Source organism: Plectropomus leopardus, chromosome 10, assembly GCF_026936395.1.
Source record: "Plectropomus leopardus strain MGB_pleo_1.0 chromosome 10, ASM2693639v1, whole genome shotgun sequence".
Classification (NCBI taxonomy): Eukaryota; Metazoa; Chordata; class Actinopteri; order Perciformes; family Serranidae; genus Plectropomus; species Plectropomus leopardus.
Window position 1 is genome coordinate 16,768,755 of NC_142185.1, and position 121,079 is coordinate 16,889,833.

Consider the following 121,079-nt stretch of genomic DNA (forward strand, 5'->3'; position numbering starts at 1 on the left):
ATGTTGCAAAAACAGCCAAAAACACCATGATGTGGCATGTCGAAAAAATGACCCAAAAACCAAGGCTATAGTAAGGCAAAAATGTCCAAAAATGACATGTCCCAAAACAAGCTTAAAACATCTGTAAACTGCATAAAAAAGCTGGCAGAGACACGCCACAGCATAAAATGCTGCAAAAACAGCAAAAAACACCATAATGTGGCATGTTGAAAAAATGACCCAAAAACCAAGGCTATAGTAAGGCAAAAATGTCCAAAAATGACATGTCCCAAAACAAGCATAAAACACCTGTAAACTGCATAAAAAAGCATGCAAAAACTTGCCACAGCATAGAATGTTGCAAAAATACACGAAAACACAAGAATATGGCATGTCCAAAAAATGACCCAAAAACCAAGGCTATAGTAAGGCAAAAATGTCCAAAAATGACATGTCCCAAAACAAGCTTAAAACATCTGTAAACTGCATAAAAAAGCTGGCAGAGACACGCCACAGCATAAAATGCTGCAAAAACAGCAAAAAACACCATAATGTGGCATGTTGAAAAAATGACCCAAAAACCAAGGCTATAGTTAGGCAAAAATGTCCAAAAATGACATGTCCCAAAAACAGTTTAAAACAACTGCAAACTACAGAAAAAAGCTTGCAGAGACACACCACAGCGTAAAATGTTGCAAAAACAGCCAAAAACACCATAATGTGGCATGTTGAAAAAATGACCCAAAAAGCAAGGCTATAGCAAGGCAAAAATGTCCAAAAATGACATGTCCCAAAACAAGCATAAAACACCTGTAAACTGCATAAAAAAGCATGCAAAAACTTGCCACAGCATAGAATGTTGCAAAAATACACGAAAACACAAGAATATGGCATGTCGAAAAAATGACCCAAAAAGCAAGGCTATAGTAAGGCAAAAATATCCAAAAATGACATGTCCAAAAACCAGCTTAAAACACCTGTAAACTGCATAAAAAAGCTTGCAGAGACACACCACAGCATAAAATGTTGCAAAAACAGCCAAAAACACCATGATGTGGCATGTCGAAAAAATGACCCAAAAAGCAAGGCTATAGTAAGGCAAAGATGTCCAAAAATGACATGTCACAAAAACGGCTTAAAACAACTGCAAACTACATAAAAAAGCTTGCAGAGACACGCCACAGTAAAAAATGTTGCAAAAACGGCCCAAAACACCATAATGTGGCATGTCGAAAAAATGACCCAAAAACCAAGGCTATAGTAAGGCAAAAATGTCCAAAAATGACATGTCCCAAAACAAGCTTAAAACATCTGTAAACTGCATAAAAAAGCTGGCAGAGACACACAACAGCATAAAATGCTGCAAAAACAGCAAAAAACACCATAATATGGCATGTTGAAAAAATGACCCAAAAAGCAAGGCTATAGTAAGGCAAAAATGTCCAAAAATGACATGTCCCAAAACAAGCTTTAAACAACTGGAAACTGCACAAAATGCGTGCAGAGACACACAACAGCATAAAATACTGCAAAAATGGCCATAAACACCTTAATATGGCAGGTTGAAAAAATGACCCAAAAAGCAAGGCTATAGTAAGGCAAAAATGTCCAAAAATGACATGTCCCAAAACAAGCGTAAAACACCTGTAAACTGCATAAAAAAGCATGCAAAAACTTGCCACAGCAAAGAAAGTTACAAAAATACACGAAAACACAAGAATATGGCATGTCGGAAAAAAAAAACCAAAAAGCAAGGCTATAGTTAGGCAAAAATGTCCAAAAATGACATATCCCAAAACAAGCTTAAAACATCTGTAAACTGCATAAAAAAGCTGGCAGAGACACACCACAGCGTAAAATGTTACAAAAACAGCCATGAACACCATAATATGGCATGTTGAAAAAATGACCCAAAAAGCAAGGCTATAGTAAGGCAAAAATGTCCAAAAATGACATGTCCCAAAACAAGCTTTAAACAACTGGAAACTGCACAAAATGCGTGCAGAGACACACAACAGCATAAAATACTGCAAAAATGGCCATAAACACCTTAAAATGGCAGGTTGAAAAAATGACCCAAAAAGCAAGGCTATAGTAAGGCAAAAACGTCAAAAAATGACATGTCCCAAAAACAGCTTAAAACTCCTGTAAACTGCATAAAAAAGCAAGCAGAGACACAAACAGCTTAAAATGTTGCGAAAAACGGCCCAAAACACCATAATATGGCAGGTTGAAAAAAAACCCCAAAAACCAAGGCTATAGTAAGGGAAAAATGTCCAAAAATGACATGTCCAAATATCAGCTTAAAACACCTGCAAACTGCATAAAAAAGCATGCAGAGGCACACCACAGCATAAAATGCTGCAAAAACAGCAAAAAACACCATAATATGGCATGTCGAAAAAATGACCCAAAAACCAAGGCTATAGTAAGGCAAAAATATCCAAAAATGACATGTCCAGAAACCAGCTTAAAACACCTGTAAACTGCATAAAAAAAGCGTGCAAAGACACACCACAGCATAAAATGTTGCAAAAACGGCCCAAAACACCATGATGTGGCATGTTGAAAAAATGACCCAAAAAGCAAGGCTATAGTAAGGCAAAAATGTCCAAAAATGACATGTCCCAAAAACAGCTTAAAACTCCTGTAAACTGCATAAAACAGTAAGCAGAGACACACCACAGCATGAAATGTTGCAAAAACGGCCCAAAACACCATAATATGGCATGTTGAAAAAATGACCCAAAAACCAAGGCTATAGTAAAAATGTCCAAAAATGACATGTCCCAAAAACAGCTTAAAACTCCTGTAAACTGCATATAAAAGCGTGCAGAGGCACACAACAGCTTAAAATGTTGCGAAAAACGGCCCAAAACACCATAATATGGCAGGTTGAAAAAATGACCCAAAAACCAAGGCTATAGTAAGGCAAAAATGTCCAAAAATGACATTTCCCAAAACAAGCGTAAAACACCTGTAAACTGCATAAAAAAGCATGCAAAAACTTGCCACAGCATAGAATGTTGCAAAAATACACGAAAACACCATAATATGGCATGTCGAAAAAAAAACCCAAAAAGCAAGGCTATAGTAAGGGGAAACTGTCCAAAAATGACATGTCCAAAAAACAGCTTAAAACAACTGTAAACTGCATAAAAAAGCGTGCAGAGGCACACCACAGCATAAAATGTTGCAAAAACGGCCAAAAACACCAGGATGTGGCATCTCGAAAAAAAAAACCCAAAAAAAGCAAGGCTATAGTAAGGCAAAAATGTCCAACAATGACATGTCCCAAAACAAGCTTTAAACAACTGTAAACTGCACAAAAAGCGTGCAGAGGCACACCACAGCATAAAATGTTGCAAAAACAGCAAAAAACACAAGAATATGGCATGTCGAAAAACTGACCCAAAAAGCAATGCTATAATAAGGCAAAAATATCCAAAAATGACATGTCCAAAAACCAGCTTAAAACACCTGTAAACTGCATAAAAAAGCTTGCAGAGACACACAACAGCATAAAATGTTGCAAAAATGGCCCAAAACACCATAATATGGCATGTTGAAAAAATGACCCAAAAAGCAAGGCTATAGTCAGGGAAAAAATGTCAAAAAATGACATGTCCCAAAACAAGCTTAAAACACCTGTAAACTGCATAAAAAAGCATGCAAATGTTGCAAAAATACATGAAAAAACAAGAATATGGTATGTCGAAAAAAAAACCCAAAAAGGGAAAAATGTCCAAAAATGACATGTCACAAAAACAGCTTAAAACAACAGTAAACTGCATAATAAAGCTTGCAGAGGCACACCACAGCATAAAATGCTGCAAAAACAGCAAAAAACACCATAATATGGTATGTCGAAAAAATGACCCAAAAACCAAGGCTATAGTAAGGCAAAAATGTCAAAAAATGACATGTCCAAAAACCAGCTTAAAACACATGTAAACTGCATAAAAAAGCTTGCAGACACACCACAGTATAAAATGTTGCAAAAACGGCCAAAAACACCATGATGTGGCATGTCGAGAAAAAAAAACCCAAAAAGCAAGGCTATAGTAAGGGAAAAATGTCCAAAAATGACATGTCCCAAAACAAGCTTAAAACACCTGTAAACTGCATAAAAAAGCTTGCAGAGACACACAACAGCAAAGGATGTTGCAAAAAGACCATAAACACCATGATGTGGTATGTTGAAAAAATGAAGCAAAAAGCAAGGCAAAGTAAGGCAAAAATGTCCAAAAATGACATGTCCCAAAAACATCTTCAAACAGCTGTAACCTGCATAAAAGAACATGGTGAGGCATCACACATGATAGAATGATGCAAAAATGGCCAAAACCACTATAATATATCATGTTGAAAAACTGACCCAAAAAGCAATTCTACATAATGGCAAAAAATTACAAAAAATGACATGTCCAAGCTGAAAACTACATTAAATAGTTAGTCGAGGCATGCCCCAAAAAAGTTTTCAAACAGCGGAATACCGCATAAAATAATGTCCTAAGACATGCCATAGCATAGAATGCTGCAAAAACAGCCAAAAATATCATAACATACTATGTAAAAAAATGACCCATAAGGTAACATTGTAGTATGGCGAAAACTGTCAAAATATGTCATGTCCCGAAAACAGCTGAAAACCGCATAAAATAGCGTGGTGAGACAAGCCATAGCATAGAATAATGCAAAAACGGCTCTTCTCTTTAGGACATAATCACAATCACACTCTTTCTTCACAGACTTGGGGGTCTTGCTCAGGTAATCAGCTGTCACCCTACTGGCCAGGTGTTTGGATTGGGCCTTCATTTGCAGCCACGCTGCCAGGTCTGACAAGGTACAAGTCTGGTCTGTGTTACTCCGGAGAATTCCACGGCTTATGCAGTATTCCACAAAGATGAGCATCACTACCAGTGACTGGATTTACAGAGCGAAAGAATCAAAGGCCTCAGCATTTTCCAGTTTTATATAGAGTTGAGTTTGGATCCAAGTTCAGATTGTACAAGCTGCCAGGGTTGACCATACTTTTCATGCAAGGCCTGCAAAACAGCAGTGTACAAGCCAAGGATCATATATGAAGGCTTTCGGAAGTTGGAGTGCACTTGGGAGCTGGCCAAGTAACACTTGGTATTTGTACAGCTCCGTCAAATGTCTGTGATTGTCTGTTAGGTTATCAAGTGCCATCATAAGTCGTGCAAAGTCACTCCCACGGCCGCTGTTTATGGTAGGCAGTGCCGGTTTCAGGATGCCGTAGTAGCAATTAAAGTCTCTCTCCCATGGGTAACCACCAAAGGCAGCCGATGCAGGAAAAGATGCAGCAGGGGACAAGTAAGACCAAGCTGGAATGAGGTAAGGTGGGGCTCAAACACCTGGCAACGTAACACTGCCTAGGCCTATGGCCGATGCCACCATTTGTGGGATCTGATAGTGTGCTCTAGGCTGGTTGGGCCCGCTCAGGGCTTTCTTACACATAGTACATATATCATCCAAAGTCCCACAAAAATGTCAAAGTATAGTATGTCATCCAAAATTGCACAATAAGTCCAAAATCACAAAAACACGTCATAGTGTAGTATGTTGTCCAAAATTGCACCAAAACATCATAGTATAATATGTTGTCAAAAAATCTCACAAAATGTCCAAAATCACAAAAAACACATAACTGAATTGGTATGTTGTCCAAAATCACACAAAATCATCATAGTATATAGTTTATCTTCCAAAATCTCACAAAAAGTCAAAAATCAAAAAAAGCATGTGATAGTACAGTTTAAAATTGCACAAAAACGTCATAGTATGGTAAGTCGTCCAAAATTGTACAAAAACATCATTGTATAGTATGTCATCCTAAATCATGGATTCACATTATGCAAAACTGTTTTTCCTCTTAAATAAGCTTAAAGCATACTATCTGTCCATCAATTTTGGTAGCACTGGAATGAAGACTTATGGAGATATAAAAGTTATCTGATTTCTTCAAAACATAGGGTGATGGACTTCTGGATTGACCGTAATTTGCAGTGAGGCAACCTTTTGTTACAATGCAGTTGATGTGTTAAAAACACAAATGTCAGCTTTGTAGATGTATTGTAAGAAGTCGCACCCACTTTATGCAGTATTGTATGAATCCCTGTAGCTGATTATAGGATATCAACTTTTTGCATTTGTGTCCCCCTTTAGTGGTAGAATATATCAGGACTGCTCACTGAAGCTCAGACAAAGCATCCCCACATGCACACCAGGTGTGGTTACAATTGCCTACTCTGTTTTTTTATTCATGAGTATTTATGTAAAACTACACTCAAAGATAAATGTTTGAAAATACAGAACTTCAAAATAAATTGACATATCAAAATTTCTTGGACTGTTTAGACCATCTAAAAATGTTGTCATTAGCCCTTTATTATGAAAGCTGTTCCTGACTCTACCATTTTGATCTGTCCTTTTAATGGCTGTAGTAATCAAATTGTAGGCTAATCACAGACAAAAACGAAGAACAAAACACAAAACAAAAAATCCTAGGTCTACTTCCCAAAACGAAGAGAACCGCAGGAAAAAATAATCTTGCAGTGCATCTACTCACTCATTATGTACAACATAATCTAGAACAAGGCGTGGCTCCCATATAACAGTCACATGATACAAAATAAAAAAAAATAGATTGCAAGAATTGTATTCATAACAAACAAATTTCATCATCCAATAGCCTACAACTGGGAAATAAGAATTATTATGATGGCAGAGTTGCACCAATAGTGTAAAAATGAAACTGTAGGCTACCAGAACAGCAAATAAAGATTACTTAGAAAGCGATATTATATGGTGTAAGATAGCTGTCAAAAAGATGTATCCATAATTAATCATTCTTATTTGTAATTTCAACAATTTCTAGGTCAAAAAAGTTGTTGTACACAAAATTCTGCTGTCATATAGCTGAGTCTGTGAAATTGGGTTCGAGTTTGGATTGTTTTTATATGAGTGTAAAATCTGTGAGTGCAAAGTCTTATGAATACAACTCACGTTTTCTAAGTCTTCACTGTGAGCACGAGCCCAAGTTTACAGGTACGAATCGAAAAGTGCTGAAATGACGTCACTGAGGTCACAGTCAGGTCGCAGGGAGAGTAATCGATCCGCGACTCCTCCAACTGCGCATGCCCCAGAGGCAAACATGGAGGGCAGTAGCAGCTCCGGAGAAACATCACAGGCAATGTCAATCATAACGTGCATTGCATAGCCATTATTTATTTCATAAAATCGAACCATAATGTATAAGATACATTTCTTGGAGTCGCAAACGTATTGCTGCAACTTACAAGCTAAGCCATTTACATGCCCATGATGCTATGTTAGTGCTATCATTACTGGGATTAGAAATTGGCCAGCGCTGCTCGTTTTTACAGTGGCGCTGTAGTCCGGGCAGAACATGACTCGTTCCCGGGTCACTCTCAAAACGCGTTCCTTGTCCTGATAATCACTATTACAGGTCTGGGTCCTGAGTTGACTCCAGGACGCGGCGCGCCGAGGTTGTTGCCACGGTCCAAAGTCGGCGGGGAGGGAAACACATGGCCTCCTGAGAGCTCGGCAAAAAAAAGCCCGACATAAATTTCACCGGGTCAGCCGCTTCCACTTTAGTTTGGGGAAGGTTGGCGACTGTCAAGTTGCAGCGCCTCCATCTGTTCTGGAGATCATCCTCAGTGTCGGCAAGACGATAGTTGCCGTCTTTTAGCGAGGCGCACATATCTTCGACTTTCGCAAGTCTGTCGCTGCAGCCTGACTAAGCTTGCTTAAGGTCGGTCATCCGGCTGTCGTGATTGTCGATGGTCTCACTCTCTAAACTTCTCCTGGTCCGCGGGGAGGGATGTAGGATCACCAGCCATTAGCCAGTTTGGCTTTGGAGGCCGTCATCGCTGGTGAAGTGGTGGCTCGCACCTCTTTCCTCCTCCGCAAATTATCGCTCATAGTCTCCCAAACTCACAGACAGAAGGATGGAAAATTACTGTGCTTCTGAAGAGACCCCCTTCAAGTCTGCCTTTTTCTCATGCTAACCCGGAAGTCCCCCCAAAGTATGATTTCAAGAAATTTAAGAATAAGAGGCACTATCTTATTAATTAATTAATTCATTAGCATTAATGGCTTATCTTCATTAGGGTTCTGGGGGGTGGAGCCTACCCCATCTGTCATCAGGTGAGCTGCAGGTACACCATGTTCAAGTCACCAGACTACAGCAGGGCAGAAGAAAGAAAATTCCCCAAACTTGACATTTTTAAAGCATATGAAAGTGGTGAAAAATTACCAACTCTAAACCAAGCTGTTTTGGGGTTATTGCTGAAACTTGAAGATGATTGTTGCTGTACCACCTTGACCTTACTGCATGTCATTATTTTTGCCTGAGTAGTGGGTGGAATTTGCAACCAGACTGTCAATTTTGGGAAAATTTTCTCTTGAGGTTTTTGCTCCACCAACATGTTTAGCAGAGAAAAATAACAAAGAAATACACAGAAAGAAGAATATTCTGAACAAAGACAATAAGGCTCCAGCAGCAAGCACCTTGGCCTGGACACCTCAGTTAAGTTATACTTACTTAAAGCTGTCTTGAATATATCCTATCATTGAGAAAAGTACATAATTGGTCAAGATACTACATTATTGGGTTTTATAACTTTTTTGATGAGGTTAAGTGCAAAATTTGTAGCCATAAGTTCATGTTTCTCACTCTGCATGTGGGATTCCTCTGCATTAATTCCCATTGAGGAAAAGGATGAAGAGCGATTTGGTAATATTTAGCATAATTTTTAACATTCTATTTCCTATGTCTGAGCATTTTTAAGACTAAAAAAAGAAAGAAAAATTTAAAAATATTTATTTAAGTCATAAAACCACTTCAGGCCTTATTTTTAGAGTAATCAATTTAATGCTTTTTATAACTTTTTAAGGATTCACGGGAACCCTGTCACTGTGAGCCCAAATACTAGCATTTAGAAAAAGGAACTTTGATTATTTCTATTGGGCTGGACAACTGGATATTCAACTGCCAGTGAGAGCAAACATTTCAAGTTAAAAGCACTTTTTTATTCATTAAGAAATCATGTTATGAAAATAATGACAACTACCCATATATCAGACAAATGTATCTTTCCATATGTTAACAACAAAAGTTTGCTCTGGAGGACGCAACATGTCATCAGTCACCAGAGTGTAACTGTCCTCTCGTTGTGCTCGGCGTGTGCTTCGTCTCATCCTGGAAGTGGCCAGTTCCCACTGTTCTTTCATACTATAAAAATGTTTACAAGGCTTTTTGTGTCTCTTCCCAAAGTCCACACATGAGAATACGTTTCAAATAATTTGTTGTTTGTGAGGAAGAAGTTCACATATATACCAGATTCAGTCTTTGTGTTATGTTGTCTCCTCCATCTATTAATAATTTACACAAAACCTGTACATACTTACAGCAGGCTGGAGCCTGTTTCTGAAGGGATGTGCACATAGAAAAAAGAAGCAACATACAGTGAAGCGAGTCTTTACAAAGTGATAAGGTGGGAGGTCAAGGTGTTACGAGCATATTAGACACTTGCCTTCATATGGTGCATGCAACGCACATTTTTCAACTCTCATTCAACCTTATGGCATTCGAAATGAGGTGAAGACATTCTGCATCAAACCTACACCAACTGCAAATTCTTCCAGTCTTTTGCTATAAAACACACATTCAACACAACTGACAACGGGACAGACATTATTTAAAAAATGTATGGAGTTAGTGCGTGTTTGAATGGCTGATGTTACGATCAAGTATTTCCATCTTAGCTGAAAAGATGAAAGACTTTGGGTGCAATAATAGCAGGATTCACCATACCTAACCTCCCTCTGCATATTCTCTCCCTATCCAACAGCTGATGAACTTCACAAAAACAGGAGCTGGGATAGGAACAGGCGTCTGAAAAACACTTAAGGCTTAATTCATATCATTTGGCACGTTGCTCATAGTAAGCAACGATTATATTCCTCGCCATCCCGTGACTTTGAATGATCGGCACTTACTGTCTGCAGTCATTCAAAGCAACATCGCTCACATCACACATATTGCATTTTGTTCAGATAAAACAATATATTACACATTTTAGATTTAGAAAAAAAATGAGATTGAGTCAACATCATTTCTGCGCGTTCCGTTACGGACACCACAAACTAAAAGACTACTGGAATTAGCAGTGAATAACACTTACTGCCCTGCCGACACCACTGCTGTGTGCTTCTTTGTTGATGCAATAACATGATCTGAACTGAGCTGGAACACAAACATAAGATTTCACCTCTATAATCTGAAGAGTTTCTTCTCCAAAAATGTATGACAATGTACGTGGGATAGAATATTTCAATGAAAAGCATGCGACCTGTAATGGTACAGGAGGGTCTGTGAACACAAAACATGTTAGCACTCGTTTGTTCGGGTACTGGTGTCAATCCTGTTCTATGGCACAGGTGCATGGCAAACACAACTAACATTCGTAATATTGGATATTGACAAAGTAGATTATGTTTATGGCACAGTGTAGTATTATACCTTAAAGGACTACTTCACTCCCCAAATGACCTTTTGTATATCTATTACTCACCCTGCGTCACCTTGAATTTGTGGAGAAATTGTGTTTTTCTCACATCTCTGGTGAACAAATAATCAAAAAACAGAAAATTCACGATGTATTAAAGCCATAGTCAACCACAAAACTATATCAAAATGCCAACTTACAGACTCTCAAACAACTCGTGCAGTGTAATACAAGTCTCATTTATCCAGTCATATGCTCATTACTTCCTAAAAAGACAGCCCTTTCTGACAAGTAACTGAACTTAAAGTGAAATTATCTATGCTCTCTTTATAGCCAGACCCTATTAATAAATGTGGTAATTTTACCTCACCGATCACAGGAGCTGCTGGTCTACAGCTGTATCTATTAATTGTTTGTTCGTTTTATTGTGTGACTTAAGTGAATCCAAAGGAACCCTTTAAAACAACAAAGACACTCTACAACACAAGCAAATTACCTTATTTAGGCAGCGGTAGACCATCAGCTCCTGTGTTCAGCAAGGTAAAATGACTGTCAATGTAGTCTGATTGTGAAGAGAGCATAGATAAGTTTTGTTTCAGCAAAATGTTAAATAAAAAATGCATGTGTTTGGGCAGTACTGAGCATACGACTGAGAAATGACTGTATGAATAAGATGTGTGAGAGTTTATAAACTGATGTTTTGATATCATTGACCTTAATCCATCAAGGATTTCTCTGTTTTTGGATGCCTTGTTCACCGGGGAGGCTAGGGTTGGGTACCAAACTTGGTAATTTTCAGGGTACCTTGCAATTATTAAGGTACTACCAAACACCAATTCACGTTTAATCTTTCTGTGGCAAATGTTGGTACCCAGCAATGCATCTGAGTAACAACAGCTGGATGAGACAAGAGGTGGCAGCGCCAGAAAGCTTCCCAGAGAGACAACCAAAAGTTTCGCTGTAGTGACCATCTGCTGCAATAGTTTCGGCGTCTTGTCTATATTGTTATTTTAGTAATAGCCATATCACTTTAAGATGAGCAGACACACACACATACACACACACACACAAAAACAAGCAGACAGACAGACAGAGATGGATGATAAACTCTGTGTGTGATTAGAAAAGAGCAGAGGAGCTGCATTTTAGTCTGCTACCCATGCAGCTTGTTCAAAACTTTACTTTTTGTTATTACAGAGAAGTTAAGCACAGAAAAAAGGTATCTTTCAGTACCAGCACTGAATTACAGGTACCAGAACTGGTTCAAATGTAAACGGTACGCAACCTCAGTGGAAGCATGTGAAAAAAACAAAGTGAGTGATGGATATCCAAATTGTAATTTGGGAGCTGAAGTCTTCCTTTAAACACCTGCTGTACTGCATTTGGGTGTCCTGGGCTAAAGGAGTCAGACGCTCTGTCATACATACAAAACGCTCTTCAACAAAACAAAAACGCCCTTTAAAACATTTGTTGCAAGAAATCACAGGGAGAAAAAGACATGAGGTTTGTGTCGATCTTATTTTTCCTGGAATTTCTCTCTATTCTGCGTCCGCGTTTCTGTCACATTTAACCTCTGTGAGCTGAAAGAAGAGCTCGCTTTCTCTCAGCAGAAGCCATACTGACCCCGGGCCTGCTACAATTACGAGCCGCATGTTTAATGTCCTGCTGTCACCTGTTGTGTGATAAGCCATGTGGAGGGGGAACCCTCCTGCAGCGGGGCCCTCACATGTTGTAAGCCACATATATGGGGTCCAGCTGGTCGGCCAGGAATCCATCTCTGAGGTGCATGCGTTGCTTCTCCCCTCTGGAGTTGATGGGGATGACACCGGGGTCGACCACAACCACAACTCCTACGATGAGGTAGTGCTCCTCCAGGACAACATTGGTGACCAGGGCCACCAGATCCAGAGCCTCCTGCTCCGATCCTTCCAGCTCCACAACCACCACAAGGAGGTTGGTCCAAGTGAACACCGCACTGCAGGGAGCAGAAGGGAAAGACAGAAAAAGAGGAAAAGAGTAGATGGAGAATTCATGTTGCTCAGCTATATTTTGAGTATAAAATAGATAAACATTGGAGTACATGATGGATAATTCAAACCCAACAGTAAGAAAGTAGGGATCTATAATTGATGTAATTCCTCACCATTCAGCTATGCTCTTATGAGAGCGGATTACAGAGGTCTCAATGTCAATGGGGTGATACCTCATTCCCCTCAGCTCCAGAGTCTCATCAAGAGAGCCCACCACATAGAGGGCGTCATGGCGTTCTGAATTAAAGATGAAATTAAAGCGAAAAGCAGGAGGTAGAAGTTATCTTTAGTTTTCTGTGGTGACAAAAATGAGTACAGCCTACACCAAAGCATTATTCTGACTTTAAGTAAGAGTGAGCACTGGTGATTCTAACCTCCACTGGCATCCGTCAGATCAGTGCGCCGCAGGAAGCCCAGGTAACCTGTCCTCGCCCAGACAGTCTGCGTGTCGCCGAAGCTGAGCTTGGTGTTGAAGTGGTCAGCGTGCAGCGCCTCCTCACCATAAACTGTGTAGTAGCCTGTGGCGTTATGAGGACTGCTTACCCAAATCTGTTACATACAGAATAATATTTATTAGTACCTGTTGATCATTAACATAAATTATCGTACACATGTCCCACCCCGGATATGCCCTGACCTACTGTAACTTGAGCAGAGGAGCTGCGAGTGTATATACTGTATAGCACAGATTGTAGGTCACAACCAGGTAAAACGGGTGACTGTGAAACAAGTCAGCTGTGAAAAAACACAGATGACGTTGTGACTCACCTCCCCTAGATGGGAGTCTCCCAGGGGTCCTTTAGTCTCTGTGTTGGCGATGATCACCTTCACTCCAGGAAGGATCTACAACAGCAGACAGAAGCCATTTCTAGAAGCTTTAGAAAAGAGCAACCCTTTTTCCGGTGTGAAGTAACAGCTATTTGTAGTGTTTTGTGTGCATGTTTGGATGGTGACGTACCTTCCCAGACTCCATCAGTGGCAAGCTGTGGGGCGACCCTCTCTCCACGAGGCGAACCCTGAAGAAATAAGAAGACAAAATGAGTCATTTTATAATTTCAATTAAAAGAAAATGTAAACAAAACAGTCAAAGCTGTCCAGTTCAAGATTTGAAGGATGTGATTATAATGCTAGAAAATGATCACAATCACAAGAGTGTGTGAACATATCTGCAGTGGTGCCCCCTACCTATCATGTCGTAGAGCTCTCATGTCCACATAAACAGTAGTGGGGTCTGGTCCTGCTGTGCCCTGGAGAAAAAACAAGCAGAATGGGACATGAGTGGATAATGTAAGTGTTACAGCACTGACATTAAAGGGGACCTATTATGCTCATTGTTCTTGTTATATTGTACTAGAACATATTTATATGCTTTAATGGTAAAGAAATACCTATTTTTCTTCATTTTGGCATTGCTGGAATACTTGTTTTAACCACCTGTTTGAATCCCTCCGTTTTAGTGTTTGTGCCTTGAAGCCCCGAAAAAGCCCAGTCTGCTCTGACTGGCCAAAGATTCATGCAGCACCGTAACACAAACAATTGAGGCCCCCTGCAGCACAGAGCAGGCAAATTTTAACATCTTTCATGGTGAGTTTACTTATTATTTCAAAAGCAAAAAACGAAATTTAACACACCACTTTAGAGCACTGCTTTTGAACATTACAAACTATGAACAGTCACAACTGCTATCAAGCTGCACACCAGACTTCCCTCACCTGACATTGAATTTCCAGGATGCATGGTGTTCTGGCTATAATCTATGCTAACATTACGCTGTCTGCCTCATTAGTAGCTTAATGTAGCCCATTCTGCCCGTCAATTACTTTTTTTACGCTCAGGTAGGCCTGTTTCATCCTCTTCAACCTCTCTGTTTCCCTCTAAATATTGCCGACTGTGTCTGACATACTAAACAAATAAAACTTTGAACCAAGAATGTTTTTGTATTTGTTGTATTTTATGGCAATATGCACCATATCATGATGTGCATCCTATGTAATTGTAATTTCTACAAATAACAAAAACTTTTTTTTTTACTTATTATTGTTGTTAACAGGCAACAACTTGAACAGTTTGGATTATGGGCCTGACTCCAGGGGCCTGTGGGTGTATACTGTACGGGTGCAGTTACAGGGTCTTAGCATCTGTGCACCATCACTGCAGTGGGGGAATGACTGCTATGAGTATAGCTGCACCTTCTACTGTGGAAAAATCACCAAGAAAAAGCCTCTCAACCACAATCTTGTAGACATGCTTCAGCAGGGATATGATCTGAAATTGGGAAAAATTAACAACATCTGCAACCAAGAAAACATGTTTTCCTGACGTTAGCATGTAGCTACATGTAGCAGTGTGGGCTCTGTGATGTAAATACTTGCAGTAGTGTGCCTGGAGCAGATGACCATATAAAGAAATCCATCACTAGCTGAGGTCTGAGTGTTTGCTCACAGAGATTATGTTTGTATACATTTACCTCATTATGTGAAACTTTGGCCACATTTAAGATATATATCTGATATTGTATTACCATAGGGAAAAGCATAATAGGTCCCCTTTAATCCTGCGTGTTGCCTGAGTGGAGGGAAGGTGGAAGCTGCTCATGATACAACTGTTGAAAAAGCAGGGGGGAGGGGAGGGGAGGGGAGGGGGAGGCAGCCAGAAGCCAACCAGCCAGGATAGTTAGGACTTTGGCAAAACTCAACCATGTAGCCACAGACACTGTGAGTCCCTGCACAGTTATTTTCATCTGCTCTAATGCTGTTTTCATACAAGTGTAACATGATTGGGAAAAGCTACAGTGCCAGTTCTTTGAAGCCTACAAGAAAGTAGTGTAGAACTGTAGTTTATTTCCTTTAAATGCTTTTCTTCTGTAACAAAAAAGGCACTCAAGTGTCAGAAAATTTCTAACTGAGCACCATTTGTTCTGATACATATCTACAGCTCTGCCATGCACCAGAATTCTTATTTATCCATTCCTCAAGTACTGATCAGATACTGATTCCCTCTGCTTTGGGATTTCTCATCTGCTACTGTAAGACTCAGTCACTACACATTATTGTTTCCTTCACTTCTTTGCCAGTGTGTAGTCAGAGCACAGGCTAGCATCGCATCGCTGTGAAGCCAAACACAGAGTGAGATGAACATCAATGAATCTCAATCCAGCAATTAGTCTGTGCCAATAATTCAAAGCCAGCAGTCTGATTATTAGCCTATTTAAAAGTGCATCGATCACTCAAGTCTAACACATTTGTTTTTATGAACCTGATCAACATGTTGGCTCAACCTAAAAACATAATTTCACTGCTATCAACAAAACAAAACAAACAAAAAAGGAAGATCACAATACTCTTCTTCAATGTAATTGTTTGTATCACGTGTTGGAACAAAGGTCATAGGGTTTGACATGGCACTCCCAAATTAATCAGAGCAGAGTTCATGCTGCCAGCTCATGGTATAATGTAGTTGCACATCACATATAACTTTTCATAAAGCGATGGTTGAGAGTCAGCCGGTACAGCTAAGACTCAGCTAAAATGAATAGCAGTAAAGTAAAGATGAAGCTTGTCAGAGAGAAATAAAACCAAGAGAGAAATAAGTGTTAAGCGTGTTCTAAAACCATGCAAGATAAACAAACACACACAGGAACACACAGACACACATACACACACACATTAAGACTCAGCGGCAGCCCAATGAGCAAACAGCAACTCTTATCCTAGGGTTACCTGCTCAGCCAGTTTCCCTAACCTGTTGGGCTGACGGGACAGGGCAGGACAGATAAATAAAGATATATATATATATGTATATATTTATATAAATGGATACACAAGCACACACACACACAAACATATTCATCACAGATAGAGATAAACAAATAAAACAGAACACTGAAGGCCATAGGATAAAAGAAAAAATGATGTCAGACCGAGAAGCAGTGTATGGAGTTTTTGCATCATTCAAAAACATTACATATATATATGAAGCTTTACACGTTTCCTTTTATTCCAAGCTTCATATTTTTTTTATCAAGCCACTTGGATTACGTCATCATCTTTTATAGTGTTGCCAAACGTGCACTTTTCAAGGATTTCTTGTATGTTTATCTATATTGTGGCAAAGATTCATGGCCAGTTTCGCCCCATAAAATTTTGAACCCTATGGACTCTGGATCTCTCCAACTCTCCTCCTCTTCCTCCTTTTTATCTTATACTAGCTGCTTACCTGCAAACAGATTGCCACATTCACCCTGCAGCCAAAGGTGGTGCTGACAGCGCGTGGTGAAAGCCCCAAGTCCTTGAAGATCTTTGAGAAGGACTGAGTGAGTGCTATGCGGGGCCTCTCCTCTGCTACCACCATGCATGTACGAACGCAGGACAGGTTCACATTTCGCAGCTGGAAGTGGAAAAGAGAAGAGTGTGATCAGTTAAAACTATTTTAAAAAATTAAGTGCAAATTACTTTAATTATGGTAATAATATAATCTTCTTTCTCAATTTGCAAAGATGACTGTGGGTGCATGTAAACTAGAAGCCGACAGGAGAAATTTAATGGTTACATTTTCATATGAACTTTTTTTTATTAGATAGATTTCTCTCATTAAACCACAGGCATGTGGAAAATCCCGGTCTTGAGTGCTGCAGACAGTAATCAGCACACAAATAGAAAGGAGGGAAGTGTTTCACCCCTGAGGACCCTGATTCTGTCTCCATAATTGCGGCGCTGTGGCAACAGCACCACAGGGAAAAGGGGTAATTGAAGACAACCCTTAAATTTTATGGAGGAAAATGTTGTAGTTTCTTGCTTCCCCAGTGGCACCACTCAACACCTGAAGAGACAAACTGACCCGCAGTGCTTCTGTCTGTGAGCCCAGGCCCTTCGTACACATCTCCATGACTGAGTACGAGCAGAAGGTGACGCGCACTTTGTACTGGCTGACTGCTGCAAGCCACAGAGACGCATTGCTCTCCAGCTCCAGGGGGGGAACCAGGATTGACTGATGGCCCGAGTACACACTGAAATAAAGAAACATACATGCAAACAGAGGCTGAGTGGGACAACATAGTGGAACAAAAGATCCAACAGAATATAACAGTTTGCACAAGCCACTAGCAGAGGCTCTTTAAAGGTATATTATGCTGGATTTTGCTGAAAAATAATCATCACTGATCCACTAGAAGTGTGTGGTGGTGTAATAATCTGCTGAGACTCTGCTCTCTACCTGCATTTTCTCATTCTCTTCTTAATTTGCTGTGTTCGGACATTACGAGGTGTGTAGCCCCAAGCCAATGACAGTGCTGAGGTGAGGTTGGGACTAAAAAGGTAGCAGCCATGTGCAAGACTGTAAGCAGCACACATCCAGGAGGAAGCTTCGAAAATCACTGACACAGTGGCGAAAAAACGCAAATATAGACAGGTTTTCAGTTTCGCTGGCAAGCACTGAAGGGGAGGATGGAGATGATGAGCGATGCAGAGTTGGCCTATTTTTTGTAAGTGACAGCGGTTAGCTTAGTTAGCTTGCTTAAATCTCAACTTTTCCATTACAACAAATGAAGCATTTCTACAGTAATGGCTTGAAGAGTACATACAAATAGTGTAGGGAGGAAGTTCAAGAAACTGAATGTTGTGTTTTCAAACAGTAACTGACAATTCCTGCATGGTATACCTTAAACACAGATAATATTACTGTTATTAATTTGTTCAGAGGTACTGGTTTACCTGCACAGACACCAGAGAGCGAAGCCCAGGCCGCAGTAGGGGTCCAGACAGATGGCGATCTGCCGTGAAGGGTAGAGCTCACACTGCAGTTTGATGGAGCGACACAAGGCACTGGTGGCAGCGTGAGACATCTAGAGGACACACAAGGACACAAAGAATGCATCAAAACTGGATTCTGGGATAAAACTGAACTTCAACAGACACCTCTTTGAGCTTTTAGAAATCCATGATTTCACTTTGTGTGTGTGCTGGCTGCATCATGCTCAAATTTCCTGCACACAAAATCTGACTGTTGCCAAGTAATACAAAACACTCTTCAGATAAATTACAGCTGTAGACTGTGGACTTAAATATGCTAAAATGTACCCAATTAAAAGTTTTTGTATTGTATTTCTTCAACTTGTAATGGCAGCTACCATATTGCTGTTGTATTCATGGTGTAAAATATTAAGATTTATAAACCTTGGGATGAAATGGGAGCAAAGAAAGACTGGTAACCTCCCAACACGACACACTATTAAAACTCATATGGCTCATGTGAGTCCAACATTCAACATACCTTGACCCCCGCTAAGATGCCTGTTGTGGACACACTGAAGTCCAGGTAAGCTAACATCTCGGGGGTCGGAGGCTTGTACATCTGGGGACTCTTCTTCCTGGGGAGGTCATCTGGCGGACGAACAGAGGGAGAGAGGAGGAAGAGTTTTTAAAGCAGGTATAGAAATCACACACCACGTTCTTTCTTTATTTGAAAATTGACGGTTGCGACATGAAAACAAAAACTGTGTTCAATATGTGTGTATAACTCACCTGTGTCCAGCACCATGGGCCAGCTCTTGATGTCCACAGCAGCAGCAGCCTCTTTGGATTTCAACAGCTTCATTATTGCTTGAGTGGTCAGGATACACACCGACTTACTGACCTTTAACACACAGTTACTGAAGTGTTACTTCATATATTTTAATTATTCACGCAATGTACACCTGCATTGCATGGAGCAGAGTTACCTTTGTTTATTTTATTTTTAAACCAGACATTCACCAGGTTAAATGTTTGCAATAACCGTGCTTGGAGAGATTAAATTAGAATTTTGAGATAAGTCAGCAGACTCTTTGTTACCTCGACAATCATCTTGACAGTGGGCAGGGTGGTCGCCAGGTTCTGGGGGTGCGGGGGTCTGACAGTGACTGGCACACAGCCGGCATACAGGCAGCCGTAAAAGGTGGCAATCAGGTCGATTCCTGCACATAATAGTTACATTTAAAGTGCTTGGCATTCTACACCTTATAGCTGATGAAATGACTGTAGAACGAGCTTTAAAATAATATTAATAACATGACTGAGTCTCTCCTTGTGTGTGATTATGATTAATAGACAAACTTAAAAGATAAGGACAGGGATAGCAAAGACACAGCTGTGACATTATTAAAGTACAGGACTGAAAGTAGCAATTCTCACCTGGTGGGTAGACGAGTGCTACATGATCTCCAGTGTTGAGGCGCCCCATCAGTGCTGCAGCCACCCGCTCTGCCCGCTTGTGCAGCTGCAGACAGGAAGCTGTACTCGCTACCGTGCCCTTAGGACGAAAATGTTACAACACGTCACATTCATTTATACAGAAGCCGAGAAAGGCAGTGCTTGCAAATGTTTGTTTTTTAAAATGACATTATCTCGAGATTGTCAATTAATTATTTAATTATCTTGAGATAAAAAAGTTTGTTTTTAAGTGATAATTTATGTCAAAGAGTAATTCATGTTGAATCATAATCAATTTGTCAAATCTCGAGAAGCACAAGAACGATTTCTTGAGACAACAAGATCATTTCTGAAGACAAATCATCTTTTATTTTCTCAGGACCCATAAATGATGGCTCACACACAGCATATTTATCCCGTCATCTTGGAAAAATATTGTCTTCCAGTCATTTGCCATGGCAAAACTAAATTCTATACACCATGATGAAAAGGCAGTACCTTGGCATTGAGAACAAGGAACAGAGGATGGTCCGGAGTGGCCTGAGCTCTCCACTGCAGCACATCTTGTATATACAGGAACTATAGAGGAGAGAGACAGACACGTTTATCTTCAGAGAAATAAGAGAGACACACAACAAAAACAGACACAAACTGGGACAATGAATATAGAATACAATACAAATATAATGAAACAATGGAGTTGGTGGCAAGTTGGGTTTTGTTCTTCTATGTGAAGCTGAAAAGAGAAATGAGAGAAATGCACCGAGCTCACACAGCAGTCAGCTGTATGTATGTCAGATTCGGCTCCTTTCAGTATGGACCCTTACCTGTGTCTGCAGCATGTGTGGAGGTAATGAGCGGGTGAAATGAGGATGACTATCTACCTTACGTGCCTGGTCATTGTCCTCTAGTTGGGCCACGTCTCTCCCACAGGCCTGTGCTATCCTCTTTCCTGCCACCAGGTTTCCCACTATCATAGAAGCAGGACCGACCTCTGTCCAGCACAACCACATTCAGTGATGTTAGGTCTTACATGCATATTGACATAAATATAAACAGCAATAGAAAAAACAAATGAAGAAATAAGTAAAGAAGTAAACAAGTATTCATGCTAAATTTACTCTAAATCAGATCCATGCTGCTGTTGGTCTACCTGGCTGTTTTTGTCTCGGCTTGGGCAGGTTGGTAACACATGTGTGAGGGCACATGAGGACATTGCAGGGGTGCAAGGCGCCCTCGAGGAAGCGCTGTTTGGTCTCAGATATATGGATGCCGCCCAGGGGAGCCTTAGGAAGCGTGTTGGCAGGCACCAGGGCCAGGCAGTACACCCCCACCTGGTGGATGCTGTCTATGGCCTGGAAACGGACAAGTTATGTGTAAAAACTGAGGAGAACTAGAGTTCAGCAATTCTGTCAAGTAAATCATCCATTTTTTGTTTCCAGTAAACACCATACAGTAGGGGACTTTTCCACTTGCAGTTATTCTTGTTTTTACATTTATCTATGTTATATGCTTATGCAGTCTAGAAAGTAAACCAAATTGAGACAAAATCATTTGACATTTTAGTCAGCTTTGACTGGGACTTTAAGGTCCAGTGTGTAGGACTTAGGGGCATCTATGGGCAGAAGTGGTATATAATGGTAATAACTGTTTTCAATTATTTATGATCATCTGAAAATAAGATTGTATTGCTTTCACTGCCTTAGAATCAGCTGTTAAAATCTACATGTTGAGCTGGTCCTCTCTCATGGAGTCTGCCATGTTGTTCTACGGTAGCCCAGAATGGACAAACCAAACACTGGCTCTAGATAGGACCATGTTTTGGTGTTGGCCTCTAAAGCTCTCTTACACATTTAGCACATGGGGGAAGTTCCATTTCAACAACCTTGCTGCCAGATGCAGACTAGACTTGTAAAGGAACCATAGTGGTCGTCTATTCTTCACCTGCACTAACTTCAAACCCACTTCACCTTTCTGATGTTCTTTGAAGCACTCTATTAGTAAGATACTGTTATTGTAATTAATTAAAACAAAAAACAGCCCTACTTCTGGCCATATCTCACTTCTTAAATTTGATGAATTGTTTTGTGGGTTTTTTTTACTGCCATAAAGGCCCTTTGTAATTCTGTTTCAAATGTTATATTAAAGTATAAACAAGAGGCCTTTGAGCTGCCTAAAGTTCTGTCATTAACACCATGAAACCTCAACATCTGATCAACTGGAGATCAGCAAAGCTGTAAAGACAATCAGGCGAAGTTGCTTAAATTTTACAATTAAAAATTAACAGGGGCCTTAGTGTTTTTCCTGGTCCAATTTTCATTTAAGTAAACACCATACAGTAGGTGATGTTTTCACCTGTAGTTATTCTTGTTTTTAAAAAAAATCTCTTTTATATGCACATGGAGATTAGAAAATAACCCATGTTAAGACAAAAATATTGATGTGCTGTGTATTCTTCACTCACTTTCAATTTAAACCCACTTCCAAAGCATGCAAAAAGGCTTCACTGATTTTCTGTCCACAAGCTGCATAGCAAAATCATCCTTATTAATGAATTCAATGAACCTACAACAGCCCATATTTTAGAATTTTAAAAAAATGAAAGAACTACAAAATAATAATAATAATCTAAAGGTAGTTTGAAGGTTCTGCAAGCTGAGTATCTTTGTGGAGCTGACATGAAAAAAATGATTATTTCCTTGGGGACAAAAAAAATGATCTAAAACCTTGTGACATGTTGTTGAAATCAATACCTAAGGAGTAATATTAACAGCCCTTCAGTTATTTTGTCCTCAGTGACAAGATGTGAATAAAAACATAGATCACAATGTGCACCTGAAGGACGCGACTCATCCACTGGAAGCTGTCTTCCTCAGAGGCGTCTGGCCTCTGCTCTGCCACAACAACGATCCTCTCGTCATGCAGCACAGACACAGAAAACACCGCTATCCTGCAACACAAAAAATAAAAAAACACTTCACAACTAAACTGTACTCCAATTAAACTGCTCAGTTTCTGCTGTCCTGAAACACTGTGCAGAGTTGGAAAACAATGCACCTTCAGTGGACACAGCATGAGAAATATGCAGAGAAGTACAGAGTTCTTGTTTACCTCCCCCTGTACACAAACTTCATGGGCTCCACGGCCAGTGCTGTGGCAACCACGTCATCAGCATTGTGTCTCCGCCCACTGACCACCATCAGCCCATCCATCTTTCCCACGACAAACACAAGGCTGTCCTGGTGGGAATCACAGAGCACATACTGTTAGACGGCCAGAGCTTGATATTTGCCCCAATCTTAAGTACAGTATACATCCATACAACTAGCATGTGAGGTAAAAGTACACTGGAAACTGAAAACCTCAAGACAGTTATTGAACAGAATAGAGCTCTACTTTCAGTTTAGGAATAAAAACCATCATTTTTGCCTCACTCATACCCCTTTTCCTTCAAATTAGCTCTGGCTCTTAAACCGGTTCTGTTTAGGACTCTTTGGGCCTTGGTGCTGTCTAGCAGCCCCCATTTCCACCGGTTTTGTGCTAAATCATTGTAATCAAAGATGTGTCATCAACATAGGTAAACAGCAGAAGAAAAACCAGGAATTACACTGACTATCTGCAAATTTTTGTTCTGTTATTACATATATTTGTTTTTACCAAGTAACAAACATGAACCAACTATTAATAATTCTCTTTTTTATCTGACAATTTCTCACTTGACTTCTCCGTTATATCCCTCTCCATCCTCACTTTCTAACTTGTACAGCATGATGCCCACTGATGTCATCACTGTTTGCACTTCAGTTTAAGGAAAGCCTGCTAGCTTCTTGCGGTTCTAGCTTAGAACCAACTTTTCAGGTTCTGAACCATTTTGGTTTTTTTGTAAATACATCCTGAACAGTTCCAAATATGGGGCAGGGACTGGAATGGAACCAGTTCCATGCTGGGAAAGGGGTAGTAGCATTGGGGTCTGGCCCTGGATAATTTCAGTTTGTGACAGTTTAAAATATGATTCTCTTCTTTGCTGATTTTAAAGTGTAGCCAGTTGTTTGTCTAAACTAACAATTTCTAAATAAACAGACATCTCTGCTTTTATTGGAGCTACTGTACTGGAGAAATAGTCCCATATGAAAACTGTCTTCAGAGAGGTCTGCAAATTTTTTAGAGGAACTGAGATACAGTTTTTGGAGATATACACTACAGTTATTTTCTTTAAAATAATCTTTCCAGCTAAAATTCAATTAAATTTTCCTCCATTTTAATGAGCTCCCAGCAGAAGCCTAACAGGCATACTGTATATCTCAAATACTGAACAAATAAAACTAAAACTACTGTATCTGCATGGCAAAATACTTCCAAAGGTACACTTTTGTGATTTGTTTAATTGAATGTTAACTGAAAATTTCTATGAATTTTATTTGTTTATTTAACCATATCAATCTTGTGTATGTTGTTAAAACAGACTTTCTGTCTCTGTGTGTGCTTGTATATTTTTACATAGTATTTTAGTTTATTTTTTATTTGACTCTTTTATTATTTATTCTTTTATTTTTTTATTTTCTCTATTTATCTGTACTTAATCAGTGTCTGCACTGCTGCAACAACCAAATTATCCTCTGTGGATCAATAGTTTTATCTTGTCTAATCTCATTTGAGTGGGCTGATCCCGGGCAGGTTTAGCAAAATTACATTTCACATGTTGAAAACGGGGCTATCCTGATGCTAAAGCCTAATAGCCTATTAGACAGACAGCAGTGCAGAGTAAAGTTAAAAAACTGTATATTAATGATGCGAAACTCACTGGTCCCACAAAGCCCAGCAGTGAGGTCCTGGTAAATGGTCTGTCGCTGATGGGAATCCCAGATGATGTTACTGGGATGGTCTGCAAATAGACACAACACTGTTAAAAACACATCCATGGATGAAGGACAAAATATTTCAATTGCCTTTACTTGATACAACTCTGCATGAGTTAGCATTTGCATACTGGATCGAGTGGCAATAAATGATCAAAAAGTCAATAAAGCATTCAGAGTATGCTGTGTGACCCTAGAGAAAGATGAAGACTGTAGAATAATGGTGCAAACCTAACATTCCTAACATTATTTTGAAAATGTTTTATTAAGGTAAACAATTAACTGAATTTACACAAAATCCTTGAGGAAAAGTTTCAATTTGGTGCTATTCCAAAGTGCCATTTTATGTATCCTTTCTTCAATCTTTATTACGTGAAAAAATTCAGGATCACCAAGTTTAAAAAAACTCAATCTTTCCTTCTCCTGACAGTTTGATATTTTGAATTATGTTGTTACATACTGAATTATGTAAATATGTTTTATCCAGCAGCAGTTAAACAGTGATCTGAGTGATAAACAAAGTTAAAACACTATCTACAGAAACTTTGGTTTTCACACCTGACCAGTTCCAGAAATAAGACACTGACCTCAAAGATATTCTTGGTCATGCCCGGGAGGCCGTAGTAAGCTACACCCGAGCTACCTGAGCTCACGCAGATCTCTCCAACTTCATCTGTCTGACAGAGATACGGCGTCCCCTCCACCCGCACCACACAAATCAAAGCTGGAGACACACAGAGATGACAGGAGGGTGGGATATTAGGGACAATAAAATATCATGTCTAAATTAGTTTACAGATTCCTGTTTAGGCAAAAGTAACCCCTCTTTATCATCACTTGAAACACACTAGATATGTGTGGCGGTGCATTTGTCTGCAGAGACTCTGCCCTCTGCCTTCTCATTTTCTTCTGATTTTGCTCTTTTCAGGATGTTCCTGCACAACACGCAGCTGAGGTCAGGAATTTATGAATAGTAGCAGACAGGTGCCAGACTGTAAGCAGCACACATCCAAGAGGAAGCTACAAAAATCTCAGACTCAGTGCCAAGAAAAAGGCAAATACAGTAATGAGAAAAGTCAGAGGTCAAGCTGAGGTTGGCTTCCACTTTTGCTTTCCCTGCCGATACTGTTTATAGTCGCTGAAAATTCCTGACATAAAATATGTTTAAATTTCATTTAAGCCAAATCTCACTATTTAACTGGATGAATTATTATTTTTATCGTCATAAAAGTGCTTTGTAATTATGTTTTAATTATTAAATTACAGTATAAACAAGAGGCCTTTGAGCTGCCTAACATCTTAAACACTTTGTTACCTCAACTTTAGCAGATAAATATCATCCGATGTTACTAAAGCAGTTGAATAAAGCCCTATTCTTACAGGACTAATATTAACAGGGAACCTTATGTAATTTAGAAATTATGCCCCCATGTCTTAATTTTGTGTGGCACATTTGCACAGCATAAACAAAGTCTGTATTTACTGACAATATCCCCTGGTTATGATGCAAGCAATCTTTTGTAATTCTTTATATTTCAATTGTGGGTTAAACAAACAGAACAGATTGTACCACACATTGTCATCTAATCATCATTCAAGATTTTGTTCTTCTAATGGATTTGAGTTCAGGCTTTCAGCAAATGGGTCTCCATCCTGTGTAGCCTCCTGCACCCAAATTGCTCTCAAAACTTTTATTCATAACTGCCACCACAGCCCTCTTACAGTAATTCCTGTGCAAGAAAGAGGCAGAAAAGAGGTGCGGACAAAACAAAAAACTCAAATACAACCCCAAATTACAGAGATGACAATTCCCCCAAGACTGATATATCAAATAACCTCCGTCTTTTGTGAAATATGGCAGGTAATTTGCAGTGGAATTTTTATTTAAAAAATTATGGACATGGCAAATTCGCACATGATTGAGATCACAGAAGACCTCACAATTACTTCATATTAAGAGGTCCCCTGGTTAGAATAATCCCATGCAAAGGGCTTGAGATAGTTAAAGAAAAAATTCAGTGTCAACATGTAAACCATGTGAAACCATTTAGTTTATCAAGTAATATCATCTCAAGTCTCTTGGGACAGAAAGTGGTGTCAATATAGATCTTCCTTCTTTCATCTCTGTCCTGAGCATTTGACTCATTAACTGCAGCAGAGTGTACTTTACCTCCAGGCATGACCTGTCCCACATCCTGCACTGTGAGGACAGAGAGTTTCTCCTCTGTGTCCACACGGATTACACTGTGGCTCAGCCCACCCATAGACAGCACCGCCTTCCCTGGAGGAGGAACACCCATCTCTGGAGGTCTGCAGGACATAGACACAAACACAGTGTCACACAAGGAGAGACTTACAAGGTTCCCACAGGTTTTCCTGGAAAAAAATTCAAAACTTTTCCATGGCTTTTCAAGGACCCATGATAACATTTTTTTCTTGCCCCACTTGCTGGTGTTTTTTAAACATATCAGATTCAAACTTGGTTCTAATATAATTGCAACTCACATACGTGAAATAATGACAAAATGGTTAACAAAACATTACACATCAACACATATTAGAGCTACGCTATGTCCACAGCTGCAGCAAATACATTTGACATTAAGTTACAATGAGTTGAAGGTTATCCACAAAAGATTACTGTAACAATTCAAAAAACAAAATACCATGACTTTTCCAAACCTTTTAATGAGTTTTTTCAAATTCCATGACTTTTCTATGTTTTCCATTACCATGGAACCTTGAGTTAAATTAATTTATCACGAATACCTCTTCATTTCCTCTGCTTTCAGCGGCAAACAGAGCATAGGATGCCAGTTCTATCTTGGTTCAAAGGCAGTGGATGGCCTTAGTACACTGTCTCTATCACAGCAGTACCGACACCTTAAAAGGAGGCATATGGTTTTGGGAGAACTGACGACCGTGTGAATCTGTGAGATAAAGACTCTGGATCCATTACAATATTTCTAGAGTGTCACTCATTTCTCAAAAAAGGCATTCCTCTTTTGAAAACAGCCTATTTGAAGCATGTGTTTTTAGTCTGTCTGTCACCCCAATCCCTCTCCAGGCCTGAGCCCCGTGATCAGCAAAAAGCTGAGACATCCTACACGTTGTACCCATGTTAAAGAAGCACATATCTCCCTCCTCTTCCTGCAGAATGCAGCTAATGTTGCAAATGCAGTGTGATTTAACAGCACAGTGAGGCAAAGTGGTGGCAGGTTGCTTTTGTTCTTATGGGGTGCAGTAACAGCAGCTAACCTGCGGATGGCGACAGTCATGGCTTCTGAAGAGCTGGCACATGGACAGATCACCTCAGGTCGCAGCCCACGTGCCTGAAACACGTTGAGGAAGGCGTCACAGGAGGATATCGACCCTGTGGTAACACACATACACATACGGTGGCAGTCAAACTGATATACAAGCAAACACAAACAAAATTAATCAATAATAATCTCTTGTGGCTTCAGGGTGTTTACAGAGGTTATTTTATTAACGAGAATCAGCAGTTGGACTCACATGGGTTAGCTCCATCAGCAACGATGAGCATGCGCAGTGAGCTCAGACTGATGTCTCTCTGGTCTCTCTGAGCCAGCAGAGACCAGTGCATATCCCTTGACTTCACCACTGCAACCCGTGCTGTGCAAGGGGATACAAAGACAAAGAGACAGGCTTAACAATAGAATCACCCAATCAACACCCCTGTTATTCGGCTTGACGGCCAATCACAGATCACAAAATCTGACAGCAAATGGCAGCATCATCTGACTCAGTTGCCAACAGGTGACTCAGCAAAGCTTGGACCAGAAAGGAGCTGAATTTTATTTAGCACAGCAAGCCTCCTGTCCTCGACCTCCAATGGGCTAATACAGTTGAATTAGAAATCAATGAGTCCAACAAACTATTTCTTTAATCCATCCTCCCCTGTCAAATGTGCACTGAGAATCAAAACTGTGATGAGAAACAGACTCACTCTGGCATACAGACGGTAAACACAATAATAACACATTGGGTAAACTGTCATTTCACCATCAAGCAAGCTGCCAAAGCATTTTTGTCAAAGTATTTCTTGTAAACAACCTGTGCTGTTATGAATGTGAGCTTTGTAAGTGAAATCTAATGCACTACAGTAGCAACAAATGAATGGGTTTACCCTACAATTAGATTCATTTAAGTTTGTTTATCCTGTATTAAATTCCTCTTCATAGGGCTGAGATGCAGTGAGCAGAGTAACATCAGGTTGAATCAACCCTCACCTTTATACGTGTGCACCTTTTGTATCCAGGAGAGAGGGTTGACTTTCATCAGGGAGTAAGGAATGCTGATCACGTGCATTCGATTCATGACACTCTGTCATGAGAACAGACAAGCATCACATAAGCAACAAAATATGTCAGAAATGCATGATGTCACTGTAAACAAGCTGCGAGTCATGACAAGATTTTATCACTTACCGCAAAGAGTATAAATAAAGCATTTATTTTAATTTAAGTATTTAAACATGTAAGAGCACATGATATATGAGCTGTATGTAAATTCCACAGTATGTCTGAAACCAGTTAATTACAGCTGGGTTTTATGTGTTGGAAGAAAGAGAATATTTTTACAGGTATAAAACACTTGTGTTATGAGCGATGTGTTTTTATTAAGGGCTTCATTAGTTTGAATGCATTTATGTATTGATAATGACCTCATAGGGAACATGTCAGTCACATAAATCATATCATTTATCAGCAAACTGATTATGAATCTATCCAGCTCTATTTCTAACCCTCCAATTATCTTAACCAGACAATTAAAAGATCACTCACAGTAAGAACACCATGCCATAATCCTGCTTCTCTCTTGAAGTCCAGGACGTTGGTTATGGTTTCAGCTGTAAATGAAAAGGGAGATTTTGCCAAGTTTGAGACATTTAATCTGACATTCTTCAATAGAGCAAACACACATCATCCCATTATTTTGAAACATAAAGTAAGTTGTGTAATGATGAGTAAATCCTGATTGTAGCAATGTTGGATTGAGTGAAGCACTAAACTAAGTTTCAGAAACAGACCTGGAGAGTCTCCAGGGGCTGCTGGTGCAGTTAGGAGTTATTTAGAGCAAAACTGGGACACTGGAGGAGAGGAAGTACCATACGTTCTCAGCAAGAAACACAACCAGCCGAACGGCTGCATTTATCAAACTAGACTGTAATTACACATTGATAGGATCTGTAAGCAACAGAAAGGGGAAATTCTATAATATCATAGATTTCAAATTAGGTTTATTCAATGAATGTGCTCTGCGTTATCTAACCTGCAGTAGAGCAAAGAACAAAACACACCAACTTTAAAATCAAGTCCAATATGTACTTTTTAATGCATATTCCTACATTATATCATTACTACATCCAGTTAAGTGGTCTGTCCTCTCTTTCTCTTTCTCTTTAGCACATGCTAACACCGAAAACTGGATGCTTTCTTCAGTCTCAGCAGAATTAATGGATGATGGAGAAAACAGAGCAAAATGAAGTGATGGGTACTTGGGTGGATGCAGAATGTCCTCCTCACCTTCAGTGTAGCCGCAGGCCTGTGTGAGTGCGTGACAGTGAACCAGCATGGCTGAATGGGACACTGTAATCCCCATGGTGCTCCCCTCCTTGCTGGTTTTATACTAGATGCAGGAAATACAGAACAAAAAGTTAACCAGTTTCATTACAAAAAAAAGAAACATGGATTATATGTATATTATATATACATGGATTATAATAAGGTTTTCGCAGAATAGCTGACTAGCTGGCGATAAAAAAAATCACTGTTTGACACTGTTGTCCATTTCTAACAACCAACAGTGGACATAACTTAAATTGCCGTTTAACATAGATAACATAGAACGCCACTTAACCTTGCTACCAATTTTTCCCAGTGGCCCGTTTTGGTATTGAGGCGAAAGAAATCCCCTGGTACTCGAAAAATATTTTCCCCAGAGAGCCCCGAAGAGATGTCTGTAAAACCATTCACGGGACACTTCGAACTGCAAAACACAGTTAATTATAACTCTTTCTGTTGTGTGTTTGCGCCATGTAGGTTTTACATTTGTAAAACTTTATTCAAGCCAAGAAAAGTGAAAATCTGTGATATGATCACAATGTAAAGTCTATGAGCTGAGCAGGGAAGCAGTAGACCTGTACCTATACACCAAGTGAGCAACTTCACTGGACTGAAAAGGTGCCATCTTAGGGTCCACTTATCTAGTTATTGTTACACATCTATACGGCCAAGCAGCTAACTCCTACTGGCCAAGTGTCTAACTTCTGACCCAAAGTTGTAATTCTACAGTTTGGCCACTATGTCAAATTGGCTTCAAAGCCCAAGATTGATCATTGTCACTGGATATAAAAGTATGGCATATCTCCTGCGATTAATCCACAAGATGACTACTTTTTTGGGAGTAGTCCATGACTATTAAAATGCAGCAATCTTGAATGCCCTCATACCCAATGATTAACAGCTCAAAAAATATTAAAATACATACAATATAAATATATGTAAGAAATCTAGATTTGCTTCATTGGTAACATCAGTGCAACTTCACTTACCTCTATGTAGGCGATGTCATTACTTGCTTCCCGTATTGGAGGATGCCAGTCTTTTGGAGGCTTCACGACATGTTTTCCATCCGTCACAAACCACAGCAACCGCGGCCAGCCTGCAGAGATGGAGACATGAAGTCAGTTAAATCCAAATGAAACTATACAGAACGACAGTCAAAATGAAAAATAAAACAGACTGTACCTTTGAAAGTGGCTACCTCCCCCGTTTGTGCTTTGGGCAAGCCTTTCTGACAGGCGTCAGTGGTCAGTGCCAATGTGACGCCACAGCTGCCCAACAGGAAGCCAATCTGCTGACTTCCTGCATCCTGGGGGACCAAAAAAGATGAAAAACAGGAGTCAATACTAGCAAAAACTTTGGCAAATGGTGCCTGTCACACAACAATCAACTATTAAGAACTATATAATTCGGAACATGAAAGCTTTGAGATGTTCTGAGGGATTGTGGGAATTGTAACAGGGAGAGAAAGAAGGATGATGACTAAAGAGGAAACCTCAGAGCATCGTACATCAAAGAAGCAGCAGGTAAGAAAGCAGAGTGACGGCCAATCACTATTAAAAACTCCACCGCCGAGCATCAAAGCGCAATCGTGGCAGGAATGAAGCCCAAGATCTGACACACACTCACTCATATTTGATTGGCTGTGTAAATTAGCTTACGGCCAGACTCGTGCTGTGCAAACCATACTGTGCAGAAAGGCGAGAAAAAATGTAAGATACTGGCTGAAGCAGACAAAGAAAGAGGAAGAAAAGGGGGATGGAAAAAGGAAGAAGGATTGAAAGAGAGAGAGGGAGGAAGAATGTCAGCGAATGATTTCTGACTCCCGAGAACAGTTGGCCTGTGATCTAATATTTTGACTGGAATTACACATCATTTCACCTCCCTCAAATCTCATTAATTATAGCACAGCGTCTTCCAACAGCATACTTATAAAGGGCAAACAAGAACAGGCATTAATATTCAGTCAGTGTAACTAATTTTGGGAGAAATTTGGTTCAGTTTGAGCTGATGGATGTGCTAGAAACTGCGATGCATCAAAACACTGTAATTAGAACATCTATAAAAGATAATGCTGCTGCTGGGGATGTAGTCCTTCAACACATTACCAAGAAGGAAGATGTTCTGTGGTGCAAACACATATTCTGGGATATTGGAATTGGAACGTAAATATCTAAATGGAAACATTGTTTGAGGGTCTTATTTAGGGGTCAGATGTCCAGCAGGGGTCACTACTGCACTTCAATGTTTATGTAGCACACATTAAAAATGACAACACGTTCCCAGGAGATTGTATTAGCGTTACCTTTCTGGTCAGTGGCACTTCAATAGGCACAGGTACCAGCTCTGCCAGGAGACAGCCGTAGAAGGCCACCATGAACATCACAGGGTCATTGTTGGGGAAAACAAGTGCAACCTGCAGTTGAAGTAGACATGCTTTATTATGGCACAATGTTATGCAGTTCCCAAAAGATTCTGAAACCAAACACTTGCTCTCCCTTAAAGCTACAGTGGAAGCGGCTCGTAGGCTGCTATGTCTTTGTGGGTTTCACTATATGCGGATGATTATTATAACAAAACCAAAACCAAACTAAACCTAAACTGCACACTTTTTAGATAATAAATACTAAATATAGTACTATGGAAAATTGTGCTGAATATAATTCATGTACACAGTAAAGATCTCTGTGTGATAAGCTGAGATCTAGTATCTGGTGCCAAATTATTGTTTGATCATTTAAGTTTTAATTTAAGGGTTTTTTGGTTGTTTTTTCCCCCAAAAATTAAAATGTCTGAGAAGAGACATTGATGTATATCCACATATTACTAGCAAAGACAAATTGGCCTACCCCCCCAAAAAAAACATTTGATTTACAGTACGCAACATTGATGTTAGGATAACTACGAATCCTTGTGCAATCATGCTAGCTAACCAACACTAAATCACTTTGAATGTAGATTTTCATGTGAGTAGTTCATTTGAGATGTTTTTTGTTTCATTTTGTTTTTACTTTTGAGTTTCTTTTCTTTCTTTGCTTTTTTCCCCAATTTGTTTTGTACATGCAAGACCAGAAAATGGTTGTGGAAAAATGGTGACTTGTAATCCATGTGGGATGGGCCACAAAGGCATGACACTGAAATAAAAATGAATGAATTAATGAATGAAAAACCATTTTCCTATTTCTTTCTAATTGACATTTGTATATTTATTACATTAATATAAAGTAATCAAACAGATCACTTCACCATTTACTGACTTTTATTGACTGTATCGAAACACTATACAGCTATTTCATTACGGGGTCATTACGTGACGAGGCGTTATCAAGGATGACTTCAACTTCAGGCGCTGTGTATATTCATTTTCTTTCATTTTCCATAGGCTGGAAGAGACTGATTTTTTTTTCCCATCATGATTTCAATGTGCTCACAGCAGAAGCCTAAGGTATCCAGCTGGAGGCAAAGGAGTCGCCGCAAGGCAACATATCATGGAGTAAAGCAAAAGAAATAGAATTATTGGGGTTTTTAATTGTTTTTCCATATGTTGTTCCATATGTTCCACATTTCTGAAAAGACCATTGGCCACCTACATTGGTGTAGGTATGATTCTGTCTTGTTGATCCATGTAAGCATTTTTCTCTGTAATGAGGTACTGATATTGTACTTTTGAAGACAAGACACTGCCATTCAACTTTCTGTAAGGGAGCAATCACAAGTATTAGGACTTTGATTTGGCTGATATGTTAATAATATTTTCTTAATTTAAGGTCTAGAATTCAACTTTGCTTCTTTGTCCTTTTCATCTAAATTCATTTTCAACACTACTTCGGTTCAGAGAGATACAGTCTTTCCCTTGCTGAATATCATTTTGGGAGCCTCAGTTAAATGCCTTAAATGCAGACTGTGACATGCAACTAACCACCAGTTTTATCTCATGACTTACTCTGTCCCCGGGCATGAGCAAAGGTTCATTCCTGGTGCTCAGCTTGTTAAGAAGAGTGTAGGCCAGTTTCTGACTGCGGGTCCATAGTTTACCTACAGAGGTGAACATAAAGTGTCAAATACTTCATTTAATTTCCACAATCCCAGACCTTTAAATCAACATACAAACACATACAAAATAGCTGAGTATAACGGCAAATTATAAATTAAGTTATGCAGAGACAGACACTTCCTCGTCCATTACTTCTGCGGAGAAAATCCACATAGAATGGATTACAAAAGGTCAAATTGTTTTGTGAATGCTGAGTCAAACACACACAGGTTGCTTCCTACCATAGGTTAGTGTGTAGATGGGTTTGCCAGCATTGTCGAGTGCCGTCAGACAGGGGCTCTTGGGCTGAGTGGTGCCCCACCGTTGTAAGGCTGCTGGCAAGGAGGGAGGCCAGTTGTTAACCACCCCGAGAGGCTCTCCTCCCAAGGGACTCATGTGCTGGCCTTCTGGCTTTGGCTGGTTGGGATCCGGCTGCTGGACTGAATGGGAAAGAGAAAAGGGCATCATTGTGAGGGTGGTTCGGTGTATGTCTGTTTTGTGACTGTGTCTGTGAATCACAAAACTCTCCTGAGAAGACACTAAGATGGGAGTGATGGAGGAGGAAAATCTGGAGGTTTAAATGTGAGCTGAGTACTGTCGTTATCAGTCTTCGCTGCCTCAGATACCAATTCCTGAGAAACGTATTGAAAGGCACAGGTTTTCTCTTTTTATCTGTCACCAACCCTCCCTTCAAGCACCCTACCTGCTCTTTTATTTGACTTCCATCTCTCCGTCACTATTCTCCCCTCACACTCTCCTAAACTCCCCAGTGAGTGGAGTTCAGAGCTGTTTAACTGAGCTGGCGAGATGTCCCCCCGCCAAATAAAACACCCCTATCAGGAACAGATAGTGTTAAGCCTGCTGCCATTTCAGCTCTGTGTGTTTTCGTGCACCACAGAGGTTTGTCGTGCCACAGTTTCCGTGCCAGACTCAGGGAAGCTTTACAATTACCTGCTGATGTATTACTATTCCTGCAGCTTATTCATTTTCAGAGTGTTTATTCAGCCTGGCAGAGTACCACCCAAAACCCATGATGGGCTGGTTGGAATGGAGGAAATGGTTAGACAGGGCTGGTCCAGTGTGTGTGTGTGTGTGTGTGTGTGTGTGTGTGTGTGTGTGTGTGTGTGTGTGTGTGTGTGTGTGTGTGTGTGTGTGTGTGGGTGTGTGTGTGTGTGTGTGTGTGTGTGTGTGTGTGTGTGTGTGTGTGTGTCCCTCAGCACACCTGGTGGTCTCAGCTCCACCAAGATACAAAATAACAACCACTGATCTAAAAGTGTACCTCGGTTATTTATCTGCAAGGCGTGGCGAGGTCAATGTGGCATTTTTATCTCCGCTGCAAGATGAATTTCATTAAATTACCAATACTGGAGCTGGAAAACTCTGATGTGGCTGTCACAGTCAAAAGAGCAGCAGTGTTTGTATCAAATACTGACTTTAACTGTTGAACACTCACAATCAGTAGGCTGATCACACTGCAGAAAGAGGCATGCTTTTTTTTCATGATTTATTGATTCAATAGAGGCGATGTAATTACTTTTAGGACGGCTTACCGTCCAAAAGCTCCTCAAAGTCGTCAACAAAGAACTCTCGCAACGGCGGTCGCTTTGGTCGCTTCAGAGTGTTGAGCAGCTGCTGGATTTTGGAGGAGACACGACTGTTGACCGGGACACCTACACAATGAGAGTGGAGGGGATGAAAAGAAAAAGGATAGGGGGAAATAAACATTGCAAGGCAAGGATATGGAGAGATATACAGATATGGAGAATAGGTGGGTTGGAAATGTATAGAAAAGACATGCAGACGAATTGATTGAGAGATGAAGTAAGAAGGAGATGGATGAGGGGAGGACAAGAAAAGAGAAGAGAAAAGGTCAGTGTGGTGCTCTGATGCGTCACAGAGGACAACCAGCTGTCACTCACACTGTAGCACGACAAAACAGTGGACCTCGAGGTCCTCTACAGTCATCTGGAGGTCAAAGGTAGCAGTCCTTCAGTACTCTCTAAAATCACTGACAAACCTCAGAGGCTGCATAAATCAGAGGAAGAGGAGCCTTCTTGCCTGCTGCCTAGCAACAACGATGCCCTCCCTGCAGTAAAGGAATTCATGAGGTGTCTCAAAAGGTGTCTGTTTCGCATATGCTCTGCAACTATGAAACCAACAGTCAAGTCAAAATACATGCATGTCATTTGATGTGCTTGTTGAAATTGCTTAGAGAAATGTGGCTTTGTAAAGACATTAATGAAGAAGCAGGGAAGGAGAGAAACAACAGACGAAGAATTTGGACACGGGTATGTCTACTATACTATAATTATATACTATACTATAATCATCATCGGACAACATTTCCTCCACATGAATTCATACTTAGTTTGGGAGGGGTGGTCTGTGTCAGACATTCCAGACAGTCACAGGAGATGAGGGCCACAGCTGCACGCTGCCTGCCTGATATATCTTACTATAATAAGCCCGGCTCAGACAGCCTCTGCTGCCTCCTCATGTAGGGACAGATGTACTGGGAGTAGACGCGTGGGGGTCAGCGGCGCACCTGATGGGCCAATTAGAAAGCCCCAGACACACAGGGCAACATCTGAGGGCCCTGAACCCCACCTACTGAAGCGCCTAGATCATTAAAACCACAGCCAACCAGGACCCTCCTCTGATGATGACTATAATTAACATTTTATAATTTTATAATTTATCCATCCACAGCATCAAATTACTGTAGCAAACACTGGCTCTTGTTTAATTTGGGAGGAAAATGGCACACCAAGTCTTCGCAATAATATGTACAACAAACAGAATTGCATTCACCACCAGGCTGCCCTTATTCTACATTTTTCTTATTGTTAAGAAATCCCATGGAAAGACCAAAACTAACATTGTATTAGTCTGTCTCTTCATATTTTTGACTTCCTCGCCTGTCTGTTTCTCTAAGCCCCAAGCTCATCTGTTCCTACTGAGGTCGTAATTATTTCAAAAAGGTTCACAATTTGCTGTATTGTCATTTTTAGAAAGTAATTTCCTAAAACAGCATAGTTGCACAGTTTTTAATCAAAAGTTATTTAAAATGAAGGAGCATTTGTTAGGGACTGAACATCTGGGGCTCTAGTAGGTGTTTGCAGCACAGGGGAGGTTTATGTTAGATCAATATTTTAACCCATCGTGTGTTTGTCTGACAACTATAAAGCCTCTGGTGGCATAGATGTATAAAAATAATAATAATTACAACCAGATGCGCCTATTCATTCCATTGGAGTGACTTGCCTGGTGCATATGCAAAAAAAGTTCCTCACCTCTGGGTTTACCTCCACAGTATGCAGCCCACTGAATATGCGCAGTATGTTTCTCCTGCTGATGAAAAGGACTTTTTAACAATTTTTGGCTACTTGGGGAAGGTTTTACTGATATAAAGCCACCATGAATTAACAATTTATAATAGAAAGAGTCATAATTGACCTTACAGCAGTTCAAGGTGTCCTGTGCTATATTACAGATGTCTCTTTTATATTGGTGGGCTATGGAGAAAATGCTTTTCTGGCTGCAGGGAATTTTTTTGCAGCAATACCACAAGTGGTCACAGTAACTGGAAGCAAGGCTGAGCGGCTTTCTTGGGGGGCCTGGGCGAGGGCCAATATTTCAAGACATGTATAGCTGCAGCCACATTCTGTTTGCAGCCTACACAACATGCCCCTTCAAACCGCACCCACCACCAGTACAAGACAAACCTACTAACCCCACAGTAAGTTGAACTCTGCTACAAAGCCACTTGTAGTGACTAAATTTGAGGCCAAACACAAGGATAATTCACTCCATCCACTTGCTTTATTCATTACAGATAAAGACACGATTTACTTTATAAGTAACAAGATGAAACCCTTACCCTAATCTCTAACACTTCACAGCTAGGTAAATGCTAACTTAGCATTTTCTCCAAATTTTCGCATCTGGAACAATGAGCGAAGGGGACTGACTGAGGACTAATGGTCGGTGGGTGCATGGCTGATCCAGTCGCAGCTATCCCTACTCAAATATTTCTAGCTGATCCGGTGTAGCATGCGGATTTTAAAGCAAAGACTTCCTTTTCTGTGTGTTGGTCATTTTGGCTAATCTATATTCACAAATACCTGCAAACAAATCAATGCCAACACTTTTTTTTAAAAAGTTTCTTAAAACCTCACTCGTCTCAAACGATGGCTGATGGGTTCCAAAACTGCATCACGTCCAATGTGCTCTGCCTCTCCACACTGACTGTTTACCTTCTGTTCAAAGGTGATTGGTCAATATAACTTGGACGGTCAATATAACTCAGAACAAAAAACACAAAATTTTCTATATCAATATGTTGTCCCGTCACAGACAGATTCTGTATACATATGCAGAATCTGTTTATAGAGATTAATGCTGGATTGGTTCAAAATAAACAACAATGCATATGTTTATCATGATGAATAAACATGTAACCCAGCGCAACAGTTTGGCTCACTGTTGTGATTTTAATAGTTTTTGGGCAACAATTGAGGTCTATGGCACAAAAGAGTATCAGACTTTGGATATACAGAAAATACTTAGTGGGATTTTTTGTTGGTTTTGGTCTTTTCACTGGATTTGTCGACAAAACTGCACCATAGTAAGCATGCTGCATTAAGAAACCAACATATTCAGCGTCACTGTGATTCCAGATGGAATCACAGTTACTGTGTGGCAGGTTTTCTACAAAACTATGTGTTGTTATTAAAATGGCAACAACACTAGATGGCTGCCATCAAAGGACCCACTGTGTGGCTACAGGCTAACAGGCTTGTGTCACAGAGTGTAGTGAAAAACATAAACTGAGAAGTCTTAGTGTCTCAGTGTGGGCACACAAACAAGTATGTCTCCATGCTAATTATTTACATTCCCTGAGTGAATAGCTACACCTGTCATAGAAAAGGTCTTTTCACACAAACTGCTCCAATAGCATTAATTTGAAGGTATATAGGTAGACATTGCTTTACGATGCTATAAATGGTAAAGCCTTTGCAACACACTCAGCAGTACAAACACACACACACACACACACACACACACACACACACACACACACACACACACACACACACACACACACACACACACACACACACACGGGAACCCAAGGACTGAATTCACTGTAGCTTTGCATACATTTTTGGAAAACACACACGGTTTGGACAAGTGCTAGACCTGACAGTGGAGGCGGAGGCAGAAACACACACAAACACAAATGCACACGCAGCAGAGTGCACATACAGCAGACTGCCATAGAGTTGGAAGAACAGTTATAAATACCATCCATTAAACTGAGGGATCCTTCACTTCTCCACTCACAGCCTGGAGGAGAGACACATCAGGATGTCAATGAAACAGTCCTGCTAACTTTGAGTGTGAATGTGAACGTGTGAATGTGTGATAGAGAAATCTACCAGCAGCCAGACAAAAGGTGAGAGTAGGCTTATAAAGCGCTAAGACACAGGCTGTTGTTGTTGGCTGTCTTGCTGTTTGTGTCCTTTTTATAATGACTTATGTGGGAAAACTTGCATAGGCAGCGTGGGTTTGAAACATCTTGATCAGCCAAACATAAGGGATAAAAATGTCGCTATTCACATCTTTTAACTCCCTTCCCCTTTATGTGTCAGCAAGGGGGGCTGGCTTAGCATTTATTAGCAGTGAAAACCCAGACGATGCATACGTTCTTAATGACAGAGGATGGATGGCAGGAAGGTAATAGCCCTGCCGAAGCCGTGTTCCAGTTTCCTGGCTGATAGCTTATTAAAAACATTGGACATTAATTAAAAGCAGCATTTTAGCTCTGATGTTGAATGAACGAAGATGGAAGAGTGACAGAAAAACAATGGCACTGCTTTAAAGGCTGCTTGACCAGACTGTCATCTATGGCAACTCTCTGAAGACAACGATGGTTCCTCTGCAAACTGCTGGCAATATTGGGTGCATACTAGACTGCTGTGTGAATGATGAATGATGTTTGGCCATATTTAATTTATGTACTGATTCACTAACATCATGACCAGGACAGAGTCACGTCTGATAATTTGGTTTACAACTCTGATGCAAAGATGAATCTTCTTCCTTTTTAGGACTAATAGTTAACAATGTTCCTTTATAAATCATTGTCATTTGTGTATTTTTATTAGCATCAATGAAATATTATGTATCAAGGTAGTGTCTTTGGGGGGAGGAGAGATGAAGTGTTACCATGGCAACACAAGAGGGTCAGTCAGCAGCTTGTGTCAGTCTGACTGGCAGACTGACTATGGAGAAGACAGAGGGACAGACAGCAGGGGAGGAAGGAAAAGGTGACTGTGATTCTGTGCGTGCGTGTGTGTGTGTATGTGTGTGTGTGTGTGTGTGTGCAAGTAAGAAACTCACCATCTGCAGTCTCCATGACGCTGGTGTGGTGGTTGTAGCCCCGGGAAACGCCTCGCACCGAGGCCACCTGGGGCCGCTCCGCATGAAGCGAGGAGCGCTCTGACAGCCCCGTCACATCGGGGGGCGCTGAGTGGTTATCTGTGATGAGTGGGGCGTTGGGGGTTAAAAGGTCAAACGCCAGGCCTACTTTGGGCTATCGTAAATGAAAATGTAATTCATGTGCTTGCAATCAAAGTGATCTGACAGCTTATGAATGTGATTATGAGGGCTTTGTTATCTGTAAGTGAAGAGTCTTTAACTGCAGAAGAGTATGTTTTAACAAGGATTTTACATTTTACCTCCATTTTAACTACCTGCCATGATAATGAATGAATGTTTCTATTCAGCAGCTTTTATTCCACTCAGTGAGTCTATCCACAAAGAACAAGATTCTTGAATAGTATGACTAACAGGGAAGTCTGAGGACATTGTGACGGCCTCCATTTGTCCCCATTTTCTGTGCTTAGCTTTAAAAAATTCTTACAATGAAATTTCACAAGTCTGTTAAAATTTACTGCCAAGATTTCTTTAAACCAAATCATTACCCCTTATGGGAAACGCCAAAACACCTGGAAATTAATCAAACATGTTTGAATAGCATGAGGTAAACACTCCCTGGCCACTTAATTTAGACCTATACAATTGAAAGCAATCCAAAACAGCAGATTTGCCCCAAATTCTACATTTAGAAAGATCATAATGGTTTTTTTGTTTACACTGTCAGAGAAGTACTGATTCAACCACCGTAATTGTTTATTATTGAAATTGTAGCGAGTGGTGGTGTTGTACTGGACTGTACTATATGGAAATGTGTTTCTGACATAATTAGTTCAGGTCTGCCATCTAATTCTGTGGGAAACAGTGGACATGCATTGATTTTTTCTCTTTGCATCAATACTATTGGATTGTTCATCACCGAATCAATATATTGATCTTGATAGATGTATTGTTATACCCATATTTGTAAATGGGGTGGGCAACCCATTGGACACACCTCTTAATATAAAGTTCAACACCACTGCAAACTACAACCTCAATGAAAAAACATCTGACCATCTTCGTAAAGGTAGCATTTATGGCTAAGCTTTTGTATTGGATTGCATTAGATTTTAAAGGTGTATCTCATAAACTGAAGGGAGTATAGGTGCTGGTGGTGTGATGGGAACTGGGCTTAAAATGTTAATCTATAAACACTCAAGTGCTATGGTAACACCTAAAGAAATTGATGTAAGTTTGTAGTTACAGAGAACTGGGGGCTGAACCTAATAACTTATACAGGCATTGAATCAACTATATCTAACATGTGCACAGCACAGATATGTAATTTCATTAATGCTTGACGGCCTGCTAGTCATTGTCTATTGCTAAAGTGAATGACAGACAGCTTGAGGGGTCAAGGAACAAGATATATGGGAGATTTATTAACAGCTCCATTCAGCACCAGTCACTGCTGCAACTTTATGACAGCAACCTTGACGGGTGACAAGCTGGACAGGAATCAGACTGCTACATCCTAATAGGATATCCTTCTGCCAGCAACACGTGCAGACACACATGAACACACACACACACACGCAAGCAAGACACTATCACACTTCGCTGTGAGACGGATGGAGATAAATCCACTGAATCTCATTAACTAGCTTGTGACACTCGCATGGCAACGAGGAAGGAGTATCTCTGACGGGGGAAGTGGCTGCGAGCCCTTTCACACGACTGAATGACAGTGAGATGGCAGACAGAGACGACTAATTAGAAAGACGTGAATTAAAACTCTGTTTCCTTTGTCTTGTCTCATCGAGTGATTGTGTGTATCTGCAGGAAGATATGCTTTGGTAGTAGCAGATGTTAAAGACATCGCTGTCTGCCTGCGACTGAGCTACAGTTCTAGAAAAACTGTCTGAGCAACAGAATACAGGTTAAAGTGTCACCTTTGTCAAGACAGAAATTCTAGTTGGCTGGCAATTATAAAGCACATCAAAATTTTGCTAGTATCAGCAAATGTTAGACGATGGAAAGACAAAAAAAAAAAACGGCTGCAGACTATGTTATTCATGTTTATATTGAGATGGAGGAATTCAAAACCAGACAGGTAAGAAGTGGGTTCTCAGGCTTGTTAAAGGACTGAATGTGTAATTTTACCATGAAGACAATGAAATTTTAATCAGGAATCTTCCACCAGCACACTGGGGATACTATACAAACAATCTGGGGCATCTAATATGTTTTCCTTGCTTGCCGTGAAAACCTCATTCTAGTTTTACAACACAACTTCAGCCCACAACCACCTCTAACGGAATTAGAGCGCTGTTTCAATTAAAAGGGGACAAGAACATAACAGATCGACCAGCCGTGATGTGATGCCATGTGAGACTGCGTGTGTGCCACTGACCTAGCTGGGTGTGTGCCATAAGGTCGGCCAGTGCGGTAGCTGCGGCGTTGGCGTTGAGGGCTGCGTGGGCAGTGGTGTTGGTGGTGGTAACGGATCTCCCTCCCGGGTGGGATGAGGTGGATGACGCGGAGGATGAAGTGGACGAACCCTGGATGACACGGTTAAACCAGTGCTCAACGGCTGGGTGGCCGTGGCCCTGGTAGGGCGTGGAGGTGGCCAGACGTCCCTGCCGGCGCAGCGAGCCCTCGTCTTCTGACGCTGAGGAGGTGTCTGTGTTTGACAGGTCAAGACAGGGCAGCGTCACAACAGTGGACAAAGACATGGGGCTGCAGGATTTAGATGATATGCTGATGATACATTATTACACTTATACATACTGGAGAGGGTACATATAAGCGAGTAGAAGCGGCAGATGATTTTGATGGAGATGAAAGTTGTTAAGCTGAGGGGTGCTTGTCGTTAGATGTATTATGGCTTCATTGGTAGAGTATGTATTTTTATATTGGATTGCCACACAAACACTCAGCATATTGTTGCCAACTGCAGCTATATGTGTACTATATGAATAGTAAAGTGTGATAGACTTTGACAAGAGACAGACCAGAGTGTTTTGACAAGAGGTTGTCTTTTGACACACTGAAAGTGGACTTGAATATGTTTAATCAAAGGAATAAAACTAGCAAAGGCATCATTCTAAAAGGACAAATTTACATATTTTTTCTCTTTACTATTGTGCTATTTATAGGGCTGGCTGATGAAAGGATAACGATATAAATCGTAAAATAACTTTTCCTCGATTGAAATGTGAGACATAGTTGATAGAACGCATTCAAGCCATGTTTTGACAGTCAACAAAAACAGCCAATGATAATAAGAATAGCACCGTGGAAAATACAGCTCAGTGTTTGACAACCAAGTTGTATGTGCTTCCACAGCTTTTCACCATCGCGGTTCAAACAGCTGATAGTCCGACAGCAGCGCAGTGAGACAGACAGACAGAGCGGAGCTTCTTCTCACAGCACCAAAGTGTACTACTACTTTACTAATACTCAAAAGTCATTTTTCTTCCTGAGTAAAATGACTATTAGCAAAGATGTTTCACAGAAAATTCACAGAAGTTCAAGTCAGAGTCCCACAGTCAACAGAGGTTTGCCTATGATCAGCACAATGTGCTTAAATTTACCTGAAGTTTGTTTAAGATGGAACTTTTAATTTTTATATAAAGCTGGAAAGTTTAATAAATAATAATAATGAATCATATGTTTACCATGGTCACCATGAAATTGTGTCATTGAACTATGAGGGCAAAAAACAAACAAGCTCAAAAAAAAAAAAAAAAAATCATGATATTAATTTTAGGTATGAGGTTCAGACCTTTGCTGGGAGGAAATTTTAGCAACTGGACCTCTTTCAATTTTAGTTGAATAGGTCTGCCAGTTGGTGATGCCTGTTCTACAGTACATCTGTCATGTTCAATGTCTGACAGAAAATAAATATTCAAATCAAAATTATACTTATGATATCTTAATATCTCACTTAGGAGTAAAAGGGAACCTTTAAGCTTGACAGAAATAGTGATTCGATGCGTATCGCGATATATATCGATATTGACTGATATGAAAAAATTACTGTGATAAGACTTTTTTCCATATCGCCCAGCCCTAGCTACGTATTTATTAGTCTAGATTATTTTTGTGTGAGTTGCAGAGCGTTGGAGATATCAGCCGTAGAGATATCTGCCTTCTTTCCAATATAAAGGAACTAAATGGCACTCCAATTTACTCAAAGCAGTCAAAAAAAATACATTTGAAAACTCAACAGCAATGTGTCTTTCCAGACATAATGACTCATTTAAATTCGCAGCCCTTGCTGTGAGCAATTTCAAGAAGGAACTATTCTCTGTTTACCGAACTACACCTGCCAACCATATCATAGCGTAGAAGGAAGCATGTATCTACTTATGGATGAGAGGCTCATGGCAGTGATAGCACATTAATGGTGTCACCCTCAGCTGAGCTGTAATGTTAGCTATCTCAGTGGTGCCATATAAGCTAGCAGAAGATGCATGCCTTCTTCTGCACGGTCATGCAGTTGGATTTTGTTGTTCGGCAGTTAAAAAATAGTCATTTCATGAAAATGTTCACAACAAGGTCTGTGGATTATCTTGAGTAACCTGGTCATGATTTATGAAAACAGACATTGCTGTTGAGTTTTTTTTTCTTTTTTGGTGCTTTGAGTACTACAAGCTGAGTGTCATCAAGTTCTATTATATTTGAGAGTCATCTCTTCATCGGATGCCTCCAACACTCAGGAACTCACACCAAAACAATCTAGACTGATAAATAGCACTACAGGTAAGAGGAAAAATATGTATTTCTGATTTGTGGATGAACTGTCCCTTTAAGAGAAATATTTACGTTATGGTACAAATTATACAAACTTATATGTCTACAGTAACTATAACAGGGCACTTATAAGAACTTATAAATCTCATGTATGTTGGATTACAGTCCTCAAGAATAACGATGTTCAAGACTAAAAAGACACGAGAATTTTCTTATAATGGCATTCCTGCAGTTGCAAACATTACATACATTACTGAAATTGTCTGACCAAATTTCCTTTATAACGTTAGTATTAGACTTCACTCAGTGTAGGGTATGCTTAAGTAATTATGGTTCAAATGCAGACACTGATGATTTTGCTGTCCCTCCCTTGAGGCAGCTGTGAGCATGTGGTCTCAGCAAAAATAGCCCAAACAGGAAGAACTTCAAAGCAAGGTAAGGATCATTCAAAGTTAACACATTCCACTTCATCTGCCAAGCTCCCAGGAACGTCTGCTCTTTCAACAGGATCGAGGTACACAAGAGCTGGCCACTCTGAGATTTGTATTTTGCAGAGAACTGAGTGCAATGACAGACCTAAACGGGCTTCGCCATCACCCACATGAGAAAATGAAACAACTGTTTCCAAAATTACAAAGAAAGGTCACACTTTCTCCCAATTATTCATAATTAAGGAAGTAAACAGCGACAACTCATAGAAAGTACAAAACTCACTCACACATATTAAAATATTGCTTTATAGTCTCTGAACATACTTTACAAAACAAAGCTTTAATGATGTGGAAAACCTATCCAAAGTCCACTGAGGGGATGAGAGAGACATTTAGAAAACAGAGATTAAGCTTGTGTGTGTGATCAGCACATGCCTGATAATGTTCTCTATACTAATGAGCCTTTATGCAATCTACCTTCTAATCATACACAGTATGCAGTTAAAGTAAACCCCATCAATTGCAAGACTCTAAAAATCACTGTTACCTTCCTTCAGCTTTCTCGTGGCCTTGCAGAGGATGCCAGAGGGAGGCTGGAGGAGGTTTGATTATAACAAGCTAGAATTTAATGTCTTTACAACCAGCAGACTCATGGGGTTTATCTCACATTTATGATTCTGTTTGTTATTCCTTCGCCTCCCTCTCCCAATCTTGGTAACCTTGGCACAGTTGCACAGAGGGAGAGGGAAAGAGGGGGTCAGGGAACAAATGCAAAGTAAAAAATAGAGAGGTGGAAAGAATGGGAAGGAAAGTGAAAAAGAAAAGGATGTATTAGTCACAGATACACAAACAAAAACAAGAATAGATAGTAAAGAATGAATCAGAGAAAGACAAGCAGAGAGAGGGGCTTTGGAGTTTGGGAGGGATATAAAAGAGAGGAAACCCAAATAGAGACAGAGCTCTGCTTGAATACAATATTTCATCAGTGGACAAAAATAACAAACAAAGACGGATATTAATGAAGCTTCAGCCCAGTAGTTAAAAGCTTGAGGTGTTCTATCACCAACTAGTTTATATGGATGATCAATTCATTCCCATTGACTGAAGCAATTTAATAATGGCTGGAGCCTGAACGTGACAATCACTGCTGACTATGTAGAAAAGGCATCCTGCATATTGGAACATCCAGGTTCAACCTATACTTCATCAATGTATTATAAATGGTAAATGACTTTTAAAGATTAATTTGTTGCTTACTATTACTGAGGACAAGAGTAAGGTCGTATTTGGCACAGCAGTGCTTTGACGTAAATACTAATGTCCACATGATAAAATGTTGATTATGTTAAGTATATAATACGTAAGCTTTTCCTAAAAAACAATGTATAGAGTCATTTAAGAATAATCCCTCTCAATCATCACTTGTAACCCACTAAAAGTGTGTGGGATGTATTTTTCTGCAGCAACTGTGCCATCTGCCTTTATTTTCTGATTTTCTGTTTATTTGCTATGTTCGAACCATTCCTTGGCACAGTGTGCAGGTGCCAGACCGTAAGCAGCAAATATCCAAAAGGAAACTACAAAAAATGATGACACAGTGCCAAAAACCGCAATTATAGCAAATCTGGGGTCGAGTTTCAACTTCTGTTATGTTGTTGATACAGTAGCTGACAATTCCTACATATAGTATATTTTTCTAGTTTTTATCCTCTTTATCCTCCATTGTCTGCACTTTTAAATCCATTGTTGTCAATGAAGATACACAAAAGGTGTGCTCAAAGGTGTGGGCAATGCTGTCGCAGCGAGCAAACTTTCCTATGCGCCTGTTTTTTAGGCCACAACAGCTGCACTCTGACATAAACCTAGTTCAACTTTTGGAACACAGCAACAACGTCATGTGACGAGGACAAACCAATCATAGCTGGCATATATCTTTCCTTTCTTACATAAATATCAGTCAGTGGTAAATATGGGGGAGAAGTTAATCATTTTACAGCAGGGCTACCCAGAGCTTTACATCTTTCCCATGGACAATATTTTGATACATCATTAGAAACAATGCCTGGTAGAAGATCAGCTCCACACTCAGGATTTCTGGTTAGTAGATGTTAAATGTCAGTATGGTTAGCTGGTTATGGTTGCTTGTCAATGTCAGGCGCAACTTGCTTTTACGTGGTTGAAAGTTGGCACGTGAGTAAGCACCCAGCGCGCAACCAATGTGCCTTGAATTTTTCAGGCAGTAAAATACGCAGCATGTGTCTCAGGTCTTTATCCTCTGGAGACCGGAAATGTCTGTCCTAAATTTCATAGCAATAGATCATTTAGCTGTTGTGTTACGTCAGTCTGTAGCAAAGTAGGGGACTGAACAACTATCTGACAAACATTGCCATTCTTAAGGCATTGCTCCTACCATAACTAAAAGTACATTTGAGAAGACCTTCACTATTAGATGTTGAAAAATGTGGGGGTTTTTTTGCATGTTCTTTGTATATTTCTATATATATAAAAGTTGATCTGTACAATAGTTACATTTACTGTATGTTGTTGAAGCTTGTACCATCAAATCACGCCACACTGGACTGAATGACAAGTCTGGCAGTATAAAAACGATTTTGCTCACATTACTACTGGTTCCTCACAATCAGACAGGGAGAGTTCAGAAACGTTGCGTGACCAGATGTAAACCAGCCACTGCAGATTAGCAAGATAAAAGATGGAGAAGGAGAAAGTCAATAAATGTGTATTTGTGTTAAATACAGATACAAACAATCCTGGGACATGTTCATCAGGATATTACCCACAGTGCCATCAGTTGCCAAAAAATCCACTAAATCCATCACTTTAGCAACTTTATGGCTCCGGATAAACTTCTACTAAAGTAATCTCATGAAGTCTACCATTTGAAATCAAGTCCCCAACGAAATGTTTAAACAAGTAACATAACTATGCCAATGTGTGCACACAAACACCTGCAGCTGCTATAAGCCTTAAAAACAAAGCAGAGCTCCAGATTATTTTGTTTGTACAGTATGTGATTTTGTGGATCTGTTAGCTGTATATATCCCAGTAGATTGTAGGAGATCTCTCAGAGTGACTGAAACAACCATGAAGAGGCCCCCTCCTTCTCCTGTTCAAACCCCAATGTCTGAGCTCTTAATCCGTTTACTCGCTCCACCGCTGTGTCCTCTTTCTTTACCCATGACACGGGGCTCTAGGGCCCCCCACCAATTAACTGTTAGACACCAATGATAAAGCCACTGCAGTGTTTGAGAGACTGGCAAGTTTTGTGTCATTAAATCTTGCATGGATATCTTACTGACTGATGAAAGATTAAACACTTTCTTTCGGAAGCAGTTGGCAAAACTAACAATACAAAAAGAAATCGCAATAAAAAAGCTACAGTAAGATGACAACATTAACAGATTAACAGGCCCACTCAGTATAAACTGCTACAAAAGCCGGCAAAAGGTCGACATTTTGAGACTATGTTAAAAATCTGATTATGCATCCATTATGCAACTCATGTGGGAAGGTCTGCCTGGGAACACAACAGTGAGAACTGAGCCCTTTATAGTCATAAAGAATGGACGCATTCATCAAACTGCACATTTCTTTCCAGTAACAAATGCTTGGCAACATCATGTCAACCACTGGACACAACAGCGTGTCAGCATCCTACACTCCAGTGCTCATGGGAGCATGTGTAAACAACCCAGTGTGAGCATAAACCTAGGTTGTGTGTGCACAGGATAAACCTTGCCCTTGGCGAACAGTGGGGTTTACAGGAACAGAGGTCTCACCTGGCGGGGTGCATGCCTCAACAGAAGACTGAACTAACACAGATCGTCTCTTGGAGGGCATTGGCATCTTCCTCTCCTTGTACTTTGCCAAAGCTGCTTGGACGGCTTCTGTGTGCAAATCTGAGAGAACACATCAGCACAGTTAAGCTACGGCATAAAAGAAGAGCACCAGGCATTTAAAAGCTCTCAGGCAGTACAGAGACATGATTACCAGATCTGAAGCGTTCATCCCGGGTGTTGGCCGCCCGAGACTTGTTGTGTTTGGAACCTGGGAGGACAGCCTGGGAGGAGGCCTGGATCCTGTTGTCGATTTGCAGAGAAGGATCTACACCTGAAGAGAGACCAAAGCAGGGAGTGGACAGTTTATAACAGGCCAGACACAAAAGTTAAACCTTCCTCTAAGTAAATTTGCATTTCCTAGGATAGCGAAAGAATGACCAGCGCTACTCCCTGTCTGATTGGCTAGTAGTTGTTACATTTGTTGGTGAGTTTAGTCATGTTTAGGCAAAAGGAGTAAGATTGGTTTGGGTTAAAAAATTCAGGGTAAAACAAATTTATTCCTCTAATGCTTAAGAGCAAAAATATCACTACCAGAAAAATGAGGATATACAACCTAGTTTTCCAAAGAGTTGGGATGCTGAGTAAAACATAATTAAAAAACAGAACACAATGATTTGTAAATCCTTTGTGACATATATTCAACTGAATACAGTACAAAGACAAGATATTTAATGTTAAAATGTATAAGCTTTATTGTTTTCATTCTGAAATTGATGCCAGCGACATGTTCTGAAAAAGTTGCCAGAGGGACATATTCACCACTGTGTTACATCACCGTTTCTTTTAACAACACTCAATGAGCGCATGGAAATTGAGGACACTAGTTGTTGAAAAAATTTTCTCAAAATTCACAAGCAGGCCCCCAAAAATCTGCAAGATATAAAGAATGTCTGTTTGGAAAAGGGTTGCAGTGGTATACCGGGTTTAAGGTACACCGTGATATGAAAGTCGATGGTAATCATACACTGTACATCTGGTTATCTACAATATTGAAAAAAGGAACCTGGATGGAAAAATCATGGCATGTGTGTTCTTTACCTTTTTCCTCAGTGTATGCCATTTTTTGACAGCCTTGCACCTATGATGTGCATGTAATTATACCGTCTCAACTCATGTCTTTTAACTTTACATCATTTTTATGAAATTAAATTTGAGAATGTCTTTATCTGTGTAGTTGTATTGTGTAACACCTGATCTAAATTTCATGTGAATGGCTGCATTGGAAATATTTTTAATTTTATTTTTTATTTTTTTATTTTTTGACATGTTGAATACTTATTTCCTCGACTGTATGTCAAAAAGGATTTGAATTTGGGAAATCATTCCCAGTTGGTGTTGGAATTGGTGTTGTATACTTTTTGTAGAAAGTTCCTCGGACATACAGCAACACTGTTTTGAGTTTTGCTCAACTACATCAAGTATCTATAAACTCAATGGTAATCCCTATCTAGGCTTCTACTTCTAATATAGTAACTTGGAGTTGAGAAAGTCCTCACTTAATTTAATCCAGCCTCTCCTGCAGTTTTCCAGCTGCCTTCCAGCTTTCCAAGGGAAGCAAATGCAAATTACACAGATGTAACAGTAAGGAGGTGATTAAGCACCATGAATGTCAAACAGACAACATCTTCTAACTAGAGCGTTCTAAAATTATCAAGCACTCAAACTCGTCAACCTCTCTATGCTCTGTGTGACGCAGGCAGTGATTCATCCTTTCGCTTATGCAATTCTCATTTGAGCCTCATTAAGTAATGTGGTTAACATCAGAGGGGAAACCCAAGACGACCGCTTGAAGGAGGGTCATGGTTCAAGCTCTGTTTGTAGTCTTCTACCACTGGCTTCACTTCTTCTTCTCATGCTCTCACACTGATGCAAGTATGTGAGAAAAATATAAAATATAACTAAATTAGACAAATCTTATTTTACTGCACATCACAAGTTTGATCCAGACGAGGCTCTTAATCTATTAATTATTGACAGAACATATTCATCTTTCCACTAATATATGTGTGTATATGTATGATGTTCTGCATGTTAAAGAGCTTAATGCACACATATTGTCTCAACATGTAATATGAACATAATAATTGAAGGGATGTATTTCCCACAATGTGCTTGTATTTCCGTGTTGAGTAATGAAAGGCTTTAGCTTATTTTAGGCAGCGATGATAGACAACTTCACACACAATGGAACAGGAAGTCATCAAAGGAACAGCATCTTTACCGTAATTCCGCAATACATCTGACAGCTTTATGTGGCGTGTAAAGTTAAAAGGATGCTTCTGTAGCTCCGTCTCCATAATGAATAGCAACCAGTGCCATGTTTCCATAGCCTCCTGCCGGTTTCTGTCTGTGCTTTGATTTATCCAACGACTACTTTCGGGGACCTAAACACTGTATGTTTTATACTTACAGATATGCATCAAATTAGCAGCACTATAAATAACTAAATACAATACATTTTTGTGTGTGTAAAGTAGTAGAGCCCCATGTGGAGGTGACAAACACAAACTTGAAAGATAATAGGCTCAGGCTCACCCTACAGAGGTGTTATACAGCAAAACACAGCTTGTCTTTAATGCCATTTATTCCAATGACACCTACTGGATGCTAAAATATACAGTAACAAAGACATTAAGCCTTGTAAAGCAAACTGACTTCATTGAAATGCAGCACCAAACCATGAATTAAATCCAGAATTTAACACCCACCACACTGCACCATATTGCACACATGTGAATATGTATGTAGCATATGTATATACAGTACATGCCTATATTTTCTTCTTTCTATTGCCTGATTATTTAATTATGCATGTCTGTTTATCTAACAGACATGTCAGAATTGACAATAAAGCTGACTTTGATTTTGACCTGAACTTGAGATGCTTCAGTGGAAAGACCTAACGCTTTTGAAGTATTACTTCTTGAGAGAGGTGTTTTGAATGGCTACAAAGATGAGTAATCTATAGAAAAAAGGATAATATTCCCACACATTCAACATGATGACACAGTATGCCATCATGAACATCATGACTGTTGAGCTATACTCATGCACTTCAGCCAAACGTTTTGGGAGTCAAAGCTGCCTGTCATTTGTTAGTGATTGGCAATTTTATATGTAAATAATAAAACTGATAAAGGTGAAATTATTGTGAGAAAGTTTCTAAATTATAGCATAATAAGTGGCCTAAAATGAGTGGAGTCTTGGTTAAACTAAAATTAATGTAATTAAGTTAAAATGAAAAATGTGACTTCGTTTGAGAAGGCCAAATGTGAGAAAGCCTTAAATGGGAACCCCCAGGGCTGAAAAACATACAAGTGCGAAAAACTGCAGTTCCTCAAATGGCCTCTTGAGGCTGACTCAAAAAGCAAGTTAATCTCCACAGACATCCATGACAAAAAAGCTCAACTTTAAAGCAGAAATTAACAGCCCGGTACAGAAAATAGCTTTGGTCTCTGTAGCTAATTTCAACATTCATGAAAGCTGTATTGTGAGTAAATTTTTATTTAGCTCACACATTTACATTTTTTAAGGCTTAAAATTATGCATAATGGCATGGCCACTTTGAGTGACAGGCTGTCTGCTGGGCGTCACCATAGTCCGTGAGTCAGATCCCCTCCTTGCTCCTCTACAACTCCAACTTCTTGTCCAAATCACTTCTGGCTACAAAAAAACAAAAACAAAACGGCCTAAATGTTGAAGTCAAGGCTTCAAAACATGATTTGACAAACCAATGAGTGGCATCAATTTGTCTACCTCCATTGTTTTTGAATAGGCAATGGTAAAACCATAGTGCTATTGAGGCATAAGTAGAAATTCAGAAATGGGTGCCAACATTTAACATGGCAAAAAAGCGTCGCGGACTGTGGACAGCTTTGAAATTTCAAATTAATCACACTGCCGTTGCAAGTATACCCATTAGAAAAAGGCCTTTCAAGGACAGAGTCCTGCCACACCACTTTCAGCCAGCTAGATCCCACACCTAGCTGGCTTGCCAGTCAGACACCCGGCTGGCCAGCCAGCCATCAGCCCGCACGGCTTTTCAGCGGCAGCTTAGTGGGGATCAGTAAGCTCCACACTGTCAGCAAGTCTCAGACAGCAGCAGCACACACACGGAAATGCTGAGCAACATTCACACACGCTTCAACTAAATCTATTCAATAACACGAGTTTCAGGTATTACGCAAGCAATAAGGCCCGAGGTCATTTAAGGACGCATAATGCATGGAGTCTGACACACAAACACACATACACACACATGCACACACACAGGCACAGAATCCCCTATAAGCAGGGATAGATACATCAATATATGCTGGTCCCTTATATCGCTCTGACAGTCCAGTCACACACCAGCCTTTCCCCAGCTCCTGGAGGAAACAGGTCTATAGAAACAAGCCAGGACACCAGACCCGGTTGCTGGGAAGAACACACTTCAGAGACACACCGCAATGAACCAATCAGAGGCATGCTCCGTCACAGCAGATGTTGTTATTGGTTCACAGTGAACCCTGATGAATTTTTAGCTCCCGTCTGATGCCAACGTTTACCGGTGTGGCGGCAGACAACACGAGTACTCTGTCTCACTTCCTAGAGATTAAATATGCCTGGCTAATGACTTGCATCGAGTGCTCCGTTGTATATTTGAATTACGGACATAAATAATTGATTGAAATGACACATGCCTAATATAAACGAATAGATGTTTGTGCTCAGTTTGAAAGAGCTGGGAATTAGCAACTGCATAGTCAGAAAATGAATACTGGATGTCAAGAACATCTGGTTCAAGGTCCACACATAATACATGATTACATACTCAATGGCCCAAAAATAGTTAGAAATAATTAAAATTATTATTTTTTTACCTAATCTACTAATTTGTTGATTGTGATTTGTGAAACATTTCTCACCACATTGCTCATTGCCTTTTTCTCCCCATGTTTTTGAAAGAAATGGAACCAATTTAAAAGGTTTCAGGGGTTTAAATGTTGTGAAAGGCATCTGAACAAGAAAAGTGATGTTGCTCCAGGTTTCAATGGGTAAACACAAAGAAATAAAACATACCACAAGAATAAACACAAGTGACACAAAATAGTAGCTTAAGTCTGTTTTTTACAAACTTGTCACGTTCACAAGTCACTTGTGGTCCATTCAGAATGGACCCACAACCCACAATTTGGGAACCACAATTCTAGAAACCATCTCTCAAGGTAAGACAACACTCACCTGTATTCTTACTGAGGAAGTACATTAACCCTTTACAGAATCTGACGCTGATAAACTTACATTCAACTTACTTATCGAAAATCTTTGATCAAAATCTAAAACAATTATACACTCGCAAAGTTCACAGTGAAGGCAAAAAATACTAAAATATGAAAAAAGCTCTCATGATGATGCTCGTGATGCTCTCATGGATCTTCACAATCTGGCTTTGTACCCGAACTTTATTGCACTTGGCACATGCGCAGCCCTGTGACAACAGTGGAATATAAGGCCATAAAACAACTTCTGCAATATTGTACAGAGCTCACAAGCCTTCAGTCTGTTGGTCTCCTATTTCAAGCTTGCAGCTGTTAGACCCACTGATTCGCCATCCTGGATGGATGTGTTAATAATTCCCAACACATCCATTCATTCTGCAAGAAGAATATCACCCACTCTGAAGCCCATCCATTTCCTCCCTACAGCTATCCCTTTCCCTCCTTAGGTGTTAGGATCCGGACTGATTGGATCTAACAATGATCCAAAGAAAACCCAAGAATTCATGGTGACAAGGAGGAAGCAAGAGAATGACATAAAGGAGATGAAGCTAAATAACAGGCCTGCTAGCTCCAGTGGAAAGCCTTGAGCGAGCAGCCCGCAACAGACTCTGGTTTCCACTTAGGCTTGTTGTTCTCATAGCAGGCCAAACCAAAGACTGCCATGGATTCCAGATACAGTGCGGACAAGCTTGAAGCCTATAGACAGCGACTCCTCTCTGGGATTCACCACAAACCACCTCGACCTTATAGTCTGCCTGAGGCGGCTGAAACTGACTGACTGACTGCTCGACTGGGGCTAAAAATACACTGAACTGATGTATAAACCCTCCCAACATTGTGAAAAGCCATTGACAGATAACAAGTAGTGACATACTAGGGCTATCAAAAGATTTTTTTTTAACTGCAAATGATCACAGAATTTCAATATTTAATTGTCATTAATTGCATGTTTTCAGTTACATTATTTTGCATTTTACAAACAGTTTTGAAGTCCTTATCAACAAGGTAAAGCAATTCTTACCAGATTACAATGACTAGGAATCAAATGACAGCAAAAACCTGCATGGTAATAGCATAAAGTGGGAATGTCCTTAAAGAGGAGACTCATGGGTATCCATAGAGCCCATTTGCATTCAGATATCCTGAGGTCAGAGGTCATAGGACCCCTGTGAAATGACCATAGGATTTTTTTACATCCCCAAAATTAAGCCTAACTGAGAAGCTCCTCAGTTCTCGTAGTTTCATATGATACCAGTACCATCACTCTAGCTTTAAGACTCAGCTCAGCACAGCCTCTAAAAGATAGGATTGTCTGCTAGCAAGTAACATGATTTTTTTTAAAAATTAAAAAAAATGCGTTATGTATAGACCTTGACCGCATCACAATTAAGGCATTGACACTGTCAGCCCTATGGGGACACATGGGAAACTTAATGCCTCCCTGCTTTTCTAAGTCCTCTCAAAAAACCCACAGCCTAACAATGGCAAGCACAAATATGCACAAACTGCAGATTAAATAAACAAAAAATCACTCTAAATAATCAGCATTCTCTGTGACAAGAGCTTTGCATCATGAAAGCACAATTAAAAAATATAAATGGCACCAAATCTAGACCAGTATTTACGCTAAATTTAGATTCGCATTGCAGCATGTCCTCCACACCTTGGTTGGTTAGCAACCAAATTTTACTGGCTCCTACGAACAGTATGATATATGGCTGCTGCAGGGCAAAGGCATCAATTACAGACCTGAGGGTCACTGAACCACTGTTAAAGAAGAATCAAGGACACAGCAGCAGACATATCATATCTAAAAAGATGAGTTGAGCCTCCACAGTATCTTTCATGACAACTTTATGACCATGTGATGTACCACTGAGACCACTGGTATATGATATTAAAAACAAATGAAAGAAATGCAACTTCTGTACTAATTTTGGCTTTGCATGTATTTAATTTGTAATTTCTTCATCTTTTACATGTCTCTACAGAAAAAAAAAGTTGTATTTAGATTAAGCTACTCCACTAGTCATCATTTGTAAAATCCTAAAATACTTTCTCCTTGTTCTGATTGCTCTTGCAAGGACACTATGCTAACTGCTATGCTAACAGGCAGCCAGAGCAAAAAAAGCAACCTGTTCTGGAAATTATATTTCCTGCAGGCCTGTGTGTCTTACCTTGTATCTGCGGGATGTATGGTGCCAACAGCTTGCCTCTTTTCTTCTCATAGCCCTTCTGAGTGATGTCCCCTGTACAGACAGAGACAGAGAAATACAGAGGAACAGACAGACAGAGAGAAGGGGGGGGGGGGAGATGAGTCATTAGCTCAGCCGTGCCCTGGTGGCGTTGGTGTGTGTGTGTGACTGCACAAGTGCCTCAGGATCACACTACCAGGCTGGTTACACTGGCACCACGGGGCACCATAGGAGGGTAGCAGATGACCAGCTCGGACTTACTGGATGTCTCGCTCTCTCTCATAAAAAGGAAGTGACAATTGTGACATGTGTTGGCTGACAGACGTGGTAGTGTGGCGAATTTCCTCCTGAATACTTGAATGATAACATCGACGAGGCAAGAGGCATTTAAAAGATCATTTGTCTGGTGCGCCTGGAACATTTTCCCTCGCAGTGTTTTTAGCAGAAGCAAGAATACTGCTGATGTCAGCATGAACTGAATCCGCCTCAGTTGTCTCCCCACACATAATTAAAAGGCAGTCTGTTAAATAAGACCTGGCTGCATGTTATTTTAATAGCCCTATTTGAAAGGAACGTCAGTGTACAAGCTTTTCCAAGTCTGGAATTTAACAAGAGAGAGTGAAGAAAGAGAGAAATGAGGGCAGGTAGAGTGAGAGAGAGAGGTAGGATGAAGGTATAAGTTATGTCATGGCTTTGTAGATGCAGCAGCTTAACTCTCCTAATTGTCTCTAGGCAAGTTGTAGAATAGAACTAGATAGGATAACCTCATGTAAGTTGTTAAAACAGTGATGAAAAAGTTTCCCTTCACTGACAAAGACAATGACATAAATAAACAGAAAAAAGCAAAACTCGATCCCAGCAAACAATCAGTAATACAGTGAAAAGAATTCTCCATTCACATATCATGTATTTAAAGGCCTCACAGATCACCGCAGTCTACAACACTGCCTCTGGTAAAGATACATTATTACATTCCTCCACCATCACCACTGTTATGTGAGACTTTGGACTCCACCATCTATCTCTGCCATCATACACAAGATATAAAGGCACTGACATTTACAACATTAAAAACATATGTATCTATTTTTGTAAAGGGATAATAAATTAGCCTTGAGGGTAATTGGTATTGGTATTGGTACTGGTACTGGTATTGGTACTGGTACTGCAAGTTATTAAATGATTCTTAGCCCTAGTAACTATATCATTAGACACAATGAGTTGAGGTTTCAGTATTGGTAAAGTTCAATCAATCCATTCCTAATCACAAAGTGGATTGCCTCAGCCACTCCACAGAGTATGTGCTAGCCTTTCATTGGCTTTTTTTCAAGAAGACTTAAACCAGCAAAATACAGTATCTTTGCACTGTGACATGTAAACCTTTCTAACAACTACACTCATGACTTCCTGACGGTGTCACAAACACTTCCAAAAATTGTTGATAGAATAAATTTCCAATGGGACCTGTTCAAAAGAATTAGGTCACTGAATTGAGGCTGCTTGTGGTTGATTTGGGGATGTGAGATGTCACTGTGTTTCTACATATCAGACAGAGGGGGCTGAGGCTCGCTCTTTTGCAGAAAAAAGACATATTGATTCAGTGAGAGAGGGCTGACAGACAGCACCTTGAACACACAAAGCCATGAGAATGTACACACAACTCCTATATGACCTCTCAAACAAGCTCCAACACCCCTAAAGATGGATGTAAAAAAAACAGAGAAAAAAAAGAGGAAGAGCCTTGTGGAAAATATGTCATTCAAAAAGGCAGGCTAGAAGGAGTGTCAAAGTCAAACAGCCACTTGACGTGACATATGCATTGTTTTGGCAGGAAGCTTGAGATGCTCACAAAAGTAAACGCAAGATCTCAGTGGTCAGATTTTCCACTGGAGTCCAATGAATGAGGATCACACTGTGTGCTTCACATTGATCTCTACAGGCTCTCAGTGGGAGTCATTAGGGTGGAGGTCAAGTGAAAAAGCAATAAGTTCAATACAGCTATCTGAACAGAACAAATTGATGAAAAGGTTTCCCATGTGATCCTATTTTTTTTCCTTTTCACAATGGGGAATACTTTATTTTAATTGCTCCTTATTGGTGGGTCTAACCCTTTGAAAACGGAGCAAATTGGCTTGAAAATGATGCCAAGTGTTAAAAAAAATTAAAACACTTCATTTAAAAAATATAATCAAGAGAATAATACATATAGTTTCGTGGACATTCTCTCCTTGTTGTTTCATAATATCTGATAATTCCCCCCCAAATATTTTTTAAATCATTTCCTTGTCACGTTTTACTATTTATTTTGCAATTTGTGAGACATTTCTTGCTAAGTTGCTTTCGATAGAAATCAAACCAATATTGTCAGCTTTCAGAGATTTAAAAGCTGATGAAAGGCATGTCAATCCAGGTGTTAAAGGGTTAACCAATACTAATTCATAAAAGGGCATACTTCCTGCTAGAATAGTTGTAATGTATACTCATGCATTACATCTGGCCCTTGATATTGATACATATTTTATTTAGTTATGTTACTCTGGGATGCATTTTATTAATATTTATTGATAAAAATATCTTTGCTTACTTTTTGCCCCTCAAGCATCTTGAACACAACAAGACAGTGACAGTGTGAAGGCAGGTGTTGTTGGTCACACTGATTGCCGCACTGCCCGCTGGTCCTGAGTCACCAGTAACAGCTGAATGCCCGCACTGTTAAATGTCCAGGAGAACTGGAGGCTAGCAACAATACAGCGCTGTCCACAGTCCGAGCCGGCTGACCTGACAGTGACTCTTTCTGGTGATAAGTGTCTCTGTTTGTATGCGTGCGTCCATCAGTATATGTTTGCGTGCATGCCAGCATGTCTGAGTGCGCGCACCACATCAGCCAACCGGCCTGACAACCACACAATAGAGAGGCTATTCTCCACCAGCGGCTCCGAATTCTGGCTAGCAGCCTCGGTGGCCGAGCGGCCCCTAGCACACACTGATCCATCAAGTTATGTCTCAGTGAAGCTAATCTTTTCATCTGAGAACAAACAGCTTTGTCATTAAATATGAAGGAATGGACTTGTTCATTCAATGGTACACAATGACCCTTACTCCAAATCTTAAAAAGCTAAACAAAAAAGTCTGAGGCATCAAAGGATCATAATATTTACCATGCGAGTGTGTTTGAACAAGATTGCATTTGATGGCAAGCTGTGTATCTGTGTATGCATCTCTGTATTTGTATGTATTCATAGACAGATGCTTCATTTCCACTTTCTGCTTTAGCTTTGAGTGCCTCCATAAGAGAAAGACAGAAGGATTCAGAGGTCAATATGTGGCCTGCTGCCTGGGGAATAACAAAGAGGGAGAGGGTAGTGGGATACTGGGAAAGAGAGCGATGAATGGGAAGCTTGCAAACCAACAGTGGTGGAGGAAGTATTCAGTTTCTTTACTTAAGTAAAAGTACTGATACCAACCTGTGAAAACACCCTGTTACAAATCAGTCCTATGCAGAGAATTTCACTTAAGTAAAAGTAAGTTAAGTATGATCAGGAATATATACTTAAAAATTAAAAGTAAAGGTACCCAATGCATAAAAATCTGAAAAAAAAAACCCTCACCAAAAAACCTCAAAATCATTAAAAAACAAATACAATTTAAAAAAATTCAAATAACTCATTATTATTCTAAAACAAAAGAAAAAACACTAAAAAATATTGAAAAAAGGAAGAAAAAGAGCCCCAAACTCAAAATTATTAAGAAAAATAGAAAAAAACAGAAAAAAACTCAAATTTATTTAAACTCAAAATCAGAAGATAAGAAAAAAAGACACCAAAATAAAATAAAAATTATTTTAAAGAAAAAAAAGTTTAAAAAAAACTATTAAAAAATAGAAAGCGACTTAAATGTTTATCAAAACAGTTGACAGTAAATTTTCTATCAATCGACTGATTGATTAATCATTTTATCGTTTCAGCTGTACTTGTATTAATTGTTTGGTTTTTTATTACAAAACATTATTTTTTAACTATTCTTATGTTTTTATGCAAAATACTCATTTGTAAAGTCACTAAAGCTGTCAGAAAATGTAATGAAGTAAAAAGTACAATGTTTAGTATAAAGTATAATATAGCATAAAGTGGCATGAAAGAACAGACTTAAGTAAAGTACCTCACATTTTACTCAAGTACAGTACTTGAGTAAATGTACCTAGTTACATTCCACCACTAAAAAACAAATTTCACAGTCACAAGAGACGAGCTGCAGTCTACAGTACATTTACAGCCCTGCAGAGCTGAACACAAGGTTTAGCATGTAATTGAGCTGTTTCGAAAAGGGAAAGGGTGTATCTCCAAACAAGCACCTAAGGGGGGGGGCGAGTAAATAAAGCCTGAAAACGAGGAAGATGAACCAACATGCAAGAGGGAGGATGGAGGAGGGAGGCATTTTTCATGTCATACAGAACATCACCAGGGGCTCAGCTGGAGGACTGCTTTTTTTTTCCTCAGCTGCCATCCACCTCCATCACCTCCAACCCTTCAAACTCTAACCTCTTCACCTCCTTTCCAGCCCTGGAGGGCTCACTGTCCACGCATAATAAGTACTCTTGTCATCTTTTGACCTCTCTTTTTAATTACCTGCAGCAATTCTTGCTCAGGCAGAAAAAAATGGCAAAAGGGATATCATGTCCACATGTTAAGAGGTACTGATGCTAGTCTTGGGAAAATATCTGAAGTGGCAAAATTTTATATTTCAGAGGCCAGAGGAATTTTTATCTCAATGCCGTTACCCGAAAACATCCCTTTCACCCCGCCCTGAGTCCAATTTCGAAAAAGAGACAGTCAATCTTGTGACACTCAGAACAGTGACAGCATGAGAGCCGTCCGTCCTCTGCTTTGTCTTATTGACTATAATTGACTGATGGCTATTGAGTATAATTGACTGATGGCTATTGAGTGGAGCTGAGGCCCATTAGAGAATTACCTTGCATCTGCACAGACGGAGCTCTTCAATCAGGAGGGGAACATTGAAACACAGCACATTCCTCTACAAGCCAGCACAAACACATTAAGGACAGATAATGAAGCACTGGACAAAGACAGTGAAATTATCTTCACTTAAGATGGTGCGAGACTTACTTTAATAAGACGTGTAAAAATGACTGTAACAGGACATGATTTAAACCACCAAACAGTCACACGTTTTCTCACTTCTTCAAGATGCAGAAAGCAAAGAGAGGGATGTGAACTCTTGCTCTCAACTATCTCACCGGGTAGGATGCAGACACACACACGAACAACAGCAGCAAGGGCTTGACAATCACACAGTAATAGTTTCAATGTCTTAAGCCCTGCGTCTGTGTGTTTTCCTTTCCTGTTGACTGTCTGTTAAAAAACAGAGCCCACAGCCAGTCTATGTATGTGTGTGTGCATGCATGTGTGTGTGTGTGTGTGTGTGAGTGGAGCTATGAGGGTAGGCTGTCTATGGGCCTGCCTGACGATGAGTCTACCACAATAAGCAACATTAGGGCGTGATAGGGGGAGTGATAGTTTAGTATAACATATCATCCTTATATATAATAGTGTTATTTCCATTTCTCATAGTCAGATTTCATGTTTTATGATGTATTTTTTGAATGGAGAGAGCTTGCAACTAATTATTTTAGGGATGTATGATATTGGATTTTTTGCCAGTTGGCATGCCAATATAAAAACAAGAAAACAAAAAACTCTAGTCATCATCAAGACTCTTCTGTTGTGGAACTAACATCATATGCATACTCTAATCCCAACGACCCACCAACATCTGGAGACATGAAATACAATGCTTTTCAATGTATTTAAGATTTCTTCATTGTGCAAAATAAGAAAAATACTTAAGCTTAGGGTTTATGTTTTGTACTTGTTTGCTTTACCAATAATTTAAAACATAAAATAAAATTAGTTTGTGATATCAGCAGAAATCATCATATTGGCCAATTCTGATATTTCATTTTAAAGCCAATATCTGCCAAGACTGATGGCATGCCGTATTGCTGTGCATCCCTAAATCATTTTCATCATTACTCAATCTGCCAGTTATCTTCTCAATGAATCAATGTCAGAAAATGATCAAAAATGCCCATCAGAATCAAAATGTTTCTAAAATGACGCATTAAAATTACTCGTTACATTCAACCAACAGTCCAGTATAGGAGATATATAAAAGATATTCAGCTTTTTATCAGAGGACAAAGAAAACCAGCAACCTCTGCATGTGACAAAGCAGAGCAAGAAATTTGGGTTATTTTTGTTTTTCATTTCTTTTAATGACTTAAACAATTAACTGATTATCAAAATAATTGCTAATTATAATAATGCTCTAATAGTCTAAGATTCAATCGTGAATATTCATTATGAATATATACATCAGACATTAATAATAATATCAATATCAAGATAATGCTCATACCCTCTGATTAAATTTAACATGTTAGTCGCCACAAGGTTTTACTTTTTGTCTGGTTTTGTTTTTGGGCAGTACTGTTTGTTGTTTTTATTGTTATTGCTTGTATATATGTAAAGCAAAAAAAAAAAAAAACAATATAAAAGTTGATCACAAAAAAAGCTATACTTCCAATGCAATACTAATTATGCCCACATAACTGCCACAGCTGCTAATATATAGTTTAAAATTCTCCTTTACCCTGAAATAAAACCCCTCCTGTCTTTGCCACACAGCCACCCTCTCTTTTGAATTGACAGGCAGCCGGCGAGGTGGCCCCACCCACCCTTAATGTCAGTGTCTGTGCCAGGCTGACCCACAATGTGCCAACACTGTTGCCAAGCCACCAACCAAGCCGTCTGCCCTTCAGCCACAGAGAACCGCAGCTAAATATTTCGGCAGGGCAGCATTTGCTCTCTGGGCTCATGTGTCGTCTCCAACAAAAGCAGATGTAACCAGCTGTCATTTAGCATTAGCTCTTCGGCATACAAATGTTAGTTCTACGCATTTGGATTTAGGTTTATCCTAGACAGGCGCTGAAATTTTGTCTTTTCCTGTGCATATTTACAGGGGACAGTTCATTTGAGGACCAGAAGAGACTTGTTTTCAGGTGGTCAGGTTTGTGCATTGTTTCTCTAATTATTCCAGCCCTGAGGAATTGGGCATATACTGTACATGTGCTACTCACAGCTTTTTCCTCACTTATGTCTGACAGATGCAGAAGAGTTTCTGCTGAGAAAAAGAGCAGAGATATGAGGCAAAGAGAAACACAGATGGAGAAAGAGCAGATCCCCAACACAGATTCAACCACGTCAAGCTTATTAGACTGTCTACATGACAAAAGCACAAACCACGCTGCAGAGGAAAAGTAGAGTAAAAGTACAGTGTGCAATGACCTCAGCAGACCCCTGTTAAATTGTTACAATACACAGACAGAGATAGAATAACTCACATGCAGAAGCCAGGGAAGCAGGCAGAGCCGAGACGTCTTCAGCAGAGAGAGAGAGAGACGCACAGACGGATGGAGGGAGAAAAAGGCAGTCAGGTCAGCCGAGGCTAACCTGCTAACAGGCAAACTCTAGGAAGTCCTGCTGTCATAAGTCAGGCCCTTCAGCATCCTTTGTTTCCTTTCATAGCGAGAGCAGGAGAATGAACCAACACCATCTCCCTCATTCACCCTTCTCATCACTCCCCTCCCTCTCTCAAACCCCACGCTCGACGCCCCCTCCTTCTCTCTCTCACTCTTTCCATCCCTTTCTCTTCTCAGCTAAGGTCTCCACACAAAGCCAAACTAGACTGCAGGATTAGGGTGTCAAAGCAGACCCCTGCCCCCCACCTTCCCACATACCAATCTCACACACACATACGCACTGTACAAAAAAAAACGATAAAAGAGGCTACGTTAGCCTGTTACAACACGTTTATACAGGTCAAGTTACAAAGCAGGCAAACCTTGTTTCACTGTACAGAAGAAGCTTCCAAACGGATGCAGGAAACCACAGCGTTAGAGGTAATGCTTACTACAACATAACAAAAACCACAGCAGAAAAAAAAAGAAGACATTCATGCAACACTGCTGGATGGTGGATGTAACCGCAGAACCACCTGGACAGCCAGAGCAAAACTGCCGGACAATATACTGGCTGCAGCGTTGGGGAGTAACTAGTTACATGTTACAATAACAAAAACTGCAAAATGAATGTAATTGTGATCAGTTACTAAGAAAAAAAACATGTAATTAAATTACAGTTATGAATCAAAATTTGAATGATTACAAAGGGTTTACATGTGAAAAAAACAAATGTTTCAGTAAAATTTTACATGTTGAATAAAACATTCTGTTGCTATACATCTTTTTGCAGTGCAGAAATGCCTTCTGCATTATTTTGGACACCATGGGACCGCAAAGCCAATTTTGAACACAACATTTATGCACTTATGCTTAAAGCCATTTTCAGCTTTATTGTCCTGTTTAAAACATTTGTTAGGAAAGTGACCAAAAATAGTCAAATTTAATAAGTTACATTATTTTGATGAAGCAATTAAAATAGTTATGTAACTTATTACTTTTAACAAGGTAACTTATCTGTAACCTTATACATATCAAAAGTAACTTTCCAGACACTGGCCAGTGGTACATTGTCTCTAACTTTCATGGCTGTAATCTATTGTCTCCACCTTGAAGTAGCTTTGTGAAAAACGTAGCCTGTATTTAAGATACACTGGGATAAGATTAGGCTTATTGTGATGAGGGGCCCTTTGATGTGCGAGATAACTGCCTTACGTTGGTCGGAGGATTGGTTGGAGATGGAGTACTACAGCACTCCCAGCAGGCTCGTAACCCAAGTGTGTGTGTGCATGCATTTGTGTGTGCTTCTCTTTCATTTTAGAAATTAAAGACCTATTTACCCTATGGCGGTAAGTTTCAATGAATAGCTGCATATAATTAGGCCCAATAATTGCTTGCTAGCACACACACTAATAGACCTGCACAAAGACTCCGGCTAACGCCCACACACGATAGATCATCTCCTCTGTTTCTAAAGACTGGGATGAACTACATGTCACCTTGGACTAGTGGGTCAATCACCTTCTGTATGTTGGCTTAAACTCTCATGATAAGATGCTATTCACATGTTAAACACCTTTTAAACTGAGCGGGAAATGAAGCCCAATAGAGAGGCCTTGCAAAACTGCCTTTGTTGACCTTTTAATTGAAGATGAAATCATTTCAGTCATTTTTCAAGCAAAAATTCCAAGCATTTTTATTCCTTATTATAAGATTGTAAATTAAATATCTTTAGATTGATTGCATTGACTGTCATTGTTTTGGAAATTTTAATAGGCATATTTCTCTATTTTATTTTATAGGCAAAATGGTTAATCAATTTGAGTGTCTCTTTGCACTATTTGACAATAGTCACACTACAACTATTTGGCATTTTACACCTATTCCTACAATGCTGCAAAGCTGCTTTTTCAACAAACACTTTTAGAATAGTACCCTGAGAACTGGTATGTATCTATCCACAACTTTTGACAATGGAAACACAAAAATAAGAGTTCTAATGTGTAACAAACTAAACTGCACTGAACTGAACTGCTTGGGGGTCACACTGGCTACTCCAACCCGACCGCAAATAGCATTGCGCGCCAGGGGTGCCTGGGTTCTAATAGCATCTTCCTTAATCAGTCAATAAAGAAAATACTCAACAGATTACTTAATAATGAAAACAATTGTGGCATCCCTACTTATAATGATCACTTTAAAAAATATATATTTTTGCTATTTGCTATTAAATTCATGAGACTAAAATTTAGGAGAAACATAAGGGCTACAATGAGCACAGCCAGCAAACTTCAGAGACGGCTACTCAGGTACAGTTCATTACACAGGGATTCATTAGCAACTGCTTTTTTAAGACTCATAAAAGCTACAAAAATTGGGGTATTTACTAATGTATTTTACATTGTTGAACAAAACATCAAAGTGTCTTGAGCTACTGTTAACCACAGACTTTATTAATGGCATCTTACCAAAACCCATTCAAAAAAATCCCACTGCCTCCGAGACGAAGGAAATAGCAGTGCTAAAATGCTTATGTATTTCTGGATTTTAGGACCTGCACCACTACTGAATAAATAATACACCTTGCTGTAGTGTGGTGTTGTACTGGACTGCAATACTGCATTATATTGATGTTTTTATATTTTATCCTTGAACATATCCACTTTATGTAAATGACACAAAAATGATTTTCAGTTTTATCGAGGCTTTATATTCTTCTAGTCACGTAGAGTATGAACTCACACAGCAGTCTTGGACCAGTTTCCATCACAGTTTGATACCAGGCAAATTCATTGTAAGTCACAAACTGAATGTAGCTCCCAGCTGAACACAGCGGTGCAGCACCGTTCAATAAAGCCAAGAGATGTCATGTCACCTCAAGGCTATAACAAATACGTGACTACAGATTTATTCTTTTGTACAGCTCCAGTCATAGAGAATGACATGAAGACAGTGCAGGATCATTTATGTGACACACATCCTACTGGAAGGTTAAAGACAGTCAGGGACGAGAGGAAAAAGGGTAAGTGTTGCAGAAAAGAGGGGTTGATTGAAGATGACAAGGAGCTTGACACTGAGAGCCAGCTGGAGAAACGGAGGGGGGACGGGGGGACGACTGGAGGGGGCTTTAGGGAGAATTTAGAGACAGAAGGGGGGATGAGAATAGAAAAGAGAGAGGAAAAAAGGATAAGGAATAAAGGAGGATATGATTAAAAGGTAATGACTTCCTCTTCCTTTCACTAGACACACAGACACATGCTAAGACACACACACAGACACACACGCATGCGCGCACACACACAGATATCCTTGATCCTAAAGTGCATGGGCGTCTCTCAGTCTCCATCCATCAACTGCTCCAATCACACTGTCGTATCGCTTTTAATTAAGTAGTGCCAACGAATTAGGAGACTGAACGAACCCTCCATTACCACTTTGCTAATACATAACCCCCCATCACATATGCACACACACACAGCCCAAAATCTCTCTCCATCCCCCAGGCTCTGTATGGCTGGTGAGCAGACAGACAGCGTGAATAATAAGACATTAGATGCAGCGCTGCCTTACTCAGGGGGCCCTGCAGCTGTGCACTGATTTTGGGAGCAGACAAGGGGGGGGGGCATAATTAACAGTCACAAATAAACACAGATACTGTACGCACGCACATCAAAGCAACACACACGTGCGATGCCTGCACCAGCTCTCACAAAGAGACAGATGCAGATCAACTCAAGAGTAAATACTAAAGCAGATGAGGGATCACTGCTCACGCATGAACACACACACATTAACAAATAAGCCTCACATGTAGTTGTCATTAGACTGTGTGTCTATCTTTATGAGGACCAATTTGAAATTTAAACCTAGACTGATGGCATTTCGGGAAAGTGGGGATATTGTGAGTATTTATAACTTTATCACATGGGTAGGGTTAGAGGGTTGGAACTTAGTTTCTTGGACAAGATTTCTTGGTATAGGCTGAAAATACACCATGCAGAAGTTTCTTCAAAAACTATCAATAAACTCATACAGATGTAATCTCTCTAAATCATCACTTATGACCCACTACAAGTGTGTGTAGGTGTATATTTCTGTACAGACTGCACTTTGCCTGTATTTTCCTCTTATTATCTGTGGTCAGGGCATTTATGGATGTGTACCCTCACAGCACTACAGTGAGGTTGGGGCTTTATAAAAAGGAAACAAACAGGTCCTGGACTGTAAGCAGCAGGAATCTAAAGGCCCTTTTTACAGTGCATGCCCCCCATATGAGACCAGTGTGCCTCCATTCACGGCCACCCTGCCCCTCTGGTTGCTTGTGTCCATCTTACAGTCCCCCCACCCCCTTCTCTATATCTCCACACATGGCTGTTTTACTTACAAAAAAAGCAATTGTACAAACCCATTTTCAGTCATATTTTACTGATTACAGTGGAAATAAAAAGGACAGCCAGCAGGACAGGACCATGGGTGGGATGGGTGTGACATTTTGACGACATGTTATGTTTGCAACTCAACCTGCAGTGAGCGATGAACTCAAAGAAGAAAAACAGTGGCTGAAAATGGCTGTATACTGGTGAAACAATGAGGGGCTCCTTACCCTTTAAGCAGAGGACAAGATCGGCATCCATGTATCAGAGAAGGTAAATAATTGTTATTGCCATGTTATGCCATTGTTATCGTTTAGATGTTGCCCATGCATATGTGATATGTCACAGAGGCCGATGCTGTTGCTTTAAACACCATGCGTGTCATGCCTTTTTTGCTTCTGCGATGCCAGCATGCTGTCTACTATCACATACAGGAGCAACATGATGCCACCGTCGTTTGGCTTTGTGTAAATATGCAAGGGTGGTGTTGAGAGGGAACTTTGTAGTGGCTCTCTGGTGAGGTCTCTGTGTGAAAAGGACTAAACAGACACAGTTTTGAGCACCGAACAAAAGTGAATTTGAAGTTGGTTGGCTTTTATTTTAACTTTTGCTGGCGAGCCTGTTTTAAAACAATGACATAAATCAGTATACCTTTAAGTAAAGGGTAAGGTATGGGGTTAATTATGACGGCTAATGTTACAATAACGGGCCAGGGAAGCACTGTGTCATTGCGTGTTCTCACAAATAAGTGTGTGTGTGTGTGTGTGTGTGTGTGTGTGTGTGTGTGTGTGTGTGTGTGTGTAAGAAAGAGCGAAAGAGAGAAAGAGAGAGAGAGAGAGAGACCTGGCTCTAGTCCAAACTGAGCAGCACAGAAACTGAGCAATGTCCTGCTATTTTGGCTCTCAGCCAGAGTTACATGATGTGTTAACACCTACTCGGACAGCAGCACAAACAGCCCCATTCAACATCACACAGTGATTACATGTCATATGGCTCAAAGAAACTACCCTGACCAATGACAATGACGAGCGCTAGTACAGGAAACAAAACGCCTTCTCTGTAATACTGTTGACTGTTGACCTCATCACACATACAGCTTTTTTTAGTGAGTGTGATGTGTTTTAACATTTGAGAAAACTTTGATTGTAAAACTGGTTATTTCAGTCCACTCTCTCTCATTGTCTAAGTCCTTTTGTGTCGTCTCTGTGTTAGTGTGTTAGCCTCTACAGAGGATGTGTGTGATTTGTGGAGCAAGACATCTGTGTGACAGGCGTGACCAGTGTGGGAGCCTCGGAGTAAAGACTCTGCCACGAAACACAAGAATCTTTTCACAGCCAACAAGCATAGCCCTGCCTCCAGCTACACTGCAACGGGCTAACTACTGTATTTTACACGTTTAGCGTATGAGTGCCAACCTTGCTGTACTCCCTGCTGGTTCAGTTATTTGATGGCATGCATATAAATCAGCTCAGCTGGTGGTGACAGCTTCAATGTCTCTTTTGAGCTGCAGAGAACCATGTGTGCTACTGTCATTTGGCCAACAGATCCACGCTGATAGTTACAGAGTGAGCAGAGCTGTAGTGATAAGCACATAAAGCAAGACTAGTGTCTAACTAGCTTTTAATGAATAGCTCAGTCAAAAACTGGAGCTTCATCCAAGTTGTGCGTGTCTGGTGTGTGTGTGTGTGTGTGTGTGTGTGTGCGTGTGTATGTGTGTGTGTGCGCGCGCGCGCTTTAAGCAGTTTTCACTTTGCACATGTATCAACCCCCACTGCGAAAAATAATTCAGGTTTTGTGAAATGGGTTTGTGTGAGGTACTTATCCACAGTCAGTGTGTAACATGCAGTAGATGACAGTCGGCATGCCCCCAGTTTGGAGAAGCAGACTGGAGTCCGACACAGAAGCAAAGCAATCTACTGCTGTGGCACCAACAATACAGATTTTAGCCACCTAAAAAAACTCAATCCCAGTTTTTATTGTACTCTACATTGGGAGTTTTTCAGTGCTTTACCTTTCTTTTTCTGCCTTTTCTGTCTAACAGTCTTTTTCGACGAGGAAGCCATTAACAGCTTCGGTTTCCCATCTATGCTCTCATCAAAGCCACCAGACTCCATTGAGGAAAACGGTAATTTTAGCTTGATGGGCACAGGCACTGCTGGTCTACTGCTGCTTCAATAAGTTAGTTAGTGTTATTGTGTGACTCTGGTGAATCTGAACTTACCCTTTTAAATGCCAAAGTCACCCAATTACACAAACATAAAAACTGATCAAGGCAGTGGTAGACCAGCAGCTCCTATGTTCAGCATTATTAAATCACAGTTTTTCTAAATGGAGTCTATAGAGAGCACTATAACAGCTTTGTTATCCCTTTGGAAATGATTGTCTGACATTAAAATAAAGCAGTGAAAATATTCTAAATATGGCATACACTTAAACTGATGTTTATCTATTTTAGGTTGGACTTTTTTAGGTAACTAAAATACATTTTATATTAGACCCCCGTCCAAAGCAGTACATTGCTTAGCTACCATGTTGAACTCCAGCCTGCTTCTCCATACATTTTCTGTATGTAATACACTGACAGTTAATACGTACGTCATACAACCCGACTTCAGAGAATGAACTCAACTATCACTTTAAGTGACATGATCAGGAAGCCAAGAGAAAACCAGACTATGTTTAGTGTTATGTTCCCTCATTGTGAGCAGTTTTGAGTAGTGAGAGATCATGTCAATGCCCTCTATTCAGGGTGCTGCAGCTTCATTCTAAAACTCAATAATCTAACTTGTCGCAATTCAAAAAGAGTCTAAAACACAGAAAGGCCTGCCCTGATGGGAAATGTTGTACCATGGCCCAGATGCTATTCAGTGTGCTCAGGCACACATGCTGCATGCAGTCTGACCATTTTACATTCCTCAGGAGACCTGTTAAATAACCCGAGCAGGAAACTAATGTTTTTACAGACAAAGGCTCTGATTATTAATAAAGGGATGAAAATTACACATTTGCTAAATGCAGCCTCTTCTGCATAACAAAGATATGATCCAAAAGCTGTACAGATTATCATTACTTCCTTGTTGTCTTCCATATAAAACCATCAGACACTGTGAAAATAATGAAAGAAAGTCACATAACCCTACTGCCATGATGATGAACTAATGCTACTGACTATGGCTCCCACCTACTTGGCAGAGGAAGCTTACAGCATGTTCCTTTGTGGAGAGTCCCTGGAGTTTGGGATGGTGTCCCATCTGAAGCTCCCAGCTCTGTGGGATCTGCTCACTTCTCTGTACGGTCTCAGAGGATGTTGAGAGATTTATTGTCTCCTTCTTTGCCTGGTTATTACCATATGAATGACCATGTTTTCACCAGCCTGACACAGGCTTAGCCATTAAGCTCTTCGCGCGCGCACGCACACACACACACACACACACACACACACACACACACACACACACACACACACACAGAAACACCTATGTGCTATAGTGAGGGATAACAGGGTGGGAGAGAGCTGGGTGTCTTTGCATGAACACACAAAACAGCTAAACATTTACACATGGGCACCGTGGCAATCCAATTAAAGGGTGCACACACATACACTCTCTGGTATTAGAGGTGCAGGCCTTCGTCCCCAGCTGTGCATTTGTATCCATATCTATATGTCAGCCGCCAGGGTGAACTAGCTCTGCTCCGAGTCTAACAAGCCATACGGCAAAGTCTTTTGTTCCACGCCTGTGATTCATGACCGGGTCTTGGAGATGAGCCCGGCATCAGTGTGTGATTACATGAAAGCATGTGTGTTCTTGTGTATATCCTTTTCAACACAACACACACCACAGGCCCATTATTTCTTGTCATTGCTGCTAATGTGAAATTGTACGTTTCCAACTATACACAGCTCTTTACAGAGAGCAAAGATGAGCAATCCAGGTGAGAGAGGATCAACACAGCAGTCAGTGCAGGTCAACAGAACAAGCAGGTGGACACACAATGTGGAACAAGTGTGCCCAAACATAACTACGCAGCAATGGAGGCTGCAAAAAATGCTCCATGTACCCAAATGGTGACAGAACGACCCACTCTCATCCTAACTCATCAATTACCTCCGTTTGGTCAGTGGACTTTGACATCTACATATGAAGTGCTAGGTATCGTTCTGCGTCTGTTGTTGACATTCAGGGACAGTGTGCCATTTTACGCTTGTTACATTGTGTCTTTTCAGAATAAACTTCTGTCTTCATGGGAAATGGACAGTTTCTGCTCGTCAGATGCATACAGTCTTTTCAGAATAAGCTTACACCGATTAAACCATGGATGCATTTGGAGACCAAAGACCCTCACATTTACGCATTTTAGCTTAAGCAACAAAAGCATGTGGTTAGGTTAGGCAACAATAGCACGTTGTTAGGTTAAGACAAAAACATCATGGTTTTGCACAACATTCTTACTGGGAGCAAACAGCGGGATCCCTACTGAAAGTCCAGAGTTTGTTGGATCAGTCTACCTCCCCTTGCACCCTGTCTGTTAGCACTCTCCAGCTCCTTATATAAAAATGATACCTGCAGCATTTCAAACTGACACCAACCGACAGTGTATCATACCACCAAGAAAGGTGCCTATTTCATTCTGTGACACCAAAATCACTGACAAAGCGGCCATGGTTGACGAGTTGGGAATGAGGCTGGACAGAGCAGTTGGCAACAGCAATGTTATCATATATCTCTATTACACATAAAATGTTTGGATTACTCGAACAAATGTTTAGTCTGTAAAATGTCAGAAAATAATGGAAAATTGCCAACACATTTCCCCAGAGTTCAGGGTGATGTGTTCAAATTGCTGGTTTTACCTGACAAATCTCAAAGGTATTATATTTACAGTGACATGGAAGACAAAGGAATGAAACAAATCTTCACATTTTACAAACTGGAATCAGCAAATGTTTGGCATTTTTTAACGATTTTTTTCAAAGTTTTCCAGCACTGGCAGACTTGTTCGACACAGCCTCCCTTTTTAATTCTTACAACCACTTTCTCAAAAAAAAAATTTGTCACAATATTTGGTCATATCTGAAAGCCTTTTAATATCAAAGTCTTTTATAATGTTTAAAAGGAGGTATGTTTCTCCTGATGACTAGAAAGAAGGGCTTTTCTTTGGTGCAAGCATCTCTACCACAGCCTTACAAACTGCTGGCGAGTTGGTTTGTGTGCAACGCATCCATGACAACACACACAAAGCTGGCTGTAAACAGGCAAGGGGCTGTGCATTGCAAACTATGGTAAAAACCTCAACTGAGATCATACTGCGATGTGCTGTATACGTGTCCAAAAATGCTCCTAAAACCGGTATAATACAGGCATATCCCTCATGTCTTAATTAGAAAATGCTGCATTTGGAAAATAACCTAATTTGGAATATCTAATAGGAAAATACTGTTTATATGACCCACATCAAAAATCACAATATTCATTTTCAGAATAATGGTGGGACTTGGTGTGTACGTAATCACAGTCATTGATATGGATTATTGTTTTTTGCTCTCATACACAGATACATTAACTAGCTGGTCAGCTACAATTCCCTAAGTTTCAAATAAACACACAAACAGGACAACAGGCTGATCTCACCAGGCTCTGGACAGGATGACCACAAGCCTCACCTCCTCCCAAACACCATCTGTTACTTTCTTTCCATTTCCCTTCCTTTCTGCATCACAAACCCACCAATCCAACACCCAAATATACAGTCGAGTGAGTAACCATGGGTTTCTATAACTGCTTACAAAGTGGTGTCATATGTGAAACAGGAACTTCAACCTTGTTTCTTGTTTCCCACAACGATTTTAAACTACCATGACATCTGCGCCTTCCCAAGCATTTCCACAGAATAATTTAAGGCTCCTATCACCCACTACCGCTATCATTACAGCAAATCAGCACATTTACAAATCATTGTTTTTTTCTCCATTCTTTTCTTTTCCCTGGTTACTTTTTCTCCTCTTCCTCCTTACTGTTTCCCCTTTCTCCTCTCTGCCCTTGTCATTCTCCACAGCTCTGCTTAATTTTTAAGTCATCTAACATCAATGAAGTGTTGACCCTCATCCACAGGTCATATGGAAATATAGAAAATTGCCAAGAAGATAAAGAGACATAAGGCTGGAGTGCTAATAACGTACACTTTATATAGAAATTCTTATAAAATAGCTGCTGCTATACTCAAGAGCCAAGCTGCAGAATCCCTAAATACTTTTGTCACTGCATATGCTCCCATAGGGAGGTGTAAGAGAGTGTGTGTGTGTGTGTGTGTGTGTGTGTGTGTGTGTGTGCGTAAGTAATGCACATACTTAGACACTCTCTAGCTCATGTATGCATGCGATTGCTCATCTGTAATTCAGCAGTGTGGCACTTTCCTTCTCTCTACCGCCACACAATCCTCTGGCTGCGCCCAAGCAATTAAGTGTAGCAGTGATAGCGCTCTCAAGGCCGGACTTAAGCCCTTTAAATTTTAACACCACAGCTCAGCACTGCCCCAGCCCTTGTTAACAAGACCAGGGCTGGCTGGAACATCTGGTTGTCCTCAGACAACATATTTATCACTGGTGGAGAAGAACAAAAGTTGCTGTAGATATATCAACAGCCAGCAGAGTGGAGTTCAGTGACAACAACCGATATGTAGGTTTTTGTGTTGTGTTTTTGTTTGTTTTAACAATTTGACATTATACTGGTTTACATACATCCCTTTTTTGGATTATTACATGGATCTTAGAGAGGAAAAAAGTACATGTGTACATGTGTGTGTGTAAAAGATGGAGAGAAAGACGGTGAGAGAGACACAGAGAAAGAGAGACAGAGAGATCGGAAAAGTCAGTCTTGATTAAAGTCCACTCCCTCACCTCACATATATTACTACACTGGTTATCCATACTGTGATAAAGCCACCAAACAGACGAAGTCAGAGACACATATGCACAACAAGTATGCAAAACATGGTATGAAAATTGATGGTTGTCATCGTGTGCATCTGCTTGTCTACAGTAATGAAAAAAAAATTAAACCAGGCAGAGAATTTCACCTGCACATGTGGATCTTTTTTCTTCCTCGAATGCCTGTCAGACATTTTAAACATTCTTCCATCTAAAAACATAGATTTGAATTGTATTGAATAAACTTTATTTCTAACATTTAAAAAAATAATAAATACTATGAATATGAAAACAAACAAACAAAAGTAATAGTTAAAAGATATAAAAATGTACATTTCATGTCCAAAAAGGAGTAACAAAAAGCAAAAAGCTTGTCTAGTCCTATTCCTGTTCTGTTCTTTATCACATTTCCATTACAATAAAGCATTTGTTCAACCAATAGAACCTTCTGATTTCATTCCTTAAAGGGCCATTGTAACTCCCACTAAAAAATAACAATAATAACTGGAAAATATGGATAATACTGTATACTGTGATGCTGTGAAACTGTGATATTTTCTGAGACAGTTATGGTATTGTTACAATGCTACACACCTGACACGCACACATGCACACACACAATGAGCAGTACATTCACAGGAGCAGAGGTAGCATGAGGAGACAGTCCAGCTGGAGCACATGTGCAGAGCTCCTTTTCTAATGAGTCCATTAGTCAGTGGCTCAGCAACCACAACTGCTACCATACACACACACACACACACACACACACACACACACACACACACACACACACACTTTTAAACATATTCAAGTTTTACATATTCACAAAATAAGGCACCTTTTGCCCCTGAGCTACAATCAGACCCACATCAACATTATCCATTCATTTCCCTATGATAAATTGATACTCCACATAACTGGCTAACAGTGGGAATAATAGCACTCGTGTCAAACAGGCTTATCCTGTTACATGATAGCATCTAGCCCAACCCACCAGAGTGCACTCTGACAGTTAAATAATGGTGGGCTTTTGTCTAATCTGTCCAACAGAGGGTGCTAGAGGGATGTGTAGCCTGCAGACTCCCACACCATTGCTTCTCTCTCATATGACCTTTATCTTATCTAGACTTGTCCTCCTCTTCTCTCTTTCTCATGTTTTCTCCTATCAGTCTAAGTATAAAAAGTAAAAGAGTTCTATAAAGAGTTTCTTTATGTGTTTAAGTTTCTTTACATATTTACTGTCTCAATTTTGTCTCCTGAGTTCTACCAAAATTCAGTCCAGTCTCTTGCAAGACATACATACAGTACATATATCATTTTTAAATGACTAATCGTGAAAACGCTCATTACACCACTATTTAAGACTATCAACAGCATAATTCCACTATGGCCTGGGGCAGCTCTGGGCTCTGTAACAAGTGTGTGAGCCATACTGTATCTGAGCACCAGCAGCCTGCACACAGAGCCTGACACTTCCTGTCATATATGGATTGACAGATTGAGCATGGAGGTAAATGATGGCCTCATAGTGTGCGTATGCATGAGAAGTGGAAGCGTTTAGCCTGTGCTCAACCATCACAGTTGTTGTGTGTGTGTGTGTGTGTTTTCTTATGAGTGTGCTCTTAATGAGGCTGAGTTCTGTGTGATGAAGCTATAAAAAAAAGCAATCACTTTGTCTCAGCAGCTAAAGCAAACGGTTACTCTTGCATAAAATATCCTGCTCTTGACCCGTCCAGGCAAGTAGTTGCCATAATCTTTCCATACGGGTTTATGTTTACATCAGTGTGTTGAGTGCTGAAATGATAATCTCTACTATTTTAGGAGATATATTCTATTAATCTATGGGTGATCTGCTGCAGGCAGACAGTAGATAGCACCATTAAAGCTACACAAGCCATTTGTTTCCACAATGATGACAAATGTTAAGACATTTTTAATCTGCATCAGGATCTATTTTTCATTTAAGTCACAGTATTAGGTCATGAGAAAAACTGTGCTTTAAAAAAGTGCTTAAAAACTCTATTTTTATGTTTTAGTTTAATATCCAAACAAAATGGCAAACAGACTAATAAACAGATGTACCAAATCTTGCAGTATTGAGAATATGCCAATGTTCTATATTGTTATTGCAATCGTGCATTGTTTATTGAGATCAATGGCTAAAAACATGGAGTTTACTCCATGCATTTTTGTTTTGATAGAGAAGGAATGAGCCCAGCATTGATTGTAATACAAATACAACTTTGAACACAGGAGCAGCTACTGATCTCAAAAGCAGTTAAGCACTTCCCTTGAAATGAGCCATGTCTCTTTATGTGAACGAAGAGTGCTGAGAATGCAGATGTGGGCCACTGCAGACAGAGAGAGGTGGATGGGGGTGTTGGTGAGAGGGAGCGAAAGAGGCTTGAGAGGTTGTGAGAGGAAGGTGGGGAGGGATGCAATGGTGAGTGACAGATGCCCTCTCTTTACTGTACCGGCGAAAGAGGGTGATGCCAGCCTGTGACCTCCCCTCAAAGGCATTTACAATGTAAGTGCAAAGCTCCCTTAAGGCTGAACTAATTTGTGCAGGACACCGGATATTTACCTTTCACCCTCTGACTGAAGGTCACCTCTGAGCGAACAGAGACAAAAAGGTGTGTGTGTATGTGTAAGCCTACTTCTGTTAATGTGCATGTGTGGGAACGTCTCTGCAAATGACTGTATTGTCTAAGCAGAGCGCAGGGTAGAGCCTTGACCTGACAGGAGCACGTGCCCAACACTGGTGAGTCATCAACAACATAACACACAAAAGGAAACTGGACAGCTTCAATGTGTTAGTATGCAACTATTTTGAAACAAAAGTGATGTCAAATAAACATTAGGGTTTCAACCAAGTTGCAACCTCTGGGCCTAAAAAAATGAAGCCAATGTAGAGGTGCAAAAAAACAACAACAAAAAACTGCAGTTCCTGTAATGGCCACTCGATGCTGGCTCCAGAGGCCAGCCAGTCAGCCCCCTTAGACACCCACGTTAAACTGGCCGACTTTACAGATGAAATAAAAATGTTTACAGTATAATGCAAAAGAACTGCATTGGACTCTAAAGCTAATTTCTCCAATCATGTCAACTTAACAGTGGGTGGGTTTTTTTAAACTCATTTGTTTGTATTTTATCAGGCATACATTTATGCATACCTTCTCAGTCAGATCCACCCCCTCGCTCCTAATCAGCGCCAGCCACTCACCCAAATGTGGTCAATTGTGGCTCCAAAAGTCCATGGCGACGGCCTAAATGCCTAACTCAAGACTTCAACACAGAAGTCTGCAAATCAGTGGCTAATGTCATATTTATACTGTCTGTGGCTGCAACTAATGATTATTCTTATTGTCAAATAATCTGCCAATTACTGTCTCAATTACTGGTCTATAAATTGTCAGAATATAATGAAAAATGTTCATGACAGTTTCTTAAAGTCCAAGGTGATATCTTTAAATGTCTTGTTTTGTTTGTCCAACACCCAGAAATATGGTTAAATATGATATAAATCAAAGAAAAGGGCTGAAAGCAGCATTTTCTGCGATTTTTGCTTAAAATTACAACAATGATTTAACAATTATCAAAACAGTTTTTCTGTCAATCCACTGATCAGTTGAGTTGAAGTTTACATGCTGCTCTCTAATGTAACTGTAAAGAAACTGGGAAAAAGCGCACATTTAATTTCAAAACTGTCCCTTGTTCCACTCGCAAGTCGCAGTACAGTAAATTTGATAATAGAGGCAAGTCACTGTAAAGACCCATAGCTGAGCCTGGTATACAACTGAAAGGAGATGTTATGTGGTACAAAGTTTAGCAGCTATTAAAATAGATGCCATAGAGCGCCTCTCAGTGCTGTCTGTTCTGTACAAATTTCGTGCTTTGACAAGTGGCTTTATGGCCTTTCCTGGAAGATAGGAAGCTCCTCTAAAAATAGTTGTGAAGATGGAAACTAAGAAAAAAAAAGAAGCGTTGGTCATCCCAGATTACAGCCTTGTTGTTAGTTCTCAGACAGAGCTTCCCTTCATCCTCACGCAGCCAAACAATGCCTCGTATACATCTCAGCACCATTTGTCCGTACATACCAGCAAGTATGACATAATTCCTTATATGGGCCGGTACTTTTTCCACACTCTTTTCATCAGATAAGGTGCAGTGTGTTTCCACGCTGCTCTGGATCTTCCCCTGAGGGTACCTGGCCTTGGCATTAAACCCGCCTGCCCGCACGCCTGGGCAAACGACTGCTACAAGAGGGGGAGACATGCCTTTGATGTCTTTGGACTGGTGGGATTCACTCAAAGAGAGGGTGAGAAAAAAAGGAGGAAAGGGAAGAGGTGCTGGGAGATAGAGGACGACAAAGAGATAGAAAAGGGGAAAGATATTGATTGAACAATGGAAAGAAGATAGAGAATACAAATAAAGGAAGAGAGGGAGAGAGTAAGTAGACAGGAAAAAGAGGAGGGGGCATATGCTTTGAAGTTATGAGCTGAGCCTCCCTAGAGTAATGCCGGGGGAGGGTTGGAGCCTGCAATCGTAAAAAGAGTGGATGGTTGGAGGAAAGGGAAAGGTGATGAATCATGATAGGCTGGATAAGAGCTACAGTGGACCTCTCTCAGTCTCCATTTTTCTGTTTGTCTCTGCACTACATGTTTTATCTGTCAAAAGACATAAAACGGGAAAGCAGGGGCAAAAAACCTGTTCTTCTTTGATGTCTTTACTGCCATTCAGTTGTCTGACTGTCTGCATTAAGACTGCTTTCCCCTTGCTGTTTTTTCTTGTGAGACTTTGGCAGCATGTGAGTCCAATTCAGCCAGGCCAACAGTGGTGATTTAAAGCAAGGCTTTCAGCATCTGCAGCACTAGTCTGGAGCACCCTGCTGTCCAAGATTGTCTGTCCCAAGCAAAGGTCACCATGGTGACAGCAGCAGTGCTCTCCAGGGCCATCTGACATGAGGAGTGAATGTACTGAAAAAGACTGATTGCTCGACTTTAACTGAGAAAATAACACAGAATTAACAGAAACGAGACCAAACAAACAGTTTCTCCTCTGCATTATTTCAATTTCAATCACTGTGTTTTACTGAACTCCAAACATTATTCCCAAAAACAGAAAGAAAACTAGACAACAAGTCTGATGTGAGAAATCTGACTATAGGAGAGATAGGATGTGCTTTATCCATTTAGACAACCGTTTTTAATCCTTTACAGAGTAAAGGGACACCAGTGTTTTACTAACACATTTTTTTTTTATTGATACTAATTATAATGATAACTATATTGATGATGATGATGATGATGATGATGATGATGAAAATAATAATAATAATAATAATAATTATTATTATTATTATTATTATTATTATTATTATTATTATTATTATTATCATTATTATTATTATTATTATTATTATTATTATAGTAGTAGTAATAGCAGTACTGGTAGTAGTGTTTTAGTTGTTGTACTGTGTCTAATTTAATTTATGTTATATCTTGTCTCACCTATGATTGCTGTCACATTGAAACTGTTTATATTAACTTGTAGCATGGGGGGCTAGGAATACTGTATTTTTCCGATCTGTGAAATTGTATGTGTATTTGTACTGTATTTGTATGACTTTAAAAGAAGAAAGAAAGAAAAGGACATGGGAAAATAAACAAATCAGTGGAGCCCTAACAGATAGGGTGATGGAAAATGAAGGGCGCAAGTGGGGGAGCAGGGGTAAGAAAGAGCACTTTATAGGATAGAGAGACCACTTTATCTTTCCTTCACACTCCTTACAGTTGCCAGGCACTTCCTGTTCCATTGTGTGTGGGATGCTGGCTGTACGTACAGGAAGTGGGCTCTTTGTTTCCTCTCTCCTTCCTGTCGGTGTGGAGCGAGCTGAAGAGAGGGCTGTGTGTGGATCTGGTAGGGAGCGACAACACATGCTGTGTTTGCAAGTAACCAGGAAGGAGCTCCTGGAGGAGACCTTTGCACTTGGAAACACACACACACACACACACACACACACAGAATGTAATGTGGGGCTGTTCTTCAAACATGAAGTGAACATGATACCACCAAACAGACGGAGGTTTGTTCATGCACAGATGGGGTGATGCCACGTACTTAATATGCAGACATTTAACGCAGGCTCACACACGTGCCAAACATTACAGCTTGACTGATTAGACACCTGATCCTCGCTGATTAATTTGATCAGTTTCATGACTCATCAGGGAATGGAATAAATCATCAATGGCAGGCACTCTCAGCTACAACATATGTCATGTCAGCCAACTCTATTTACCACTCTTTATTGATTCACGCCTGCACAATAGCCTCTGGAAGAATGAAGCTCTTTTTTGGCTTTAAATTTCCCATTCATCCTTCCTCTTAATCTACCCTGCATGGCTGATAGCCAAAAAAAGAGGTTATTTATCACAACACTCCATCAGAAAGACTAAATGCTAAGTAAAGTATGTGGCCCCAAATCTCTCACTGTGTTATTGCAGACCCAGAAACAACACGCCATGATGCTCGGCTTTCTACACTGAGGGTAAACAAGGTTGACAGTCGATCCAGTTAATAAGCCGTAGAGATCACTCAATAGCCTGTCACATATGCGCCTCATCAGGTCCAAATTTCCTTCTCGCATCACATTTAAAGGGTGTTTTGTATGGAAAACGCTCAACTCGGCTCAGAGTCTGGAATCTACTGTGTGGTTTTTGAAGAATCCGTTTGAGTTCAGTGTAATTTCACATGTTAACACTCCATTTGCACGTCTTTGCATGGGGCTGTGAATTGCAAATTGTAAATCTGTCAGCAAAGTTAGAACTTATTTAAACAAACAGGCTGCAAGGCAAATATGACACACCTTTATTTACAATGTGCTTTACAGTATTTGCTGCATTATCTGTTTTTGTTCTATTGCTCTTTTAATTCTAGTTGTGCTACTTGATGTATTCTGATATATGCTGCTCTTCACCACTGCAATGCCCCACTTTTATTTCACTCAACTGCTCCAACTGCACCTTAGAAATCTGCAAACAGTTTTATTTTTGCAACTCACATTCAAATTTGCATTTTTGTGACAAATTTGTACATTGCCTTTGTAAATGAGATAAATTAGAGCAGAGAGAGAGAGAGAGAGAGAGAAAGGTCCAACACTGCCACCAACACCCACAGAAACTAGTTCCACTGGACAGACAAGTCAGAAAAGAAGGAAATGCACAGATGAGGACGACGAAGGAAGGGAGCAGGGAGGCAGGCGTGAGAGCAGCTGTCGGAAAGATTGATTTAAAGAGAGCAGAGTAACGACAAGCCGACATCATCCAATCAGACCCTTGTTTCACAAGGCTGACAGAGCGGGGCATGAGTGTGTTTGTCTGCATGGTAAACTCTCAGAGGAAAGAAATAAAAGAGAAAATAGGAGGAGGTAAGAGGCAGTGAGAGGTAACTTGGGGTGTTATGTTGTGCTGTCAGATGTCACTGAGGGTTTGAGGATCTGCCACAACTCCTCCAACTAATGGAGGATGCAGAGGGAGAAGCAAGAAGTTTTAGCATCAATGGCATTTTACATCAGAGGGAGATCCTACATCACATTTCTTCTATCTTTCCCGAAGCCCAACGGATATAAAACTGTATTTCTAGGATACAAAAGTTTTGATGTAACTTAATCCATTCCAAAATCTAGACATGTGAAATAACACATATGCTGCAGATTTCTGTCTCACTGATATAAACACACTTTGCACTGTTTATTGAGACTTATACCAACAAGACAACAACAATACACCATTTTAAAATGAAAATGTGTTTGTGTGGACATACAAGCGTTTTAGCAGCATTTCAGAAATAATCTCCGTCTACACTAACACACCTGGAAAAGAATATAACATCAACATTCATGTGCGTGCATATAAACAGAAAGCAGATTGTTTAATCTGCCGTTGGTTGCTAAATTACAGAAAATACTACAGTAATGGCAAAAAGCAAGACCAGAGATCTCTTTGCTTGAACAGATGACATGTTGGAAGGGTTACTGGGCGGAACAAAAGGGGGGTCAAGGCAGTGGAAAACAGATTGAGAGTCGTTGCAATGCAAAAATGGCGACATATCAGTGTCACCAGGAGCATCATCCATCGCTGGAGGAAACCATGGCAATGGAAAAGGCGTTTTGTTACCCACACAAGTGGTATAAAATAACAAAAAGGTATGTACGTTAGTGACCGATGATCGATAAGACTCAATCGGGAAGCGAACATGAGTGTCTGCATCATCGTTTTAAAAGGTTTCTGTCCATCCAGACTTAAACATAACCTCAGAGTTTTCACACCATATCGGGGTCAGCAGCTGTCTGTGTTTGAGAGGTTCCAATGCTAAATGGTAAAATCAGCATGCCGCTGCTAAAACAGTCAATGCTAACATGCTGATGTTTAGCAGGTAAAACTTAAGTGATTACCAAAATTATTTATTCATCCTAAAATGTCAGTTCTAGATTTCCAAGAAACGTAATGAGATATTTCTGTCTGGATGGACCAACTGATATTAAAATATCATAATGATATTCAGCAACTAAAAAGCTTTGTTTCTGTTGTTCCTGAGATGTTTTATTGAACAGATATCACCATTCAGACTTAATTTCTCAAGGCAACTCTCTTCTTTTTCTTAAACAAATCAAATTTTGAGCTTGAAACTCAAACCAATGTCACATTTAAATGACCAAACTATCCCAGAGCTGGCAACGGTAATTACAGTTGAGCTGACCACCACCCATGAGCCCTTGTGTCTATCACCGCCTGAAAACCTGATGGTGTGACACATGTCTAGTATTGTTATGTCCTCCTTCAAAGCAAATAGTCAAAGCAGAACAAATAACATGATCCACCCTTTGACTGGCAGGCTATATGGCAATTTTGTAGTCACTTAAAGCGCTCTTATCCCCATTGTGTCCACTTGAGGGGTAATCTGTGTACATACGTGTAGTATTGCACACATGTGGGCCTAGAGTGTGTGTGTTTTGTCCCCGATCAAACATTGACCTGGAGGCAGGATGACCCAGTGGATGTTTGCCTGTCTATTAGTGTGTCTGTATTGTGACCTGGGGCACACTCACTAGGATGATGAGGATCTGTAAATTAGACCACAGAGGAGACAGCTGGGCCCTTGACTTCTGGCCATCTCAGCCGTTGGTGGAAGTTTAATGGAGTGTGATAATTATGGCAACTAATCTGAGGGGGGGTAGGAGGTCAAGAGACCCTGATTGACTTGGGGTCAACGCAGGAGGAGAAGAAAGGGAGTGAGCATGTGCGTCTGTGATCTGAAAAACATCACAAACAATAGCACACCAGGGGATGAAACTCATCTGCAACTAAATAAGATCAATGCCGCCTGCAGCAGCAAACATGACAGTAGGGATGTTCCTAACCACTAATTTATGTGACATTTAAACCAAAGCTTAAACTTAGACCAATCAACTAGTCTAAAAGTAAGAAAACACTCAGAGAGGACATACTTAACCCACACATTAGAGCACAGGAGATATACTCCTCTGCATTATCCAATGAGCTTTTCACTTTATCATCAATATTTGTACATTAATATATATCTACTTAAGCTGCAGTGTAGCTGGGGGGGTCGAGGTTGGATTACATGTGTGCTACATCTTCGTTTGCAGTACTGAGATTTTGTTCTGGTGTCCATTGTGTGCATTGTGTGTGTGTGTGTGTGTGTGTGTGTGTGTGTGTGTGTGTGTGTGTACAGTATTTGTGTACACATATATCCATGTACTGGTATGTGTATGCCTCTGTATATTGTTGTTAAAATCAATACAGACATTGCTATGGAAAAAATAAAACATTCAGAAAATTGAGTGTAACATTATTTATAAGGTAAATATTGTCCAAAATATTGTATGCATTCTGAGAGCCACTTCACATTTTCAATAACCACAGATATTTTAAATGCTGCTGAAATGTGTGAACACTGCACATTTTGCTAAAAAGCATGACAACAACTCATTAAATAAAATCCAAATACTGCTTAACAACACTGGTTTTATGAGATGTCGTCTCAGTCCCAGTTTCCACGTCAACACTTGTGGGGCGTGGCAAACCATCCAATGCTTTTGACTAGAACATTTCATTTCAAATTATGTCAATATGTAATTTAAAAGCAGACAGAAAAAATATCATCTTGATAATAACTTTAACAATTAGTATTTCTGGTGCCGACTAGTGAGAGTACAAACATTTACTCAACTAATCGCTCACATCCCTGCACGACAGACAACAGTCAAAAATGGTTTACATAAAAAAAATTTAAAAACAAGAGAAGAGGAGGGAGATAATTAGAAATATCACAATAGAGACAGAATGGCAGTTGTACAGTATCTGTCTGCTCTTTGATGATGCAGGAGTCTTTTCCCACGGGGGCAATCCTCCTCCAGCAGGACTGATGTGGAGAACAAACAACTGTATTGCTTTTCTTCCCTCCCTCTCCCTGCACACTTATTTTAACCCTCTATTATCCCTTCTCCTTCTCTCTTTCATTGCCTGTCTTTCTCCCTTCCTCTTCTCGTCACCTGACCTCTCCATTTAAATGGTGAGAAACAGCAATGTTTGCTAAACATAATTCTGAGTTGCTGCCTGTCCTATTTTTAGATATTCAGTTGACTTTTGCTATAGAACAATAAGGCAATTAATCAAAGATTTTATGAACAGAGCATGTATTTGCTGACAAACTTGAAAATGTATTAATCATTTTTAGTCATATTAAAAATTATTTTGGTTACAGGTGTGAGAATTCTCCACTATCACCTCTATTTTTACTGCAGCAGTCTAAAACTCTAAATGTGAGTTTTCAAACGTGCCCCTATTTTTTACTTTAATTGTTGACTGTAGAAACTACACGTTACAGCAAACAAGTTTTACTCGGCAGGCTGGAAATCTATAGTCCCTGCGAGTGGATGGGGCAGGCAAGGAGTGGGAGTTAATCAGCCGTTGCTAAAAAGAGGAAATCCTCCCATTTCCCAGCTGCCACCTGTCAGTCCACCTGACACCTGCCCCACGGGCTATGTCTCTCTCTGTCTATCTCTCGCTCTCTCACACACACCACACAAAGTGGCTAATACGCATGTAAACACAGGTAAACCCACATGCCTGTTTGCACATGCTATTTACCGTGTGACACCTTCAGATAACAAAAGTCAGACAAAGAAACAGAATGTGAGATGAAGACTACAAAGGAACATCAACGCTTATGGTTTAGGGTCTGCAGGACCACACAGACAGTGCACAGACACACAAGCATCAGTAATTATACACATCCATTCCAACAGAAACCTTCTTCTTACTTAAACACAGCTTTTATGTGAATCACTATGCCAAAAAATTACATATTTGGTCATGACGCAGAAGCAACATTTTAATAGACTGCAGATAAAAGCTTAGGAGGAAATAAAAGACAAAATTAGTTAAAAGTTCGTTAAATCTTACATCACAAATATTTCCCCATCACTTGTAGTGGTAAATAAATAGCTAATTTCTTATACCTGTCTTAAAGGAATACTTCACCCACAAAATTACCATCTGTATATCAAATATTATCCCATTGAATTATTGTATATAACACACTCACGTGTCCACGGTGAGCCAAGACTCCGAAATCAGAGAACGTTATCGTGCGGTATAATCCATGTCTCATTACTCCAATCATATTCCTACAACTTCCCAAACACACAAACTGTCATTAACTTTTTAACTACCACTAACTATTTAAGAAACTTCTGCCTATGAGTAGTGTCATGAGCAAGCATGTGCATTTAAACTGTATTTCACTGAGTTGCCCAGGCTCGCTATTCTTCTATGAGTGAGACTGTTTATGCTGAAATGTTTTAAATAGTAAAGTTCTAGAAAAAATGCATGTGATTATACTGCTCCGGTTGTATGAGACTTTGTAAATGGATGTTTTGGTATAGTTTTAATGTTGTAAGCACAGCCTTAAGACTTTAATTTATGAAGAATTTTCTCAGTTTTTGGATTCTTTGTTCACAGTGGAGGCATGTTTTTCACAAATTCAAAGTAACAAGGGTCAGTAAGAAAAATACACACAGTCATTTTGTGGGTGAATTATTCATTCTTCTGAACTGACAATGGAAACTAAAGCACTGTTATTTTTTCTTACTTTAGTTTGAACCCTAAAAAATATGCCCGTCCCCAACTCTTAACTAAGAGGGCAATCCCTTTTTCACCTGTAAGTCACATCTCCACAGAACTTTACACTAATGGCAGACTGCATTAACACACACACACACACACACACACACACACACACACACACACACACACACACACACACACACACACACACACACACACACACACACACACACACACACACACAAAGCCCTAATCCTTTGTTTCACACTTTGATTCCCTTCCATAACACATCCTGAACTGACCCTGATGTTGAACTATGACTCACTAACCATTTCCCTTTTTTTCTCTATAAGCTGACATACATCTGTGTGTCTGCGTTTTTGTGTATACACTACTTAAATGCTGTGTCTTGTTTTTACAAACCCCCACCTTGCAGCCATCCGTTGACTCCAGATATCAATGTGGGTTGTGTTTGTTTTTGTGAACCTGTGAACTCAGCTGTGTGTTTGTCCTGGAGTCCTGATATCTGCACTGCTAGCAGAGAGTGAAACCAGCTACGTGAGTTTACAGCCAACTGCTGTTGGATCAATGCTCACTACCCTATGTGGCCTTCAACATCACACCATCATTATTTTATGAGCCTCTGGGCAAAAAACAATACACAAATGTGCAAACATGCTTTCCATAGATCCATACAGACACATGATATCAACATGCATGCATTAAAAACACATAAGCACGCACAGTCTCACTGCTCTGTTCTCACGCCAAATGTGCTCAATATATGGCTTGACACAGACACGAATGCACAATAAAGACATTTTCGACATACAATAGCCTAATCCTAACTCCTAATCCACCCGGATTCACATGATATGCAGACATAACCTAAATAGTGTGCAGCTTACCTCACAGATCCCTATTAAAACCTGAGTTGTTGCCACTCAGCTGGTATTATCTCCTCTGCAGCACACTGTCCAGGTCTAATGAGTGACATGGATAACGCAGATCCATTGTGCCGGAAGGATTACTAATGTAAACATGTGCTCTCTGACTCAGGACACGGTCTAGCAGCTTCACTGACAAACTTGATTATTTCATCCATCTTATCTCCAACTGTCCTGCTTGTTTAATAAGGTGTGTTATTATGCCAGAAAAAGCACCTGCATTTCCCACAAAGATCCCCATTGTGCAATAACAACTTAATAGTAAACCTGGGCCCACATCTTTAGCACAACTCCACAGCAGTCTGTAAACATGAATGCTGACTCAGGTCATGAAGATGTGCTGGGCAAATGAAGGCGTAGAAATGAGAGAAGAGAGGAGGCATTACAATAAATCATCAGCTAAACATCTCTCTGAGGCAGCCTGGATCATTTCCTTATAAGGACCAATGGAGTGGTGATGTAGTGATACAGTTGGTCTGCTGTAGGTGCAGAAAAACTGCAGTGCCTTTCATCGAGTACAACGGGAAGTTTGACTTGAATGGGTTTGGACAGAGAGCGAGGAGGACAGAGAGGCAGGAAGAATGAGGGGTGTGTAAGGGGGCGGAAGGAAAAGAGGCAGAGAACTAAGTGTGGACACAAAAAAATACTATGAAAAGAAGGGAAATATAAAGTTGACAGAATGGGGAAGGTGGGAGATGAGAGAATTGAATAATATGAAGAATGAGAGCACAGTTACACTGGATAAAAACACACCGACAGGAGACACAGCAAAGTTGGGCTCCAACAGGAACAAAAAGATATAAGTTCATTCTTGACCCTGAAAAACAGCAGCTGAGGAAACAATCTCCAATCAGAAGCTCGATTTTGTTGTTCCTCTGGAGATTTTGAGATTTTACAGTGCAACATCAAAAAGAGGTTTCATAAAATCCAAGACTCCAAGAATCCATTCAAGACTAGTGAAATATTGATTTAAGATATTTGAATACCAATTAAGGCCTCATTTTAAGATTAATTATTTCAATGCCTTTTTAAAAATGTTAAGGATCTGTGACAACCCTGGTTAAAGAATTGAACTTTAGCTTTACTGTGAGCTGTCAGCTCTTTTGTTTATATGGTCAAGGTGCAAAATGGTGCTCAGTGAGAAAGTTGTTCACCATTGTTCACGTTTGCACATATGGTGCTCTGCTGTTATGCTGGCCTTGTAAACTGAATTTCCCTCAGGATGATCAATTAATCATATGTTCTTGGTCTGATAGAAAGTACACGCGCAAAGTTTTTTTGTTCCTTCCTTCTTTCATTATTGGCGGGAATAATTTACTGTGACCATGTATGGTGAGAAAGGTTCCACAGAAAAAAAGCACTACATCACTGGATAGCTTTGCAAATCAGTCATCTGCTCACCATACCATTTGGTCCTAAGCTGCAAGGCAAGATGCTAGCTGAGGTCAGAGATATGTTAGATGACATCAGGGTAAAGGCAGGCTGGAGATCTGCCACGTATAACCACACAATAGAGGAGGAACACTGAGCTTTATTTCTTGTCTTTCTCTCTTTTTTCTCTGTGTGTCCTCTCTTTCTCTCGGCCTGTCTACTTATGTTTCTTCATCTTGCCATCTGTCCTCAAGTCTATCCTTTATGTTGTCCTCAAATGAGCTCGAAAAAAATTAGACTCTGCGTTCACGGTGTCCTGAAGGGAGTTTCGTAGCCTTGTCTCATCTTTCAGAAGTCCAACCTCCATCACAACCTCCTCGAGCTACAAGCGAGAAAATAGAAACCGTCTTTTGTTTGGGCTAGGCTATATGACTCATAAAAAACTATAGTAAGGATATAAGGGAAGGCTATAAGAGGCCATAATACAATCACTGACTGTAGTCCTCTCTCGCTCTCTCAAGTGGAGGATACAGTAATAAGTTTTATGCTCTTGATCCTAATGAAACCGCTGTTCCATTAATCTCTCCCACCAGAATTCAATAACAATAATCCCAAACAGCTTCTCTCCGTCTCTCTGTTCCAGCCTCATGCGCTCACTGATACACTGCATGCTACACAACTGATGTCATGAAGCCAGGCTGCTGGCCAGGTGTGACCTCATTGACCTTTGGTTAATTTGGTGGTTCTGAAACAGCTCATCTGCAGCAATAGTGGCCTTTAGTTTAACAGCATTGAGGGTCTCAGCAGCTTAGAGGTGTAACTGTGTAGGTGACGCAACAAAGGTCAGCCTCAGGGCACGGCCTCTTTTGAAGCTGATGGGCCCTGACTGAGGTTAAAAAGGCCTACAGCTCTGCATGTGTCACGTATGACCTTAGCATGTGGACAGAGGCTACAAAGTGAGCATCTGAGCCCAGCCTGACCGGATGACTCAAGAGTTCAAAGGTTAAGAAACAAGTGGCCGAAGGTGCTTAGAGGTTCATAGGGGTGAACATACAAAACTTGTTTCATCTGGCGTCACTTTGGTATCAATATTTGATACATTTTTTTCACAGAAGAATAAGAAAAGCATCAATACATTGCCTTTAATGCTACACTGTAAAACCTGACAAGTTGGTTTTACTTTTTTTTTTAAAAAGGAAACAGCAACTTACAGATTACAGATATAATTTGCAAAATCCCCTTTTTCCTGATTAAGTAAAGTCAGACTAAATTCATTTACTAAAGTTGCTAATCCTCCAAAAAAACAAAGTCATTTCAACTGTCATTTTTAAGTGAACTTAACAATAAGATATAAGGTAAACATGAATTAAGCTTAATAGCTATATTTACTTGCTTTTTCAAGGCAATGGGTTTCCAAGATTATTTTAAGTATGTTCAGCTTGTCAGATTTTACAGATTAAACACAAAAGATTTTTCACAATATAAATTGAAATCTAGAAATAAAAAGACGAAAACTGAAAAGCAGACTATACTAGACTGTTATTTTCTTAGTCCTGCACTAGAGGCAATGAAATAATTTAAGTGTGTGTGTGTGTGTGTGTGTGTGTGTGTGTGGAAACATGCTCATCAGTGCGTGACCTTTAATATCCGACTTCCAAAAAGGAGAGCAGGGTCTAGCATCCAGAAGTCGGAAATACCAGCGTGACGGCAGGCCGAGGTTTGATCGCTCAGCTGATGACGGGCACTTCCTCCTGCAGTCTGCCTGATAACACTGTTTACACTGGTTACCTCACAGCAAAATTCTCATCCCAAAAAGACTTAACTGCACTGCCAACCACCCGAAGAGGTCGGAAACTGAATGTCTTCAGAAAGATTCCGTCGCAGTACAGTCTGGGTTCATTTCAGCACAAAACCTCACAGGAGAGTAGCACAGAATTTCAGGATGTAAAGGGTTTAATCATGTTTGTTTAAAGGAGGTGGAATTATATTTGGGAATGAAACTTGTGTGCTTTGTTTAGGCCTCAGGACTGTTTCTTTGGATGACTGAACACTATATGACAACCAGGAGATAAGTTTTCGGCACAGAGTCCTGTGCTGTACTAGATGATTACTCCTGCAGCACATCATCTTTGGAAAGAGATGAACTGTATTACCATAAAACAAAATTTTGCTAGTATAAAAATGCCAGTTAAAACTACAAAGTCGAAACAGTCAGACACCAACAGCGCACACAGCTTATGACCAAAGGTCAGGATCAGGAAGGCCTTGATTTATGCATCAGTTGTCTTTGAAAAACGACTATTACACAGAAAATGTTGGTTCCTTCACGTTTTTTTGACATGGGTTGGGGTGCTTTATAGCACCACTGTCACACAACGAACTTATTTAGTGTTGTTCTTAAGAGGTTCTTTACACATTAAACTATACCAAACTAAGTTCACGAACCAGTAGATATTTTCTTAAGACCCTATATGGATGTTTGTAGGTTCTTTTATTTTAGCTTGATTTAGTTTAGTTTACTGATACAGGGCAAATGTTAATTCCTTCCTTCTCAGACTGCACAAAAAGTGGTGCTATGTTGGATGTTACAGTGATAAATACAAATGCAGATCCCACTGATGTGATTGCACAAAAAAGTAAACGTTTTTATACATATTGTGATGTGTTCGAAAGTTGGATTTAAGAAATCGCAATATATTACCTTGCGTACAGTATTGCAGTTCATCCCAATAAAATACATCATAATCCCTGTGTCATGAAATGCCAGATTTTTGCCAATACACAGCCCTACTCTCAATCTTTTTGCTCCCATGTGCATGGGAATATTCCAGGGTTGAAAAGAAAAAAGACTGTGTTTCTCAATAAGCATTAGGTGTAGGGCTTTAAATCTTTCAAGCTAATATTTTGTAAGAAATCCTTATAATTCCATTTTAAATTAAAGTGCCATTAAGAAGCACATTGACTTTTCTATGGTATTATCTGGACTCGTTAAAGGGTGCCAAGGTTAAAAAAATTAAAAACAAAATAGGCTAGAGATGTATGCCACCTCCAGTGGTTTTGGTTAGCAATATTTGAGAAAAGTGCTGTAACAGAAAGAAAAGGTTTAGCACACTTAAACCGCCTCACAAGAACTGGCAGGCCTGTCCAGTGCTTTCAGAGGGATATCTTAACTCAGGAGAGACCTCAGACATTAAGTCCAAAAGATAATGGCGCACATGGGTTCGAGGCAACAAAGCAAAAAGATTACATTGTTGATGCAAGATGCATTTTCATCAGATGCTGTATAGCATCTTCAGAAGGTAGGTGCCATATATCACCAAAAAAGGGGTTTCCCTCTGATTACTAGCTGAAGAATCTGTTTTGGTTACTGCTTAGCACCATTTTTGTTTACAGTGTACATGACATGGATTCTTAAACTTAGGAAGAGAGATCCGGTGCCAGAAGGGAAAGAAATTCTTTGCTTCCCCTCAGAGTCAGTAGAAACCATCCTTTAATGCCTTAACCTCTGCTTGACTATTCAATGATAACAACGAGGCAACACCATCATTACGTAAGTGACATCCACACAGTGACTCATCAGATAATCAGGAGAGCCTTGCTACATATAGAAGGACAAAGAGGACAGGAGTGCAGGGATTCTTTGGAGGACAGTGTTAACCCAACCGTTCCCCTCCACAGGCAAGCTGCCCAGTTCCTGGAGAGCGAAAGAGGGAGGGAGGGAGTGTGTGACTGACTAAGGCACTTGCTGACCCGTGACTGTGCTTTGCTTGCAGACGCGAACGCAACACACATTCCAATCTGCAATCACAGGACACACATCATCCACTTTCACATTTGCCTGAGCAGGCAGATATATATGTTCACACACATACACGCATACACACACATATACATAAACTCCATATACGCCTCAAGCAGCATCGTAGAGCTAATCGGGGATAGAGGAACAGCTTCTTATAAAAAGAACCGTGTGTCCCAGCTAGCGGTGCTTGGCTGCTCAGTCACACATCCTAGCTCCAGAATAAAGCCACCTCTGGAGGCCTTATCTGGAGACAGGAAGCACACAAATGGTCTGAACAGCCAGAGAATCAGAGTGAAAGTGGTCCCCTGTGACCAGGAGGCTCATTACATTTAGTGGTCAACAAGGGCTGAGGGACTAAAAGTGCTCTGTGGACCTTGCTGGCTCATGGTTTTGCCTAACACTCAAATTTTTTTTTAACTAGAGTGTACAAGGTGACAACTGCACTTTCCTCTGATGCAATTATGTCAGATGTGCACCACGCCACTGTCCATCCCTCCATACATCCACTTATCCAGTGCAGGGTCATGAGGGACTGGAATCTATCCCAGCATGCATTTAGTGAAAGACTAAAAGTGTACACCCTGAACAGGTCAGGAAAATTGGTTAGTGGGGCGGATAAGTGCTTCGCCCCATCCCCCAGCTGATCACAACCATTGATGACACAACCAGCTGGTCAGTACAAACTGACTTCAACCACACGCAGAGTCTGTTGGGTAAATTTTACATGTTCAGTCTCAAAATGGTGTGCATAGTTTTTGCACGGTTTATCAGGTATCTGTGTACAACGGGTTTGGATGTATGTTTTCTCTTGTTTGATGGTTGCATTAGAGGTGTTACCCAATCAGCAGTGACTTGTATATATGTCAAATCTAATGGATCTTTATTTATTGTACGTACAGTTTTTGTCTTTATTTCACACTTGCTGTGGAAATGTAAACACTTTCTCATGCCAATAAAGCCCCTTTGAACAGAGCTGAATAAAACCCCACCGTATTAAAGGCAGTTTGCTTGCATAACACAACAAGGTGTTAAACATAACACAGTTTACATTTCAAGGAACGCAGTCATAGTAAGGTTTGGGAGCTATCTATTTTTTCATACATTGGAAGCTAGAATTTTAACATGGTATACAGTATATGACGGTATCAGTGTGAGCACTAACACCCCTACAGTTTCAGTGTCTTCAACTGTCACAGACATGAAGAATTACAGAATTTTCTGTTTTACTTAACCTTTCCTGTTTCCGTTTTAAAATAAAAGCCCTCTGACAACATTTCTGTCAACAGAAATGTGAAACATTTGCAGTACTTTGTTGATTACAATGCAGTAGCTTGCACAGCTTCATAAATGACTGGAGTATGTGCTTTTACACATGGAAATACAGTAGTTTTTACAGTAGGCAGCTCTGTAGCAGCACCAGGGCCGAAAACGACAACTGCTGCCCATGAGAACTACACATTGCTCGTGAATGCCCTGAGGGCCGGGCATACCCTTCAGGACACCGGATGCACACTGCATGCAAAACATCCTCAAGACATCCTCTCCAGTATGTAGTTAATAGAAAGATGAGGGTTCATATTTTTGATGGTATTTACAACCACACTGTCTGGATTTCAAAATGTCCATAGTGTAATACTGTGATACAGTCCATGCCTTGGCCTTGTAAAACATGCTCAAAATAGTGCTTAACAAACTGACTTCAGTACTACTGCAGTACTGAGTTATTTTCTTGCACATCTGTTGTGACTGATTGGGGTGTTTTTCTTGACTTTGCAAGTACTCAGAGGGCTTTGTATTTTCCTCCTGACACTGCAATGTGGTGCTCTGATTAATTACTTGAGAAAGGAACATACAATTGATCAATCTCCTGCTGAGCTGAATCAGACAAATCCTAGCTCGTCCCAGCTTATTATTGATGTAGTTACGAAATGATGATTAAGTCAATTCCTTCATTAAGTTAATGTGCAACCTTTTCTGTGTGATGCAGCATAACTCCTCTTTTTCACTAAAGCTTAAAAAGCACGATAATTTTTTTCATACAAATGTAAAAATGAAATCCACATAAAGTGCCTGAAGAAACCTCATCAGAAATATAATAATTGAGTGAATTCAAGCTCACCATAGATACTTTCACAATGCTGATACTCAAAAGGGCAGGGTATCAGATTGACATCTTCTGATAATATCAGCATCAAAAGAACCTGTTGGATCTGTGACTGTGTGCAAACTGACACTATCGCTACTACACCTGCTGGCCGAGGTAATTTAACCATCCAGCGGTTAGATTTTTTTACAGCCTGATCATTTTACAGATAAGTGATTTGAAGCTTCTCATTGCTTTCAGACCATCTTTCTTTCTCACATCCTTTCACTGGGACATGCTGTACCTGAGCTGACAGTGAGACACTGACAGGCCAATCCCATAGCTGATATCGCCTAGAGGCTTCGTCTGTAACACATATATCTCTTTCTACTGTAAGTTGATGCACAATGTACAGTAACTGACAAGTCCTCCAGACCTATCGACTGCTGCATGTAGAAACATTTCTCTGTTTAATAAGCTTCTTATTGATTTTAGATAATGAGTAAAAATGTCCCTTCTCTCCAATAGTTCTAGGACTCGTGAACAAATGAATCAAATCCAAATCTTTTTGCTTAAATCTCCTGGTCATTGATTCGCAATATTGCCCCTAAAAATATAAAACAACCAGAAATTTCAAAAGGATAGCTATAAGAGGTGAGAACTCAAGTTACATGACTCCAGTGAGACTAGAGTCACAAATATAATGACTTCAGGCTCAATTTTATTTCCTTTATTTTATCCCTTGAGAGGAAATTCAATTTTTTCACTCTGCTGGGTTTTTTTTAAATAAATTGCATACACACAGGCCCAAAATACAGACAAATGCATAAACAGTACCTATGAATGTGCATTATTTGAGAAATGTCAGAGCAAGGGGACTTTCCATGAGCAGGTGCCCAGAGCAGTTGGGGGTGGTGCCTTGATCAAGGACACCTCAGCAGTACTCAGGAGCATGAACTGGCACCTCTCCAACTATCAGTCCACACTCTGTGATTGGTTCGTATAGGGACTTAGGGCTGCCCCATTGAAGCCAGAGACATGAATCATTAGTCTGAGATCCTCAGTCGACTGAGATTGCTTCAAGACCAGCAGTTGTTTGTTTTCTGTGCAGTGTACTTCTGGGAACATTTTGGTCCCCAGATTTTGCTGCAGAGTGAGTGCTCTTGATTTTAATGCTACTTTTTGCATGGAGGGAAAGAGAGACAGCACCGTAAGGTGAATAAGTGGTGAATTTACAGCTCATGGCAAGTTCATAAAATATAGCCTCTAGCTTTTGTTGATATCTAGTGTCAGCAAAAAATGTTGTACGTTCAGGATCTGTCATTCTGTTAACTACATGACGTCAATGCCGTTGGCTTACAGAATGTTCTACAAAGCCCAAACTATGTATGAAAAAAAAGGAATCATCGAAAATTCATATTGAACAGCCAAATCCGATTCGACTGGAATAATTCTGAGTCAGATACAGCCGTACTGGCAACCCTCCAGTTCTCAAGCAAAGTCCCTTCAGACTGAGCTATTGCTGCCCCCAAAAATCACAATAGGCTTGCAACTCAACTTCGACATTAACATCAGTGACTCGGGACTTCACCTAGACTTCAGTCTTTTGACTTGAAAATACTTAATACCTTTCCCCAAGCCAACTTGGGGATAAAAAGATCTGAATATTATTCAAATATGCAATAAGCTAAATACAACAAGACAGAAATACACAAAATTCATTCTGTTGTGGTACTGGTTAATAGTGCTGTGAAAGTGCAATGTCAGTACTTCTTTTAAATGATTAAGTCCAGTCCCACTTGTTTTAAAAAAAATTGTTTCTACAAGTAAATACAAATTTTATGAAGCATTTATGGGTTTTTTTTTTTACTTAGTCCCACCACTGATAGCTGCTACTTCAAAAGATAGTGAAAAATCTCGGAAAAAAATACAAATGTATATTGTCACACAATCCACCTTTAGGCAAACTCCCCGTTCAGCATGTTTTCTTTTCTTATTATGTTGAAGAGATATTCTTTTACTTTTATTTGAACTTTTACACTCTCATCCTTTGTTTTGTCTGTCACTCAGCAGTTCTAGTTATATCCGTTACTTCCACATGCTTCATACTTCCTCTCGCTGCCTGACATTACTCCCTTTTCCAGTGTCTCCCTCATTGGTTTCCTCGCTTTGCTTCTTCATCCTCCAGCTCCTCAATTAATATCCTCCCCACTGAAACCTCAAGCGTTTTTGTCAGTGGTCAAACCCCTGGGTGAGCCTCGCAGTGAGGAATCTGACAGGCAGACAGAAAGAAATTAGCCCAGAGAAGATATAGTAGATTCCAGCCTAAGGTGAACTGGGGTTAGCCTCGTGCAATTTAAACTGTGCATGAGGGAGAGAAGAGAGAGAAAGAGACGGACAGCTGACAGATCCAGAACATCTCTGCTACAACAACATACAGTAATGTGTATCGTAGACACGCAACAAGTCCTGAAGCGAAATTGTATGTTAACCATCATTCGGGTACTTTAAAGCTTTGGGGTGCACCTTCAAAGAAATAACTCAACATTCACAACTTGTAGGTGAACCATCTTACAGATGTAAGATAGATAATGAGTGTTTTATCATGCAGACAAACAAACAAACAAACAAACAAACAAACAAACAGAGGAGCAGCAACCACAGGGGCTTGTTTGCTCACGTCTGTCAAACAGACAACAGCCTGAGGTCCATTTCACCAGCTTCCTGAGGTATTTTGCCAGCTCTCACCGCCTCCCCATACATGGGGAAAACAACTGAATAATATGCTTGTTCTAAAAATTTCTCAAAAGCCCTCCCAGGTCTTTTTCCAGCCGCACATTCCACATACGCCCACAATTCAAAGTCAGGCTGCCTTCGGACTGAGCAACGGCACGGCTGCTCACTGTTTTTCCAGGACATGTGGAAGATAAGGCAGAGAGAGAGTCAGCTGCGGTGATATTGTTCTCGCTTGGTAACACTCGCCAGCTGATATTGTCCGCCAACTCCACTGCAGGCTAATCGGCCTCTATTAGCTGATGTGGTGAAGCCTCTGCCTCGCTGGGGAAATTAAAGAGTTTTAAGCACGTCCCTGGGGAGTTCATTATGTGAAGTTGCAAAATATTTGCATATAATTCTTAGCATCAGTTTCAACCTGGCTTGGAGTGAGAGTTGGCTGAAGTTTATTGTGTATCAGTAGCTAAATGAGTGGCAGAAAATAGGATTATTTCAAAGTACATAAAGTGGCACTTCAGTGTGGCTGACACTGTGTGAATTGTTCTCATGCAGTAAACAAGTAGCAAACTGGACAGGCTCAGTGCAAACCTCAGGAATTATTGTCCATACTTCAGGATCTAGTCAAGGGATACTCATATTGCTTGGCTCTGGGGACACTTTTGCAAAATAACAGGAGGCCATAGGCCGGTCACAGAAGCCCCATACATGTTTCTAGGATTTAAGGACATGTATTGGAATTTAGGAATTTCGGACCTCATTGCATTTTAGGAATGGTCTCAGATTTTAGGATATTTCTAGGATTTTGGGACATTTTTTTCAGATTTTAGGACATTGAATTTTAGGACATTAGGTGATAAGACCTCTGTTGGGGGGTGTGGGGGATCCTCCAGTGGCACTTTTTTAAATAAACAAGATGTGTTTAATGCTGTTTTATGCACTCTGGCACCTCATATATACTAAAAATACAAAAACAATTCCCAGTGTGAATCACGTAATTTTTATTGAGAACTAGAAAATGTACTTGGCCCCCCTTTTAGGGGACCAGATTTGAGTTGAGTATCACTGATCTAGTCGAAGGTTTTACTGCAGGAATGCATGAACTTCTGTAACATGTTGTTTTAAAATAAACATCTCCAAAAATGCAATTAATAAATACCACTCCATCATACCAGACAAACTATCCCATATTTATGGAACCAGTGTTAGATTGCGTAGGGTGGGGTATAACTTGCTACGTGATCCTTCAAAAACAAGTCGAGCTGATTCCAAGACAAAAACAAACTCTTGTCCTGGCTAAGTCTTGCAATAGTATTTTTTCACTGAACGAGGCATTCGGTGCTCCAGACCCTCCGCCACTCCTAACAGAAAAAAAAAGAATAAATGGTCAGTTCCAGAGAGAGACAGACAGGGCGGCCAGCACAGGGTCTGCTTTTGCACTTATCCTCACACACATGTAAGCCAGGGGCCAAACCCACAGCCTAACTCAACAAACAGGCTGTGACACGAGGGAAGGAGTATCTGTGTGTGTGTATTTATGTGCACACACATGCTTGTGCAAAGCCTGCCGACGGGCAAAAAAAAATACAGAGTCAGGGGTCCCAGATGATCGTATAGGCAGACAGAGGCTGTAGCACATGTTCGCCAGTCAGTGGCCAATTCCTTTGGCCCTACAAAGAAAGTGCAGATTGATGGCAGCCCTGCTGAAGCTCAGCGTTTAGCCCATCATTCGTCTTTTTTGACCTGCGGGGAATACAGCGCTCATCCTGATGCAGCATCAGTAGCAGCAGGTCATAGGTCGGAGCCTTGCAGACGACACTGCCGAGGATTGTACACAGTTCATCTTTACAGCTCTTCCAGAAGCAGGAGGGATAGAAATGTGTTTACATAAGTGATATTTGATGTGTGAAATATATGCAGATGTTGGAGTTATTTTTAATGTTTTTATGAGCAAAGCTCTGTGAAACTCTTTTTAGGGGTGAATGGAAACAACACAACCTATTTAACAAAATCAGAAAATCCAGTGCCCATAACGCTACAAAAAATACTTCAGTTGTCTGACTTACGGAAGAAGGTATGTCAGCTTTACTGTTTCCATAATAGAGTGCTCCAGGGATTATATTTTTATGTAGGCTAACGCAGAAGTTTTGCTCCGATTCCCTCGTCAAAAATCCAGTGGGATTTTTCCATTGGATTTTAGAATAATGCCACAAAATAAGACATTATAAAAAACAAATGTTTATGATACTTGCACATTCTGTCCAGAAAGAAAATCTTAACAAATGAACACCACTTTTAGGATATTTGAAGCCTAAATGCAATTGCTAGAAGTTCAAAGCTAATGTTAGGCTATAAACGAACTACACCACAGTCACATGATTTAAAGTTGCCACAATAGCAAGACTGTAAAGCCCCGTTGAGTGCGGCTCGATATGGTAACGTTCTGCAGTCTCATCTAGCCATTTGTTAGCAACTGTCTTTTTATGACGCAAAAAGGCTTTAAAGTTTGCAAATTGGGTATTTACTGGCTTTTTTTGTGGTACCACAAAATGTGAAAATCTCTTCAGTTAGTGTTAACCACAGACCTTTTTTCAGGCTTCTAATCAAAATCCCATTCAAAAAAACCCATTGACTCTGAGACGAGGGAACCGCGAGTGCTAAAATGCTAACTTGTTTCCAGGTTTTAGGTGTCATTACTGGGGCGCTTTGTAACCCAGAAAGGAAGTATTTTTACCACACCGCAAGCCTAGATCAATATGAATCTACATGAAGCAAAAAGAACAGTACCTGTAAACTTTTCAAAAATGCTTCATAGGCTGGTATGCCAACTCACACACACACACACACACACACACACACACATACACACATGCACACACACACACATTTTATTGCAGACACTGACTGTTAGGACACACCATCCAGTGTTAGTGAACACATGGCCTTGATTCTTAGCATTTGCTTGAACATGGTACTTACTGCATCAGGATGACTATAATCAGGAGTAAGTCATCCCAAAAAAGATACTCTTAAAATACTTTCTGTGCTTCTTGTATACCCTGTGCTTCTTGTATACCCTGTGTTGGTCTATGTAAAGAATCACATACAGTACACCTGGTGCCAACAGGTTAAAAACAAGCAATAAGAATAATTGTTCAGTGTTGATTTCCTTGATGTGTGTGACAGAAAAGTAAAATTCAGGCCTCACTATTCGTCCCACTCCTCCTCTCTTTGGACACAGACATGTAAATACAGCTCTCTTTATAGATTTGACTTGGAAGGACTAACTTTAACCTCAGAAAACCAGACCAAAGGCAAGTCATCTTTAAACAGAAATGCACTGGTGGTTACCCCCCGATTCATTTTTCAGGAAATTTTCAACAGCTTTGCCAGGTCAACATGACATTTATTCAAATTTTTCCTAAAAACAGTCCATTATAAGTACAAAACAAGGCAAAAATGGAAAAATGTTTCATGATGCACCAACAATCAATTCAATAATCAAAAGAGTGAGGTGCACAAGTTGAGAACCAGCAGGAGCTTCAGGATACAGTTGTGATATAAGTGATGTGTCCTCTGCATTGACAGCAAGCCTTTGTTGTGTAAATCCTTCCCATTTTAGTCTTATTGATCCTCATCAGACATGGCAGCTGTGCATCCTCCTCTTATTCCTCCCCCTCTGTGCATCAGTCATCAGCGTACTTTGATTTACTGCCCTGATATCTAATTATAGGCCTGGGCTGACCACAACAACAGTAAAATTAAATTCAGTTTGTCTCATCGAATTAAAAAATGAGGAGTAGGGAGGCAGGGAACTCTGTCATGGGTTTAGCTTTCTGATTTTTAGGTCATATGGCCTCCCTGCTGACACGCACACACACCACAAAATTGCCAATTACACTAGGAATCGGAGGCTGCAGTGGTAAGCCTCAGGAGAAAGTTTGCACTCAAGTGTGTATGTGTGTCATCAGGGGCATGACACACTAGGGTACCTCCCAGCAGCTACAGTATCTGCCACTTGTTGGCATTTCAGACTTGACTGCTTCTCCCTCCTGATGACAGACAGGGTGGAGTCAGCAGTATATTTGGGCTCAATGCAATAATTATCTGGCATTATTGACAATGTTGGATCTTAAACTATTATTATCACAGTGTTGCTTTGTTTATTGTGGCTGAGAGACAGTTTGGAGCCTTAAGCAACTTTAAGACAAACATTTGCAAACTTCAAAATGTGGGAATATGACAGTAGATCATAGGAATGTATGAATAATCATTGATTGAATCCTAGCACACAAACAAATAGACACGCCTGCAGAACATAGACAGATAACACATCACCCTTTTAGACTTAAACAAACACAAATGCAGTAAAGAATCACACCCACACTGAACACGAATGTTTTCTTTATGTGCTTCATACAAAGGAGAAAACTTTATGAAAGGTATCGGTCTAATGTGTTTCTAGGATGGAGGCAAAGGGGAGGACAAAGAGCAGGATGCGAGGAATGAAGAACAGGTTTCTGAGATTCAACAACTGAGCTCCAACAGTCACCATGAGGCGAGTCACGTCACACACGTTATGGACCACAGCCATGAACTGCAGACTGTAGAAGCCTGTGACCTCTATGTCAAGAATGTTGTGAGTAAGAGCACTGAGACGTGACGTGTTCATTTGTGTGTGTTATATTAGATTACAGGTCAGCTTAAAGTTGTATCCATGTCATTGTTTCTCCCTGAGCGCCTGGGATTCCACTCTCAACACTGTGTAAAAGGTAATTCAGAAACTTTAGGGTGTGCTGACAAGCAGTGCTTAGCGCAGTGACAAAAAGGTGTATTTCATCAAAGTATTCAGACACAAGATGTTGTACATAGATCAATTAGATCATTTAGATCAGTTATCAAGGTTAGTGTTTGGCACTTGAAGGGGGGACAATTTGGATATCACTTGTCACCAATGCCATATGGCGATGCCTTAAAAGTAAACTTAAGAATTTTTTAACCTGAACCCAATTTTGTAATGTATTTGTGTCTAAGTGACTAATGGAGACAACAGTTTTTGAAATTGGTCCAATATTGAGAGAGAGCGCTCAAGCCACAGCAGTGAAACAGGCTGCAATGTAATCACTGCCTGCAATTGTGCATCGTCAGTTTTCGTCTATTAAAAGTGTTTGTTTTCGCTACTTACAGGCTCAGATTGTTATCGGAAGTGTCTGAAAATATCATGGAAAAGAGGTTACAGAGAACTGAGGCGGTGTTCATTACTTTCCTGATCTGGTGTGTTTGGGTAGTGTGTGTAACTGAGTTTCGCTCAAAAAGAAGTCTTTTCCACATTTACAAAATGAGCTAAATTTTCAGCTATGCTTTAAGAAAACACTAAGGTACGCTTTCCTGACAAACTCTTCACAACACTCACTTCTCTCAAACTACCACTAAAGTTTCTACTGTTGTTTTTCCTGCTACAAGTCACCTTTCCCAAGATGTTAGAGCGACACTTGTCCTTGAGCAAGACTTGGTCACAATAGCCCTTTTTAAAATAGAAATAACGTTATAGGGCCGCTACAAAGTCTCTTCTTTTTGCAGGCTTTTCATTTTTGCACAGAACCAAACAACAGAGGGATCATGCCACTGCAGTGTGTAATTTTAGATAACATGCCAGCATCCTGGAAGCAAAACAGGCCTGACAGGCGTGATGCTTAACACAACAGCATCGGCATGTGGGATTACATTACAGCCTGGTGTCCCTTTGTGGCTGGAACGGTCTCGCTCAATACTGGACTAATTTTAAAAATAGTTGTCTCCATTAGTCACTTAGACACAAAAACATGGGAAAATAGGGCCCAGATTAAAAAAAAGCTAATGCTTCCCTTTAACATGGGAAAATGAGTATAAAAACGTTTAATTTCAAAGTTAGGCTAAATGCAGTTGCAGGCAAGAAGCTTTGTTCAGAGAAGTTTACAAGCTGTAGTCTCAATCAGAAAACAAACCTCTCTGAAACTTGTATCAGTGAAAACATCTGCTGTGTTGGTGGTAGTGCCAGAGAAAACATTACAGTGATTACTTGAGACTTTGAACATACTTAGCGCAAGACACCATGTTCATACATCATTACTCAGGTATGGAGATTGGATGCAGTCTCCTTGGATACTAAGTCCAATCGACTATTTTAAAAAAGGCCATTGAAAGCAAGTTAATTTACATATGTTTTCGTTATCTTTTTGGAGTTGCAGAAGAATACAAAAAATAGAAGGGAAAGGTGTGAAGCTGCTCAGAAGTCAGGTGGAATAACATTAAGCATTACTGCTCAGTAAAACCTGCAAGTGTGCTTTGATCTAGAAACTGTCTCTCATCATAGGCTGCATTTAGATCTTGAGAAGGGAGATAAAATGATCAAGAGAGGTGGGATGCTAGAGTTTCCTGCCATCAACCTTTAATTGCATTATTATTTCATGGCTGAGGTGCTTATATTCATATTAAGTCATGCTCAATTACAAGCAACTCAGTAACATCGCTCTCTGTCTCTCTCTCATAAGAGTATAAAGCTACATGCTTGTTGTGTAGGTTAAAGCAGCAGAGGGAAGGTTTTTTCCATTGTTTTAAACTGAAAATGCATCATTATCAGTCAGCACGTTTACATGATGTTAGAAAAAGTCTAATTATTGTGTCAGTCCGACTAAAACTGGACTTTTAAAATACATGCAAACGTGTTAGTCCTACTGAAATCGTACTTAATTGAATTTCTCAAAGTCAGACTAACATGCACAGATAATGCTATTGGAATTCGATTTCCTCTGTCGTGCACACCTCATGTTCGTTATTTATCAGGGGCTAAGGGGTGCTGCAAAACAGGTCAGGCAATGGCTTTCTTATGGCAAGGTAAAGCTGTAAAGATATTTTAAATATAGCATATACTTAAACTAATATTGTTTTTTTAGATGGCCTAAAACTAATCAATGAAGGCAGAGTTTATTCAGTGCCGTTTGATGATATGTACATAACATGGTGGTTTTGTACCCTTAAGTTATTGTATATAACACTTACACTTGAGACTGGGTCTATTGCATAGACTGTATAGATAATTTAAGTTTACTGCAGCTAGCAGAAAGGGGGCATATCTTCACCTACAGTGGCAGAGTTGGACATTCGCCAATAACTATGCCGTCAATTCTACCTCCTTGCTCGTATACTGGGACAAGGACAGTAGTCCAGTTAAATGGCCTAATTGAGCTTGACTGTGGATCTACTTATATGTGCATGTAAACATACTGAGTATCTCCTTCCCTCAGTGTTAAAGGGTAATTTATGTTTATTACAACTATTGTCTCATGTTAGCTGTGGATGTCATATGTATTGGCCATAACAACATATGAAGTCAGCTGGTTAGACAAGTTGCAAACAAGCAAACAGTTAAACAAGATATATAATTTTTTAAAAACACGTTGTACTTTGGCAGTAAAACTGATGGTGATAATGCCTAAAATGTCCCTCACTGCATATGAAACTGTGCATGGGCACAACTACGGCACGTTTTGTCAGAGTTAGACAAGATTTTTATAGAATGTTTTGGTGATAATGTTAGTTTACCTTTGTTCCCTCTTGCCAATGAGTTTAACATGGAAGTCTCTATTAAAATCTAAACACTTGTCTATCTTTCCCTCTTTAACTTCATTTTAGTGATCTCACTGTGTTACCTGGTCTCAGCAATTACTTGGTGAGTAAAAAAATATTTTTACCAATAAAAAATGATTGTACAATCATTCATAATGTTTTGATATTATTTACTAGTCACTTTAGTTCTTCCTTCATCTGCCGGTGTGGTACTGATTTGGCCTGGTTAAGGGATAAGGTTGCATGATATATTACCAAAACATGCAATGATTTTATTAAATATCACAAAAACAATATTACTTGCAATAAACAGATATTAAAGTGTACTCTGTTCTACCTTTCTACTGCTGTCAGTATGCATCTAAAATACAATAAATTACTTTAGTTATAACAGTGAGGTGGAAATCATGTACTATGTTTTATCGTATTTAACAAATTTGACTTGAACACAAAATACACCTGACAAACAAACAAAGAATGACAGTAACATTTTTAACTAAAAACAAGGTTGAAATTGCAATGACGATAAAAAAAAAATCATATGTGCAGCCCTATTGGGATGGTGTTACATTTTTTAAGGGTATATCTTTCACTCAGCTCTTAAATGCAACACCAGGAACTGTCTCATAAAAAGAAAACGCCTTGCATGTTTATCAAGATGATTTACAACTTTAGTCTTACAGACATTAGTTGGTAATTGTTAAATGCAGTCAGTTATGCCTTAGGAGCTTTACATGCAGTCCCAACTTGCCCTCGCTTTGCATCCTTCCTTTATTCCTGGCTGTACAGGTACACTTTGAATAACACAGTTGGAAAAGTCTCTGGAGAGCAACAGCAGTTCGCCTAAAACTGTCTGCTTGCTCGGAGCACACAGGCTGAAAACACATTTTCTGGTATGTGAGCTGAGTTAAGATCTAAAAAAGCCTGGCTTTAGCCCCACAATGAAAAAAAAAACTCACTCTGTTTTATTTTATTCCTTCCCTCCCATTATTCTACTGGGACACCTAAGGGAAACAGAGGGGGGGGGCAACTTGGCCTTGTTCTTTTAAAAGGCTGGGACAACTTGCTATGCTATGTGCCTGTTTGTTGTGTGTAGTCATGCCCTCCAGCAGTGATGGGGATTTGGAAACCCCTCTCCTCACGGTTAAGTTGATAGGTCATGGCACATTCCAGACATTTTCTGTCTGTTTGTTTTTCACCAGGAAGGCTCACAATGCAGCGTGCTGCTGCTACAAAGGGCTCCATTTGTCTTTGATCTGCACATCACACCTGAGTAGACCTAGCCGTTGATTGAACCAAAAAAATAGTTTATCGTCTTCTCTTTGGTCTCTGTTGTTTTTTTCCAACCTCAAAAGAAAAAAACTAGAATTATCACCTCACAGTTGTATGTCTCCACGAACCATTTAAGTTGTGTTCAGAGTTTACATCGATGTCTGGGGAAAATACGAATGCTTCACACTCACGTGAAGCTGACCTTTGACCTTTAGGATATAAAATCTCATCACATTTGATCTTATCAGACAGTTGTTGTAATAATTAGCATATGAATTTAGAGCCAGCCAAAAACATGTTTTGAAAGGTCTGAGTGACCTTGACCTTTGATCACCAAACTCTTATCAGTTCAGTCCAAATGGATGTTTGTGCCAAATCTCAAGGTGTTCTTGAGATATCACATTCAAAAGAATGACACGAACTAGGTCACAGTGACCTTAATCTCTGATCATCTTTTCAGTTCATCATTGAGTCTAATTGGACGTTTGTGCCAAATTTCTCCAGGCGTTCTTGAGAAATTGCGCTCACGAGAACGGGGCAGATAGACAACACAAAAACATAATCCCTCCAGTCACAGTTATCACACAGTCTGCACTTTTTCTAGTGATCTTACACTATAGACAGAGAAATGTATTTGGGCGTCATTTTTGCTCACAAACACACAACCAGAATTATACATTTCCTATCTACTTTAAGTAAAGCAGCAGCTAGCAATCTGGGTTACTGAGAAAGTTCCCCTTTAATGTGTCTCCTCCACATTTTCACTGAAGGCTGCTTGTTGGCCAGCTGCTGATGGTGCTAAGTTCATAGACTCCACACGGTCATGTCATACTGCGCAGGCTGACCTCTGCTAGCTCCTGATCATAGAAGGTCAGACGAAGCTAATAGGTGTTGATGGCACTGACCAGTACATCATTATACCACCACTCCGGAATACATTATCATTGCTTACTTTAATTAAACACTGCCAACACCTGTCATTTGCAGCTTATTTAACTCTGAACAGCACTACAATCAACACACTCTGATAGTACAGAGCAGATGATTTGATAGACAATCACAAGGTTCTGCCTCGTTTCTTCAGGTGTTTTCACATTTGAAGCCTTTATTATAAACCTGACAGGTATTGTGTGAATAGGGAACCAATACAATAAATAAAGTAAAACCAGTAAGGGTAACTTAATGGTTGTAATAAGTGGCTGTAATGTTAACACTCAAGTTCCGCTCTTTATTATGATGTGAACACTGCAGGCATGCATAACACCAGATCTGACATGTGACGCTCTGTTGCTTCCATTTGTAGAACAATCACAAAGTGTTCAAGAGTTGAAGAGTGTTTTAGAGAGGTTGTGCAGTCAAGGCAATGTATGCCATTAATGCAGTCATGTCCACAGTCTGGCCTGGAGGCTAATTGTGGCCCTCAGACCAGTTTTTAATGGCCCTCAGCTTCTCTTTCAAAACATACTATATGATTAATACAATTCTGGTTAACCAAGCTAGATGACTTTGCATTTATTTTCATACACTCAAGATGGCAGGACGATCATAGTTTGTAGACATGCACCAAATAGGAACTACGCAGGCAAACCTAATGTGTTTTTCTAAACAGATGGAAAACAACCATACTAACAGTTACAGTGACAGTAACATCAGATATTTCATTCAAAGTAGCAGACATGAATATGGCAAAGAAGCGTAAAGTTGACAGCGAGGGCCGCCGCTTTCAAGAGTGGTGGAAAGTTGAATACTTTTTCACTTCAGGAGTTAACAGTTGCATTTGTGTCATTTGTATGTGAACATTTTTAATTACCCGTATGATGCGAGAAGCAGCTGGCCTCCAGGTATTTTCATGATCTAATCTGGCTTCTTTTCAAAACAGTTTTCAAAACAGAGTAGACAATGCTGCATTAGTTCAACAGAATGAATATGTGAAAGGACATATCAGTATGTTATGAGTGTGACTTGGCTGTTTGGCAATGTATAATATGTTTCAGCAATAAATGCAGAAATCAAATATTACATTAAAAAAGTTCAGGGTTAAATAATCAAGACAGCAAAGTGAGATGTACTAATGCTTTTCTACCTTGGGCTTTGAAAAATTTTCTCAAGTATAAAGGCTCCCTGCACACCTCAGTGACCTCAGCCCTGCAGCCTCTGCTAGCTATTCACTCAGAGCCTTGAAAAGACCGCAGTACAAATGTTGTGAACATACTGACTTATGCAGGAATAATAAAGAATATGCTCTTAAAGCTAAGTCTTTATCTTCTGGAGGTGTAATGCACAGCACTTACAGAGAATTCAGTTTTCTGAAGAGGATTTATGTGTGTGTTTACTGTACCAGATTGAGCTGTGGTGTTAGCTGAAGGGGGGCTCCTTAGCTGTCATCCAACTCTCATGCCAAGCCTCTGTCTCCACCAGATGGGCACAGAGAGGATGAGGGATCAAAGAAACACACAGGTAGGCGAATGGACAGCAAAGAATTTACACCAGAAAGCAGAACAAAAGCCTCGTCAGGCAGAAGAATGCAGTGCACAGAGCAGGGTGAATTTCCGTCCTTGAAGTGGGGCATGCAGCTTGTTTGGTCAGCAGATCTACCTGGCACCGCTGCCTGCTGCACTGCCCTGCTCTCCACTGCACGTGCCATCTCTCTTGCATCAAGAACACATACAGTGTCACCACTAACACCAGGAGCACGGTACCTTGTAACAATTATAGCGAGGAAAGTATTCTAAAACTGAGGAGATATTTGTTAAGTTGTGCAATATCGTGCTCATGCCTTTATTTATTCAAAAACAAGCCCTGGTTAAGTGAGCAAGCCTCTGGCCAGTCACAGGGCTCAGTGATCTCTCTGTAGCAGGATGGACAGTCTGGTGGCCTGGCAGGAGGTTGACATTAATTAAATATTTAAGACCCTCCACATTCAACTACTTTCTACTGTTGTCTTAGCAAAGGGCCAAGTCTCTGGTTGGGTTGAAAAAGACAAACTCCATGGTTCTATACAGCCATTTGATTTAAAAAGTAAAGGGAACTCAGCTGCAGGACCCTTAAGACAACAAGAAAATAAAGAGAGACATACAGATTATGCAGTAGTAGCACTGTTCATTGGTAAAAATCTGGCAATACGATATGTTAGGGGTGGGAATTACCAAAAGGCCTAACTAATCCATATCATCACAATACAATATTTTTGCGATTTTAAACGTGAGGTAGCAGTGTGTTAAAATCAGCGCTGACTACACTAAAAGCCGACATTTGGATACACAAAGTCGATAGTAGCTACGTCATTTGTGAGAACACTGCAACAAGACAACAAACCTACATAATTACCACGCAGATGTTGTTGAAAGCTGTGAATCACACACAACTGCGGGATCAATATAGTATCACAAAGCAAAACAATAATAATATTGCAATACTTTCTTACACCTCACAGCAGGAGTATTGGTGGTGGTCTTGGACAGTTAACACAAGTCCATGTTTGACCAGAGTAATGTACTGTTCATGCAAATCAAGCTTCACCAATACTAAGAGTGACAAACTCATTCAGTGGCACGTTTAGCTTTTTATTCTGTCTTCCAGAGTATATCATAAAATGCTGTGGCCTGTCACAAACTGGTGACTGTAGGAGAGTGGCAGTGTAATCAAATTGTGCAGAGATTTGTGCCATCAATTGTAACTGCAGCAGTAAAGTGTGTTAAAACAGTGCTGGAATAGCACGAATAAGTCACTTCATGGTTGAATCCCTTGAGAGAGAATGAAATGTCATTTTTTGGCAGGCATGCCAAGAGAGGAAAACTTTTTTTTGCATCTCAAGTTTCAGAACAAACTTAAAAATCCCTCTGAGCCAAAAGCCTTTACACGGCTTCCACAGGGACTTACAAAGTAGGTAGGAATTTGGATCAATCATTACCGAAACAATTACAAAAATGTAAGTGGAGCAAAAATGAGTAAGTCTGAAAACAACCTTAAATTCAGCTGTCGGATAAAGTATGGTGCCAAAAATTTCACGCTTTCAAAATGAGATGCCTTCTTTTCTCCGTTTCAAACTCCGTGAATATCATTTTAAACATTATTAATCAGTTAAAGGGTTAAAGCAATAGATCAGTTAACAATGATAGTTGATGCACAAAATTTAAAAGAGCAATCCCAATACTGAAAGCCACAGGGACACCAAAATAACTGTGCTGGTAGAAATCTCACTCTGTAGACTCATACACGCTTAAATAAACAAAGAGAGAGAAAAGACATATTTCTATATATCACAATCCTGCTCCATTAAATATTCATGGCTACTGTAACGACAGTGACAGGATGCTGAAGAGCACTGTAAAGAAAACAAGCAGGCACGACCTACAGTACAGTAGAGAGCCACAAAATGTAGTGGAACCACCAGGATAATAACTGGTGCTGTGGATCATTGTTGGGCGAAAAATGAAACGGTTCTGTGGTTTGAAAGGAGACCTTAACGATCCAGCCTGAGACACGTGGACCAAAACATGCACATACTTTCATGTGCACAGACTCGAATATATAAAGGCAGAAGCATATGAGCGCAGCACAAGCTCTATTCTGCTCTGAGGCACACCCTTGAAATATTTATGACCCTCCACGTTCTATCCTCCACTGTGGCAGGGGCACGGCATAGCTGCCTCTTTATCTCCGAACTGGACTTTACAGCAGCTACAGCAGCTACAGCAGCCAGCTCGCTCCCAGGCTCAACATTCTTCTCTTTTGGATCCTATTACAGAGCTAACCAGCAGCCATGAACAAAGTCCCTTCAGTAATCGTCCTAAATCCTACATGTTCTCAAAGCTCTTAATGCAGAATGTGATTCTACATTCATCAAATGTTTTGGTTTTGCATAACAATAGGCTGAACTCACTGGGTGAGCCCAGTGGAAGTTCTTTCTTCATGACTTGGTGGTGGGAGTAAGAGACCACAGAGAGGTATGAGTCAGGACCAGTTAGCGGTCATTCTCTGCATTGAGTGGTCTTTCCTTCACAAACTTTGTTGGACAAGTCACAGGGGTTTCCTGTACACTCATACTTTCCAAACACAAGTTCTACAAAACTGCTGGCCACCAAAGTTATCTTCGAACCTACCTTGTACACAGGCCTATGACTTGCAATCAGTATTGTTTGTATAAAAGGCCTTTCTACCTATCTATCTGTCTTTTTTCAGTTATTCCCAATGGGGAGAAGTGTGCAGCTGCCTACGGAAAAAGCGAAGAGCCTTGCGTCTTTTTTCAGATCATTTCAGCTTTCTTGTTTGGCAGCTTCAAGCGCTTGTAGTTAATAATCTCTAAACTACTCAGAAAGATGCTGGTGTTGTCACTGTTGCTCCTTTACTGTCTATCCTCAGCTGTATGTTAAGACAGTCAGAAACTATCACAACAGAATTAGAAAAGCCCAATTTTGTTGGAGCAGGTTGGCCAGATACTGAATCTTGCCGGTGAATGATCAGCTTTTATGACCATACATGTTATAAGCTTGTTGTAAGATATGTAGTCAACTTTTCTGCCCAAGAAAATGCTGTGTGGAAAAAGGCCCTTAAAGGATGTGAGGAAAATATGCCATTAATGCCCATGCACTTTGGGAATTATGCTATAAAAATGATGCCACTGTAGAAATTAAATGGACGTGGACTTTTGTTTCATTTATTATTGTATGAGTTACAAAAAACGTTGTGATGGATGCACAGATATTAGTTGAGGCTGCAAGTAGGAAAATATGCAGTCTGCAATAACATGATGTTGAAAATCTCAATAACATTATTTGGGATAAACAAACAGACATTAACATGTACTCAGTTCTGCCTTTGTGCTGCTTTCAGTACACTGCTAAAATACAACAAATTTCATAATGGACAAAAAATAAAAGAAAACTATTTACGACATATTTTTATTGAACATATTGAACATTTAGCTGGGCACAAAGGGAATAGGAAGATTTACATTTTACAGCGCAGGGGTCTAATGATACTCTATTTAAACTAACTCAAAAAATCCCTAAGTGCGTATCACAGTCTTTTATGATGTGCTTATCATCCAAGTTGACATCACAATAAATTTTAAAAAAACACTATATTGTGCAGCCCTAGCTAAAGGTCCCATAGCCATAGAAGTCAGCTGCTAACTTGTTATGCTTAAATTATCAGCAGCAAACTGGGTGAAACTTGCAGCCTCAGGTCACTGTGAATCTACTGTAAACTATACAACCGATGAGAGACTCATACCAGCTTGTATGAAAAATCATCATGTGTGAAATTGAAAAGGTTTCACAAAACAGCATGTTGCTATTTTTTTCGACTCATTGTGTTCTTGTTGCCTCTCTCACACATATTAACTTTGTTTTTGTCTCTATTGTCTGCCTTTGCACACTTTAGTGTGCTGCTGTCTTGACATTACAGTTTAAGGAGAAATTACAGTCAGTAAAAGTACTTGTTTTGATGAAACAGTTCCCCTTGCTAATGCAGATGCTGCAGAATCATTGGGGAAGAATGAGATTGATAACGATTAACTGCACAGCCCTACTTTAAGGCCCATCTGAACTTCCCCTCAAAACATGATTGGGAGCTACAGTGGTCCATTAACAGCAATTAGATACACACCACTGATCATACACGACCAAGCCTCCGTCAGTGCCAGAGGTTGATAAGCATATGTAAGTTTAATCATCACCATCTCATTACTAGAGTTATAACTTGACAGCACTTTGCCTGGTTGCCTCTTTATAGGTCTACAGTGAGTAAAGTTTCACCTTATCTAAATGATTAGATAAGGTGGAACTTTAGTGATCTCCATGGGGAAATTGGGTCATTGCAAGAGCAGATACGAGGATATGGACCAAATGAAAACAGTGTCTATCATTAAACTGACCAGATAATCTGACTTGTAATAAAGGACATTTACATTGTGCATTTGAAAGAGATTTGCAAAACGTATCAGCCACATTTATGCTGCTGGATCTGCTTCCACACACCTTAAACCTGCAACAAACCATTTTCTCTATAAACTCAAACAACCATAAACAAGCCAGGCACAACTACCAGAAACATGCATTGCTCCTTTGTGAATGTTTGCTAAATGGGAGCAGGGGAAACAAGCGCAAATTTGACCAACCATGGGTTTGGCAGTTTCCCAGCAAACACCAGCACTGAACTAAAAATGACTTTGTAATCAGAGGGTTTAGAGAGAAAACAAAGGAGGAGGGAAGAAAACCAGTGAATGATAGAGTGAGTCTATGAATTACTCAGCAGACACGTCTCTGCCTCTTTACTCCCTGCAGAAGATAATGGGGATCATCCGTCTTCTTGCCCTCCTTTACGCCCCATCTTTTGACCACTCATCTGCATCCAGGTCAGCCGAGAAATACCACAAGTCCTTTCCAATAGTTATGATTTGTAGAATACAGTGATAGGGTTTTTTTTCAAATTTTGGGGAAAGCCACAGCACACCTGTCTTACAAAGCAGAGAATCCACAGCACACCTATCCTACAATGCAGAATAACCAAGATAGCTGGATACTGCACTGATTAAAGGCCATACAAACACATTTTCTCGATCAGCTTCTCACTGTGAGTGGCGGGGTCCGCCATGAATACACAATTGAAAATTACAACAGTTTTGGTTATTTGACATGAGGAGACTTCTTAGTTTGCATTTTGGTCTTTTACGGGTTTGAAGGGATTGAGACTGAGTTGATAAGAAATTAAGTCACATGCTTTGTGCACCAATCAGGATTTGGCAACACCTGATTCAGAATCTGATGGCAGTTGGTGGTTTGTTTAGATACTATAAATCAGATTTAATTAAACCACATTCCCAAGGTCCTGATGAACAGACTGGCTGAGTTTTTGACTGCTAAACACTTACAGGGATAGTTAAACATTTTGGGAAACATAATCAACACCTCACCCTACAGCTTAAGGCAAGTTAGATTTAAGGGATGCAATTTAAGACCAATTTTACAGAAACCAAAATTAAATTAAAAAAAAGAGCCCACATTTTATATCCCTTGTGGTTAAGGACAATATCATCCAAATGTTTACTGTTAGATAAAACACTCCAGTCCAGCGAAAATATACTGTAAAATACCTGGCTCTTGTGTGTGTGTGTGTGTGTGTGTGTGTGTGTGTGTGTGTGTATGTATTACCATATTTTTTGAGATTTTACAATGCAATGTAAAAAAAAACCCTTACTCGTTAAATAATACTTGCCATGTCGGAGCATTTTTAAGACTTTTGTAATACTGCAGATATTTCAATACAAATGAAGGCCTTATTTTTATGAATTCAATGCTTTTTAAGACTTTTTAAGGACCCATAGGACTGGCTCTGTACAGAGGTCAAAGCTCACTAATAAATAATTTGTTGGTTTAATCAGAGTAAAAGTAAGCAAGCAAGCATATGTCCTTATAATGTCAAACAAATCCTTTGACGAATAATGCTGGTTTTATTTCATTTTCCTTTAACTTTGATTGTTGTTTTTTTTGAGATTATACATTACATCGGAATGCTAAAGATTTAAAGCCAAATTGTCAGGGGGCTTTACACCCAGAAAAGTTCTTTTACTTACTTTAAGTCCATTTTTCACATTTAAAGCGATTTCAGGTTTAACTCAGTGAAGTATTCAGATTTTTTAGTAATCCTGCTCCACGAGGCAGGCCCCAAGTCTACACAGTAAGGTGTTTTCCAATTATGTAACTAGAAAACACTGTAAACAAAATGAACAAATGCCCATTCAAAGTGAGACAGAAAGAAGAATTTGGGGTCAAAAGTTCTCATTAACCACATAAACTCATCTGAGTACAGCGAAGTGATCCAAATATTTTGGATAACACATGCTCACTACTAAAAAAAACTATGAATTGAAAATAAATGCATCTCTTGAGGAAACATCATTTATTATAACCCCAATTAAAGTGCACAAATAATTTATTTTACAGATCAGCAGGCCTAAGCTGCTGACGTTGGAATATCACCTAGCTGAGCTGCTGGTTTGTCTCAAATTGGTGCTATCCCAAGGCTGCTGCTGCTAAACTGCTTAAGAAAACATACATGACACATTGATTCGACTTCATGAATAATGCAGCGTTCCTGCACACTCACACACACCTGGCACACTCAAGCCAAGATGTGTCTCTTAGTGTGACACAGACAAGCCTGACTTTAAATCCCTATGAGACACACTTATTGAGAAGGATAGAAAACCTGCAGGATTCCCAGGCTCTCATCTCATTCCAATAAAACGAGTCGTCTATTCTTTCCTGAGACAGGATGCAACGGGGAGGCAACCGAAGGGCATCATCACGAGGTGAAGAGTTCATAGCAGTGAGCAGAAATAGGATTTGAGACAGAAAAAAAAATGTTGATCTCTCTTTACCCAAAGGAGAATGACATTTTCTTCTTTGATCAGGGAGAAAATAGAGGAAATACGGAGGTGAGGAGTCATGGAGAGAGGCGGTGAAAGAGAGACAACAGAGTGTGTCAGTGGAAGAAAAGCTAGAAAAAGAAGCACGGCAACAGAGTCGAAGAGATACTGCTATCAGAGCTCCAACATGGCAGGATGTGACATGTGGAGAGCAGGAAGAGGAAACTGGACAGATATAGATTAATTTGGTAGCCGCTCCTGAAAACATGTCTATCCCATTAGGGGCCTCAGTGGCAGTTAATGTGCTTATCAAAGCGTGCACCTTTGGTCTATTCCTCACCCTGGTATGGTGCTATTATACACATGGAGAAAGAAAGGCTCAGTGCAGAATTCAACTATGGATCAGTGGGTTTTCTATTATGTCAAGTTCAGAGACTACACTCACAGGCTTGTACAGTGAACATTTTCTCCAGAGTTAGCAAGAAACAGGGTCACACCCTGGGGTCAAATCCCAAATCTAATCAGACTTAATATAGGTCATTAATTAGTATGACTTTACCACAAACCATGTAAGAACCTCTCAAACAAAGGAGAATTTAACAATGAGTATCACTAATAAAAACTCAAAAGAAAAGCTTTATGAAAAACAAGCACCCTCTTCATTATTTACAGTGAAGCTCTGCATTAAAGGATTTCAAGGCAGTGAGAGGATGAGCAGAGTTTTTTATTTACCCTGTAAAGCGCTGAGTGACTACGCTTCAATGTAACATCCTTCTTGCAACAAATATGACAAAAAATAACAGTTTTCGGAAAATTATGTACATTTCAGTTGACTTGTGGTACAAATATGATTCATTTTTATGTTTTATTTTTTCACGGGGCTCCAGAGTGGCTTAAGTCTGTTGTGAGTGTTGACATGATTTTCATAATGACAGTGACATTTGTCCTTTCAACAAATATCAAAGAAAGCGCTTAGCTAGCACAATAAATCATATCAGTAAACACTGCTGTCAGGACTTTGTACATGCACATGCTATGATGTCGCTTAGTTTCTATTAGCAGGTGAGTGTGATAGGTAAGGGATTTGTTTTATATGGAACGGCCCTTTTCTTATATTAAAAAAAAAGTGTAGCAACTATAAGTGCTGTATTTTCTCTTCAAGCATTTCTTAGCTCTTTTTGTACGTAAGTTTACAATAGCACAAGTGGAGGCTAAAACAAAGAGTACAAGAAAACTATGGATGTACACAAAAGCACTATCAGCAAAGCTCTTGGGAAAACTTCAACAGGATCCTGATATTAGTTAAACTTGAAGCATGTGTTTTACTTATTAGGCATCTCTCCCTCTTTACACTTTACTCTTGTCCTTATAATTTCATGATTCAGAGACAAAAACCTGATCAGACACAATAAAAATGGTAGTTTGGTTGAATATGTGGATTTGAATAACTTCTTAACTTTTTTTCATCAATTTCAAAAAGGAAAGACCCTTGATCATGCTTGTGTGAAAAACAGAGCCACATAACTGCAGCATGGGTGTGTCAGCTCAGCTGTTGAAGCAGATAGCCATCTGATCAAATATGGTATTTGGAGTCTCATAGCTGAAATTTTAGGACAATATGAACAGCTGTTGTTCATTATACGTGAAACAAAACAGTGCAACCTATTAAACGGTGTGGTTTAGCTTAGCAACTGCCAGTAGTTTCCAGTCATAGGTTGGAAACTACAGCAGAAGTTGAGTTTTGGGGGATGACTGATAGTAGCAGAGGGGCTTCGGTGATGCTGGCATGTTTTTACACATAAGCCACAAAGCGAAGATAAAGGGCGGTGGTTCTGGCAGCTGTCATGAACAATGTTTAATTAAAGCACGCCCCTGGGAAAAACGGCATGTTGGGCCACACGGTGCGGTAGTTGGTGTGCGTGTTGTTGTCAACTTACCTTCAGAGAGCTCCAGCTCCAGCTCCGCCAGCTTCTCCCGGACCTCCGCCGGCAGGGTCATAGCGACAGCCGGCGTGGGCTCCAACATCATCGTTAGCAACCCGGTGGAGGTTCTCTCAGCCATAGTGAGCAAAAATAGGTCCACTAAGTCGCCGGTGAGAGGGACTGCGACCAGAAATGTAAAAAAATAAAATTAAATTAAAAACAACAATCCCTCCTCACTTGTTTTCGGCTACGGAGGGCAAATAGGGTGTTGGTGTTCGTCTCGCTGCAACGTCGTACAGATGTGTGAGAAATCTCTCCAACCGTCATGACACGGCTAGCTGGGAGGCTAGCAGACACACCTGGCTGTGTATTTCCATGTAGTGTGGTAGGACGGGGTCCTGCCAGTGTCTCCGTGTCTGCTGTCTGTCCCTCGGCACTGGCGGCGTCCTGACTGTCGGCGGGTGCTTCACTTCAACTGTGGAGGGAACTCATTCAACTCCTCGCTCGCTTCCCACGGCGCAGTCGCCATTGCATCATAGCAACAGCAGCCCTGACCGTGCGCGTTCACGAGCCCTGTGCTCTCGTGTCTGTGTGCGCGTGTCCTGATGTTGGTCAAATAACTTGCCTGCCTCCTACTGTCACAATCACAGCGCTGCGCGGCACGAGAAGCACTCTGCCGATGAACATTTTAGGTGCTTTTTGCGTTGGGATTTTTTCTCATACAATGTAAAATCTGAGAAGTTGCTCTTACTTTAAAAAGCTATTTACTCCTAAGGTCTTTTTTCTGACCAACTGTTTTTATCATAGACAGGTTGCATTAAAAGCAAATATTGGACTTAATAACAAATTAAATACATATTTATACAGAGAAGTCACGCTAAAGAAAATATATCAGCAACTTTTTAATGTTCCTTAACCCTAATCTGCCCCTCCCCCAAAGGCCTTCCTCCAGCCTCCATTTCACATTTCAAAAGTTTCTTGCATGTGCATTATATAATGAATTCACAGTTAGTGGTGAATATTAGAGCCCCATGATAAATGCTATCCAGCATTTGAAGACAGTGAGCAGCGGCATTTATATACAACACATTTCCATAATTAATGATAGGTAGGCCTAATTCAACTTAAAATAGTTGAATTTACTTGCTTTGTGAATTTGTAACAATCAAATAGCAATATAAATTAACTTGTTCTTTGAATGTGTTTGTAACTCAAGTAAGTCAAGTTTACTCAGTAGAAAGTGGGGAACTGATTACCCGAGATACTTGGAAATTATTCAAATAATTCCATCAAACTGCATATCATGCACGTTTTGATCTGTAATCAACAAACCATTGTGCTATATAACTATATTTTGCTGGTTGCAAACTAATCATATTTTTATATTTTCAAACATGTCAACAAATCACAACTTGCATCCTTGCTGGACCGCATGCAAAAACTTCTGTCTTGACACAAAATATGTATTTTTACAGACATACTGTACTTATCTAAGGCAATCAGTTTCCAAAATTCTGCTGAGTAAACACAACTCTCCATTTAAGTCAGAGTGACTTGGTTTACATAAGTTGCTAACACTTATGAAGAACAAATTCATTTCCCTTGTCATTATCAAGTTGAAACAACTTCACAGAATTAAGTAAATATGACTAAATTATGAGGAAACTTAAGTATTAGATGTAAACAAACATAACCTAAAATTAATGTGTACTTACCTATTTCAATACAATACATTTCCTTGATTTATTTAACTAAGATCAACTTCAGATTCTTCGTCAGATTTTACAGTGTAAAAGGTTATTCATATCCCATGGTATATGATACTGCACT

At 40.0% G+C, this 121,079-nt stretch overlaps 1 protein-coding gene across 13 annotated transcripts; it reads right to left on the bottom strand.

Annotated features, from left to right (window-relative positions):
• Positions 1-9,035: 9,035 nt before the first annotated feature.
• dip2a (DIP2 acetate--CoA ligase A) lies at positions 9,036-119,811 on the bottom strand. Of its 13 annotated transcripts, XM_042494194.2 has the most exons (41): positions 119,609-119,811; positions 119,265-119,429; positions 57,140-57,211; positions 49,850-49,969; positions 49,639-49,758; positions 43,063-43,332; positions 40,632-40,769; positions 39,534-39,575; positions 35,777-35,896; positions 34,469-34,666; positions 34,137-34,228; positions 32,499-32,609; positions 31,379-31,502; positions 31,183-31,292; positions 30,155-30,257; positions 29,414-29,478; positions 28,859-28,952; positions 28,122-28,241; positions 27,864-27,978; positions 26,776-26,915; positions 25,193-25,329; positions 24,551-24,631; positions 22,861-22,988; positions 22,585-22,699; positions 20,903-21,104; positions 20,634-20,743; positions 20,248-20,328; positions 19,732-19,849; positions 19,393-19,514; positions 19,084-19,195; positions 18,833-18,942; positions 18,274-18,404; positions 17,402-17,570; positions 16,781-16,951; positions 16,285-16,314; positions 13,751-13,812; positions 13,524-13,581; positions 13,334-13,408; positions 12,940-13,114; positions 12,679-12,802; positions 9,036-12,510 (listed from the first exon to the last, which is right to left on the bottom strand). In XM_042494194.2, exons 2-41 carry the CDS (start codon positions 119,386-119,388, stop codon positions 12,258-12,260), a joined length of 4,842 nt encoding a protein of 1,613 aa, XP_042350128.1. In that variant the 5' UTR covers positions 119,389-119,429; positions 119,609-119,811; the 3' UTR covers positions 9,036-12,257. The 13 variants fall into 13 exon arrangements, with proteins under 13 accessions (XP_042350128.1, XP_042350127.1, XP_042350129.1 ...); XM_042494193.2 differs by having other exon boundaries at positions 119,265-119,811; XM_042494195.2 differs by having other exon boundaries at positions 20,643-20,743; positions 119,265-119,810.
• Between the last annotated feature and the right edge of the window lie 1,268 nt (positions 119,812-121,079).

Coding starts and splice junctions, on each gene's coding strand:
- dip2a (XM_088083150.1), bottom strand. CDS start 57,578: ATGTTCCAGGCGCACCAGACAAATGATCTTTTAAATGCCTCTTGCCTC. Junction 43,333..49,638: donor TGAGGCATGCACCCCGCCAG/GTGAGACCTCTG, acceptor TGTCAAACACAG/ACACCTCCTCAGCGTCAGAA. Junction 12,511..12,678: donor CATAAGAGCATAGCTGAATG/GTGAGGAATTAC, acceptor TGCTCCCTGCAG/TGCGGTGTTCACTTGGACCA.